Source organism: Bufo bufo, chromosome 6 (assembly GCF_905171765.1).
Source record: "Bufo bufo chromosome 6, aBufBuf1.1, whole genome shotgun sequence".
In the NCBI taxonomy this organism is placed as follows: Eukaryota; Metazoa; Chordata; class Amphibia; order Anura; family Bufonidae; genus Bufo; species Bufo bufo.
The window spans coordinates 358,397,576-358,541,754 of NC_053394.1; the positions used below are offsets into that span (position 1 = coordinate 358,397,576).

At 45.0% G+C, this 144,179-nt stretch overlaps 1 protein-coding gene across 1 annotated transcript; it reads left to right on the forward strand.

Annotated features, from left to right (window-relative positions):
- The first annotated feature begins 19,785 nt into the window (after positions 1–19,785).
- LOC121005131 (proton channel OTOP2-like) lies at positions 19,786–111,316 on the forward strand. The gene is made up of 6 exons (XM_040437698.1): positions 19,786–20,305; positions 66,800–66,936; positions 68,205–68,263; positions 96,890–97,038; positions 100,453–101,300; positions 110,609–111,316. The coding sequence occupies exons 1-6, from the start codon at positions 19,978–19,980 to the stop codon at positions 110,777–110,779; spliced, it is 1,692 nt and encodes a 563-aa protein (XP_040293632.1). The 5' UTR covers positions 19,786–19,977; the 3' UTR covers positions 110,780–111,316.
- The last annotated feature ends 32,863 nt before the right edge of the window (positions 111,317–144,179 follow it).

Sequence of the window (144,179 nt, forward strand, 5' to 3'; positions counted from 1 at the left end):
CTTTGGGTTGCCCCGCAATATAATGGTAAAATGAAAATAAAAATAGGATTGAATGAGGAAGTGCCCTGGAGTAGAATAATATATTGTTAAGGGGAGGTAGTTAATATCTAATCTGCACAAGGGATGGACAGGTCCTGTGGGATCCATGCCTGGTTCATTTTTATGAACGTCAGCTTGTCCACATTGGCTGTAGACAGGCGGCTACGTTTGTCTGTAATGACGCCCCCTGCCGTGCTGAATACACGTTCAGACAAAACGCTGGCCGCCGGGCAGGCCAGCACCTCCAAGGCATAAAAGCCTAGCTCTGGCCACGTGGACAATTTGGAGACCCAGAAGTTGAATGGGGCCGAACCATCAGTCAGTACGTGGAGGGGTGTGCACAGGTACTGTTCCACCATGTTAGTGAAATGTTGCCTCCTGCTAACACAATCCGTATCAGGTGGTGGTGCAGTTAGCTGTGGCGTGGTGACAAAACTTTTCCACATCTCTGCCATGCTAACCCTGCCCTCAGAGGAGCTGGCCGTGACACAGCTGCGTTGGCGACCTCTTGCTCCTCCTCTGCCTTCGCCTTGGGCTTCCACTGGTTCCCCTGTGACATTTGGGAATGCTCTCAGTAGCGCGTCTACCAACGTGCGCTTGTACTCGCGCATCTTCCTATCACGCTCCAGTGTAGGAAGTAAGGTGGGCACATTGTCTTTGTACCGGGGATCCAGCAGGGTGGCAACCCAGTAGTCCGCACACGTTAAAATGTGAGCAACTCTGCTGTCGTTGCGCAGGCACTGCAGCATGTAGTCGCTCATGTGTGCCAGGCTGCCCAGAGGTAAGGACAAGCTGTCCTCTGTGGGAGGCGTATCGTCATCGTCCTGTGTTTCCCCCCAGCCACGCACCAGTGATGGGCCCGAGCTGCTTTGGGTGCCACCCCGCTGTGAACATGCTTCATCCTCATCCTCCTCCACCTCCTCCTCATCCTCGTCCGCCTCGTCCTCCAGTAGTGGGCCCTGTCTGGCCACATTTGTACCTGGCCTCTGGTATTGCAAAAAAACTCCCTCTGAGTCACTTCGAAGAGACTGGCCTGAAAGTGCTAAAAATGACCCCTCTTCCTCCTGGGCCACCTCCTCTTCCATCATCGCCCTAAGTGTTTTCTCAAGGAGACATAGAAGTGGTATTGTAACGCTGATAATGGCGTCATCGCCACTGGCCATGTTGGTGGAGTACTCGAAACAGCGCAACAGGGCACACAGGTCTCGCATGGAGGCCCAGTCATTGGTGGTGAAGTGGGTCTGATCCGCAGTGCGACTGACCCGTGCGTGCTGCAGCTGAAACTCTACTATGGCCTGCTGCTGCTCGCACAGTCTGTCCAGCATATGCAAGGTGGAGTTCCACCTGGTGGGCACGTCGCATATGAGGCGGTGAGCGGGAAGGCCGAAGTTACGCTGTAGCGCAGACAGGATGCAAAGAATGTTGCCCTGCGATCCTTGGCGGCGGAAGGACGTGCGCCAAACAGCTCTCCGCCTGGGGCCCAGCCGCCACTACATTTACCCAGTGTGCAGTTAGGGAGATATAGCGTCCCTGGCCGTGCTTACTGGTCCACGTATCTGTGGTTAGGTGGACCTTGCCACAGATGGCGTTGCGCAGTGCACACTTGATTTTATCGGACACTTGTTTGTGCAGGGAAGGCACGGCTCTCTTGGAGAAGTAGTGCCGGCTGGGAACAACATACTGTGGGACAGCAAGCGACATGAGCTGTTTGAAGCTGTGTGTGTCCACCAGCCTAAATGACAGCATTTCATAGGCCAGTAGTTTAGAAATGCTGGCATTCAGGGCCAGGGATCGAGGGTGGCTAGGTGGGAATTTACGCTTTCTCTCAAATGTTTGTGAGATGGAGAGCTGAACGCTGCCGTGTGACATGGTTGAGATGCTTGGTGACGCAAATGGTGGTGTTGGTGGTACATCCCATGTTTGCTGGGCGGCAGGTGCCAACGTTCCTCCAGAAGCGGAGGAAGAGGCCGAGGCGGCGGCAGCAGCAGCAGAAGAGGCCAAGGCGGCGGCAGCAGCAGAAGAGGCCGAGGCGGCAGCAGCAGAAGAGGTAGCAGGGGGAGCCTGAGTGACTTCCTTGTTTTTAAGGTGTTTACTCCACTGCAGTTCATGCTTTGCATGCAGGTGCCTGGTCATGCAGGTTGTGCTAAGGTTCAGAACGTTAATGCCTCGCTTCAGGCTCTGATGGCACAGCGTGCAAACCACTCGGGTCTTGTCGTCAGCACATTGTTTGAAGAAGTGCCATGCCAGGGAACTCCTTGAAGCTGCCTTTGGGGTGCTCGGTCCCAGATGGCGGCGGTCAGTAGCAGGCGGAGTCTCTTGGCTGCGGGTGCTCTGATTTTGTTCACTGCTCCCTCTTTTGCTACGCTGTTGGCTCGGTCTCACCACTGCCTCTTCCTCCGAACTGTGAAAGTCAGTGGCACGACCTTCATTCCATGTGGGGTCTAGGACCTCATCGTCCCCTGCATCGTCTTCCACCCAGTCTTGATCCCTGACCTCCTGTTCAGTCTGCACACTGCAGAAAGACGCAGCAGTTGGCACCTGTGTTTCGTCATCATCAGAGACGTGCTGAGGTGGTATTCCCATGTCCTCATCATCAGGAAACATAAGTGGTTGTGCGTTAGTGCATTCTATCTCTTCCACCCCTGGGGAAGGGCTAGGTGGATGTCCTTGGGAAACCCTGGCAGCAGAGTCTTCAAACAGCATAAGAGACTGCTGCATAACTTGAGGCTCAGACAGTTTCCTTGATATACATGGGGGTGATGTGACAGACCGATGGGCTTGGTTTTCATGCGCCATCTGTGCGCTTTCTGCAGAAGACTGGGTGGGAGATAATGTGAACGTGCTGGATCCACTGTCGGCCACCCAATTTACTAATGCCTGTACCTGCTCAGGCCTTACCATCCTTAGAACGGCATTGGGCCCCACCAAATATCGCTGTAAATTCTGCTGGCTACTGTGACCTGAGGTAGTTGGTTCACTAGGACGTGTGGCTGTGGCAGAACGGCCACGTCCTCTCCCAGCACCAGAGGGTCCACTAACACCACCACGACCATGTCCACGTCCGCGTCCCTTATTAGATGTTTTCCTCATTGTTCCCGTTCACCACAATTTTGAGAATGGCAAATTTGGGAATAGTTTTTCAACCCAGAACAAAAAGTGTGCTTTTACGGTCACTACAAATAACTTGACCAGCTAAAACAGTACAGATTTGGTTGAATAGAAATGTGAGGCCTGATTTTTTTTGCGCTGTGTGACAGGTATAGGTTTAATCACAGAATTAGACTTGTATCTGCACGGTGGCGTGTGTGTTAGGTTTTTCTGAATGACACTATCAGCACCTTCAATGTAAGATATCCTTTTTGGGATAGATTTCAAGTAGGCCTCATATAGCAGAAACTATTTATTTTGAGAATGGCAAATTTGGAAATAGTTTTTCAACCCAGAACAAAAAGTGTGCTTTTACGGTCACTACAAATAACATGACCAGCTAAAATAGTACAGATTTGGTTGAATAGAAATGTGAGGCCTGTTTTTTTTTGCGCTGTGTGACAGGTATAGGTTTAATCACAGAATTAGACTTGTATCTGCACGGTAGCGTGTGTGTTAGGTTTTTATGAATGACACTATCAGCACCTTCAATGTAAGATATCCTTTTTGGGATAGATTTCAAGTAGGCCTCATATAGCAGAAACTAGTTATTTTGAGAATGGCAAATTTGGGGATAGTTTTTCAACCCAGAACAAAAAGTGTGCGTTTACGGTCACTACAAATAACTTGACCAGCTAAAACAGGACAGATTTGGTTGAATAGAAATGTGAGGCCTGTTTTTTTTTGCGCTGTGTGACAGGTATAGGTTTAATCACAGAATTAGACTTGTATCTGCACGGTAGCGTGTGTGTTAGGTTTTTCTGAATGACACTATCAGCACCTTCAATGTAAGATATCCTTTTTGGGATAGATTTCAAGTAGGCCTCATATAGCAGAAACTAGTTATTTTGAGAATGGCAAATTTGGGAATAGTTTTTCAACCCAGAACAAAAAGTGTGCTTTTACGGTCACTACAAATAACTTGACCAGCTAAAACAGTACAGATTTGGTTGAATAGAAATGTGAGGCCTGTTTTTTTTTTGCGCTGTGTGACAGGTATAGGTTTAATCACAGAATTAGACTTGTATCTGCACGGTAGCTTGTGTGTTAGGTTTTTCTGAATGACACTATCAGCACCTTCAATGTAAGATATCCTATTTTGGATAGATTTCAAGTAGGCCTCATATAGCAGAAACTAGTTATTTTGAGAATGGCAAATTTGGGAATAGTTTTTCAACCCAGAACAAAAAGTGTGCTTTTATGGTCACTACAAATAACCTGACCAGCTAAAACAGTACAGATTTGGTTGAATAGAAATGTGAGGCCTGTTTTTTTTTGCGCTGTGTGACAGGTATAGGTTTAATCACAGAATTAGACTTGTATCTGCACGGTAGCGTGTGTGTTAGGTTTTTCTGAATGACACTATCAGCACCTTCAATGTAAGATATCCTTTTTGGGATAGATTTCAAGTAGGCCTCATATAGCAGAAACTAGTTATTTTGAGAATGGCAAATTTGGGAATAGTTTTTCAACCCAGAACAAAAAGTGTGCTTTTACGGTCACTACAAATAACTTGACCAGCTAAAACAGTACAGATTTGGTTGAATAGAAATGTGAGGCCTGTTTTTTTTTGCACTGTGTGACAGGTATAGGTTTAATCACAGAATTAGACTTGTATCTGCACGGTAGCGTGTGTGTTAGGTTTTTCTGAATGACACTATCAGCACCTTCAATGTAAGATATCCTTTTTGGGATAGATTTCAAGTAGGCCTCATATAGCAGAAACTAGTTATTTTGTGAATGGCAAATTTGGGAATAGTTTTTCAACCCAGAACAAAAAATGTGCTTTTACGGTCACTACAAATAACTTGACCAGCTAAAACAGTACAAATTTGGTTGAATAGAAATGTCAGGTCTATTTTTTAGGCGCTGTGTGACAGGCTCAACTTGCCCCTGATGTAGTATATGGCCAAAAAATAACCACACTATTGATGGTTAAATGCACTTGGGTGACACAGGCTCAGCCTGCACCAGATGTAGTATATGGCCAAAAAATAACCAGACTGTTGATGGTTAAATGCACTTCGGTGACACAGGCTCAGCCTGCAGCTGATGTAGTATATGGCCAAAAAATAACCAGACTGTTGATGGTTAAATCCACTTCGGTGACACAGGCTCAGCCTGCAGCTGATGTAGGATATAGCAAAAAATAACCACACTATTGATGGTTAAATACACTTGGTGATAGCTTGTGCTGGCGCACCACAAGCCACAAAATGGCCGCCGATCACCCCAGAAAAAAGTGATCTAAAAACGCTCTGGGCAGCCTCAAAAAAGTGAGCAAGTCTATATTAGCACTTCAATGATCCACAGCTGCAGATCGATCACAGAATGAAGTCTTTTGGAGGAGTTAATCTGCCTAATCTCGCCCTAACGTCGCAGCAGCAACCTCTCCCTATGCTTGAATCAGCAGAGTGACGTGCAGCGCTACGTGACCCAAGCTTATATAGAGGCTGGGTCACATGCTGCACTGGCCAATCACAGCCATGCCAATAGTAGGCGAGGCTGTGATGGCCTCTTGGGGCAAGTAGTATGACGCTTGTTGATTGGCTGCTTTGCAGCCTTTCAAAAAGCGCCAAGAAAGCGCCGAACACCGAACCCAGACTTTTACGAAAATGTTCGGGTTCGGGTCCGTGTCACGGACACCCCAAAATTCGGTACGAACCTGAACTATACAGTTCGGGTTCGCTCATCCCTATCCCTGATTGATTTTTCACTCTCTGACTCGTTTTACTGGCAGATACTGTCACACACCACCACCCTCTCTCACAGCGCAGCACAGAATGACGTTCTGCTTGTTCTGCTAGGGCACCTCCCTGCCTGCTGCAGTACTGATAGGCTCCCAGGCTGACAGACAGGATAAGACAATCAGAACATGCCCCCCACTTCCTCTCAGGGTCATGTGAGAACCCTTCTTCTTCCTCCCTAGTGCTTTTTCCCCCGCTGTTTTAGTGGATTCGTTCGAAACAAACCCGGAAAGATACTGGTTCATCTGCCGTCCGAAAAATAGCAACATTTGGACTGGAGTCAGTTTGGTCCAAACTTGTTTGCTCATCCTTATATAAATGTTATGGGTTGGAGGTGCGTGTCCGGACGACGACTAAGATGGCCGCTTGAGAGCTCAGCTCCCGCCTGCACCGCCACATTCTGGCCAACGACACCTGCAATTTCGACCAAATGAGGAAGAAAACCAGTAACTGAAGGCCCTCTTCTGCTCCCTGATCTCCCTCGCCACCTAGGACACTTGAGGAGTGCTGGACGCGGGCTCCCCGCGAGGCCCTCCACGCTGCAAGGAGCCTCCCTTCATTGCTCTCTCCCACCACCCAGACAAATCGCTCGTGCGGGAGCGCGGGAAGAACAGCAGGAGCAGAGGGACGAGCCACCCGCCACCACGAGGCAACATCACCATCTGGAGAATCAGCACCCCAGAGGACTGGACTGGAGCTCTCACCTGTAGCGAGGGACTTCTTGCCTGCCACATCCAGGCAGTCAGGAGTTAACATGGCGGTCCTAGAAGGCAGCACTCAACAGGGATATGAGGATACAGGTACTGTGCCCTTACCCACCCTGCAGAACACAGCTCCCTCCTCCTCCTCACAGAGTCCACACATTGCTTTTTCTGGGGACCCCTGGTCTGCCCCTCCAGACGGTACCCCATCTGCCCTGGCTAATGTAAACAGCAGCTCCCCATTCCCCGCAGATGCCTGGGCTAGTTCACCAAGCCCTCCCCCGCTGGCCGCTATGTCTCCTCGTGCTGCTCCTGAGCCCCCACAATCCTGGGCAATTTACCTCAGCCAATTCCCTATAAAAGAGGACTTTCGGATGCTCATATCTGAAGTTAAGGGAGCCTGCAGGGCAGAGATTGCTGCTGTCCGCACCGATATAAAGCATATTGTCGACCGAGTGGACTCATTAGAAAATGTGCACAATGACACCAGACAGTATATATCCGCCCTTCACGAGTCTGTAACATCTCAAACAGCGGCTCTTAGGGAAATGGGTGAGCACTTGGAGGATCTGGACAATAGGGGCCACAGGAATAATATTAGAGTCCGAGGTCTCCCGGAGGCGTCTGGAGATGAAGACCTATTTGTCACTTTGGAGGCTATGTTTAATATAATCTTAGGAGAGTCACCTACGCACAGGATCAAACTGGACAGGGCCCATAGGGCACTCAAACCTAAGGGCACCTCCACTCGTCCCAGGGAAATAATTTGCTGTGTCCATGATTACACGCTCAAAGAGACCATTATGGCGAAAGGCCCAGACCCTACGCAACTTTGAATTTGATGGGACCCCCGTGCAGCTCTTCCCTGACCTCTCCTGGATTAAGCTGCAAAAAAGAAGACACCTACATACTCTGCTCACATTGCTACGAGACCGTCAAATAGCATACCGCTGGGGTTTTCCGTTTGCTTTGTCAGCATGCCAGCAGGGAAAGACAGCAACCCTTCGCTCCTTCTCAGATCTACACCCTTTCTGTGAGACGCTGGGACTTTCTGTATCTGCAATGACGGACTGGGAGATTGAACCTCCTGTGCCACCACTGCCCCGTGTCTGGTCCCAGGTGACAAGGAAGAGAAGAGCAGGTCCGAACACAGGTTCATCCTCATCCCTGCGGACCCCTCCATCTCCAGGACATCGATTGCCAGATCGATCCCTCTTATTTAAGTAGAGGGCAATGACCCTGATTCTACCCCTGAGCAACCTACACAAGCAGTAGCTCCCTATTGTTGCAGACATCCCGCCCACTTATGCTCCTATGTGTTATAACTATTTGCTATTTAGCCAGTCACTTAAATAATGTTATTTTGTTTTTACTTTCATGGTGCAGGCCCCACCTGAGCACTGGTTGACCTCAGAAGGTCTTGTTAGTATTTGCTCCACTTAAGATCCTCGGTCAGTTGACCTCTGACACTGCAACCCCAGAAGAGGTCCCGATAGTTGCCTCTTGCAGGGAAATAGGTCCCTGGTAATTGTCAATTACTGCTAGTTATATCTTTTTGAGTTTTGTCTTGTCTTGTCTCCCCCTCAGTCTTGTTTCGATATCCCTTTCTAGCTACCTCACATTCCTCGATCAAAGCCCCTACGGACTCTGACCTCGACATCAGACGAGAATTCATCAGACATGAAGCTCCTCGACTAACGAACAAGGAACATGCAGAATTAAATTCTGTGAATATTGATGAGCTGTATTCTCCCTGCACTTCACTCCCTCCTACACTACCATGGTACAGTGTATGACCCTAAATGTCAAAGGACTCAACTCCAACGCCAAGAGGAGACTTTTGCTCTTAGAGTTGAAATCCCTTAAAGGGATTCTGTCATCAGATTTTACCCCTATAACCTAAAGATATCCTCATGTCCGGACTAATAAGAAGAATCCTAAGCTGGCCTTATTAAACCTCACTGTAGCTCTATTTGTCCAAAAAACAGGTTTTTATAACCTGCCAATCACTTACTTAAGGTGCCCAAGGGGAGGTCCGTTAATACAGGGTGCCCGGCCACACCCCTCGCCGTCCTGTGCCCAGCGCCGCCTTCCGTCTTCATCGCCGCCTTCCCTGTCTTCAGCGCCGCCTTCTACAGCTCAGCGCCGCCTCTGCAATCCTCCCGTCCCTTTGCCAGATCCCGCGCCTGCGCACTAGGCTCGGCCTGATGCGCCCATGCGGACTCCTGGCAGCGGCTTCATTGAGCGAAGTGCGCATGCGCCGGCCTGATGCGCACTTTGCTCAACCCTAATATGACCTGCAGATTGGCTGAGCTTAGTGCGCAGGCGCGGGATCTGGCAGAGGGATGGGAGGATTGCAGAGGCGGCGCTGAGCTGCTGTAGAAGGCGGCACTGAAGACAGGGAAGGCGGCGATGAAGACGGAAGGCGGCGCTGGGCACCGGACGGCGAGGGGTGCGGCCGGGCACCCTGTATTAATGGACCTCCCCTTGGGCACCTTAAGTAAGTGATTGGCAGGTTATAAAAAACAGTTTTTTGGACAAATAGAGCTACAGTGAGGTTTAATAAGGCCAGCTTGGGATTCTTCTTATTAGTCCGGACATGAGGATATATTTAGGTTATAGGGGTAAAATCTGATGACAGAATCCCTTTAAAGCAGACATTGTGTTTCTTCAGGAAACCCACTTTGACAAAAACTCTTCCTTTCGATTTGCATCCCATGTATATCCCATTGCATACTCGGCCACCCATTCTCATCAGAAGGCGGGAGTCGCCATTCTCATATCAGCCCATTGCCCCATCAGAATTGAATCTTCAATATTAGATCTGCAAGGGCGCTATATCATTCTGAGAGGTAAACTTGCAGGTCAGTCAATCACGCCTTGTAATCTGTATGCCCTGAACACGTCCCAGATTAATTTCCTTAGCAGAGTGTTCCACAAGGTTTTCGGATTTCCCAATTCATTGGTTCTACTGGGAGGGTTAACTCACTAATCTTGTAAAGGGTAGGCGACAACCCAAATACTAAGTTTCACTATCCAAATGTTGTCGCTAAAATATAACTTTTATTGATACATCATATAAAAAGGAAAAATGTGGGCGATCCAGTCAGCACAACCCTGTATGCAGGTGCACATCGCTATGGCGAAATACACATACAAACGCAAAAACACAAATGCAATAGCACTCTGCAACCAGCACTCTGCCCTGCCTCTATGCTGGATGTTGAATGAGGCATTGGTGTACATTTTGGCCAAAGCGTAATAAGCCACTCACCACGTCAAGGTCGCCTCTATGAGTGGTCCCTAACACTAGTTCCTACCTGTTTATGGGCCATGATAGCCACACAAAGTCCAGGGAGCGCAGGTACAGCATGCATGCCAGGCACACTCTGCTTTTAACCCCGTCCGGTGCCGTGACAGCTTTCATCGGATCCAGGGATGCAAGTACCAACATGCATGCTGAGCCCACTATATACTTCTCCTGGAGCCAAATGGCTACTACTTCTCCTGGAGCCAAATGGCTACTGGTAGGCGCTGTAAAAGTAGACTCAGTTTTATACTGACTTTAACCGGCTCCGGACCGCCTAACGCAGGATTGCGTTCCGGAGGCGGTCGATTCATTCCTCCTGGACGCGCCGGCGCGTCATCTCACGAGAGGCGAGATTTCCTGTGAACGCGCACACACAGGAGCGCGCGTTCACAGGAACCGAAGGTAAACGAGTGGATCTGCAGCCTGCCAGCGGCGATCGTTCGCTGGCAGGCTGTAGATGCGATTTTTTTAACCCCTTAAAGGTATATTAGACGCTGTTTTGATAACAGCGTCTAATATACCTGCTACCTGGTCCTCTGGTGGTCCTTTTTGCTTGGATCGACCACAAGAGGACACAGGCAGCTCTGTAAGTAGCACCAATTACCACTACACTACACCCCCCCCGTCACTTATTAACCCCTTATTAACCCCCTGATCACCCCATATAGACTCCCTGATCACCCCCTGTCATTGATCACCCCCCTGTAAGGCTCCATTCAGACGTCAGTATGTGTTTTGCGGATCCGCGGATCCGCAAAACACATACGTACGTCTGAATGGAGTCTTACAGGGGGGTGATCAATGACAGGGGGGTGATCACCCAATATTAGACTCCCTGATCAACCCCCTGTCATTGATCACCCCCCTGTAAGGCTCCATTCAGACGTCAGTATGTGTTTTGCGGATCCGCGGACCCACGGATCCGCAAAACACATACGGACATCTGAATGGAGCCTTAGAGGGGGGTGATCACCCCATATAGACTCCCTGATCACCCCCCTGTCATTGATCACCCCCCTGTAAGGCTCCATTCAAAAAATAAAATCTCACATGAACTCACCATAGCCCTCACGGAATCCAAATGCATAAATTTTTTTAGACATTTATATTTTTAGACTTCTTCTCACTCTTTAGGGCCCCTAAAATGCCAGGGCAGTATCAATACCCCACAAGTGACCCCATTTCGGAAAGAAGACACCCCAAGGTATTTCGTGAGGGGCATGGCGAGTTCATGTAAAATTTTAGTTTTTGTCACAAGTTAGTGGAATATGAGACTTTGTAAAAGAAAAAAAAAAAAGAAAAAAAATAATAATCATTTTCCGCTAACTTGTTCCAAAAAAAATATATTCTAGGAACTCGCCATGCCCCTCAAGGAATACCTTGGGGTGTCTTCTTTCCAAAATGGGGTCACTTGTGGAGTATTTATACTGCCCTGGCACTTTAGGGGACCTAAAGCGTGAGAAGTAGTTTGGAATCCAAATGCGTAAAAAATGCCCCGTGAAATCGTAAAGATTCTCATTGGAATTTAGGCCCCTTTGCGCACCTAGGCTGCAAAAAAGTGTCACACATGTGGTATCACCATACTCAGGAGAAGTAGGGCAATGTGTTTTGGGGTGTAGTTTTACATATGGAATATCTCTGTAAATTGACAACTTTGTATAAAAAAAATTAAAAAGTTGTCATTTACAGAGATATTTCTCTCACCCAGTATGGGTATATGTAAGAATACACCCCAAAACACATTGCCCTACTTCTCCTGAGTACGGTGATACCACATGTGTGACACTTTTTTGCAGCCTAGGTGCGTAAAGGGGCCGAAAGTCCAACGAGTACCTTTAGGCTTTACAGGGTTGCTCCCAATTTAGCCCCGCCCAAAATGCCAGAACAGTAAACACACCCCACAAATTACCCCATTTCGGAAATAAGACACCCCAAGGTATTTGCTGAGGGGCATATTGAGTCTATGAAAAATTGAGCTTTTTATCACAAGTTAGCGGAAAGGGAGACTTTGTGAGAAAAAAACTAAAAAATTCAATTTCCGCTAACTTGTGCCAAAAAAAAACAACTTCTATGAACTCGCCATGCCCCTCACAGAATACCTTGGGGTGTCTTCTTTCCAAAATGGGGTCACATGTGGGGTATTTATACTGCCCTGGCATTTTAGGGGCCCTAAAGCGTGAGAAGAAGTCTGGAATCCAAATGTCTAAAAATGCCCTCCTAAAAGGAATTTGGGCCCCTTTGCGCACCTAGGCTGCAAAAAAGTGTCACACATGTGGTATCACCATACTCAGGAGAAGTAGGGCAATGTGTTTTGGGGTGTATTTTTACATATGGAATATCTCTGTAAATTGACAACTTTGTATAAAAAAATTAAAAAGTTGTCATTTACAGAGATATTTCTCTCACCCAGTATGGGTATATGTAAGAATACACCCCAAAACACATTGCCCTACTTCTCCTGAGTACGGTGGTACCACATGTGTGACACTTTTTTGCAGCCTAGGTGCGTAAAGGGGCCGAAAGTCCAACGAGTACCTTTAGGCTTTACAGGGTTGCTCACAATTTAGCCCCGCCCAAAATGCCAGAACAGTAAACACACCCCACAAATTACCCTATTTCGGAAAGAAGACACCCCAAGGTATTTGCTGAGGGGCATATTGAGTCCATGAAAGATTGAGCTTTTTATCACAAGTTAGCGGAAAGGGAGACTTTGTGAGAAAAAAACAAAAAAAATCAATTTCCGCTAACTTGTGCCAAAAAAAAAAAAACTTCTATAAACTCGCCATGCCCCTCACGGAATACCTTGGGGTGTCTTCTTTCCAAAATGGGGTCACATGTGGGGTATTTATACTGCCCTGGCATTTTAGGGGCCCTAAAGCGTGAGAAGAAGTCTGGAATCCAAATGTCTAGAAATGCCCTCCTAAAAGGAATTTGGGCCCCTTTGCCCACCTAGGCTGCAAAAAAGTGTCACACATGTGGTATCGCCGTACTCAGGAAAAGTAGGCCTATGTGTTTTGTGGTGTCTTTTTACATATACCCATGCTGGGTGAGATAAATATCTCTGTCAAATGACAACTTTGTATAAAAAAAATTGTAAAAGTTGTCTTTTAGAGAGATATTTCTCTCACCCAGCATGGGTATATGTAAAAAGACACCCCAAAACACATTGCAATACCACATGTGTGACACTTCTTTGCAGCCTAGGTGGGCAAAGGGGCCCAAATTCTAAAGAGCACTTTTAGGATTTCACAGGACATTTTTTACACATTTGAATTTCAAACTACTTCTCACGCATTAGGGCCCCTAAAATGCCAGGGCAGTATAACTACCCCACAAGTGACCCCATTTTGGAAAGAAGACACCCCAAGGTATTTCGTGATGGGCATAGTGAGTTCATGGAAGTTTTTATTTTTTGTCACAAGTTAGTGGAATATGAGACTTTGTAAGAAAAAAAAAATCATAGTTTTCCACTAACTTGTGACAAAAAAAAAAAAGTTCTATGAACTCACTATGCCCATCAGCGAATACCTTAGGGTGTCTACTTTCCGAAATGGGGTCATTTGTGGGGTTTATCTACTGTCTGGGCATTGTAGAACCTCAGGAAACATGACAGGTGCTCAGAAAGTCAGAGCTGCTTCAAAATGCGGAAATTCACAATTTTGTACCATAGTTTGTAAACGCTATAACTTTTACCCAAACCATTTTTTTTTACCCAAACATTTTTTTTTTATCAAAGACATGTAGAACAATAAATTTAGAGAAAAATTTATATAGAAATGTAGTTTTTTTTGAAAAATTTCACAACCGAAAATGAAAAATGTCATTTTTTTGCAAAAATTTTGGTAAATTGCGATTAATAACAAAAAAAGTAAAAATGTCAGCAGCAATGAAATACCACCAAATAAAAGCTCTATTAGTGAGAAGAAAAGGAGGTAAAATTAATTTGGGTGGTAAGTTGTTTGACCGAGCAATAAACCGTGAAAGTAGTGTAGTGCAGAATTGTAAAAAGTGGTCTGGTCATTAAGGGTGTTTAAGCTAGGGGAGCTGAGGTGGTTAAAACCAGCCTCCAGGGCAGACTAACTGGTCAGGTGTGCATGACTGCATGGAGATCGCCACGCCTCCAATATACCTGCGCTGTACCTGCGCTCCCTGGACTTTGTGTGGCTATCATGGCCCATAAACAGGTAGGAACTAGTGTTAGGGACCACTCATAGAGGCGACCTTGACGTGGTGAGTGGCTTATTACGCTTTGGCCAAAATGTACACCAATGCCTCATTCAACATCCAGCATAGAGGCAGGGCAGAGTGCTGGTTGCAGAGTGCTATTGCATTTGTGTTTTTGCGTTTGTATGTGAATTTCGCCATAGCGATGTGCACCTGCATACAGGGTTGTGCTGACTGAACCCCCCACATTTCTTTCTTTGTAGTATATATTGGAGGCGTGGCGATCTCCATGCAGTAATGCACACCTGACCAGTTAGTCTGCCCTGGAGGCTGGTTTTAAAGTCAGTATAAAACTGAGTTTACTTTTACAGCGCCTACCAGTAGCCATTTGGCTCCAGGAGAAGTATATAGTGGGCTCAGCATGCATGTTGGTACTTGCATCCCTGGATCCGATGAAAGCTGTCACGGCACCGGACGGGGTTAAAAGCAGAGTGTGCCTGGCGTGCATGCTGTACCTGCGCTCCCTGGACTTTGTGTGGCTATCATGGCCCATAAACAGGTAGGAACTAGTGTTAGGGACCACTCATAGAGGCGACCTTGACGTGGTGAGTGGCTTATTACGCTTTGGCCAAAATGTACACCAATGCCTCATTCAACATCCAGCATAGAGGCAGGGCAGAGTGCTGGTTGCAGAGTGCTATTGCATTTGTGTTTTTGCGATCATATAAAAAGGATTTCTCCACTAAACATGTTAACACAAAATGTGCACAGGACATCCTAGGTGGCGTAGTTGCCGGGTATGAGTATGTTGTGTGACAATCACCCCTACACCTAATTCTGTGTGCAGTAAAGGGAGCAGTGGACTAACTGGATATTAAGGGGGAGGTGGATTGATTGCACAATAAGCTTCTCCACCTACACTCGCACAACCTAACTCCAGTGACTCAGAGCCACCAGCACTGCTGCCCTATGTTAAAGATAAAAATGGCTACAATAGTATCCCTTCCTATAAGAGCTGCCCCCTCTCTTTCAGGGTGACTAGCCCAGCTCGACGCGTTTCTCTGGCTGCCTGTTCTACTGGGAGGGGACTTTAACACTATTTTTTCTGACTCTAAGGACAGGCTGGCTCTGCCTGGCAGGCCCTTACACTCAAAACAACAGCGATTAGCCAGGGACTTTCGCAAATTAATCCGGCGATACTCCTTATATGACCTTTGGCGACTTAATCATCCTACTGATAGGTTCTTCTCCTTTTACTCCGCCACACATGGAACCATCTCCACTCTCCGTGTGTTAAAGAGGGCTCATATGAGTCAAATCACCTGGTCCAACCACGCCTCAGTAATGGTTGGAATGGACCTTGGTTCCGGTCATACTAGCCAATGTGATTGGCGTCTTAATGACACCCTCCTTAAGAGACTACTATTACGAGACGAACTAAGCGGTCACCTAAAATCCTATTTTGAGCTTAATGTAGGGTCAGTGGGGGATGTACGTTCCCTATGGGATGCCCATAAGGCTGCAATGAGAGGGCACTGTATCACAGTGGGCACAAGACTAAAAAAGGTCAGCACTCTCCTGAGTGACATTTTTGCCTGCAGTATACCACCTGACCCCATATCCTTCTTACTCAATATCACTCCAGCACATTTAAGGAAGCATTCACTTAAACTGTTAATACAAGTACTGATTGCAGCCTGCTGCCTTATTTCCCGCTTTTGGAAATGCCCTGAACCCCAAAGGTCTCTGACCTATATGCCAGGGTGACGGAAATCCGGACCCTGGAATATATGACTGTAATGTTCCAGGACAAAATAGATCAATTTCATGCTATTTGGGATGTTTGGGACAACTGCTGGGCTACTAGGCAACCCTGAGAAGAACCCGAGAGAATGGATTACTCCCCCCCCCTCCTCCCCTGATGTGTCATTGTCTGTATTGTCTACGTCTTTCTTTATTCTGTTGTTGTAGTGTTAATAAAATAGGTTTCAGCTTGGATCACACCCTAATATTAGATCAATGTAGCTACTCCCTCATGAGAGTTCCTCCTACGTTGGGACACCATTGATAATTGTCTTTCTTTTTTCACTTACTTTTCCTTTTTCCTTCTTTTTTTTTCAATTTCCATATTTATTTAAGAAAGGAGTACGACAAGACACTGGATTCTCATGTAACCTTTATTGGTTCTTGTCTGATTTACACTGCACATAAACTGTGAAGTTATAGTCAGTGGCGTAACTAGAGTTCTATGGGTCTCAGGGTAAACTTTGAATTGGGGCCCCCCCAAGCCCCTGCCCACTATAGGTCTGTACCGATGCTTGGTATTAACATATTGGGTGCCAAAACTTTGGGGGATCACAGCGGGGCAGACGAGGGATCTTTCAAGAAAATAAAAATTCGGGCAGCATCAGCGGAGGGTACTCCTATGTAAAGGTACTCAGTTAAAATGTGAAAAACTCTCTCTCACCGTATATATTTTATTTTGCCCCCTCTGTATATATTCCATTTTGCCCCCTGTATATATTTCATTTTTTGCCCCCTCTCTATCTGTATATATTCAATTTTTTGCCTCCTCTGTATATACACTGCTCAAAAAATGAAGGGAACACTTAAACAACACAATGTAACTCCAAGTCAATCACACTTCTGTGAAATCAAACTGTCCACTTAGGAAGCAACACTGAGTGACAATCAATTTCACATGCTGTTGTGCAAATGGGATAGACAACAGGTGGAAATTATAGGCAATTAGCAAGACACCCCCAATAAAGGAGTGGTTCTGCAGGTGGTTACCACAGACCACTTCTCAGTTCCTATGCTTCCTGGCTGATGTTTTGGTCACTTTTGAATGTTGCCGGTGCTTTCACTCTAGTGGTAGCATGAGACGGAGTCTACAACCCACACAAGTGGCTCAGGTAGTGCAGCTTATCCAGGATGGCACATCAATGCGAGCTGTGGCAAGAAGGTTTGCTGTGTCTGTCAGCGTAGTGTCCAGAGCATGGAGGCGCTACCAGGAGACAGGCCAGTACATCAGGAGACGTGGAGGAGGCCGTAGGAGGGCAACAACCCAGCAGCAGAACCGCTACCTCCGCCTTTGTGCAAGGAGGAACAGGAGGAGCACTGTCAGAGCCCTGCAAAATGACCTCCAGCAGGCCACAAATGTGCATGTGCCTGCTCAAACGGTCAGAAACAGACTCCATGAGGGTGATATGAGGGCCCGACGTCCACAGGTGGGGGTTGTGCTTACAGCCCAACACCGTGCAGGACGTTTGGCATTTTCCAGAGAACACCAAGATTGGCAAATTCGCCACTGGCGCCCTGTGCTCTTCACAGATGAAAGCAGGTTAACACTGAGCACATGTGACAGACGTAACAGAGTCTGGAGAAAACGTGGAAAACGTTCTGCTGCCTGCAACATCCTCCAGCATGACCGGTTTGGCATTGGGTCAGTAATGGTGTGGGGTGGCATTTCTTTGGAGGGCCGCACAGCCCTCCATGTGCTCGCCAGAGGTAGCCTGACTGCCATTAGGTACCGAGATGAGATTCTCAGACCCCTTGTGAGACCATATGCTGGTGCGGTTGGCCCTGGTTCCTCCTAATGCAAGACAATGCTAGATCTCATGTGGCTGGACGAAGGCATTGATGCTATGGACTGGCCCGCCCGTTCCCCAGACCTGAATCCAATTGAGCACATCTGGGACATCATGTCTCGCTCTATCCACCAACGTCACGTTGCACCACAGACTGTCCAGGAGTTGGCAGATGCTTTAGTCCAGGTCTGGGAGGAGATCCCTCAGGAGACTGTCTGCCACCTCATCAGGAGCATGCACAGGCGTTGTAGGGAGGTCATACAGGCATGTGGAGGCCACACACACTACTGAGCCTCATTTTGACTTGTTTTAAGGACATTACATCAAAGTTGGATCAGCCTGTAGTGTGTTTTTCCACTTTAATTTTGAGTGTGACTCCAAATCCAGACCTCCATGGGTTGAAAAATTTGATTTCCATTTTTTAATTTTTGTGTGATTTTGTTGTCAGCACATTCAACTATGTAAAGAACAAAGTATTTCAGAAGAATATTTAATTAACTCAGATCTAGGATGTGTTATTTTTGTGTTCCCTTTATTTTTTTGAGCAGTGTATTTCATTTTGCCCCCTCTGTATATATTTCATTTTGCCCCCTCTGTATATATTTCATTTTGCCCCCTCTGTATATATAAACATTTTTTCCCCTCTCTCTCTCTCTCTCTATATATATATATATATATATATATATATATATATATATATATCCATTTTTCCCCCTCGGTATATTTATCCACTTTGTCCCCTCTGTATATATGTCCATTTTGCCCCCTGTATATATATTCATTTTTTCCCCTCTGTATATATTCCATTTTGCCCCCTGTATATATATTCATTTTTTCCCCTCTGTATATATTCCATTTTGCCCCCTGTATATATATATATATATATATATATATATATATATACACACACATTTTGCCCCCTCTTTATACATAATCCATTTTGCCCCCTGTTACAGGGGGCAAAATGGAATATCTATAAAGAGGGGGCAAAATGTATATATATACAGGGGGCAAAATGGAATATTTACATTGGGGGCAAATGGATATATATACAGGGGGCAAAATGAAATATATACAGAGGGGGCAAAATGGATATATATACAGGGGACCTGTATATATATCCATTTTGCCCCCTCTGTATATATTACATTTGCCCCCTGTATATATATTAAAAAATTTTGCCCCCTCTGTATATATTTCATTATTTTTTTCATTTTTTGCGTTTTGCCATATATTTCCTGATTTTGCCCCCAGGCCGGGCCCCTGTGAAAGATTTGCTGTCATGCCAGTGCTGTGCCACTGTGCCGCACTGCCAGGTGCCCCCCTGTGAGTTATGAAGCCAGCGGTGTGTGCACATTTACACATACAAAAAAAATAATACTTGCCTACTCTGAGACTGCTTCACTCCCTCCGTCTTGTTCTTGCACAATTCTGTCTTCCGGCATGCGTCACGGGCCTGCGTCATCCCGTCAACCCGTGAGACCCGGCGCGAGGCCACGGGTCTGCCTGATCGCGGTCGCACCCTCTGCGACCGTTACGCCCCTGGTTATAGTATATGTTCACTTGTTGCATACGTCGTGCATATTGCCTTGTAAAATTGTGCATACAGTTGAAACAGAATTTCAATAAAAATACAATTATAAAAAATATATACATGTTATAGGTCCTAGAATGCTGTGATCCCCATTTTTTTTTTTACATATATATATAAAACAAGTGTATCACAAGGTGAATGCTGTAAAAATAAAAAATAAAAAAACAAAACCTGGAGCAATTTGTTGTGTTTACATGCACACACGCACACACAAAAGCAAAATAAATGCTAATTGAGGTTACACAATTCTTTAAAACCATCCAAAAAATTGCAATGTAGCACTGCAGGGAGCAATAAAAGTCAATTTCTTCTTTGATTTCAGAATAGAAATGTGATGCTACAGTCAAATTACTGTAGTAAGGACACATTTGTAATGCTAAAATGTTGCAACATATTTCTACTATACCTCCCCCTCCCCCAGCAGTGGCATCCACTACCTTATATTGCAAGTAACTCCTCCCAAACCTTCCAGGACTGATACTAACAATGAAGGTAACATCTCAAAGGAGAAAGCTACAGCAAAGGGACCACAGACTCAAGAACACATGGAGTTCTAAGAGAATGTAGGACAACCCAAAAAGAAGACACTTCTCAAGACAGTTGTTAGGATCTTGCAACAATTGTACCATAGCGTGGATACTGAAACTCAAACTATTCCTAAAAAATTACTGCTGACCTAATAACCATGGAAATGATGCTAGACCTGCACACCGTGAGTGTCCAACTACAGGACAACGGACCCATTACTCTAGTGAGAAATACGGATGACTGGAAAAAAGGTGGACGGCTTCTCTCTGGTCTCCTGGCCTCCAATGTCTTGCTTCTTGGCGGGGCTTTGGCAACTTGTGTGTTCACAGAAGACAATGACATCTATGAATTTGACTTTCTCATCTTTCTGTCCATCATGATGGTAATCTGCATTCTGTGGATGCTTTTTCAAATGTACTTCACTTGGAAGCACAAAAACGCTGTTCTCTTTAAGGACTGCGAAGCAGGACCCATATGGATGAGAGGTCAGTGAGGTGGTGCAGTCATTTACATGTTTTGGTATAGTACAGTTTGCTTTTAAGCTTATTTATTTTAGGATATGCCACATGGTCAGGTTTCTTGATGCAGTTTTGGAAGCCACAAAGGTAAAACGTTCCGTGGGCTGCGCTCACCTGATCAGTCTTGCAGTGGAAGCACGGACTGTGCATGGAAAAGGCACCAGTTAGGACTATATAGAAATAAGACGGGATGTCCAGCTTCCAAAAAAGACGTAGTTCTTTATTCCAATGTCACACAGAATAAAAAATCCAACACGGCAAGCAAGTCTACATGTTTCGGATGCTCTAATACTGATCCTTATTCATGACAAGTTTGTTGCTGAATGGCTACATACTTAAATAGCTGAACCTCCTGGCACTCACAGAGGATTCAGATTAGCAGGAACGACCACACAAATTGGGTTCCGCCTACTATCCAAGTGCCAGGTGAGTATGAAAGCGAAAATACACATAAAAAGTTGGATATTTTAAAAAACATTAACTTTTTAAAAAAATAAGTAATATGAGCAAAGATCAATAATGCAGGATTAAATCCTGTTTACGATTCAGTCCTGCTGGAACTCGAGAACCCATGCGAAAGATCCAATAGGATTCCCTATTCAGGAGCTTTCGCTTGTAATCTCCACCTCTTGCAGGAGGATTAACCCTTTCTAGGGCCTGAACTTGGAAACCTGCGGTATCGCCCTGGTGAGAAACCGCGAAATGTAAACTAGCTGCTGAAACATTTCTTGCTCTGGTGTATGCATCTGACACCCGCGGAGCTGATGTCAGACCACTGCTCGTCACAGTTTAGAACAGATAGATGTTTTCTGACTATAGCACAGATTTGTGAAAATTCCAAACTGTAGCTGTAGTGACAAAACAAGGAACATTTTTTGCAGCTGCATTGGATTTCCTGTTTGTGCATGATTCTTGGTCGGGTTGTGCTGTGTCCGGAAAAACGAGTCTGTCTCTGGGTCTATTCAATACATTGCGCAGAAAATCAGATGCATTGCACGTCAGATGCATTGCACGTCGCGTACCTACCATTGCGCAGAAAATCAGCCCAAGTCTGTTTGCTGATAGTGACACCAATAAAAAGGAAAAAGTGCTTGGTTGAGGCACAAGGGTACATTCAAATGCGGCCACTGCATCTGTACGTGTTGCAACTACATAAAAACGGGCTCTATTGTTTCTTCAACAGCCACTCATAACTCTTTTAATAACAAACAATATGTGAATTGCAACACGAACTATGTGGTGTATTGCATTACCTGCTCTATATGCAGTTTGCAATATGTTGGATGTACAACCAACAGTCTAAAAGTAAGAATCTGCAAACTCCTCTCAGACTTTCCACACACCAGAGCAAGAAATGTTTCAGCAGCTAGTCTACATTTCGCGGTTTCTCACCAGGGCGACACCGCAGGTTTCCAAGTTCAGGCCCTAGAAAGGGTTAATCCTCTTGCAAGAGGTGGGGACTACAAGCGAAAGCTCCTGAATAGGGAATCCTATTGGATCTTTCGCATGGGTTCTCGAGTTCCGGCAGGACTGAATCGTAAACATGATTTAATCCTGCATTATTGATCTTTGCTCATATTACCTATTTTTAAAAAAAGTTTATGTTTTTTAAAATATCCAACTTTTTATGTGTATCTTCGCTTTCATACTCACCTGGTACATGGTTAGGAGGCGGTACCCAATTTGTGTGGTCGTTCCTGCTAATCTGAATCCTCTGTGAGTGCCAGGAGGTTCAGCTATTTAAGTATGTAGCCATTCAGCAACAAACTTGTCATGAATAAGGATCAGTATTAGAGCATCCGAAACATGTAGACTTGCTTGCCGTGTTGGATCTTTTTATTCTGTGGGACATTGGAATAAAGAACTACGTCTTTTTTGGAAGCTGGACATCCCGTCTTATTTCTATATAGTTTTGGAAGCCCAAACCAGTAGTGAATTTAAAAAAAAAGAGAAGAAGTTCTATCTGTCCTGTGTACTTTCTTTTTATGATCAACCCTTGATTTTGGCTTCCAAAACTGCACGCAGAAACCTGACCGTGTGGCCGTACCCTTATACTGAAATAACAGAAGAGGACGGAGACACATTTTCATAAATGGAGATGTTCTATAGAAGTACAGTGGCGTAACTAGAAATGACTGAGCCCCCCCCCCCCACCAAGAAACGTCTTCGCAACCACCTCCTCCTGTGAAACCCCCACTCTTGTGGCTAGTTAAGATAACTCTCTCAGACCAAAGGTTTTTTATATAAACATAGGCTGATTGAGGTGCTATACATTGAATATATGTATGTAGTGCAGTAAATCTAATGTGTTCTGTGCCACTTGTGCAGGGGATGGGAGACTAGGGGCCCACCTAGCTCAGGGGCCCACCGGGTGATTCTCCTGTACCCATGTGGGCCAGTCCGAGCCTGGTGTCACTGTATAGATCATCATTGTATAATGCTGTTATGGGGCCTTGACATTAAAATCTTTTAGTCCTCCTCCTGGGCGGGCCCTTTCTGAGTTTGGGCCCCAAAGCAGCCGCTTCCCCTGCTTCCCCTATAGCTATGCCCCTGTAGCAGTATATATAGAAATTGGTGTTTGTACAGCCCCTGTAGAGTCACAAATTGTATTACAACTTGTGTCCAGTATTTCGGCTCATATGGTGATGATCTGGAAAAAAAAAAAAAAAAAACACCCCTAAGGGTCCATTCACACGTCCGCAACTCGGGTCCGGATCTGTTCCGCAATTTTGCAGAAACGGGTGCGCACCCATTCAATTTCAATGGGGCCAGAACGGATGCGGAGAGCACACTATGTGCTGTCCGCATCACCATTTCCGGATCCGCACTTCCGGATCCGCAATTCAGTTCCCCCCAAAAAATCGAACATGACCTATTCTTGTCCGCAACTACGGACAAGAAAAGGCATTTTCTATTATAGTGCAGGCGATGTGCGGTCCGCGAAATGCGGAACGCACATTGCCGGTGTCCGTGTTTTGAGGATCCGCAATTTGCGGACCGCAAAACACCTATGGATGTCTCAGTGGACCCTAACAGTGAGCCAAATATGTACAGACAATTCAAATCCCTTTATTTCAACCTGTGACTGCTCTGTTGACTGACGATATACTCCTTCTGATCAGTTTACTTTAAGTTTATAAAACACTCATCCCGTGCCTAGAAAGCTGCCGTCAGCTCCAGGTGTAGTGTACGGGAGTTGTAATACCCGTCACTACCAAAGTGTCACTTGGTGTGCTGTCGTCCCTCCTTAATTATGGAGAAGTTGGTATATGTCAGTTTTATAAAATGTCATGTAATGTAATGCATGTATTTCCCTGTTGCTATGAAACTTGCAAGTACAGGCCGGCTAGGGGTGTCATTCCAGCTCTTAGGCATTAGAGGGAGCTAGAGAGCCCTAGTTTATATAAGGCCAGTCAGGGAAGTGCAAGGCAGTGTAACCTGATCTAGTGTGGAGTGCAGAAGTCAGTCTAGACCAGAGCTCAGAAGTTTCTAGAGCCTGAGGAAGCTGAGAGAGACAGAGGCAAAGATCAGAGAAGCCAGAGGTACTGAGAGAAACAGAGGAGGTACTTATTTAAGCCATAATCAAGGATATAAAGCCAGACTTGGGTTAATGGGCCTTGGTGAAGAATTGCTACATTCCAGGATCAGACAGAGTTAGAGTGCAATCTCCTTTGCTGCAAATCCTGTGTTCAACACTCTGTAATTACCCTGCTGTACTGAATTGCCTGCATCGACCGAATTGCAAAATCGACTGTATGCTGAGGAACTGCGTTTCCAATATTGTCTCTGCCTGCAAACTACTAAAGTTGAAGTTCTGTTTTAACACCACGTTTCCTCAAATTATTCCTGCATCCGCAAACGGCGTGCCACCGTTTACTTGGCACTGGCGTCACGAACTATTCCTACCTATACCTGCCCTTGCAGAGAGTCAGCTGTACCAGGTTAGTGTATATTGCACTACTACACTCAGAAACACCTACTACGCACAACTTGAGTACACTGCACAGGCACTATGTTAATTGCTAGTAGTGTGCTTGATTACAGAGTATACACCGTCACCTCCCCCAACATGTTTCACCGTGACTGGCACCCAGGGTAAAGAAGCCACCTCCACCTCTTTAACCACCTCAGCCCCCAGTGCTTAAACACCCTGAAAGACCAGGCCACTTTTTACACTTCTGACCTACACTACTTTCACCGTTTATTGCTCGGTCATGCAACTTACCACCCAAATGAATTTTACCTCCTTTTCTTCTCACTAATAGAGCTTTCATTTGGTGGTATTTCATTGCTGCTGACATTTTTACTTTTTTTGTTATTAATCGAAATTTAACGATTTTTTTGCAAAAAAATGACATTTTTCACTTTCAGTTGTAAAATTTTGCAAAAAAAACGACATCCATATAGAAATTTTGCTCTAAATTTATAGTTCTACATGTCTTTGATAAAAAAAAAATGTTTGGGTAAAAAAAAAATGGTTTGGGTAAAAGTTATAGCGTTTACAAACTATGGTACAAAAATGTGAATTTCCGCTTTTTGAAGCAGCTCTGACTTTCTGAGCACCTGTCATGTTTCCTGAGGTTCTACAATGCCCAGACAGTACAAACACCCCACAAATGACCCCATTTCTGAAAGTACACACCCTAAGGTATTCGCTGATGGGCATAGTGAGTTCATCGAACTTTTTATTTTTTGTCACAAGTTAGCGGAAAATGATGATTTTTTTTTTTTTTTTTTCTTACAAAGTCTCATATTCCACTAACTTGTGACAAAAAATAAAAAGTTCTATGAACTCACTATGCCCATCAGCGAATACCTTGGGGTCTCTTCTTTCCAAAATGGGGTCACTTGTGGGGTAGTTATACTGCCCTGGCATTCTAGGGGCCCAAATGTGTGGTAAGGAGTTTGAAATCAAATTCAGTGAAAAATGACCTGTGAAATCCGAAAGGTGCTCTTTGGAATATGGGCCCCTTTGCCCACCTAGGCTGCAAAAAAGTGTCACACATCTGGTATCCCCGTACTCAGGAGAAGTTGAGGAATGTGTTTTGGGGCGTCTTTTTACATATACCCATGCTGGGTGAGATAAATATCTTGGTCAAATGACAACTTTGTATAAAAAAATGGGAAAAGTTGTCTTTTGCCAAGATATTTCTCTCACCCAGCATGGGTATATATAAAATGACACCCCAAAACACATTCCCCACCTTCTCCTGAGTACGGAGATACCAGATGTGTGACACTTTTTTGCAGCCTAGGTGGGCAAAGGGGCCCATATTCCAAAGAGCACCTTTCGGATTTCACTCGTCATTTTTTACTGAATTTGATTTCAAACTCCTTACCACACATTTTGGCCCCTAGAATGCCAGGGCAGTATAACTACCCCACAAGTGACCCCATTTTGGAAAGAAGACACCCCAAGGTATTCCGTGAGGGGCATGGCGAGTTCCTAGAATTTTTTATTTTTTGTCACAAGTTAGCGGAAAATGATGATTTTTTTTTTTTTTTTTTTTTTTCATACAAAGTCTCATATTCCACTAACTTGTGACAAAAAATAAAAACTTCCATGAACTCACTATGCCCATCAGCGAATACCTTGGGGTCTCTTCTTTCCAAAATGGGGTCACTTGTGGGGTAGTTATACTGCCCTGGCATTCTAGGGGCCCAAATGTGTGGTAAGGAGTTTGAAATCAAATTCAGTGAAAAATGACCTGTGAAATCCGAAAGGTGCTCTTTGGAATATGGGCCCCTTTGCCCACCTAGGCTGCAAAAAAGTGTCACACATCTGGTATCCCCGTACTCAGGAGAAGTTGAGGAATGTGTTTTGGGGTGTCTTTTTACATATACCCATGCTGGGTGAGATAAATATCTTGGTCAAATGACAACTTTGTATAAAAAAATGGGAAAAGTTGTCTTTTGCCAAGATATTTCTCTCACCCAGCATGGGTATATATAAAATGACACCCCAAAACACATTCCCCACCTTCTCCTGAGTACGGAGATACCAGATGTGTGACACTTTTTTGCAGCCTAGGTGGGCAAAGGGGCCCATATTCCAAAGAGCACCTTTCGGATTTCACTCGTCATTTTTTACTGAATTTGATTTCAAACTCCTTACCACACATTTGGGCCCCTAGAATGCCAGGGCAGTATAACTACCCCACAAGTGACCCCATTTTGGAAAGAAGAGACCCCAAGGTATTCGCTGATGGGCATAGTGAGTTCATGGAAATTTTTTTTTTTTGTCACAAGTTAGTGGAATAGGAGACTTTGTATGAAAAAAAAAAAAAAAAAAAAAAAATCATCATTTTCCACTAACTTGTGACAAAAAATAAAAAATTCTAGGAACTTGCCATGCCCCTCACGGAATACCTTGGGGTGTCTTCTTTCCAAAATGGGGTCACTTGTGGGGTAGTTATACTGCCCTGGCATTTTCCAGGGGCCCTAATGTCTGGTAAGTAGGTAAATGACCTGTGAAATCTGAAAGGTGCTCTTTGGAATGTGGGCCCCTTTGCCCACCTAGGCTGCAAAAAAGTGTCACACATCTGGTATCTCCGTACTCAGGAGAAGGTGGGGAATGTGTTTTGGGGTGTCATTTTACATATACCCATGCTGGGTGAGAGAAATATCTTGGCAAAAGACAACTTTTCCCATTTTTTTTATACAAAGTTGGCATTTGACCAAGATATTTATCTCACCCAGCATGTGTATATGTAAAATGACACCCCAAAACATATTCCCCAACTTCTGCTGAATACGGAGATACCACATGTGTGACACTTTTTTGCAGCCTAGGTGGGCAAAGGGGCCCAAATTCCTTTTAGGAGGGCATTTTTAGACATTTGGATACCAGACTTCTTCTCACGCTTTGGGGCCCCTAAAATGCCAGGGCAGTATAAATACCCCACATGTGACCCCATTTTGGAAAGAAGACACCCCAAGGTATTCAATGAGGGGCATGGCGAGTTCATTGAAAAAAAAAAATTTTGGCACAAGTTAGCGGAAATTGATTTTTTGGATTTTGTTCTCACAAAGTCTCCCCTTCCGCTAACTTGGGACAAAAATTTCAATCTTTCATGGACTCAATATGCCCCTCAGCGAATACCTTGGGGTGTCTTCTTTCCAAAATGGTGTTATTTGTGGGGTGTTTGTACTGCCCTGGCATTTGAGGGTCTCCGCAATCATTACATGTATGCCCAGCATTAGGAGTTTCTGCTATTCTCCTTATATTGAGCATACGGGTAATGAGATTTTTTTTTTCCGTTCAGCCTCTGGGCTGAAAGAAAAAAATGAACGGCACAGATTTCTTCATTCGCATCGATCAATGTGGATGAAAAAATCTCTGCCAAAAAAAGAAAAAGGAGGGGAAAGGCGTCTGCCAGGACATAGGAGCTCCGCCCAACATCCATACCCACTTCAGCTCGTATGCCCTGGCAAACCAGATTTCTCCATTCACATCAATCGATGTGGATGAATAAATCATTGCCGGGATTTTTTTTTTTTATATATACAAAGTGTTTGCCAAAGTATATGAACACCGCCACCTCCTCAGCTCATATGCCTCGGCAAACATATCTTTTACTGCAGAGGAGAAATCTCGTCTTGCAGCGCCGCATACACCGACTTGCGTGTAATCTGACAGCAGCGCAATGCTTCTGTCCGAATGCACATCAGTGCTGCAGCTAGTCGATCGGTTGGTCCACCTGGAAGGTAAAAAAAACAAAACAAAAAAGAAAAAACCAGGCCGCAAAGCAATAACTTTATTAACTTTAGAACAGAACATATTAACTTTTTTAAACTTTTTTAACTTTTTTACTTACCGGTAATTTTTTTTTTGTTTAGTTTTTTTTACCTTTATAGAACAAACCTCTCCTTCCCCATGGGACAATGTGCAAAGCGCAAATCGCCCAAAGATGTGGCGAAGTACGTTATGCACTTTATCCCAGGTGAAAGGAGAGGTTTGCAGCAGCTGTGAGTGAATGGGCCCTAATAGCCCTGTGTGCCTGTCCTGTGAGATGCAATCCCTATGCTAGGTGTACCTGTGTGTGGTACTTCCGGAAACACTCTCCATAGCATAGGGCAGGGTGGTCAGCACAGTCAGGACAGAAATAGCGGGTGTCACGCCTTATTCCACTCCTGCTACAGACACGACATCTTTTTCGGGGTGACGGTTGGGTTGAGGTACCAGGAACGACACTGGGGAAATGTCGCTCGTGTAGACGGCTAACTACACTGGGGGATGGGGCCACGGAACCTCCTGGGTAAAGGAGGTTCTCGATGATCTCTTCCTGGAATTTGAGGAAAGATCGTGTTCTCCCAGCCTTACTGTAGAGAACAAAACTATTGTACAGCGCCAATTGAATTAAATATACAGACACCTTCTTATACCAGCGTCTGGTTCTGCGGGAAACTAAATACGGAGACAACATCTGGTCATTGAAGTCCACCCCTCCCATGAGCGCATTATAGTCGTGGACACAGAGGGGCTTTTCAATGACACGGGTTGCTCGCTCAATTTGGATTGTCGTGTCTGCGTGAATGGAGGAGAGCATGTAAACGTCACGCTTGTCTCTCCATTTCACCGCGAGCAGTTCTTCGTTACACAAGGCAGCCCTCTCCCCCCTTGCAAGACGGGTGGTTACAAGCCGTTGGGGGAAGCCCACGCGACTAGTTCGCGCGGTGCCACAGGCGCAAATCCGTTCTAGAAACAAATGCCTAAAGAGGGCCACACTTGTGTAAAAATTGTCCACATAAAGATGGTACCCCTTGCCGAATAAGGGTGACACCAAGTCCCAGACTGTCTTCCCACTGCTCCCCAGGTAGTCAGGGCAACCGACCGGCTCCAGGGTCTGATCTTTTCCCTCATAGACACGAAATTTGTGGGTATAGCCTGTGGCCCTTTCACAGAGCTTATACAATTTGACCCCATACCGGGCACGCTTGCTTGGGATGTACTGTTTGAAGCCAAGGCGCCCGGTAAAATGTATTAGGGACTCGTCTACGCAGATGTTTTGCTCGGGGGTATACAAATCTGCAAATTTCTGGTTGAAATGGTCTATGAGGGGCCGAATTTTGTGGAGCCGGTCAAAAGCTGGGTGGCCTCTGGGACGGGAGGTGGTGTTGTCGCTAAAATGCAGGAAACGGAGGATGGCCTCAAATCGTGCCCTGGACATAGCAGCAGAGAACATGGGCATGTGATGAATTGGGTGCGTTGACCAATATGACCGCAATTCATGCTTTTTTGTCAGGCCCATGTTGAGGAGAAGGCCCAAAAAAATTTTAATTTCGGAAACTTGGACTGGTTTCCACCGGAAAGGCTGGGCATAAAAGCTTCCCGGGTTGGCGGATATAAATTGTGTGGCATACTGGTTGGTCTCTGCCACGACTAAGTCCAAGAGCTCCGCAGTCAAGAACAGCTCAAAAAATCCCAGGGCCGAACCGATTTGAGCCGTCTCAACCCGAACTCCAGACTGGGCGGTGAAAGGGGGAACTACAGGTGCGGCTGAAGTTGGTGACTGCCAATCAGGGTTTGCCAGCACCTCAGGGACTCTAGGGGCTCTACGGGCCTGTCTGTGCGGTGGCTGCGACGGGGTAACTAGTGCACGTGCCACCGTACCAGCTTCAACTGCCCTTCTGGTGCTCGCCACGTCACCATGTTGTACGGCAGTGCTGGTACTAGGTCCAGGGAGGGCTGCGCTGCTGGTGTATGCCTCACCACGTGATCCGGCAGCGACAGCCCCACTCTGCTGCTCTTGAAGCGGATCCTGTGTAACCTGTGGTCTAGCGACACGGGGCCTGGTACGCCTGGTGCTATCAGGGACCTCCACCTCCTCGTCCGAACTTTGGGTCAGAGAGCCACTGCTTTCCACAGGTTCATATTCTGACCCGCTAGATTCGTCAGATGAGGGTTCCCACTCCTCATCCGACTGGGTCAGAATCCTGTAGGCCTCTTCAGAAGAATACCCCCTGTTTGACATTTTGGACTACTAAATTTAGGGGTATTCCCTGAGACTACCCAAGAAAAAAAGCAAACCTGTCTTACAAAGGGGAGGCTAGCGAAGTACCGGAGGCCGCTGCGGTTGATAAAAAATATCAAAACTGATTTTTTTATCGCCGCAGTGCGTGTAAAATGAATGTGCAGTGATCAAAAAAATATATATTTTTTGTCACTGCGGCGGGGCGGGCGTGGGTGAACGCACGTGTGGGCGACCGATCAGGCCTGATCGGGCAAACACCGCGTTTTGGGTGGAGGGCGAGCTAAGGTGACACTAATACTATTATAGATCTGACTGTGATCAGTTTTGATCACTTACAGATACTATAAAAGTACAAATGCTGATTAGCGATACGCTAAACAGCGAATAAAAGTGACTGCGGTGCGGTGGGGTGGGCGCTAAATGACGCTAACTACCTAACCAAGGGGCCTAAACTATCCCTAAAACCTAACAGCCAATACTAGTGAAAAAAAAAAAGTGACAGTTTACACTGATCACTTTTTTTCCTTTCACTGGTGATTGACAGGGGCGATCAAAGGGGTGATCAAAGGGTTAATTGGGGTGCAGGGGGGTGATCAGGGGCTACAGTGTAGTGTTGGTGCTACTCACAGTGATGTCTGCTTCTCTGCTGGATCCAACCGACGAAAAGGACCAGCAGAGGAGCAGAGAAGCCATATAACAGATCATATTTACTAATATGATCTGTTATATGGCTTGTGATTGGATTTTTTAAAAATCGCCAGCCTGCCAGCCAATGATCGTTGCTGGCAGGCTGGTGACGAACTTGTTCTTTAACTTTTGCCGGCCCGCGATGCGCATGCGCGGGCCGGCTTGGAGCGAAATCTCGCGTCTCGCGAGATGACGCGTATATGCGTGACTGTGCGCAGCGCTGCCACCTCCGGAACGCGAATCTGCGTTAGGCGGTCCGGAGGTGGTTAATATGCAACCATGTCATAAATATAATAAAAGGACACAGTAGTATTTCAGTGAAGGCATCCGAGCAACAGGGCATGGTTATGTAAGAGAAGGATTTCTGAGGCTTCTTAAAGGGGTTTTCTGGGATTTAAAGGGGTTGCCTCACTTCAGCAAATAGCATTTATTATGAGGAAGTTAATACAAGGCACTTACTAATGTATTGTAATTATCCATATTGCCTCCTTTGCTGGGTGGATTCATTTTTCTATCACATTATACACTGCTCGTTTCCATGGTTATGACCACCCTACAATCCATCAGTGGTGGTCGTGCTTGCACAGTATAAAATAAAGCGCCGGCCTCTCTGGTGGCCAGGACCGTGGGGCCGCACATAGGCTAGTGCTTTTTCCTATACTGTACAAGCACAACCACTGCTGATGGGTTGCAGCGGTGGTCGTCACCATGGAAACGAGCAGTGTATAATGTGATGGAAAAATGAATCAAGCCAGGAAATGAAGCAATATGGACTATCACAATACATTAGTAAGTGCCTTGCATTAACTTGTATTACATGATAAATACTATATGCTGAAGTGAGACACACCCTTTAAGTATTGATGAGCTATCAAGCACTGTGGCCTCTTCCTCACTGGTCAAATGGCTTTTCTGCAGCTCAGTCCTGTTCAAGTAAATGAGGCTGAGTTGCAATACCAAGTATAGCCTGTATACAATATATGGCACTGTGCTTGCTATACTATAAACAGGCTCCAGCACTCAACATGGCACCGTCAAACATGGTCGCTGGTAGTAGGATCCCCACAGATCTGAAACTGATGATCTATCCTAAGGCTAGGTTACCAGTATCTACGACCCTGAAAACCCTTTAAAATTCATAGACCAGACGTAGAACTATGTAAGATATGGTCAAGGGTTCCCCTGTAAAGAAACATTTGCAGATCATATAGAACATTTTACTATTCTCTCTATCTTGACCATCAAACAGCATAGTTGATGGTTATACAGGGAGTGCAGAATTATTAGGCAAGTTGTATTTTTGAGGATTAATTTTATTATTGAACAACAACCATGTTCTCAATGAACCCAAAAAACTCATTAATATCAAAGCTGAATATTTTTGGAAGTAGTTTTTAGTTTGTTTTTAGTTTTAGCTATTTTAGGGGGATATCTGTGTGTGCAGGTGACTATTACTGTGCATAATTATTAGGCAACTTAACAAAAAACTAATATATACCCATTTCAATTATTTATTTTTACCAGTGAAACCAATATAACATCTCAACATTCACAAATATACATTTCTGACATTCAAAAACAAAACAAAAACAAATCAGTGACCAATATAGCCACCTTTCTTTGCAAGGACACTCAAAAGCCTGCCATCCATGGATTCTGTCAGTGTTTTGATCTGTTCACCATCAACATTGCGTGCAGCAGCAACCACAGCCTCCCAGACACTGTTCAGAGAGGTGTACTGTTTTCCCTCCTTGTAAATCTCACATTTGATGATGGACCACAGGTTCTCAATGGGGTTCAGATCAGGTGAACAAGGAGGCCATGTCATTAGATTTTCTTCTTTTATACCCTTTCTTGCCAGCCACGCTGTGGAGTACTTGGACGCGTGTGATGGAGCATTGTCCTGCATGAAAATCATGTTTTTCTTGAAGGATGCAGACTTCTTCCTGTACCACTGCTTGAAGAAGGTGTCTTCCAGAAACTGGCAGTAGGACTGGGAGTTGAGCTTGACTCCATCCTCAACCCGAAAAGGCCCCACAAGCTCATCTTTGATGATACCAGCCCAAACCAGTACTCCACCTCCACCTTGCTGGCGTCTGAGTCGGACTGGAGCTCTCTGCCCTTTACCAATCCAGCCACGGGCCCATCCATCTGGCCCATCAAGACTCACTCTCATTTCATCAGTCCATAAAACCTTAGAAAAATCAGTCTTGAGATATTTCTTGGCCCAGTCTTGACGTTTCAGCTTGTGTGTCTTGTTCAGTGGTGGTCGTCTTTCAGCCTTTCTTACCTTGGCCATGTCTCTGAGTATTGCACACCTTGTGCTTTTGGGCACTCCAGTGATGTTGCAGCTCTGAAATATGGCCAAACTGGTGGCAAGTGGCATCTTGGCAGCTGCACGCTTGACTTTTCTCAGTTCATGGGCAGTTATTTTGCGCCTTGGTTTTTCCACACGCTTCTTGCGACCCTGTTGACTATTTTGAATGAAACGCTTGATTGTTCGATGATCACGCTTCAGAAGCTTTGCAATTTTAAGAGTGCTGCATCCCTCTGCAAGATATCTCACTATTTTTGACTTTTCTGAGCCTGTCAAGTCCTTCTTTTGACCCATTTTGCCAAAGGAAAGGAAGTTGCCTAATAATTATGCACACCTAATATAGGGTGTTGATGTCATTAGACCACACCCCTTCTCATTACAGAGATGCACATCACCTAATATGCTTAATTGGTAGTAGGCTTTCGAGCCTATACAGCTTGGAGTAAGACAACATTCATAAAGAGGATGATGTGGTCAAAATACTCATTTGCCTAATAATTCTGCACGCAGTGTAGTTTATAGTAAAAGCACCGTAAGCTTGGTAGTTACACTTTAAGTGGTACTATAATGCTTAGTGGCTACTGGTCACTCCTGAGGGTGAAGAACATTTGAGTATTCCAGAATGCTAAGAGTTTCATGTTTATCATATTTTATTTTTTAAATCATGTATGTGTAACCCCTCTTCATATGCAAAACCCCTGCCAAATAAATAATGATAATAATATCTCTCTCTGGATACACTATACAATCTTCTCAATTTGAATATGCAAGAACTTTTTCCAATATATCAGAAATTCCTAAAATGTAGAGTGCACTCCTTCTCAAAAGTGTAGCAGGCACCAGAAGCAATTAACCCTAACCACAGGCAGTAAAGTCTAAAGCCATAAGCACGTGTTACCTTTGCTGACTAGTCTATGCACTGAATAAAAAATGAAAATAAACCAAAAGAAATTCACAAGAATGAGCAAATAGATATAATAATCAGTATTTCAAATTACAGGATGGGACAATGCTGTAGGCAAAGGTACTAGTGATAAGATGGGGAACTTTCCCTGGTTCTCACCCTGTATTATTAAGCCCTGCCTACAGAACGGAATAGCCGCCCGATAGGGGTGATCCCGTATTCAGGAAGCTCCTAAAAGCCCTCGGATGGCCCTGAAGGGGGATTATGGAGGCAAACCTTGGTAAGGTAGCCTGAAACGGATCTATACAATGACCTACAAGAAAAAAAAATGAAAAAAAATTAAATAATGAATACATGAAAATAAATAGTATATTTAATTTCTGTAGTGTCGGATTATTTCAGTATTCTCAAAAAGACACTTTTAACTACCACAAAGTCGTTGGATTAAAAGTATAGGTCCCTTAGACCCAATGCGTTTCGCCCAATATGTTCAATGGGCTCATCAGGGGACACTAATACAGTATTCAAATAAATATCTATATAGTTGTTAACATAGGCAATCCGACCCAGTATATAGCAGCTTATTGCAGCACCAGTAATCACTGGTCAGAAATAAAAATTGGGGCGGCTATTCCATTCCGTAATAATACAAGGTGAGAACCAAGGAAAGTTCCCCATCTTATCACCAATACCTTTGCCTACAGCATTGCCCCATCCTGTAATTTGGAGTACTGATTATTATATCTATTTGCTCATTTTTGTGAATTTCTTTTGGTTTATTTTTAATTTGGGTATTTTTACTATTTATAATAAAGGCTACGTTTTAATAAGGGTGGTAATCTGTAAATTGTCTATTAGGATTTATACTACCTTTAGTATATAGACCCTCTATGCACTATCCCTTAGTGGTCCTCAACCCTCTGCAAATATCTGTTCTCTCTCAGAGGTCGGTCCTCAGTAGAGTTGCCATTTTAGTAGCAGCAACATGCACACTTTTTCTCTCTGGCTTGTAAACCAGAAGACTCCAAACCAGGGGTAGAACCAGCCCACCACCCAGCAATTGTAACTAAGGCATGCCTTAACTACTTACTCCCATAGACAGGCTTTTGGAGTGCAATGAATTGTTTGTTGATCTGATTCTCTGTTCCTGAGTTATGATACTTTTGCTTAATAAGCAAAGTAGGCTTGGGAGGTGTATAGGAATCATTTCTGTGACAGCCTCTCTCTGGCTGCTTTGGTTGACAGGACCAGGCAGTGGCAAAGTAGTGAGGAAGGGCTGATCATAGAAAGGAGGAGGAGGAGGAGAGCTTGGGTGCAACAAGAGCAATGGTGATGCCTTCATTGCACCAAAGGTCTACTTTACATATTAAAGGGTTTTTCCAGGATTTTAATATTGATAACCTATCCTGAGGATCAGCTGATTAGAGAGAACGCCACACTCCGTGTGAGCGCAGTCTTCCCTCATTGTTTATCTGTTCACCGTCAACATTGCAGAGATGATCAGGTATAATTACAAGCCGTCCCATTCACTTCTATGGGACGGGTCATTCCTATACACTTGAATAGAAAGAAGCCGTCCCATTGAAGTGAATGGGACGGCTTGTAATTATGCTCCTCACCGCTGCACTGTTGACGGCAAGCAGGTAAACAAACAAGGGAAGGCTGCACTTGTATGGAGCGCAATCTTCTCTTTACCCAGCTGACCGGTGGGGGTCCCAGGTGTCGAACTCCGACGATCCGATATTGATGACCTATCCTGAGGATAGGTCATTAATAGACTTGAGCAAATCGAGCTTCAGATTATAGATCTGAAGTCGATTCGTTCAAAAAATGTGTTGTTGATGCTGTCTCCGTACAGCATTAAAATGTATTGGGTCCATGTAGGCAAACTTCGTCTCGCCCGGTGAATTAATACGGTATTCCTATCTGCGTAATTAAAAACATTTAAAAATAGGAATCCAAAGTGGGCTTTGGTACCTGCTGGTAACTCGGTACCCTCTTCGGATTCCTATTTTAAAATGTTTTTAAATACGCAGATAGTAATACCGTACTAATTCAATGAATGGTTGCGCAATTTTGGGCAATACGATATTTGGCTACACGGAGCTAATACATTTTAATGCTGTACGGAAACAGCATTAAAAACAACGTTTTTGAACGAATCGACTTCGGATCTATGACCCGAAGCTCGATTCGCTCAAGCCTAGTTATCAATATTAAAATCCTGAAAACCCCTTTTAAACTAAAGGTAACATAACTCAGAAACAGAGCCTCAGATCAACAAAAGAAAAACAGCATTTTAATCAGGTGAAAAATAGCTATAGCTATGTGTCCATGCAAACAGCTGGATAGGGAGGTCACTGATTTAACAGTAAACTAGGGCATTAATCTTAGAGCAACAAACTATAGCATTAACCCTTTAGCAGTGAACAACTCAGTCACTGCACTAGAATTAGACCCTGATTAAATACTTAGACCCTGATTAAATATCCTGCAGTGTTAGATCAATGTATGTACATCTTATGTATGTGTATATCTACAGCTGGATTCATAGATGAGCTGCCACCTCTGCTGACCTGTCTGTAAATGTCTGTAAATCATTACCCAACAACTGTTGAGCATCTTTATGCAGAACTATGACCAACATTTACTACTGTGGCTCTGCCTGAATTCTGGTGCAATTTGGTGCCTCTAGCCTTTCTGCTGCCTGAGGCAAAATGTCCCCTAATGTGTGCCAGTACAAAAATACCTCTTATAACGTGTGCCAGTACAAAAAGTTACCCCTTATGATGTGCGCCTCTTGGAAATCGCCTGCTCACTAGTCGAGGTGACCACTGATTTTACATGCCGCCAGGGGCGTAGCTATAGGGGAAGTCGGGTAAGTGGCTGCTTTGGGGCCCAAATTTAGAAGGGGCCCACCCAGGAGAAGGACTAAAAGATTTTAATGTCAAGGCCCCATAACAGTATTATACAATGACGATATATACAGTGACACCAGGCTCGGACTGGCCCACAGGGGTACAGGAGAATCCCCCGGTGGGCCCCTGAGCAAGCTACTGGGTTTGGTCTGAGAGAGTTATCTTGACTAGTCACAAGAGTGGGGGTTTCACAGGAGGAGGTGGTTGTGAAGACGTTTTGTCACGGTGCGGGGACGGCCGGGGTGCGCTCGCATCATCAGCGCGCCCGGTGTCACCCATTCCCATGGCAACCGCAAGGTCACGGTGTGCTCTGTGCGGGGATGGCAACCACGATGGGGGTGAGCGCTGAGCTGCTCACTCAGCACTTGGCTGTATTGGTATTCTGGAGTCATGTGACGCTGGCCACATCACATGACTCTACTAGCGCCCTAGTTGAACAGGCAATCTGCTGGCCACAGATTGCTTGTTATTGAGGTCCTTCCTGCTTTTTACTTACCTGGTGTTCTGATCTTCTGCTCGTGTTTTGACTTCCCGGCTGTCTCTTCCCTTGGTCTTGGCATTTCCTCCTGGTTTTGACTTCGGCTCCTTCCTGACGATCCTCCACTTGCTCCTCTGGTACCGTGCTGCTCTCTTGGTTTTGACTCGGCTTGTTTTTTTTTTTTTTTTTTTTTTTAAAACATTTCTTTATTCAGATGCACAAGATATACAGTCACTTAATACAATAAGTATACATCGTAAGAGACATACAATCATATTTCTTGCTATCTGCATTCCAATACATCCTTTTTTCCCATTATTTTTCCCCACCTTAACTACCCACCCTCCCTTCACCCCTCCCAACTTCTGCTACTCATACCAATCTTGTTCACCTCCTCTCATAATTCAGATTTAACACAAGAATAGAAAATAAAAAAAAATTTGAAGCCCGTACCTAGATTTCCAATAAACCAAGAGTACCTCTCAAACTTGCCTCCAAATACCACTTTGTTTGCTTGAATGGGGTTACTAATTCCATGATTTCTTCTCTTGTTAGGCTATGTTCCACCAGTTTTTTCCATTTTTTAAAAATTTTTGCTACTTCCTTCTCTATGTTGACTCGGCTTGTTTTACGTCGCTTCTATGTTTGTCCGTCTTCCCTGCACTTACCTAAGTTAGGGTTTGTCGACCAGTTGTCCCTTGTCACTAGGACTTGCGAGGCAAGTAGGCAGGGACAGGGGTGTGGGTTGAGCTCAGTGGTCACTTCCCCACTCCCTGTGTGTGTGACAGAATAACAGGCCCATTTACCACTGTTACCATGAATCCTTTGGTTACCCTAATGGAGCACGTCTCTAATTTGACTCAGATGGTTCAGGAATTGGGGGAGAAACTCCGTCTACATGAGTCAGGGCAGAGTGCCTCCACTCCGCATCCACCTAGCCCTCATATGGAGCCCCAGATTAAGCTTCCTGAACAATTTTCTGGTGACCTTAAAAAATATCTTTTGTTCAAAGAAAACTGTAAGCTTTACTTCAGGTTACGCCCCTTGTCATCTGGTTCAGAGAGCCAACGGGTGGGCATAGTTATCTCCCGACTTCAGGGGGACCCCCAGGATTGGGCTTTTTCCTTGCCTTCTGATGCTAGTTGTCTCAGTTCCGTTGAGAGATTCTTTCAGGCTCTGGGAACTCTGTATGATGAATCTGACAGGGCCATGGTAGCTAAAAGCACTCTTAGAGCTTTGCTTCAGGGGGATCTACCTGCAGAAGAATATTGCAACCAGTTCAGAAAATGGTGTGTCCCCTTGGGTTGGAATGAACCAGCCCTTAAAAAACAGTTCAGGTCAGGCTTGTCCGAGAATCTTAAAGACCTATTAGTCTGCTATCAGCTTCCTGAGACATTGGAGGAGACTATGACACTTGCTGTTCGACTTGACAGACGTGTTAGGGAGAGACGGCAGGAACGTTAGTTTTTTCCCCAGGAGACGGTCCAGCCAGAGGAATCCATGCAGGTTGGGATGACTCGTAGAGATCAGCGTCGCCGACATGGGGCTTGTTTCTATTGTGGAGACTCAGACCAATGGATTAACCAGTGCTCCAAGAAACCTTCCTCTGATAAATCAACCAAGATGGGGGAGCCTAAGAACCAGGTATATCCTAACCTGGTCAAGAGTAAGGTATTAATGCCTATTACTATCTCCATGGGTAATAACAAATCTTCTGGTAAGGTCTTTATCGACTCTGGTTCTGCTGCCAATTTTATTGATCTTAAATTTGCACTAGAGTTGGGCATTCCGATTTTGACTCTACCCACTCCAATCCATATTAGGGTGATCGATTTCACCCCCGTGGTGGGTGGTACCATGAAGTATTTCACTTCTGACATATCCTTGACTATGGGGGTGTGTCACTCCGAAATATGCTCCCTGTTAATTCTTGAAAACTTACCAGTAGAGGTAGTACTGGGGATGCCTTGGCTACAGTTACATAATCCCATTATTGACTGGACCAAGGGAGAACTGGTGAAATGGGGGTTTAAATGCGACTCGTGTTTGTCTATGGTACAAGCGGGGGTCTCAGCAGAATCCGATATATATTACCTCTAGTCTTAAAGGAATATATATATATGGATGTGTTCTCCTTATCTGACCCCGAGAGTCTACCACCCCATAGGCCTTACGACTGCGCCATTGAATTAGTAGAAGGTGCCAGGTTTCCCAAGGGACGCGTCTGCAATCTTTCTAGGCCTGAATGCAAGGCCATGGAGGATTATGTTAAGGAGAGTCTCAGTAAGGGGCACATCAGGCCTTCTGTATCTCCTATGGGGGCGGGATTCTTCTTTGTCAAAAAGAAGGATGGAGGCCTCAGACCATGTATCGATTATCGGGAATGAAATAAGATTACGATCAAGAATCAATACTCCCTCCCGTTGATTCTCGATTTGTTTAATCAGGTACAGGGGGCTTCCTGGTTCTCTAAAATTGATTTGAAGCGGGCATACAACTTAATTCGAATTAAGAAGGGAGACGAGTGGAAGACAGCGTTCAATACTCCTGCTGGACACTTCGAACATATTGTTATGCCTTTTGGACTCAGAAATGCGCCAGCGGTGTTCCAAAATTTTATGAATGATATGTTCAGGGAATTCTTGGGTAAATTTTTGATTGTTTACCTTGATGATATTTTGATTTTTTCCCCTGATCTTGAAAGTCATGTGTTTCATGTTAAACAAGTATTGGAAATTTTGAGGAAGAATCAATTGGCTGCTAAACATGAGAAATTTATTTTTGGGGTTCAAGAAATATTATATCTCGGGTATGTTCTCACTCCTCATGCTTTTAAAATGGATCCTAGCAAGGTATTAGCAATTATGGATTGGGTAAGGCCTTCTTCCTTAAATGCCTTACAATGCTTTTTGGGGTTCGCTAATTATTACCGTAGATTTATAAAGAATTTTTCGGTAATTGCTAGACCCTTGACCGACCTCACCAAAAAAGTGTCGGACCTGGATAACTGGTCTGTTGAAGCTACTGAAGCATTTGAAACTCTTAAAAAGGCCTTCAGTAGCGCTCCTGTTATGATTAACCCAGATCAAGAAAGACCTTTCATTGTGGAGGTGGATGCCTCCAAAGACGGAGTAGGGGCGGTCCTCTCACAAGGCCCCGCTACTCTTACCAATTTAAGGCCTTGCGCCTTCTTTTCCAGAAAATTTTCTCCCACCGAGAGAAATTATAACGTGGTGAATCGGGAATTGCTGGCCATTAAATGGGCGTTTAAGGCATTTTCTTGAAGCGGCTAAACATTGTGTCCCTGTTGTCACCGATCACAAAAATCGAATGTTTCTTGAGTCTGCTGATAGGTTAAATCCCCGTCAAGCCAGATGGGTATTTTTTTTTTTTTTTTACACGTTTTAATTTCTCCATCACTTTCAGGCCAGGAGGTAAGAATGTAAAGGCCGATGCCTTATCTCTGAGTTTTTGTGCGTTTCAGCCTATGGACGCACCACCTGAAACCATACTGCCAGCTAATGTCGTTTAGCAGCCTTGTCTCAAGATTTTACGGCTCTTATTAAGGCAGAGCAACATCTGGCCCCGGCACCCACACGAACAGATAAGTTGTTTGTCCCCGAACAATTCCGTCTCCAGCTGTTGGGGGAGTGTCATGATTCTGTTTTGTGTGGACATCCTGGTATCGAGAGTACTAAAGAGTTGGTATCAAGGTCTTTTTGGTAGCCCACACTATTGAAGGATGTCAAGTCCTATGTGTCAGCCTGCGAGGTTTGTGCGAGATCTAAAACTCCTAGAACTCGTCCTGCTGGTGAGTTGCGACCCCTACCCATTCCTAGTAAACCCTGGTCTCATATTTTGATGGATTTCATCATGGACCTGCCACCTGCGGAGGGGTAGTGGTTGATAGGTTTGGCAAGATGGTACATTTTGTTCCTCTTTCTAAGTTTCCCAATGCTAAGACTCTGGCCTCTGTATTTGTAGAACAAATTGTACGTTTGCACGGTATTCCCGAGAACATTGTATCCGATAGGGGGGTCCAGTTTGTGTCTAGATTTTGGAGAGCCTTCTGTCTGAGGTGCCAAATCTCTTTCTCGTCTGCCTATCATCCTGAGAGTAATGGGCAGACTGAACGACTTAATCAGTCTGTGGAACAGTTTCTCAGGTCATATGTCTCTGATGATCAACAATTATGGGTTAAGTACCTTCCTTTGGCAGAATTTGCTATAACCAACCATGTTAATTCCTCCACTGGTGTCTCCCCATTCTTTTGTAATTACGGGTTCCATCCTCATTTTCATTCTGGGTCATCCGTCTCCTCGTCTAACCCTGAGGCGCATAAGGTCTCATCAGAACTGTGCACAGTTTGGGCTCGGGTCCAGTCGATCCTGGAAAAAGCTCAAAACAGTATTAAAATCAAAGCGAATAAGAAATGTTCTAAGGGGATGGATTTTCAGGTTGGGAAGAAGGTGTGGCTATCTTCTAAAAATTAGCATCTTAAGGTGGCCTCCAAAAAGTTTGCACCTCGCTTTATAGGTCTGTATGAGATTACGGAAGTGATTAACCCAGTATCTTTTAGGTTGAAACTGCCCAAGTCTTTCCACATCCATGACGTCTTCCACAAATCTCTGCTTAAGAGACATGTTGCACCTGTTGTTTCTTCACAGTCCGCTCTGCCGCCGGTACTGGTTAATGATTCCGTGGAATTTGTGGTTTCTAAGATATTGGATGTTAGGATACTCCGTAACTCTTTACAGTACTTGGTGCACTGGAAAGGCTATGGACCGGAGGAAAGGTCTTGGGTGCCAGCTAGGGATGTTCATGCCTCTAGACTTGTTAAAAATTTTTATGTGGAACATCCTGAGAAGCTGTCATCTGGGGCCCTGGGTCCGGTGGCCCCGCGTAAAAGGGGGGTACTGTTACGGTGCTGGGACGGCCAGGGCACGCTTGCATCATCAGTGCACCCAGCGTCACCCATTCTCGTGGAAACCGCAAGGTCACGGTGCGCTCTGTGCGAGGATGGCCGGGGCACGCTCGCATCATCAGCGCGCCCGGCGTCGCACGTTCCTGGGGCTACCACGATGGGGCTGAGCACTGAGCTGCTCACTCGGCGCTTTGCTGTATTGGTATTCTGGAGTCATGTGACGCCGGCCACATCTCATGACTCCACTAGCGCTCTATTTAAACAGGCAATCTGCTGGCCACAGATTGCCTGTTATTGAGGTCTTTCCTGCGTTTTATTTACCTGGTGTTCTGATCTTCTGCTCGTGTTTTGACTTCCCGGCTGTCACTTCCCTTGGTCTTGGCGTTTCCTTCTGGTTTTGACTTCGGCTCCTTCCTGACGATCATTCGCTTGCTCCTCTGGTGCAGTGCTGCTCTCTTGGTTTTGACTCGGCTTGTTTTACGTCGCTTGTATGTTTGTCCATCTTCCCTGCACTTAACTAAGTTAGGGTTTGTCGACCAGTTGTCCCTTGTCACTAGGACTTGTGAGGCAAGTAGGCAGGGACAGGGGTGTAAGTTGAGCTTAGTGGCCACTTCCCCACTCCCTGTGTGCGTGACACGTTTCTTGGGGGGGGGGGCCCAATCAAAGATTTGCTGTGGGGCCCAGTCATTTCTAGTTATTCCACTGCATGCCGCGATCTCTTCCGCAGCATAGGGAGGAACGATCGCATGTCATTGCTCGTCCCCAAGCTGTATAGTGGTTTGCCGGCAGCAGATTGCTATTAGACACCATGATATGTCGCCTGCAAACGATAATTTTTTGACATGTCGAAAGATTTGGATTGCCCGATGATCAAGCGTTTGCTCGTTCATCGGGCAATTGGTGGCAATATTACACTGCAAGATTATTGCTTAATGATTATCTGCCCAAAAATCAGGCAGTGTAATGCAGGCTTTATTGTGATGCAACTAAACAATGTAATGCTACAGAAAGCCTTTGTGTAGCCCAGGCCTAATTAACAACTGGATGAAACTAATCCCCTTGACAATAGGATGCATCATTACACAGTGTGATACCGTCAGCGATTACCGGAAGCTGTCAGACTGCCTAGGGTCTCAGCCCTTTTGGACAAGTAGAATAGTAACAGCCGAGTGTCAATTTATTCATACATTTCCAGGAAGAATAACAGGCATAGAAAAAATGGTGAATGAGACGGGCCTGCCGGCCCATCCCATTCTCCGCCCATGCTATTCCTACAATTTTAGAACTGTTGTGAGCGGGCCAAAGTCGCAGATAGCGCGCCTGAAGTACGCCTAATTTAGGCATATTTCAGCTTAGTTTTTTTGTATAGTAATAGTATGCACTTGTCCCAGACTGAAAAAGCATATACCTGTTCCTGCCCTTATGATTATGTGTTTCTATGTTCTTCATATTTAGAGTTGAGCAAACACCTGGATGTTCGGGTTCGAGAAGTTCGGCCGAACTTCCCGTAAATGTTCGGGTTCGGGATCCGAACCCGAACCGAACTTCGTCCCGAACCCGAACCCCATTGAAGTCAATGAAGACCCGAACTTTTGGGCACTAAAAAGGCTGTAAAACAGCCCAGGAAAGAGCTAGAGGGCTGCAAAAGGCAGCAACATGTAGGTAAATCCCCTGCAAACAAATGTGGATAGGGAAATTAATTAAAATTAAAATTAAAAAAATAAAAATGAACCAATATCAATTGGACAGAGGTCCCATAGCAGAGAATCTGGCTTCACGTCAGCAGAGAATCAGTCTCTTCATGCCATAGCAAAGAATCTGGCTTCATGTCAGCAGAGAATCAGTCTCTTCATGCCATAGCAGAGAATCTGGCTTCATGTCACCCACCACTGAAACAGGCCACTGTCACACATTTAGGCCCCGGCACCCAGACAGAGGAGAGCGGTCCCGTAACAGAGAATCTGGCCTTATGTCAGCGCAGAATCAGTCTTCATGTCATAGCAGAGAATCAGGCTTCACGTCACCCACCACTGGAACAGGCCACTGTCACACATTTAGGCCCCGGCACCCAGGCAGAGGAGAGAGGTCCCGTAACAGAGAATCTGGCCTTATGTCAGCGCAGAATCTGTATTCATGTCATAGCAGAGAATCAGGCTTCACGTCACCCACCACTGGAACAGGCCACTGTCACACATTTAGGCCCAGGCACCCAGGCAGAGGAGAGAGGTCCCGTAACAGAGAATCTGGCCTTATGTCAGCGCAGAATCAGTCTTCATGTCATAGCAGAGAATCAGGCTTCACGTCACCCACCACTGGAACAGGCCACTGTCACACATTTAGGCCCAGGCACCCAGGCAGAGGAGAGAGGTCCCGTAACAGAGAATCTGGCCTTATGTCAGCGCAGAATCTGTATTCATGTCATAGCAGAGAATCAGGCTTCACATCACCCACCACTGGAACAGGCCACTGTCACACATTTAGGCCCAGGCACCCAGGCAGAGGAGAGAGGTCCCGTAACAGAGAATCTGGCCTTATGTCAGCGCAGAATCTGTATTCATGTCATAGCAGAGAATCAGGCTTCACGTCACCCACCACTGGAACAGGCCACTGTCACACATTTAGGCCCCGGCACCCAGGCAGAGGAGAGAGGTCCCGTAACAGAGAATCTGGCCTTATGTCAGCGCAGAATCTGTATTCATGTCATAGCAGAGAATCAGGCTTCACGTCACCCACCACTGGAACAGGCCACTGTCACACATTTAGGCCCAGGCACCCAGGCAGAGGAGAGAGGTCCCGTAACAGAGAATCTGGCCTTATGTCAGCGCAGAATCAGTCTTCATGTCATAGCAGAGAATCAGGCTTCACGTCACCCACCACTGGAACAGGCCACTGTCACACATTTAGGCCCCGGCACCCAGGCAGAGGAGAGAGGTCCCGTAACAGAGAATCTGGCCTTATGTCAGCTCAGAATCTGTATTCATGTCATAGCAGAGAATCAGGCTTCACGTCACCCACCACTGGAACAGGCCACTGTCACACATTTAGGCCCAGGCACCCAGGCAGAGGAGAGAGGTCCCGTAACAGAGAATCTGGCCTTATGTCAGCGCAGAATCTGTATTCATGTCATAGCAGAGAATCAGGCTTCACATCACCCACCACTGGAACAGGCCACTGTCACACATTTAGGCCCAGGCACCCAGGCAGAGGAGAGAGGTCCCGTAACAGAGAATCTGGCCTTATGTCAGCGCAGAATCTGTATTCATGTCATAGCAGAGAATCAGGCTTCACGTCACCCACCACTGGAACAGGCCACTGTCACACATTTAGGCCCCGGCACCCAGACAGAGGAGAGCGGTCCCGTAACAGAGAATCTGGCCTTATGTCAGCGCAGAATCTGTCTTCATGTCATAGCAGAGAATCAGGCTTCACGTCAGCCACCACTGGAACAGGCCACTGTCACACATTTAGGCCCAGGCACCCAGGCAGAGGAGAGCGGTCCCGTAACAGAGAATCTGGCCTTATGTCAGCGCAGAATCTGTATTCATGTGCAGCGTACTCAAGTTGTGTGCAATAGGTGTTTCTGGGTGATGTAGTGCAATAGACACTAACCTGGTACGGCTGACTCTCTGCAAGGGCAGGTGATGGTATAAATTGTTCGTGACGCCAGTGCCAAGTAAACGGTAGCACGCCGTTTGCGGATAACAGGAATAAATTGAGGAACACGTGGTATTAAAGCAGAACTCCAACTTTAGTAGTTTTCATGCAGAGACAATATTGGAATCGCAGTTCCTTGGCATACAGTCGATTTTGTAATACGGTTGATGCAGGCATTTACAGCTTGAGCAAGGTGATTACAGAGTGTTGAACACAGGACTTGCAGTACAGGAGCTTGCACTCTATTTCTGTCTGATCCTGGAATATAGCAAATCTTCTCCAAGGCCCATTAACCTAGTTCTGGCTTTATATCCTTGGTTTTAGCTTTCTAGAGTACCTCCTCTGTTCTCTTGAGTACCTCTTGCTTTTCTTTGATCTTTGCCTCTGTCTCTCTCAGCTTCCTTAGGCTCTTTCCTTTAAGTATTCCTGTTTCTGCATAAGGGAATTCAGGAGGAGAACTTTCTCCTGATGGCAGGCTTCAGGCCTGGACTGGTTTCTGACATTGTCTAATCTCCAACTGCAGATCACAGACACTAGACTCCGTCTGTCTTTCTACTTCCCTGACTGGGCCTTATATAAACTAGGGCTCTCTAGCTCCCTCTAATGACTAGAAGCTGGAATGACACCCCTAGCAGGCCTGTACATGCAAGTGTCATAGTAACAGGGAAATACATGCATTACATTACATGACATTTTATAAAACTGACATATACCAACTTCCCCATAATTAGGAGGGACGACAGCACACCAAGTGACACTTTGGTAGTGACGGGTATTACAGTCCCCGTACACTACACATGTCATAGCAGAGAATCAGGCTTCACGTCACCCACCACTGGAACAGGCCACTGTCACACATTTAGGCCCCGGCACCCAGACAGAGGAGAGGTTCATTCAACTTTGGGTTGCCCCGCAATATAATGGTAAAATGAAATTAAAAATAGTATTGAATGAGGAAGTGCCCTGGAGTAGAATAATATATTGTTAAGGGGAGGTAGTTAATATCTAATCTGCACAAGGGATGGACAGGTCCTGTGGGATCCATGCCTGGTTCATTTTTATGAACGTCAGCTTGTCCACATTGGCTGTAGACAGGCGGCTGCGTTTGTCTGTAATGACGCCCCCTGCCGTGCTGAATACACGTTCAGACAAAACGCTGGCCGCCGGGCAGGCCAGCACCTCCAAGGCATAAAAGCCTAGCTCTGGCCACGTGGACAATTTGGAGACCCAGAAGTTGAATGGGGCCGAACCATCAGTCAGTACGTGGAGGGGTGTGCACAGGTACTGTTCCACCATGTTAGTGAAATGTTGCCTCCTGCTAACACGTTCCGTATCAGGTGGTGGTGCACTTAGCTGTGGCGTGTTGACAAAACTTTTCCACATCTCTGCCATGCTAACCCTGCCCTCAGAGGAGCTGGGCGTGACACAGCTGCGTTGGCGACCTCTTGCTCCTCCTCTGCCTTCGCCTTGGGCTTCCACTGGTTCCCCTGTGACATTTGGGAATGCTCTCAGTAGCGCGTCTACCAACGTGCGCTTGTACTCGCGCATCTTCCTATCACGCTCCAGTGTAGGAAGTAAGGTGGGCACATTGTCTTTGTACCGGGGATCCAGCAGGGTGGCAACCCAGTAGTCCGCACACGTTAAAATGTGGGCAACTCTGCTGTCGTTGCGCAGGCACTGCAGCATGTAGTCGCTCATGTGTGCCAGGCTGCCCAGAGGTAAGGACAAGCTGTCCTCTGTGGGAGGCGTATTGTCATCGTCCTGTGTTTCCCCCCAGCCACGCACCAGTGATGGGCCCGAGCTGCTTTGGGTGCCACCCCGCTGTGAACATGCTTCATCCTCATCCTCCTCCACCTCCTCCTCGTCCTCCTCGTCCTCTAGTAGTGGGCCCTGTCTGGCCACATTTGTACCTGGCCTCTGGTGTTGCAAAAAACCTCCCTCTGAGTCACTTCGAAGAGACTGGCCTGAAAGTGCTAAAAATGACCCCTCTTCCTCCTCTTCCTCCTGGGCCACCTCCTCTTCCATCATCGCCCTAAGTGTTTTCTCAAGGAGACATAGAAGTGGTATTGTAACGCTGATAACGGCGTCATCGCCACTGGCCATGTTGGTGGAGTACTCGAAACAGCGCAACAGGGCACACAGGTCTCGCATGGAGGCCCAGTCATTGGTGGTGAAGTGGGTCTGATCCGCAGTGCGACTGACCCGTGCGTGCTGCAGCTGAAACTCCACTATGGCCTGCTGCTGCTCGCACAGTCTGTCCAGCATATGCAAGGTGAAGTTCCACCTGGTGGGCACGTCGCATATGAGGCGGTGAGCGGAAAGGCCGAAGTTACGCTGTAGCGCAGACAGGCGAGCAGCGGCAGGGTGTGAACGCCGGAAGCGCGAACAGACGGCCCGCACTTTATGCAGCAGCTCTGACATGTCGGGGTAGTTGCGAATGAACTTCTGCACCACCAAATTCAGCACATGCGCCAGGCAAGGGATGTGCGTCAAACCGGCTAGTCCCAGAGCTGCAACGAGATTTCGCCCATTATCGCACACCACCAGGCCGGGCTTGAGGCTCACCGGCAGCAACCACTCGTCGGTCTGTCGTTCTATACCCCGCCACAACTCCTGTGCGGTGTGGGGCCTGTCCCCCAAACATATGAGTTTCAGAATGGCCTGCTGACGTTTACCCCGTGCTGTGCTGAAGTTGGTGGTGAAGGTGTGTGGCTGACTGGATGAGCAGGTGGAAGAAGAGGAGGAGGAAGCTGAGTAGGAGGAGACAGGAGGCAAAGAATGTTGCCCTGCGATCCTTGGCGGCGGAAGGACGTGCGCCAAATAGCTCTCCGCCTGGGGCCCAGCCGCCACTACATTTACCCAGTGTGCAGTTAGGGAGATATAGCGTCCCTGGCCGTGCTTACTGGTCCACGTATCTGTGGTTAGGTGGACCTTGCCACAGATGGCGTTGCGCAGTGCACACTTGATTTTATCGGACACTTGTTTGTGCAGGGAAGGCACGGCTCTCTTGGAGAAGTAGTGGCGGCTGGGAACAACATACTGTGGGACAGCAAGTGACATGAGCTGTTTGAAGCTGTGTGTGTCCACCAGCCTAAATGACAGCATTTCATAGGCCAGTAGTTTAGAAATGCTGGCATTCAGGGCCAGGGATCGAGGGTGGCTAGGTGAGAATTTACGCTTTCTCTCAAATGTTTGTGAGATGGAGAGCTGAACGCTGCCGTGTGACATGGTTGAGATGCTTGGTGACGCAGGTGGTGGTGTTGGTGGTACATCCCATGTTTGCTGGGCGGCAGGTGCCAACGTTCCTCCAGAGGCGGAGGAAGAGGCCGAGGCGGCGGCAGCAGCAGAAGAGGTAGCAGGGGGAGCCTGAGTGACTTCCTTGTTTTTAAGGTGTTTACTCCACTGCAGTTCATGCTTTGCATGCAGGTGCCTGGTCATGCAGGTTGTGCTAAGGTTCAGAACGTTAATGCCTCGCTTCAGGCTCTGATGGCACAGCGTGCAAACCACTCGGGTCTTGTCGTCAGCACATTGTTTGAAGAAGTGCCATGCCAGGGAACTCCTTGAAGCTGCCTTTGGGGTGCTCGGTCCCAGATGGCGGCGGTCAGTAGCAGGCGGAGTCTCTTGGCGGCGGGTGTTCTGATTTTGCCCACTGCTCCCTCTTTTGCTACGCAGTTGGCTCGGTCTCACCACTGCCTCTTCCTCCGAACTGTGAAAGTCAGTGGCACGACCTTCATTCCATGTGGGGTCTAGGACCTCATCGTCCCCTGCATCGTCTTCCACCCAGTCTTGATCCCTGACCTCCTGTTCAGTCTGCACACTGCAGAAAGACGCAGCAGTTGGCACCTGTGTTTCGTCATCATCAGAGACGTGCTGAGGTGGTATTCCCATGTCCTCATCATCAGGAAAAATAAGTGGTTGTGCGTTAGTGCATTCTATCTCTTCCACCCCTGGGGAAGGGCTAGGTGGATGCCCTTGGGAAACCCTGGCAGCAGAGTCTTCAAACAGCATAAGAGACTGCTGCATAACTTGAGGCTCAGACAGTTTCCCTGATATGCATGGGGGTGATGTGACAGACCGATGGGCTTGGTTTTCATGCGCCATCTGTGCGCTTTCTGCAGAAGACTGGGTGGGAGATAATGTGAACGTGCTGGATCCACTGTCGGCCACCCAATTGACTAATGCCTGTACCTGCTCAGGCCTTACCATCCTTAGAAAGGCATTGGGCCCCACCAAATATCGCTGTAAATTCTGCTGGCTACTGGGACCTGAGGTAGTTGGTTCACTAGGACGTGTGGCTGTGGCAGAACGGCCACGTCCTCTCCCAGCACCAGAGGGTCCACTAACACCACCACGACCATGTCCGCGTCCGCGTCCCTTATTAGATGTTTTCCTCATTGTTCCCGTTCACCACAATTTTGAGAATGGCAAATTTGGGAATGCTTTTTCAACCCAGAACAAAAAGTCTGCTTTTACAGTCACTACAAATAACTTGACCAGCTAAAACTGTGCAGATTTGGTTGAATAGAGATGTGAGACCTGTTTTTTTTTTGCGCTGTGTGACAGTTATAGGTTTAATCACAGAATGACACTTCTATCAGCACGCTAGCGTGTGTCTTAGGTTTTTCTGAATGACACTATCAATACCTTCAATGTAAGATTTTCTTTTTGGGATAGATTTCAAGTAGGCCTCAAATACCGCAAACTAGTTATTTTCAGAATGGCAAATTTGGGAATGCTTTTTCAACCCAGAACAAAAAGTCTGCTTTTACAGTCACTACAAATAACTTGACCAGCTAAAACTGTGCAGATTTGGTTGAATAGAGATGTGAGACCTGTTTTTTTTTTTGCGCTGTGTGACAGTTATAGGTTTAATCACAGAATGACACTTCTATCAGCACGCTAGCGTGTGTCTTAGGTTTTTCTGAATGACACTATCAATACCTTCAATGTAAGATTTTCTTTTTGGGATAGATTTCAAGTAGGCCTCAAATACCGCAAACTAGTTATTTTCAGAATGGCAAATTTGGGAATGCTTTTTCAACCCAGAACAAAAAGTCTGCTTTTACGGTCACTACAAATAACTTGACCAGCTAAAACTGTGCAGATTTGGTTGAATAGAGATGTGAGACCTGTTTTTTTTTGCGCTGTGTGACAGTTATAGGTTTAATCACAGAATGACACTTCTATCAGCACGCTAGCGTGTGTCTTAGGTTTTTCTGAATGACACTATCAATACCTTCAATGTAAGATTTTCTTTTTGGGATAGATTTCAAGTAGGCCTCAAATACCACAAACTAGTTATTTTCAGAATGGCAAATTTGGGAATGCTTTTTCAACCCAGAACAAAAAGTCTGCTTTTACGGTCACTACAAATAACTTGACCAGCTAAAACTGTGCAGATTTGGTTGAATAGAAATGTCAGGTCTATTTTTTAGGCGCTGGGTGACAGGCTCAACTTGCCCCTGATGTAATATATGGCCAAAAAATAACCACACTGTTGATGGTTAAATGCACTTGGGTGACACAGGCTCAGCCTGCAGCTGATGTAGTATATGGCCAAAAAATAATCAGACTGTTGATGGTTAAATGCACTTGGGTGACACAGGCTCAGCCTGCAGCTGATGTAGTATATGGCCAAAAAATAACCAGACTGTTGATGGTTAAATGCACTTCGGTGACACAGGCTCAGCCTGCAGCTGATGTAGGATATAGCACAAAATAACCACACTATCGATGGTTAAATACACTTGGTGATAGCTCGTGCTGGCGCAGCACAAGTCACAAAATGGCCGCCGATCACCCCAGAAAAAAAGTGATCTAAAAACGCTCTGGGCAGCCTCAAAAAAGTGAGCAAGTCAATAATAGCACTTCAATGATCCACAGCTGCAGATCGATCACAGAATGAAGTCTTTTGGAGGAGTTAATCTGCCTAATCTCGCCCTAACGTCGCAGCTGCAACCTCTCCCTATACTGATCATAGCAGAGTGACGTGCGGCGCTACGTGACTCCAGCTTAAATAGAGGCTGGGTCACATGGTGCACTGGCCAATCACAGCCATGCCAATAGTAGGCATGGCTGTGATGGCCTCTTGGGCCAAGTAGTATGACGCTTGTTGATTGGCTGCTTTGCAGCCTTTCAAAAAGCGCCAAGAAAGCGGCGAACACCGAACCCGAACCCGGACTTTTACGAAAATGTTCGGGTTCGGGTCCGTGTCACGGACACCCCAAAATTCGGTACGAACCCGAACTATACAGTTCGGGTTCGCTCATCCCTATTCATATTTTCTTTGTGGTGTTGATAATGTAATTTACATAATTAAGGAACAGGTGAGGAGCATTACCAAGGAAATAAAGATTTCCTACAGTATGCATAGTGTGGGACATTGTGTGGCACTAGAGTGCAGTCCTAGATTAGATGGCCACTCTATCTCAAAAGTGTAGGAGGCACCAGAAGCAATTAACCCTAACCACAGGCAGCAAAGTCCAAAGCCATAAGCACATGTTACCGTTGCTGACTAGTGTACACACTATCCCTTTGTGGTCCTCAACCCTCTGCAAATATCTGTTCTCTCTCAGAGGTTGGTCCTCAGTACAGTTGCCATTTTATGATACTTTTTCTTAATAAGCAAATGAGGGTGAAATTAGGGCGTCACCCTTGCTCTCGTTGCACCCAAGTTCCAATCATTTCTGTGACAGCCTCTCCCTGGCTGCTTTGATTGACAGGACCAGGAAGCGGCAAATTAGTGAGTAAGGGTTGATCAGAGAAAGGAGGAGAGCTTGGGTGGAACAAGAGCAATGGTGAGGCCTTCATTTCCCCAAAGGCCTAATTTGCATATTAAAGGGGTTTTCCCGGGATTTTAATATTGATGACCTATCAGCCGATCAGCTGGTAAAAGAGAAGGCCGCGCTTCGTAATTATGCTGCTTACCGTTGCGCTGTTGATGGCAAGCCGATAAACAAACAAGGGAAGTCTTAGCTTCTATGGAGCGCAACCATTTCTTCAACCGATTGATTACAATATCAGAGGAAAGGATGTTTAGTGGAGAAAACTGAACTGAAAAGAGGCTCTAGGACCCCATTGGGCTCCTTTAGCCTATATACAAGGTGAGAGACGGTTGGGCAGGAGGCATACACGTTCTGTATGGTATGTTGCGGCACATTTGCCCACAGATGTTGCAGCTGGGCGTGTACATCCTGCACACTGGAAGGTTGCTGAAGCTGGTGTACCAACTAGTCCCATAAATGCTTTATGTCAAAAAAATCTGCTCCAGACAGGCCAAGGAAACTGCTGCAGTCTGACAGAGACATTCCTGGGAAACCTTTGCTAAGATTTATACTGCTGAAAAATGTCAGTCGGAAGCCCTCTGTCACAGAGAGAAGGGAAGAGGGCAGCCCTGGACTCCACCCGCACCTCTGTCCCTACATACTTGCACGACCCGTCCTATCTGACAGCGTACAACTTGGCGGCGGTCCCTAGCTTAAATACGTGCTGGGGCCTAAAAGCAAAGAAAAACCGTGAACAGAGTCAGGGAAGCAAAAGTCAAAAACCAAGAGGTCACCCAGTACACAGAGAAAAACCCAATAGCAAGGTCACAAGCAAAGCCGAGGTCGGAAGACAAGAGGTCACATCAAATACAAATGGAGGTAGTGAGGTCGAGGTCACAAACAAAGCCGAAGTCAAAACATGCAAGGTCTGAATATATAAAGAAGGCTGGTGAGGGTAACAAAACCAATCACAGGCAACCTGTGGCCAGCAGGCTGCTGTTTAAATAGCCCTGACTGGTGAGTCACATGACGTGGCCAGAGTCACGTGACTCACATTACACAGTCCAACACAGCCGAGCACCAATTCATCATTATCGGCGCTCAGCTCCTCTGCTGCTTGCAGTCTAGGGGAACGCCAGCTGTGCTGAGGAGGCGTGCGCGGCCGGGTACTCCCCGCCCCCTGGTCCCCATGGAGACAAGGACGCCGGTCGCATCCTTGTTCCTGCACACAGACGGGATGCCGGCGGTGCTGCACGAAGCAAGCGCGGCGCTGGCTCCCACGTTACAGTACCCCCCCTTCCACGAGGGGCCATAATTACTGGAGCGGGTTTTTCCGGGTGAGTTAGATGGAATCTTCTCACTAGCCTGACAGCATGCATCTTACTAGCCGGCTCCCAAGACCTCTCCTCAAGACCAAAGCCCTTCCAATGGACCAAATATTCCAGAGAGTTCCGGACCTTTTCAATAATCCTAGATATCTCGAATTCTGGTTGACCGGCCACCTCCACTGGTGGTGAAGATTCCCGTGAAGGGGATACAGGTGACACATACTTTTTAAGTAAAGACTTGTGAAAAGCATTATGGATACGAAAGGAGTCGGGTAATCTTAACTTAAAAGATACATTATTAATAATGCCCACAATGTCATAAGGCCAAATAAACCGTGGTGCAAACTTATTCGAGGGTACCTTCAAAGACAACTCAAAATCTACTCCTCGAGAGCGCTTTTTATCGGCGTTACTTTTTTGAATTTCCTGGGCTTTTCTCAGGTTTGACTGAACCTAGGCCCAGACTGTTCACAGTTCTCTAGGCATTACATCAGCCTCTGGAGTTTGCGAAGAGGACGGCGAAAACAAACTAATTTGCGGATGAATACCAAGATTACAGTAAATCGGAAACATACCAGTAGATGAATTCACCTGTTTGTTAATGGAGAATTCAGCCAGGGGAAGATGTTTCACCCATAGCTGTTGGTTGTCAGAGACATTGCACCTCAGATACTGCTCCAGAGACTGGTTCAAACGTTCAGTTTGACCGTTGGTTTACGGATGAAAGGCCGAAGAAAAGGACAAAGAGATGTTACATTTATGACAAAGGGACCCCCAAAACCTAGAAACAAATTGAACACCTCTATCCGAAACCACATTCTCAATTCCATGTAACCATATAACATGATAAACAAACAGAGTCTTGGCATTGGGCAGTTTTGACAGAGGGATGAAGTGCACCATTTTACTAAATCTGTCCACAACTACCCATATCACCAACTTACCCTCAGACACCGGTAGGTCGGTGATAAAGTCCATTGAGATATGGGACCAAGGACTACTAGGGATGGGCAGTGGTCGTAACTCCCCCACCGGACGAGACCTAGGAGTCTTGGACCTGGCACAAACCTCACATGAAGACTCATATGAGTGGACATCTCTACATATGAGTGGACATCTCTAGACAAAGTAGGCCAGCAATAAAATCTGGAGACGAGTTCTTGGTGGCATTAATACCTGGATGACCATAAACACAAAATTATGGCACTCACTCAATAATTGGAGATGTAAATGACACGGGACAAATAACTTATCTGTAGGAGATTGTACCGGGGCCAAGTGTTGCCCCGCAGTTATTTTGGTCGCCAGATCGGAGGAGACCGAAGCCACAATGACACCTGCCGGTAATATTAGTTCTGGTGGAGTATCGGGAGATTGAAAATCACAAAAACTGCGGGATAAGGCCTCATGCACACGACCGTTGTGTGCATCCGTGGCCGTTGTGCCGTTTTCCGTTTTTTTTCGCGGACCCATTGACTTTCAATGGGTCCATGGAAAAATCGGAAAATGCACCGTTTTGCAGCCGCATCCGTGATCCGTGTTTCCTGTCCGTCAAAAAAATAGGACCTGTCCTATTTTTTGGACGGACAACGGTTCACGGACCCATTCAAGTCAATGGGTCCGTGAAAGAACACGGATGCACACAAGATTGGCATCCGCATCCGTGATCCGTGGCCGTGGGTTACTTTCATACAGACGGATTCGAAGATCCGTCTGCATAAAAGCTTTTTCAGAGATGAGTTTTCACTTTGTGAAAACTCAAATCCGACAGTATATTCTAACACAGAGGCGTTCCCATAGTGATGGGGACGCTTCTAGTTAGAATATACTACGAACTGTGTACATGACTGCCCCCTGCTGCCTGGCAGCATCCGATCTCTTACAGGGGGCTGTGATCCGCACAATTAACCCCTCAGGTGCTGCACCTAAGGGGTTAATTGTGCATATCATAGCCCCCTATAAGAGATCAGGGGCTGCCAGGCAGGAGGGGGCATACCCCCCCCCCCCTCCCCAGTTTGAATATCATTGGTGGCCAGTGTGCGGACCCCCCCGCCCCCCCCCCTATTGTAATATCATTGGTGGCCAGTGTGCGCCCCCCCCCCGGCCCCCCCTCTATTGTATTAATATCATTGGTGGCCAGTGTGCGGCCTCCCCCCCCCCCGATCATTGGTGGCAGCGGAGATTCCGATCGGAGTCCCAATTTAATCGCTCTGGGGCTCCGATCGGTTACTTAGCAATATTACAATATTAGAAGCATCATACTTACCTGCTGGCTGCTCCGCTGTCTGTGTCCGGCCGGGAGCTCCTCCTACTGGTAAGTGACAGGTCTGTGCGGCGCATTGCTTAATGATCTGTCACTTACCAGTAGGAGGAGCTCCCGGCCGGACACAGACATCGCAGCAGCCAGCAGGTAAGTATGATGCTTCTAATATTGTAATATTGCTAAGTAACCATGGCAACCAGGCCTGCAGTAGCGTCCTGGTTGCCATGGTTACCGATCGGAGCCCCAGAGCGATTAAACTGGGACTCCGATCGGAATCTCCGCTGCCACCAATGATCGGGCGGGGGGGGGGAGAGGGGAGGCCGCACACTGGCCACCAATGAAATTACAATAGAGGGGGGGAGGGGGGCCGACGGAGGCCGCACACTGGCCACCAATGAAATTACAATAGAGGGGGGGAGGGGGGCCGACGGAGGCCGCACACTGGCCACCAATGATATTACAATAGAGGGGGGGCGGGGGGGCGCACACTGGCCACCAATGATATTACAATAGAGGGGGGGCCGGGGGGGGCTCACACTGGCCACCAATGATATTCAAACTGGGGAGGGAGGGGGGTCTGCCCCCTGCTGCCTGGCAGCCCCTGATCTCTTACAGGGGGCTATGATACGCACAATTAACCCATTCAGGTGCGGCACCTGAAGGATTAATTGTGCTGATCACAGCCCCCTGTAAAAGATCGGGTGCTGCCAGGCAGCAGGGGGCAGTCATGTACACAGTTCGTAGTATATTCTAACTAGAAGCGTCCCCATCACTATGGGAATGCCTCTGTGTTAGAATATACTGTCGGATCTGAGTTTCACGATGTAACTCAAATCCGATGGTATATTCTAACATAGAGGCGTTCCCATGGTGATGGGGACGCTTCAAGTTAAAATATACCATTGGATTGGAGAAAACTCCGATCCTATGGTATATTAACTCCTGACTTTACATTGAAAGTCAATGGGGGACGGATCCGTTTGAAATTGCACCATATTGTGTCAACGTCAAACGGATCCGTCCACATTGACTTGCATTGTAATTCAGGACGAATCCGTTTGGCTCCGCACGGCCGTGGATCCTCCAAAAATCAAGGAAGACCCACGGACGAAAAAACGGTCACGGATCACGGACCAACGGAACCCCGTTTTGCGGACCGTGAAAAAATACGGTCATGTGCATGAGGCCTAAGGCATCTGTTTTGATATTTTTACTTCCTGGCCTGAAAGTAATACAGAAATTAAAACGTGTAAAGAACAACACCCACCTAGTCTGTCTGGGATTCAAACGCTTAGCAGACTCAAAAAACATCAAATTCTTATGATCAGTAAGTACAGTCACCTGATGGTGAGCCCCCTTCAAAAAATGGCGCCATTCCTCAAAGGCCCATTTAATAGCAAGTAACTCTCGGTTCCCAATATCATAATTTACGAGAGAATTTACGAGAGAAGAACGCACAGGGCCTCAGATTAGTGAGAGTTGCTGGCCCCTGGGAGAGTACTGATCCTACCCCATCCTCAGAGGCATCGACCTCGACTATAAAAGGCCTCTCTTTGTCTGGTTGGACCAATATAGGGGCGTTAACAAAACACCTCTTGAGTGCTTCGAAAGCTTTAATGGCTTCTGGTGACCAATTCAGTAAATGTGCCCCCTTCCTAGTTACTGTAGGTCGGTGAGAGGCTTAGCAATAACAGAATTTTTTTAAATAAATTTTTTGATAATAATTAGAGAAACCTAAAAAACATTGTAACGCTTTAAGGGAGGAGGGTCTCACCCATTCTAGAATAGCCTGCACCTTTCCCGGATCCATCTTAAAGGATTGGGGTGTGAGAATGTATCCCAAGAATAAAATTTCTTGTACCCCAAAGATAAACTTTTCCTGTTTAGCGAATAATTGATTCTCACTAAGAACTTTCAGTACCTGCGGCTACATGCACAAGTCTGTTAAAAACGGCCACACTGTCAGTTTTTCATGACCATGTTGCATCAGTGTGTACAATCATTTTCTGTCCGTGTGTCCGTTTTTAATGTCCGTTTTGCATCTGTTTTGCATCAGTTTTTCATGTCCGTTAAAAACGGACATGAAAAATGTAGGAATTTGATTGGCAGTTATTTCTAGACCCACCCTTCTGAGAACACCCACAGGATAGTAGGCCCCCAGCTAAAATAATGTCCCCCATCCATAGTGTAAGAATTTATTTATTTTTTGCTGCCCCCAGCTTTAATAATGCCCCCGATTTTGGCCCCAGCTAAAATAATGTCTCCCACTGTGTAAATAATTTTTGTATAGTGCCCCCAGCTTTAATAATGCCCCCATGTAGGCCCCCAGCTAAAATAATGTCCCCCATAGTGTAGGATTTTTGTTTTACTGTCCCCAGCTTTAATAAATGTCCCCCATAGTGTAGGAATTTTTATTTTATTTTTTGCTGCCCCCAGCTTTGTTTGTTTTAAAATTATTTTTATTGTTTTCCAACAAGAAGTAAAAAACATAAAGGTCAACAGTGTTTCAACCTTTTGGAAGTATACACATAACCTGAGCATACATTATATACTGTGGCAATGTGAACATTGAGGTGGTGTTTCCCCAGGTTCCAGTCCGGGACTTAGGGCATGCTCATGTCCAGGAATCCTATTTAATCCTGCTACTGGATCCTGGGTGTGGCTCACTCTGGAGTGTTTGCAGACAGAGGCCTGGTGAGGCTCTGTCAGTGTGGTCTCAGCTAGGCAAGGCTGAGGGGACACGAGGCTAGGCAATAGCCTGGACTTTGGGGGACTTGCACACAGAAGGCTGGAGTGCCTCTGTGTGGTCTGAGCCGGGAGGGCTGAGAGACCACTATCCCCCAAGAGACACTGGTGTGGGAGCAGCCTGGAGGCTGCTGGAGGTTGAGCTGGGAAAGCCGCATCTCATCACGGGTGTGAACTGTGGTACGCTTTAGGTGAGTCAGGGAAACCTGTGTGTTTAGATAGGGCCCAGACGGGCAAGGTATTTTATTTTGGCTTTGTGTGTTTTTTCTTTATGCCGTGTGCCACAATAAAGCACAGTTTGGCCCTAAATCCTGGTATCTGTGAAGAAGTGTATGATTGCAACCACCGGAAAAGAGCTAATCCCCCACAATTGGTGTCGGATGCGGGCAACATGTCCGTGCTGAAAAGTAAAAAAAAACGTGGTTGCTAGGGGCAACAACATCACTGAAAAGAGCAGGTGCTGCTGAATGTTGCCAAGGAATTGCTGTGTTGCTGTGCAGTGATTTAAAGGGCCGGAAGCCTGCTAGTTTGCAGGAGCAGAGACTGCTGTTGTTAATCTGGACATTTTTTTCTTCTGTGGTGCAAACAGTGCAGGACTTAAAGGGCCAGTAGCCGAGTAAAAGAGACTGACTTGTGGCATTTTTTGGTCAAAATGGCTGCAGCTTGGTATCATCCATGGGAGAAGGACTGCGACCTAGTGATTGGGGGAATCCCGCTGGGGGTCACTCTAGATGCCCGCCAGCAGGTGTCTCGCGTCAGGCCTGAAGTGCTGGACTTTCTGGAGAGAGGGCCAGAGACAGATGTCACCGTGTCTCTGACCTTTATAACAGACTATGGCCCTGTGCAGTGGGAGCTCTTAAAATGTGAGACCCTGGAAGTGGAGTTTGTGCTTGGCAAAGATTTCCCATTATTTTGGCAGCTGTGGAGCGGAGAAAATGCTACAAATTGTGTACCTGGAGAATCCGATGAACAGCAGATATGTGTCGTTGCCGAGGGCAACCATCGGGAAGACAAAGAGGTGGAGAGCGGCGCGGTTCTCAGGAGTGCATATCTTCCCTGCGACTGTGTCCGGAGTCCTAGAGAGGGAGTGCGGAGGTGCAGTAAAGCTGTTGCTAGGAGCAACCACAACCTTGATGAGTCCGCGGGGGAGAATGTCACTGCTTTACCGGAATGGTTGATTACAAAGGGTAAGACTGTTCCTGTTATTAACTATGTGGCAGACCCAGTGACAGTGAGCCGGCGGCAGGGGATACCTGCTGGGCCGGTAGGTAATAAGTCACACAGAGGAAAAACTGTGTCTGGACAGGCGGATCAGCCTGCTGTGATCGCTCCCTCGCAGAAATCTACAGAGGAGAAGGTTTCTGTGCTACCTCAGTTGCCCATGACCAAAGCTAGTTTTGGGATGACAAGGATCCGGGATCCCATGCTAGCCCGGGTAAGATGTAGCACAATATTGAAACCTGAGACTGGTAAAATAATAAAGGTGCTGGACAGTCGTGCGGATAAGGACTATCCGCTGATTTTCACTGAGCGAGAGACTCCAATGAGAACAGAGACTGATGAACTTGATGTTACAGATAAGCTTATGCATGAGGGAGTGTTGGGGTGTAATTTTCCCTTATGCTGGGAGTTGTGGAGTAATGGAGACACTTCTGCAGAGAGTGCAAAACCTCCTGCAGAACTTGTACCTGTCCCTTTAAATGATAATGTGAAGGAGCTGCACATTGAGAACAAGGGTGCAGATAAGGTGCAAAGTGATGGTGCCATGTTTGACGAAATGCATGATGGAAATGTGATGTCATGTGAAATATGTGATCATAATGACATGCCTTTTCCTTTGCAGGCTGTGATTGGGGAAAAAGCTAACCCTGTTGGTAAACATGTGTCGGATATAAAAGTTTTGATAAATGTTGAAGAAACACCGCTAGGAGACCCCGTTGTAGACAATGTGGCGGGGCTAGAGGGTGTACCACACGTACCAGAGGTGGATGTGCAGTCTCCACAGGTTTCTATGACTAATAAAATGTCCCAGGTGAGGATTGACTCATGGGTGCCCCTAGAGGTCAGGGTTAATAATGACACGAACAGTATAAGTGGCGTATGTGCCGTGACAGTTAGCAACTCCGAGAGTGAGGCTACCATGTCAATACCCAGCAAAACTAAAGTGGTTACTAGTAGCGAGTCTAGCGACCAGATGACAGTTATATCTGACGAGACGAGAGTTCAGTCGGGTGACAGCCTAGAGTCTGAAGCTCATATCCTGACAGTTGTAGATGACCTGACAGGACAGTACAGCTACAAACTTGAAGATGTTTTCGCTCGCTCTGCACAGTCTCTAGATACACTAGAGATGGGGCTAGCGGTTCTCGCAGAGCAACTGCAGGAATCTCCAGAGGAGTCACAGAAAGAGGTGAATGAACTGAAGGAACTAGAGTCACTAATAGAAGCGGAAATTCTCCAACTTCAAGAGGAACTTGCAGCTTCTGAGCTATCCAGACTTCATGCAGAGCAGGAAAGAGATGAGCTGGCTGATGAGGTTCTAAACAGCGCCTCAGAAAAATCTGCTCTCTTGGAGGAGAAAAGACATTTGGAAGCCAGGATGGCTCAACTTGATCAAGAGTTATGTGATCGCATGGTGAACCTGGACCACCAGAGACAAACTGTATCTAGATTGGAGAAGAAACAAAAGAAGTTTGACCAGCTCTTGGTTGAAGAGAAATGCATATCGGCTCGATATGCCGAAGAATGTGACCGAGCGGAAGCTGATGCTTGGGAGAAAGAGTCCAAGGCCCTCTCCTTGGCTAGAGCCCTTGAAAAAGTGCTTGAGGAGCAAAATGAATTAGAGAGGCTGAACAAGCAACTCAGAGCAGAGATGGAAGCTCTCATGAGCTCAAAAGATGCCATCCATGAGGTGGAGAAGCCTAAGAGTGCTCCTGCACAGCAGGTGGAAGAAGGTGAGAAACCGGAAGAGGAAGATCCTCTGGAAGGTGCCAAGAAGTCAAAGCCTGGTAAGAGTGGGTCTGGAGATGGTGGTGCCAGGGTACTGGCCAAGGCAGAGAAGGTGGAAAAGGTATCGGCTGAACAAGTTGATGGGGCTGATGTCGATGCAGAGGCCAAGAGTCTCATGACAGTGTGTAACCAGGACCAGGTCGCAAAAGACGTCCCCTCCGCCTACAAGGCCTTTCAAGTAGCCAGCTGCCTGCTGGGGAAGAAATATGAGGAGATGGATGACCAGTATGCAGATCTGGGCTATTACGATGGGCTGTCTCTCCTGACTCCTCCCCAAAAGGAGACCGGTGTCCTGGGTGAGCCTCTGGAGAAAACGCCAGCAGACAAGAAGTATGCTGAAGACCCCAGTGCCTCCAACCTTGATGCGAAAGGGAAGGAGGAATTAAGAAAGCAAGGATATGATGCCATGTCCCTGAATGGTGAGAAGGCTAATAAAGTAAAGGCCAAAGAGACAGAGGCCAAGGAAGCTAAGGCCGAGCTCTTGAAGTGGGAGAAATCCTTGGATGTTCCAGAGGTCAAGGGTAAAGCCGAAGTGGGGAGAGGCAGTGAAGAGGCAGAAGACCCTGAAACTGAGGCACCATCTGAGAAAACCACTGCTGGAAAAGAAGCGAGCGGGGGCAAGCCAGCTTTGCTGACGGAGCTTCGCAAAGACAAGAAGAAAAGGCCTAAGCGTCTGCAAGAGCCAGAGAAATCAAACGGAGAGTCTGTCGTTTGCATAAAAATATATTCTGAAGTGAGTTCCAGAAGCCGAGATCTGCTGTTAAAATAAAGACACAAAAAGAGGCGAATCATAAGAAGCGTGCTCGGCTGAAGCAGCTGTGTGAGTCAAAGAGAGAGAGAAAGATAAAAAAAATAGAGAGGGCCTGCCTGTCACATGGACATAGGAACATTGTAGACAATGTCTCTTGGGAAAGATGTCAGTGTGGGTAACAAACCAAGCATTGATGGCATGGGTCTGGCAAAATAAAGGGAAGCCTCTGACGCTGACCACATCTTCCAGGGGGAAGGTTGAGCCAGGCGATGGCAAGAAAATGTGGATGCCCTGTCATGAGCATCCAGTTGATACATGTGTTCACCCCCACAGGTTTGAACAGAGGGGGGGGATATGTGGCAATGTGAACATTGAGGTGGTGTTTCCCCAGGTTCCAGTCCGGGACTTAGGGCATGCTCATGTCCAGGAATCCTATTTAATCCTGCTACTGGATCCTGGGTGTGGCTCACTCTGGAGTGTTTGCAGACAGAGGCCTGGTGAGGCTCTGTCAGTGTGGTCTCAGCTAGGCAAGGCTGAGGGGACACGAGGCTAGGCAATAGCCTGGACTTTGGGGGACTTGCACACAGAAGGCTGGAGTGCCTCTGTGTGGTCTGAGCCGGGAGGGCTGAGAGACCACTATCCCCCAAGAGACACTGGTGTGGGAGCAGCCTGGAGGCTGCTGGAGGTTGAGCTGGGAAAGCCGCATCTCATCACGGGTGTGAACTGTGGTACGCTTTAGGTGAGTCAGGGAAACCTGTGTGTTTAGATAGGGCCCAGACGGGCAAGGTATTTTATTTTGGCTTTGTGTGTTTTTTCTTTATGCCGTGTGCCACAATAAAGCAGTTTGGCCCTAAATCCTGGTATCTGTGAAGAAGTGTGTGATTGCAACCACCGGAAAAGAGCTAATCCCCCACAATACGCACAGTTGTAAATACAAAATATTAACGTGTTCATTATCATCCGAATGATACCTTCAAAGAAAACGCCTCTGCCCATCTTAATATAATAGATATAAGTACTTCCATTAGAGATCCAAATGGACTAACCCAAAACACAATAATACAAAAAGAAACATAGACGGGGGGGGAAGAAAGAAGGGAAGGGAAAAAGCAAGAGGGAAAAAAGTGACTTGGGGGGGAGGTGGGAAGGGAAGAGTAGCTTTGTAAAGAACAAAATTCCATCGAGGCAGGCGCAAAGTGTAATGTCTCACACTATCTCCAACCAGGAGCAACTAATATGAGTGCTCACAACCGAAGAAGACCCATTCAGAGGGAGGCGGCTCACTTTCGCAAAATGTTCCTCTTACTGTAAGAACTCATACCCCGGAAAAATTCCAAAATGTTTTCCATGAGTTCCAAATATTTTCAAACTGCATAGGGGTGCGAGCATCCCAGTGTGCTATTTGTTCGAGACGATAGAGCTGATCGCATTTGAGGATCCAATTTTGAATAGTTGGTGGGTTTGGTTGTTTACATGCTATTGCCAACATAAGTCTAGCTACTGCTAACAAAGTGTTGCATAGCGAACGTTTATATTTGGGGCATCTGATTTCTCCTAAAACACCTAAGAGGCAAACTTTCGGGGAAATGGGTAACTTCAAGCTACATATGTTAGATATAAGTTTACAAATCTCCTGCCAATAAGAGGTTATCTTGGTACACTCCCACCAGATATGGGTATGCGTACCTATTTCTAGGTTGCATCTCCAGCACATAGGGCTACACTCAGGAAACATGCGATGAAGTCGTTGAGGCGTGTAATACCATCTTGTTAAAACTTTATAGCTGTTCTCTTGCAGCTTGACGCACCTGGACACCTTAAGAAACACTCTGAGCGCTTGTTTTACTTCTAAGGGGGATAATTGAATGTTCAGTTCTGCTGCCCATTGCTGAATAAATATAGGAGTCTCTGATCCCTGGTTGGAAAGTAGGATTTCATATAGTTGGGAAATTTTACCCTTTGGTTCCTTTATTTGTAAGGCTAACTTTTCAAATGGGGTGTGAGCTGTTCCAATCGGAAAATTAGTTAAGTGTTTTTTCATTTGTTGGAGTAAATAGGCCAGATGAAAAGTGGAAAGGTTAGACAACGCCGGGTGAGAGCGCAAATCTTCGTACGGAGGAATGTCATCTTCTTTACATGAGCTCAAAATAGTCGTTGTAAGAGATTTCGTTCTAACCGGTAGAGTGTCTAGAAACTGTATAGGCGCTTGAAATAATATATCTCTCACTTGCATTAATGCAGGATAATTTGGGGCTAATGATGCAAACCCCCCAGCTTTAATAATGCCACCATGTAGGCCCCCTGGTAAAATAATAATGTCCCCCATTGTGTATGATTTTATTTTTTACCTCCACAGCTTTAATAATGCCCTCAATGTAAGCCCCTATCTTAAATAATGTCCCCCATAGTATAGAAATTATTTTTCTAATGTCCCCAGCTTTAATAATGCCCCCAATGTAGGGCCCCATCCAAAATAATTGCAGCAGTCTCTTCTCTCTTCACTGAACAGGACCTGCCGAAAGACCTGCGATGTGCGCGATAACGTCACTGAGCGCTCCCACGGGGTTACGTCACCACGCATATCGAAGGTCCTTCGGCAGGTCCTGCTCAATGAAGAGAGAAGAGACTGCCGCAGCGCGAGCAAGAGGATGAGGTGAGTTAAAAACGGTCCCATTGATTTCAATGGGGTCTGTCTGGCCGTGGAAACGACCAAAAATAGGACATGTCCTATTTTTGGACGAAAGCTATTCACTGGCCATTAAAAGAACGGCCATGTGAATAGCCCGATAGACAAGAAGCAAGCGCAGCCAACATATGTGGCTTAAGAAGGTCGTGCATATATCGCTGAGCTGTTAGTGTCCCTTGCATCACTAATAGGGGTGACCAACTGTTAGACTCCCCAGATTATCACACCAACAGTCGAGACAATGTTTAAGTCCACAGAAAAGGCAGGATTGAATCACTCACCATGAGGCCTCCATATGGGTAGACAGAGGCATGTAATGAAAGTCCCACCTGTGTCTGGATGGTGGCCAACAAAACTGTGGGAGCTGCTCATGCTCGTAGGAGGATCAAACGATCCTCTCTACTGGTAGTCTGTCTGCACCAACCAGAGCCTGTTCACTTTGTGAGCCCTTGTATAACCATTGCTCCCAACATCTCTCAACAGCTAGTTATGAACAGCCCAGATGACAGCCAACTTGTCAAAATGACCACCCTGCTTCTCTCAGTCCAATAGTGTGTCCCCTCTCAAAGTCTGTCACATAGGCAAAATGTCAAAAAGTACATCATGTCTAGTAGTCAACAATATCTCACCAAGAGGTACACTACCCAAAAGTATCCTCTGAAAGTCTTTTTTATAGGGCAGTGGGGGAAGCATTTTTACACCCTCTTGTGGGAAGACCCAATGTCTAATCAGGCCACACCTGTAATCATTTACATATCTGCCTGAGTTTTGCAGCAATCTGACATTTCTGTCTGGGTGCGTAATGTTTTTTTTGTCAGTGAGTGACTATATATCTTGACAGGTACCATTGTCACAAAATCACCAATGTTCCCTCTATGAGGTGTGCTAATTCCTGAGCGTCCATCTTGGGAAATTCTAAAAAATTGTTAACTTGCTCCCAAAATCATGCAATAAGCATTAGCCTTGAGTATCTGTGTATTGCATATGTAGACCTAGAGAAAACTTCTATTTTAGTTTTAGTATGGATTATTTATATGCTTTAATATATTTTCTTTACAGTTGGAATCATTCTCTTTGGAGTTGGCACACTTGTCATGGCAGTTTTTAAAATCGTATTTGCAATCGAGCACATAGGCTGCAGAGAGCCTCTAACAGTTATCCAGCCGATCATTCTGGTCCTTTTTGTCATTGTACAGGTGAGACCCAAGATACCTGCCCTTCTGTTTCTGCTTTGTAGAATTTATTATACAATCTCCTAATATAATAATCAAACAGGCTTCAGACTGGAAGTTCACTTCAAAATGCACATGAATAGGGAAGGCTATGCCAAATTAACCCAGCATTATCTACCTTGGAATTTTCTGCATGGACAGATGATTTTGGGGTCATCCCACTAGAGAAAAAAACTGTAATCAAGGGCGTAACTACCATAGCGGCAGACCATGTGACTGCCATGGGGCCCAGGGCAAGAGGGGGCCCAGTCTTAGTTGGGATCATCCCCTCTTAGGCTCCATTCACACTTCCGTGGTGTGTTGCGGACCCGCAAATTGCGGATCCGCAACACACCCGCCCGTCATCCCTATAGAAATGCCTATTCTTGTCCGCAAGCTGCGGACAAGAATAGGACATGTTCTATCTTCTGCGGAGCTGCAGAGCTGAAGATCGGGGCCGCGCTCCGCAGAATGCAGATGCTGACAGCACACTGTGTGCTGTGTAATGAAGTCAGGCGGCACAGCGTACTGGTTAAGGGGTGCTCGGTTTGTGTGGAGGTAATCCCAAAATCAGAAAAAATGAAAGAAAACCGGCACTCCCAAAAATCTTTGCTGGTGATAGATTTATTGGTCACTCATAATATGAGTGACCAATAAATCTATCACCAGCAAAGATTTTTGGGAGTGCCGTTTTTTTTTCATTCTTCAGATTTTGGGATTACCTCCACACTGTGTGCTGTCCGCATCCATTCTGTCCCCAACGGATGCGGACCCATTTGCGGACGTGTGAATGGAGCCTTATACTGGGGATGAAAACTTGGTCAGGACTCTACCCTCTAAAGCAGGGCTCAGCAACCTCCGCCACTCCAGGTGTTGTGAAACCTACATCTCCCATCATGCACACTTGCTTGGTTTTTCTCTAAACTCCCACAGAAGGAAGGAGCATGCTGGGAGTTGTAGTTTCACAACGGCTGGAGTGCCGAAGGTTGCTGATCCCTGCTCTAAAGGAACAATTTTTAGCAAATGAGGCAGTGGAAAAATGGCCAAAGTGTCATTGCAAAGGGTTTAGGCAGACACCCTTCTGTCCTGTGTGGGGGGCCTGGTTTGATCCTTGCTATGGGGCCCTTACTTTTCTAAATAGTATATTTGGTGATTCCATGACTTTTCTGTCATGAGTTTGTGAATTATATATGAATTATTATGGGTTTTCTTAAGTATATTTATTTTATAATGTACCTTTATTTTTCTTTTAGACATGTTTTCTCTGGATATCCTGCAAACATTGTGTCCAGATACATATAAATGCTACCAGGTAAAATCATCAATCAGACTAAATGAATGAATAAACAAAAATAATAAATCCCTCGTTGATCATAAGTTTAGTAATCCTGAGTTGCAGAAAACAAACCCTTGAGGTTTTAATTGAAAAATGAGGTTGTTATAAACAGGCATCTCCCTAATGCTTAATATTCACCTATTTAATAACTTTTTTGGGCCTTGCATCTTAATATGGGATTAGTTCTCTTTTTACTTTGGCTGGTTTTTATTAGGTTGGAGTTGCTGATTGTTCCCGATAATTAACCCATATTATTGTGACGCTGATCCACCAAAAGCCCATTTTGTGTCTGATTCACATCGTTCATCAGAATGAAAGATACTTGATTATCGGCAGTACATGTTCCCGGGTAATCAGGGTTGTGCTGTTGATCATCTTTAGAAATGAATAGGGGGCAGGAATGATTGTGAAAACTTTTTGACTGGCTTTCGTTCTGACCAGACATAAGGCAGACTAATAGGGCCATGACAGAGCAAGTAGAAGACTTACTGTATATATATAGATTATCAGTAAGCTAAGCAGTATGCAATGCCAAGCAGTTGCAAAAGCAGATATTATTTCTGGGCAAATAAATAGGGAAATCTGTGACTTTATTATTACCCCTTTATAAAACCCTTGTTGTAAGGTCTTATCTTAATATGGTTTTGGGTTCCACACTGTTAAATAAATAAAGATAAAATGGAGCTGGAGAGAGTTCAAAGGCAGGCAACTAATGAATGGGATTGATAACAAACTCATTGGCTCTCAAACTATTTATTTAAAGTAAGCAAAGCAGGACTGTATCATAGGAGTAAAGACTGTAGTAGACCTGCAGATTAAGCAGGAGATTGTCGGGTAGGAAATATTCCTTCCCAGGACCTGCTGATCAGTGGAGGAGACCACTGCTATAACATGCAGTGATCTTCTCCACTGTATGGGGAGGAGTGATGACTAATGCCATCGCTTGTCCCCATACTGAATCATTTTTGCCGGCAGCAGATCGTGATTAGACAGCACCATCTTCCACCGGCAAACAATTAGGCCTCTTTCACACGGGCGTCATGTTTTTGGCCCGGATAAGATGCGGGTGCGTTGCGGCAAAATGCGCGATTTTTGCGCGCGAGTGCAAATCATTGTCATGCGTTTTGCAAAATCGCCATGTTTGGTACCCAAACCCGAACTAAGAAGTTCGGGTTTGGGATCGGGGTTGTGTAGATTGTATTATTTTCCCTTATAACATGGTTATAAGGGAAAATAATAGCATTCTGAATACAGAATGCATAGAACAATAGAGCTGGAGGGGTTAAAAAGTTTTAAAAAAATTTAACTCACCTTAATCCACTTGATCGTGCAGCCCGGCTTCTCTTCTGTCTTCTTCTTTGAGGAATAGGACCTTTGATGACGTCACTGCGCTCATCACGTGGTCCATCACATGATCTTTTACTATGGTGATGGATCATGTGACGGACCATGTGATGAGCACAGTGACGTCCCCACAGGTCCTTTTCCTGTGCACAGCAAAGATGAAGACAGAAGAGAAGCCGGGCTGCGCGAACAAGTGGATAAAGGTGAGTTAAATTATTATTATTATTTTTTTAACCCCTCCAGCCCTATTGTACTATGCATTCTGTATTAAGAATGCTATTATTTTCCCTTATAACCATGTGGTAAATTCAGTTGACATCCGGGTTTGTCCGGGTTTGTAATCCTGTGTCCGGGTACAAGCCTTTCTCAGACCTGGACACAGGATTAATTCAAACTGCAGTGCAGACTGTCTGACTTGCTCGCTCACGATCCTGACAGCTGGCGACGAGTGAGCGGCGGCGAGCTGTGAGCAGCCGGCACTCCAGGACCGTCTCGAACCTGAAGAGGATGGTCAGGATGGATTGGAAGCCGGAGAGCTGGGGGCTGCGGGTGGTCAGGAGCAGGAGCACGAAGACGCTGCTGAAGCAGAGCAGCAAACCCTCGTCCCACAGCATGGCGGCCGTGACGGGACTGAGCTGCTCTCACTCCCAGATCAGGCCGGATAATAATGAGACGAGCCGCGGACCTGCGCTCCTCCCATCCCCGGCTCTTCTGCTGTGCTCCTTTCCTATCACGACACCTCCCCTCTCCCCCGGTCTCCGTTACCGGGCCCAGGAAAGCTGCCGGACTCTCACACAGCACTCTACAGTCAGTGTGCCGGCCCTGAGAGACGGTTCCTGGGGGATGAAGGCCACATTACTCTAACTGGGGGTCACTAATGGGGGCATTATTCTTAATGGGTGGCACTAATGGGGGCATTACTCTTACTGGGAACATTATTCTTACTGGGGGGCACTAATAGGGGGAATTATTCATTCTGGGGCACACTAATAGGGCCATTACTCTTACCGGGGCACAATAATGGGGGCATTACTATTACTGAGGGGGCATTACTATTACTGGGTGCATTACTATTACTGGGGCCTCAAATGGGGACTTTAATATTCCTGGGGAGCCACAGTATTACAGCGACTTCACACCCCGTGCTAAGCCACGCCCCACGACCACACCCCTTTGGGGTGTGGCTTAACTTGCCTGGTATTTTTTATTGGGAAAGGTGGCAACCCTACTGACAATGCATATCAGAGCAAAAACCAAGCTATGAATTGTAAAAAAAAACTGGTTGTAGAGATCAGAGACAGGAGGCGCAGATCTGCAGAAGGGTACAAAAAACATTCTGCTCCATTGAGTTCCCAAGAGCACAGTGGCCTCTATAATTCTTACATGGAAGAAGATTAGAACAACCAGGACTCTTACTAGAGCTGGCCTCCCCACCAAACTAAGAAATTGGGAGAGAAGAGCTCTGGTAAGAGAGGTGACCAAGAACCCAATGGTCTCTCTGGGCAGCTCTACGTGCAGATGGCAGAATCTTCCTGAAGGTCAACAATCACTGCAGCACTCCACCAATCTGAGCTTTATAGCAGAGTGGCCAGAAAGAAGCCTCTTCTCAGTAAAGGACACATGAAAGTTTGAAAGAAAAGCACCTAAAAGACTGTTAGGCCTCATGCACACGACCGTTTTTTTTAAGGTCCGCAAAAACGGGGTCCATAGGTCCGTGATCCGTGTCCGTTTTTTCTTCCGTGGGTCTTCCTTGATTTTTGGAGGATCCACGGACATGAAGAAAAAATCGTTTTGGTGTCCGCCTGGCCATGCGGACCCAAACGGATCCGTCCTGACTTACAATGGGGACGGATCCGTTTGATGTTGACACAATATGGTGCAATTGCAAACGGATCCGTCCCCCATTGACTTTCAATGTAAAGTCAGGAGTCCCTATTATACTAGTTTTCTCCAATCCGATGGTATATTTTAACTTGAAGCGTCCCCATCACCATGGGAACGCCTCTGTTAGAATATACCATCGGATTTGAGTGAGATCGTGAAACTCAGATCCGACAGTATATTCTAACACAGAGGCGTTCCCATGGTGATGGGGACGCTTCAAGTTAGAATATACTAAGAACTGTGTACATGACTGCCCCCTGCTGCCTGGCAGCACCCGATCTCTTACAGGGGGCTGTGATCTGCACAATTAACCCCTCAGGTGCCGCACACTGTGGGGGGGAGAGGGGAGGCCGCACACTGTGCCACCAATGAAAATAATACAATAGAGGGAGGGAGGGGGGGCCGGGGGGGCCGCACACTGTGCCACCAATGAAAATAATACAATAGAGGGAGGGAGGGGGGACCGGGGGGGGGCCGCACACTGTGCCACCAATGAAAATAATACAATAGAGGGAGGGAGGGGGGCCGGGGGGGCCGCACTGGCCACCAATGAAATTAAAACTGAGGAGGGACTGAAAACGGCACAACGGCCACGGATGCACACAACGGTCGTGTGCATGAGGCCTCATACTGTGAACAACTCTTCATAAAGAGGCATAATATTCATAAAGATAAAAGATCTGAAATTAGGCGAAATCTGGATACCCAGGTATTTGAACTTGGACATCAATAAGTGAGGTCTGGGTCACCGAAGACCATTTGGGGTAATTCATCAAAGAGCATTAGGATTAACATTTATTCTAATTTATGCGGCGACCAGAATAGCCACCAAATTCTCTAAACGATGGTATAGTACTAAGCATTGAGGATGTCACCCATTTAAAGGGGTTTTCTGGGAGTTCAACACTGATGACCTATCCTTGAGATCGTTGGAGGTCCATCTCCCGGCACCCTTACCAATCAGCTGTTTGAAGAGGCCGTGGCGCTCCAGTGAGCATAGCGCTGTACATCATATACAGTTGCAAGAAAAAGTATGTGAACCCTTTGGAATTATATGGATTTCTGTACAAATTGGTCATAAAATGTGATCTGATCTTCATCTAAGTCACAACAATAGACAATCACAGTCTGCTTAAACTAAACCTTCACAGTGCAGGTGGAAAAGGTATGTGAACCCTTGGATTTAATAACTGGTTGAACCTCTTTTGGCAGCAATAACTTCAACCAAACATTTTCTGTAGTTGCAGATCAGACGTGCACAACGGTCAAGAGTCATTCTTGACCATTCCTCTTTACAGAACTGTTTCAGTTCAGCAATATTCTTGGGATGTCTGGTGTGAATCGCTTTCTTGAGGTCATACCACAGCATCTCAATCGGGTTGAGGTCAGGACTCTGACTGGGCCACTCCAGAAGGCGTATTTTCTTCTGTTTAAGCCATTCTGTTGTTGATTTACTTCTATGCTTTGGGTCATTGTCCTGTTGCAAAACCCATCTTCTGTTGAGCTTCAGCTGGTGGACAGATGGCCTTAAGTTCTCCTGCAAAATGTCTTGATAAACTTGGGAATTCATTTTTCCTTCGATGATAGCAATCCGTCCAGGCCCTGACGCAGCAAAGCAGACCCAAACCATGATGCCCCCACCATCATACTTCACAGTTGGGATGAGGTTTTGATGTTGGTGTGCTGTGCCTCTTTTTCTCCACACATAGTGTTGAGTTTCTTCCAAATAACTCAACTTTGGTTTCATCTGTCCACAGAATATTTTGCCAGTACTGCTGTGGAACATCCAGGTGCTCTTGTGCAAACTGTAAACGTGCAGCAATGTTTTTTTTGGACAGCAGTGGCTTCCTCTGTGGTATCCTCCCATGAAATCCATTCTTGTTTAGTGTTTTACGTATCGTAAATTCGCTAACAGGGATGTTAGCATATGCCAGATACTTTTGGAAGTCTTTAGCTGACACTCTAGGATTCTTCTTCACCTCATTGAGCAGTCTGCGCTGTGCTCTTGCAGTCATCTTTACAGGATGGCCACTCCTAGGGAGAGTAGCAGCAGTGCAGAACTTTCTCCATTTATAGACAATTTGTCTTACCGTGGACTGATGAACAGCAAGGCTTTTGGAGATACTTTTATAACCCTTTCCAGCTTTATGCAAGTCAAAAATTCTTAATCGTAGGTATTCTGAGAGCTCTTTTGTTCGAGGCATCATTTACATCAGGCAATGCTTCTTGTGAAAAAGCAAACCCAGAACTGGTGTGTGTTTTTTATAGGGCAGGGCATCTGTAACCAACACCTCCAATCTCATTGATTGGACTCTAGTTGGCTGACAACTCACTCCAATTAGCTCTTGGAGATGTCATTAGTCTAGGGGTTCACATACTTTTTCCACCTGCACTGTGAATGTTTACATGGTGTGTTCATTAAAAACATGGTAACATTTAATTCTTTGTGTGTTATTAGTTTAAGCAGACTGTAATAGTCTATTGTTGTGACTTAGATGAAGATCAGATCACATTTTATGACCAATTTGTGCAGAAATCCATATCATTGCAAAGGGTTCACATACTTTTTCTTGCAACTGTAAGTGACTGTGCTTGGTATTGAAACCCAGGCCCGTTCACTTGAATGGAACTGAACTGCACATAGGCCATGTAACCGATGAACATCACATCACTGGCCTAGGAGGAGGCCGTAGTGCTCACCGGCACGCCGTGACCTTTTCAAACAGCTGATCAGGTACCAAGTACAGTGCCAGACCCCCACAACCAGATATTGAAGACCTATCCAATTTTCCTATGACTGATCCACATAGAAGTCCACTAATATCCAGTGATGATCTTAACATCTCTGCTAGAGATGAACAAATCGAAGTTGAAGTGGAATTCGATCCGAATTTCAGGAAAAACTCGATTTGCACCGAATCCGAATTTCCTCACACTTCGTGGTAACGAATCACATTTTTTCCTAAAATGGCTGCTGCATGTGTGAGGACATGGAGCAAGGAACTCTGGGAAGGCGGGATCACCCATAATGCCATGCATGCAGCCAATCAGCAGCCAACCCTGTGATTTCACAGCCCTATAAATAGTCTCGGCCATCTTGGATTCTGCCATTTTCCAGTGTACTTAGTCCAGGGACAGACGTCAGCAAGCCCTAGGAACAGTGCTAGAAGAAATTTCATTGTGCTAAAAAAAACGATTTACAAGTGCAGGGAAAGATTATTCAAGTTGTAGGGAAAGGATAGGGAAGAATCATTCCACAGCATTTATATTGAACAGGGTTCAGTAGGGGAGGTTACAGCCTGGGTAATAGGAACAATCCTATTACACCTTGCTGCACTGAATGGGGGCCCAAATTGCCAAATTACAGCTCTGTAATTCCAGCAAACCGTTTTTGTTATTGGGGTGTTACAGCCATTAACAGGGTTTATTACAGGGAAATATTTCTATGTCTTATTTGCCCTTGTGCGGTGCAGTAATATGTTCTAAAGCATTTTTTGTCTTGTATTAGTGGGAAAAAATGGCTTATTAGCCGTTGTGTGGTGAAGTGCTAAAATTACACCACTTTTTGTCGTGTATTAGTGGCAAAAGAAAAATATATTTGCCGTTCAGCAGTGCAGTTATATGTTCTAAAGCCTTTTGTGGCATGTATTAGTAGCAAAGAAAAATATATTTGCACTTCAGCGGTGCAGTTATATGTTCTAAAGCCTTTTGTGGCGTGTTTTAGTGGCAAAAGTAAAATATATTTGCCGTTCAGCGGTGCAGTTATATGTTCTAAAGCCCTTTTTGTCGTGTAATAGTGGCAAAAGTAAAATATATTTGCCATTCAGCGGTGCAGTTATTGTCACAGTCTCTCCAGTGACAGGGGTCAGGAGATCTAAGAGACTGGCTGCATGTGATGTTATCTGACAGTCCCTTTGGATTCACTTTGTTCAATAATGTTGTGTCACGGCTGAGGATGGGGAAAACCCTCAGCCGTGCGGTATCCGGAGATGTAAGGTTGCTACTTGGCCAGTAACACAGAATTAGGGAGCAGGTCACCTCCTATGGCTTCCCTAATCTGACCCTAACTCCTAGCTGCATGAGCCGCCCTTGAAGGTAGGAGGGCTCATGCTCAGGAACCTTGGATCCCTTCTGACCCTCCGTCGATCCCTGAACTAGGAGCTGGGTACCTCCTACGGAGTAACAGGACACGGAGTAACAGGAGTCTAAAATGGCCAAGCTATAAAGAAAAGGGAACATAAACAGACATATGGCAATGGCAGGTAAGTGAGACTAGTACCACACTTACCTGCCACAGACACACAACCTGGAACCCACGTGCAAGTGCTGCTGTCCACAAACAACACAAGAGACACAGCACACAACACACATCACACGGGAAACCAGAAAACCATATGCTGCAATAAATAAAGACCACACAAACATCTTCTAAACACCATACATAAACCTATGACCACAAGGGTGGCCCCCACTGGCAGATGGAATAACACAGGAGGCGGCTCCAGCTAACCATGGCTGAAGTACCCCTCAGACTAGAGATATTCACTGAGGCTATATAGGGCCAAGTAGCCACACCCACAGTCAGACACACCCAGTGCACACACACACTAGGAAGGAAGTTAACCCTTCCAACACCAGGGAAGGGAAGACTTCAACTAAAAGGGGAAGTGCACACAACACATATAACACCCCGTGCACACCGATAAAAGGCACACCTATAAAGAGAGGTTGCCAGGTGCAACCGCATGCACAACATAGCTAGCTGCCACGATACAGCTCAGGCTGCTATGCTGCCACATAAATAATGTTGCCAGCGGCAACCACAGGTGAGGCAAATACTACAGCCCTCACCTCTGATTGACAACCAGACCAAACTGCTGACAACCGCATGCGACCACAAGAGTCACGACCATAAGCATGGTCGTGACATGTTGCTGGTCATGGCCACACCTCTTGTCTCAGGTGTAGATTAAGTGGTCATTCCAACTCCTATTTAGTCTGACCTCACCCATCATGCTAAGCTCCTTTTGGATGTTGGAAATGCTGGTGTTGGTTCTCCTCTGAGTTCCTGCTCGTCCACATACTTCAGAGTTAAATGTCTTTCCTTTATTTCTTGTTTGTTGTATTTCCCCTACCATTTGGTTTTAGGCCTGAGGGGGTCTCCTGTTCTTTCAGCTGGGAAGGAATAGGCCATCCGTTGTCCTGACACTATCTCCAGGGCCCTGTTAGGGCTTAGGTTCTTGTGTATGAACTTTCCTATCATCAAGGTCTGTTCATAATGACAGTAGTCAGGGCTCGGATTAGGGACTCACTAGCTGTAACCATTCCCCTATCCCTAGTTTCCAGGCCTAGTACCTTTCCCCTCCCCCTCTGTGTTCGGTGTGAAGTTAGTTCCCACACCACACCGTGACAGTTATATGTTCTAAAGCCTTTTGTGACATGTATTAGAGGCAAAAGTAAAACATATTTGCCGTTCAGCGGTGCAGTTATGTTCTAAAGCCTTTTGTGGCGTGTATTAGTGGCAAAAGTAAAATATATTTGCCGTTCAGCGGTGTAGTTATATGTTCTAATGCCTTTTGTAGCGTACATAAGTGGAAAAAGAAAACTATATTTGCCGTTCAGCGGTGCAGTTATATGTTATAAAGCCCTTTTTGTCGTGTAATAATGGCAAAATAAAAATATATTTGCCGTTCAGCGGTGCAGTTATATATTCTAAAGCCTTTTGTGGCGTGTATTAGTGGCAAAAGTAAAATATATTTGCCGTTCAGCGGTGTAGTTATATGTTCTAATGCCTTTTGTAGCGTACATAAGTGGAAAAAGAAAACTATATTTGCCGTTCAGCGGTGCAGTTATATGTTCTAAAGCCTTTTGTGGCGTGTTTTAGTGGCAAAAGAAAAATATATTTACCGTTCAGCGATGCATTTATATATGTTCTAAAGCCTTTTGTGGCGTGTATTAGTGGCAAAAGTAAAATATATTTGCTGTTCAGCGGTGCAGTTATATGTTCTAAAGCCCTTTTTGTCCTGTAATAGTGGCAAAATAAAAATATCTTTGCCGTTCAGCAATGCAGTTATATGTTCTAAAGCCTTTTGTGCAGTGTATTAGTGGCAAAAAATATATATATTTGCCATTCAGCGGTGCAGTTGTATGTTATAAAGCCCTTTTTGTTGTGTAATAGTGGCAAAATAAAAATACTTGCCCTTCAGCGGTGCAGTTATATCTTCTAAAGCCTTTTGTGGCGTGTATTAGTGGTAAAAGAAAAATATATTTGCCATTCAACGGTGCAGTTATGTTCTAAAGCCTTTTGCGGTGTGTATTAGTGGCAAAAGTAAAATTATATTTGCCGTTCAATGATGCAGTTATATGTTCTAAAGCATTTTGTGGCGTGTATTAGTGGCAATAACAAAATATATTTGCCGTTCAGTGGTGCAGTTATATGCTCAGTATCTGAGGAAAGGGATTTAGGGGTCATTATTTCAGAAGACTTAAAGGTAGGCAGACAATGTCATAGAGCAGCAGGAAATGCTAGCAGAATGCTTGGGTGGATAGGGAGAGGCATTACCAGTAGAAAGAGGGAGGTGCTCATGCCCCTCTACAGAGCACTAGTGAGACCTCATCTGGAGTATTGTGCTCAGTACTGGAGACCATATCTCCAGAAGGATATTGATACTTTGGAGAGAGTTCAGAGAAGAGCTACTAAACTAGTACGTGGATTGCAGGCTAAAACTTACCAGGAAAGATTAAAGGACCTTAACATGTATAGCTTGGAAGAAAGACGAGACAGAAGGGATATGATAGAAACTTTTAAATACATAAAGGGAATCAACAAGGTAAAAAAGGAGAGAATATTTAAAAGAAGAAAAACTGCTACAAGAGGGCGTAGTTTTAAATTAGAGGGGCAAAGGTTTAAAAGTAATATCAGGAAGTATTACTTTACTGAGAGAGTAGTCGATGCATGGAATAGCCTTCCTGCAGAAGTGGTAGCTGCAAATACAGTGAAAGAGTTTAAGCATGCATGGGATAGGCATAAGGCCATCCTTCATATAAGATAGGGCCAAGGGCTATTCAAAGTATTCAGTATATTGGGCAGACTAGATGGGCCAAATGGTTCTTATCTGCCGACACATTCTGTTTCTATGTTTATATGTTCTAAAGCCCTTTTTGCCATGTATTAGTGGCAAAACTAAAATATATTTGCATTCAGCGATGCAGTTATATGTTCTAAAGCCCTTTTTGTCCTGTTATAGTGGCAACATAAAAATTTATTTGCCGTTCAGCGATGCAGTTATATGTTCTAAAGCCTTTTGTGCCGTGTATTAGTAGCAAAAGTAAAATATATTTGCTGTTCAGCGGTGCAGTTATATGTTCTAAAGCCCTTTTTGTCCTGTAATAGTGGCAAAATAAAAATATCTTTGCCGTTCAGCAATGCAGTTATATGTTCTAAAGCCTTTTGTGCAGTGTATTAGTGGCAAAAAATATATATATTTGCCATTCAGCGGTGCAGTTGTATGTTATAAAGCCCTTTTTGTTGTGTAATAGTGGCAAAATAAAAATATACTTGCCCTTCAGCGGTGCAGTTATATCTTCTAAAGCCTTTTGTGGCGTGTATTAGTGGTAAAAGAAAAATATATTTGCCATTCAACGGTGCAGTTATGTTCTAAAGCCTTTTGCGGTGTGTATTAGTGGCAAAAGTAAAATTATATTTGCCGTTCAATGATGCAGTTATATGTTCTAAAGCATTTTGTGGCGTGTATTAGTGGCAATAACAAAATATATTTGCCGTTCAGTGGTGCAGTTATATGCTCAGTATCTGAGGAAAGGGATTTAGGGGTCATTATTTCAGAAGACTTAAAGGTAGGCAGACAATGTCATAGAGCAGCAGGAAATGCTAGCAGAATGCTTGGGTGGATAGGGAGAGGCATTACCAGTAGAAAGAGGGAGGTGCTCATGCCCCTCTACAGAGCACTAGTGAGACCTCATCTGGAGTATTGTGCTCAGTACTGGAGACCATATCTCCAGAAGGATATTGATACTTTGGAGAGAGTTCAGAGAAGAGCTACTAAACTAGTACGTGGATTGCAGGCTAAAACTTACCAGGAAAGATTAAAGGACCTTAACATGTATAGCTTGGAAGAAAGACGAGACAGAAGGGATATGATAGAAACTTTTAAATACATAAAGGGAATCAACAAGGTAAAAAAGGAGAGAATATTTAAAAGAAGAAAAACTGCTACAAGAGGGCGTAGTTTTAAATTAGAGGGGCAAAGGTTTAAAAGTAATATCAGGAAGTATTACTTTACTGAGAGAGTAGTCGATGCATGGAATAGCCTTCCTGCAGAAGTGGTAGCTGCAAATACAGTGAAAGAGTTTAAGCATGCATGGGATAGGCATAAGGCCATCCTTCATATAAGATAGGGCCAAGGGCTATTCAAAGTATTCAGTATATTGGGCAGACTAGATGGGCCAAATGGTTCTTATCTGCCGACACATTCTGTTTCTATGTTTATATGTTCTAAAGCCCTTTTTGCCATGTATTAGTGGCAAAACTAAAATATATTTGCATTCAGCGATGCAGTTATATGTTCTAAAGCCCTTTTTGTCCTGTTATAGTGGCAAAATAAAAATATCTTTGCCGTTCAGCAATGCAGTTATATGTTCTAAAGCCTTTTGTGCAGTGTATTAGTGGCAAAAAATATATATATTTGCCATTCAGCGGTGCAGTTGTATGTTATAAAGCCCTTTTTGTTGTGTAATAGTGGCAAAATAAAAATATATTTGCCGTTCAGCGGTGCAGTTATATCTTCTAAAGCCTTTTGTGGTGTGTATTAGTGGCAAAAGTAAAATATATTTGCCGTTCAGCGATGCATTTATATATGTTCTAAAGCCTTTTGTGGCGTGTATAAGTGGAAAAATAAATATATATTTGCCGTTCAGCGGTGCAGTTATATGTGATAAAGCCCTTTTTGTTGTGTAATAAGTGGCAAAATTAAAATATATTTGCCGTTCAGCGGTGCAGTTATATCTTCTAAAGCCTTTTGTGGCGTGTATTAGTGTCACGTCTGCAATTTTTTCAACAGTGGATCTCAACTGCGGGTTATTAGGATCAATCAGATATGAATCTCAGGCGTCACTCACAACCTCAACGGTGAGTTAGAGATTCTACCATCACGTGATCAGGAGGAAAAAAGTACAACTCAGGTCCGCACAGTACTATTGCTTCATAGACTGCGGGTAGGTGTTAGTATGTTAGTGTGCGGTAGCTGCCGCAGGTTAGCAGGGGGCACTCAGTAAGAATCCTACACAGTTATCTCAGCCTGCATGTAAGTAAAGGAGAGAAGCTCTCTCACATAATGGGTACTTGCGATTGGCAGGGCAAAGCGATGGTGGAAACTTCCAAGGATGGCGGCAGTATCAGGCCGGAGCGGATCCGTCTTCCAGCTGGTAGTGTGGGAATAAGAAGGGTCCGGTTACTGAGCAGATCTGTCCTCCGGATGGCAGCTGGGGTACTGGAGCGGGTCCGGTTGTGGTGCGGATCCGTCTCCCAGATGACAGCGGGGGTGAGGTGAAAGGTTCGGTTCCTAGATCCCATACACAGGTGGTGAGGCAGCAGGCGTACCGACAAACAATTACAGCACGCCATGCCGCCTCACCAGCCCCCTTAAACGGAACCAGGAAGTGCAATAGGGACCTCTGATTGGTCCGGATGACTTCCGCGTTCCACCGTGGAACGCAGCCACCGCGTCACAACCCGCGCGTCTTCCGCGTTCCACGGTGGAACGCAAGGACCGCGGCAGATGAAGAAAAGGCCGTCGCGTCGGCGGCATTACAATTAGTGGCAAAAGAAAAATATATTTGCCATTCAGCGATGCATTTATATATGTTCTAAAGCCTTTTGTGGCGTGTATAAGTGGAAAAATAAATATATATTTGCCGTTCAGCGGTGTAGTTATGTTATAAAGCCTTTTGTGTCGTGTATAAGTGGAAAAAGAAAAATATATTTACCGCTCAGCAGTGCAGTTATATGTTGAAAAGCCTTTTGTGGCGTGGATTAGTGGCAAAAGAAAAATAGATGTGCCATTCAGTGATGCAGTTATATATGTTCATAAGCCCTTTTTGTTGTGTAATAGTGGCAAAATAAAAATATATTTGCCGTTCAGGGGTGCAGTTATATGTTCTAAAGCCCTTTTTGTCATGTAATAGTGGCAAAAGAAAAATATATTTGCCCTTTCAGCGATGCAGTTATATGTTCTAAAGCCCTTTTTTGTGTGTATTAGTGTGAAAAAAAGGGTTTATTAGCCGTTGTGTGAGGAAGTGAGAAAATTACAGACTTTTTTGGGGTGTTTTAATTTCCTATTTATTTATTTGATCTAACAGTAAGTCAGACAGAAAAGTGCCAGGCCCTACACAGGGGAGTGGCAGAGGCCTAAATGTTTCTGGCACAGACAGAGGTTACAGCAGAGTAAAAGGCCGTGGCAGCAGGGGTCACTTCAAGAGGCCTGAGCTCCCAGTGTCAGCTAGCGGTCATGTCTTGACCAGCAACCCAGCGGTTCTTGAATGGTTGACTCGATCTTCGACTTCGTTGCAAATGACATTAGACACCCCCAGCCAAGAGTCAGCGGGTTCATCAGACACAACCCTTCGTTGGCATGGCCCGGGAGCAGGCCCTGTGCCCTTACCTGTCCTCAACCTGCCTCTGTCCTTTTCTGTTCCCTCAGCCAGAGAAGAATTGTATGCTGTGGGCTCAGCTCCACTATACGGTGAGGATGAGCTACTAGAAGACAGTCAGCAGCTGATGGCAAGCCAAGATGTGGAGTAGACATCCGCCGCTTCCTCTACTAGGCGGGCAAGTTGTGATGAGGAGAGGGGCGTGGGAGCTGGTGTTGCAAACAGTCAGACTCTTGACCCAGAGACCATTGAGGAGGACATCAGTGACGTGCATACAGTACTCGATGATGATGATGTAGCTGATCACACTTGGGAGCTGGGTGACGAAGGGGCTTCATCATCATCGGGAGAAGAGGGCGGCAGCTTGCCCTTGAGGCAGCAGCGGAGCCAGCAAGTCGCTAGCGTGGCCGGTAGTCAGCAGGGTGACAGCAGTGGGTGGTAGGGAGCCAGACGTGCCCGGAATAGACCACCCACTCACAGGACCCTACCTGCCCGGGAAGTAGCGGTGCACAGGTTCACGGAGGCAGCAGTGGTAGCAGTCAGTCAGTGCGTACTGTTGGGGGTAAAATCACCTTCTCGGCGGTGTGGCAGTTTTTTGTTAAGACGCCGGAGGAGGTGAACATGGCCATATGTAGAATCTGTGGGCAGAAGGGGAACTGTGGCCAGGGTGTCAATGTTGGCACCACGGCACTGCGTCAACATATGCAGCGTCACCATAAAGTTGCCTGGGAGAACCGTGGCTCTGATGTGGTGGTCCAGCCTGCCGCAGCAACCACCACATCACCCAGTGGCACGCAGCCGATTTCAGGCAGTCAAAGCTCCACCACCTCAGCTGAAAGGAGCTGTCTGTCCTTCCCATCATTTGCTGGTCCTGATGCTCCTGTTCCTCGCCCTCCTACTCCTTGTCATTCATTCCGTCAGCAATCGATCACTGAAGCGATTGCCAAGAGACAACAGTATACAGTTGCAAGAAAAAGTATGTGAACCTTTTGGAATGATATGGATTTCTGCACAAATTGGTCATAAAATGTGATCTGATCTTCATCTAAGTCACAACAATAGACAATCACAGTCTGCTCAAACTAATAACACACAAATATTTAAATGGTACCATGTTTTTATTGAACACACCATGTAAACATTCACAGTGCAGGTGGAAAAAGTATGTGAACCCAAGACTAATGACATCTCCAAGAGCTAATTAGAGTGAGGTGTCAGCCAACTGGAGTCCAATCAATGAGAAGAGAATCGAGGTGTTGGTTACAGCTGCCCTGCCCTATAAAAAACACACACCAGTTCTGGGTTTGCTTTTCACAAGAAGCATTGCCTGATGTGAATGATGCCTCGCACAAAAGAGCTCTCAGAAGACCTACGATTAAGAATTGTTGACTTGCATAAAGCTGGAAAGGGTTATAAAAGTGTCTCCAAAAGCCTTGCTGTTCATCAGTCCACGGTAAGACAAATTGTCTATAAATGGAGAAAGTTCAGCACTGCTGCTACTCTCCCTAGGAGTGGCTGTCCTGTAAAGATGACTGCAAGAGCACAGCGCAGACTGCTCAATGAGGTGAAGAAGAATCCTAGAGTGTCAGCTAAAGACTTACAAAAGTATCTGGCATATGCTAACATCCCTGTTAGCGAATTTACGATACGTAAAACACTAAACAAGAATGGATTTCATGGGAGGATACCACAGAGGAAGCCACTGCTGTCCAAAAAAAACATTGCTGCACGTTTACAGTTTGCACAAGAGCACCTGGTGTTCCACAGCAGTACTGACAAAATATTCTGTGGATGAAACCAAAGTTGAGTTGTTTGGAAGAAACACACAACACTATGTGTGGAGAAAAAGAGGCACAGCACACCAACATCAAAACCTCATCCCAACTGTGAAGTATGGTGGTGGGGGCATCATGGGTTGGGGCTGTTTTGCTGCGTCAGGGCCTGGACGGATTGCTATCACTGAAGGAAAAATGAATTTCCAAGTTTAGCAAGACATTTTGCAGGAGAACTTAAGGCATCTGTCCACCAGCTGAAGCTCAACAGAAAATGGGTGTTGCAACAGGACAATGACCCAAAGCATAGAAGTAAATCAACAAAGTGGCCTAAACAGAAGAAAATGCGCCTTCTGGAGTGGCCCAGTCAGAGTCCTGACCTCAACACGATTGAGATGCTGTGACATGACCTCAATAAAGCGATTCACGCCAGACATCCCAAGAGGAATGGTCAAGAATTACTCCTGACCGTTGTGCACGTTTGATCTGCAACTACAGGAAACGTTTCGTTGAAGTTATTGCTGCTGTAACATCCCAGAGTTATGTTACGAAACTCTTTTACCCCGCTATAACCTGTTAAGTGTATCTGCATTGTCATCCTGTGTAATTTAACATCACATCCTCACTAATGTGCATTGAAACCCTTGTTAAATGTATTTGCTGTAATTTTCATGTACACCAGCAGGTGGCAGCAATGTGTTTAGAAGGGACTTAGATCAGTTTAGCTCCCCCCCTCTTTGAGCAGAGTAGGCTCGCCCACATTCTGCCTCATGGGTGGGGAAGGAAGTTAGAGTTAGTGTGCCAGCCACCCCAGCTAGGGGAAGGCTGTGCTGGTAGGAACTCCCAGTTATAGGGATCCCAAGCCAGGATCGTGTCTCGGCTGAGACCAAAGATCTTCATTCCCAGTCTGAGCCCTTCAGTCTCAGCTGGTGACAAGCAAGAAGCCATCTCCAGAACTCCAGGAAGAACCATACCCTGTGAGCACAACTGTAAGTACCGTCCAGAGACCAGGAGAAGCTAAATTCCTCCTCAGCTAGTCAGTCCCATACACAGCAGAAGATAGAGCAGAAGATAGTAATTCCTGCCATATTCTCCAGGCATATGATAGAAGCAGAAGACAGATTCCTGCCATACATTGCCAATACCTGCTGGGATCAAAGACTATTGCTGTACCTCATATGGATTACTGCTACGCCAGAGTAAAGACAGGTTTGAATTATATTCCAAGTCTGGATCTCATTTACTGCTACCAAGTTCCTCAATTACTCCTACTAGCAACACAACATTTTATTGCAAGTGAGCCAGGATCCAGGAGTCAAGCCGTACCAAGGTAGGAGACACCGTTGGCACTATATCTACTACTACTACACAGAGACATTACCCCACTCTGGCATCCCTCATCTGGTACGTGAGTTGCAACACCTTAAAGGACCCTGAGACTGTACACTGCACACACTGCAATTGGCGTCACGAACAAAAACTATTAACTATCATTTACACCTGATCCAGTCATTGCATATTATAGCGTCAGTGTGCATAACCCCAATCCGGCTTACTGCACTGCCAAAGGAGGTTCAACCAGTTATTAAATTCAAGGGTTCACATACTTTTTCCACCTGCACTGTGAATGTTTACATGGTGTGTTCAATAAAAACATGGTAACATTTAATTCTTTGTGTGTTATTAGTTTAAGCAGACTGATTGTCTATTGTGACTTAGATGAAGATCAGATCACATTTTATGACCAATTTGTGCAAAAATCCATATGATTCCAAAGGGTTCACATACTTTTTCTTGCAACTGTACGTGCACGTATCCAACGGCGCAGAAGCTGAACGTGCTCCTGTCCAAGTTGCTGGTGCAAAAAGGCAGTACCAGCCCTGCACACACATGTCGAACAGAAGGTGGGCCAGTCCTTGAGCCTGCCAGTCTCTACCAAAGTGCACGGCAGTGCTGACATTTGGAGCTTTAACTACAGTCAGGGACAATACATGTCCTTTACGGCCCACTGGGTGAATGTGGTTCCTGCACAGACACACTAGCAACTTGGCCAGGTGACTCCTCTTCCGCCTCCACGTTCTCACGCTGTTGGTCCTGCGACAATGTCCGCCTCTGCCTCCTCATCCTCTACCGTGTCCTCAGCCTCCACTGCAGGGACAATTCTCAGTGCCCCTCCAGAATACCACATGTGCAGGGCACGGCCGTGTCCCGCTGTTCTGCACCTCGTTTACCTGGGCGAACTGAGTCACACAGGGGAGGAACTGCTCCGTGTCCTTCATCAAGAAATCGAATCCTGGCTTTCTTTGCAACAACTCAAAATTGGAACCATGGTGACCGACAATGGGAAGAACATGGTGTCTGCGCTGCATCAAGGAGGGCTGAGCCATGCGCCCTGCATGGCACACATGTTTAATCTGGTTGTCAAGTGGTTCCTGAAGTCTTCCACCTATCTGCAAGACATCCTAAAATGGCCAGTAAACTTTGCATGCACTTCAGCCACTCGTACACCCTCCTTGAGCTGCAGCGGCATCCCTTAACATAGGCTGATATGCGACGTTTCCACCTGTTGGAATTCCACCTTCCATATGTTGGACCGACTATACGAACAGAGAAAGGCCATAAACGATTTCTTGATGATCCAAGCGGACAGGAGTACTTCCCTGTGTAACATGCGTGACACCTGCTGTTTGCTCAGGCCCTTTGAGGAGGCCACGTTATTTGTCCATTACCAGGACTACGGGATGAACGATGTCATTCCACTGCTTCATGTCCTGGAACAGATGCTGGTAAATCTGGCTGGTCAGTGGACTAGAGACGTGGCGCCTAGATCTCACGGCCACATGACCCCTGTGGGGGCTGAAATGGAGAAGGAGGAAGAGGAGGAGGAGGACATTGGAGCACAAGTAATGTGTAGTGAAATCGGTGGTTTTTATACACAGGTGACAGGAGAGGAGGAGCAGGAGCAGCCAGAGGAGCTACAGGGTGATGAGGAAGACGAGGCAAAGGACCCAGACACACCGTGGCAGTATGCAGTGGAGATGGAGGCAGGGAGTCCCTCTGAGTCACTTGCACAAATGGCACGATGCTTGCTCACTTGCTTGCATAGTGACAGCTGAATTGTCACCATTCGGCAGAGGGATGACTTCTGGCTCTCCACTTTGTTGGACCCTCGCTACTGGTCCAAAATAGTGGCCTTTTTTACACCCACTGAGAGGGAGGACAAACTGAACTACTATATAGACTACTATGTAGTCAGTTGGCCGCTGCCTATCTGCGCCATCGTCAGTCCTCTCGCAGGTCTGACCGGGGGGGGGGGGGGCCCTCTGTGCTCACGTTCCACTGCCATGGCTGCTGGGGAGGGGTGGCAGAAGCAGTACCAGCTCCATCAGCAGCAGCCTGAGTCTAGAGTCACTGATGAGCAGCTTTCTTCACCCGCATAGTGAAGAAACTACTCACCAGCAGCTAGATATAGAGCAGGACCTGAACCAGCAGATGGTGGCATACTTGGACAGCACCCTGCCACCCCACATTGAAGATCCACTGGACTACTGGGCAGCCAAACTGGATTTGTGGCCACAACTGGCAGAGTTTGCCCTGGAAAATCTGTCCTGCCCGGCAAGTAGTGTGGCATCAGCGGGTGTTTAGTGTGGCAGGGGCCATAGTTACCCCAAGAAAAACTCGCTTGTCCACCCAAAATGTGGAGAGACTGACCTTTGTCAAGATGAATCAGGCGTGGATCAGCCAGGATTTTCACCCACCAATGCCTGATGCATCAGACTAGATCTTCCATGGTGCCACACCAACACTTTGACAAAAGAGACCGGTTTCTTCTGGCTACCTGCCTCAGCTACTATTCTGATGCTGCCACCCGCCTGATGCCACACATCTGATGCCAAGTGCTTCTTCTTACACCCACCATCGTCAGCGGGTACTGTTATTGCCACTCACCTCCCCACTCTGTCACCGGCAGTCGTTTCACGGCGAACTTTGCTCGTTCGCGCTTCGCTGAACTGGCTAACATATAACGATGTCCGCCAGCGCCATATTCTTTTAAATTGTGAAGAACTTTGACCCATGACACATCCATCAGGTGGTACAGGACAGCCAATTGAGATGTTTCAGCACATGGACATACCCCCTACCTTATAAATAAACCTGATCTGGCCGCCTTTTTACATTCAGTCTTTTGCCAGTGTAGGGAGAGGTTGCTGTGTGGAGCAGGGACAGACTGTTAGGGACACCAATCGCTAGCTAATAGGGCCACAAAAGTCCTTTTAAGGACTGGTATAGGTGTGCTATCGACAGGTGTGACTGAGAGGTGTAATATACTTATAATATACTTTCTAACATAGAAAGTATATTATAGTGCACTTGTATTGTGCAGCAGTTGTGTGCGGTTCTGCTGCAATACTGCAGCAACATAGAGTGCCAAACGCTATTGGAACAAATAATTTCTACTGGTGTGAAATACCAGTTGCCCCCCCAAAAAAGTGATTGAAGCAGGGGTGTTATATATCAATTATATACTTTCTATATAGTGCATTTGGGTAGTGCAGCATTTGTTTGCGGTTTTGCTGCGTAACCTCAGCTACACAGAGTAACAAACGCCATTGGAACAAATAATTTCTACTGGTGTGATATACCAGTTGCCCCCCAAAAAACTGATTGAAGCAGGGGTGTTATATACCAATTATATACTTTCTATATAGTGCAGCTGGGTAGTGCAGCATTTGTTTGCGGTTTAGCTGCGTTACCTCAGCTACAGATAGAGACAAACGCTATTGGAACAAATAATTTCTACTGGTGTGAAATACCAGTTGCCCCCCCAAAAAAGTGATTGAAGCAGGGGTGCTATATATCAATTATATACTTTCTATATAGTGCATTTGGGTAGTGCAGCATTTGTTTGCGGTCTAGCTGCGTTACCGCAGCTACAGATAGTGACGAACGACATCGAACAAATAATTTCTACTGGTGTGATATACCAGTTGCCCCCAAAAAATTTTTAAAAAAAGTGGGCTACAGTAAAACTGTTATTCAGTGACCGCATAATGTACCTCGAGCCACATAATCACATTTTCTTTTATGTCAGGTGAATGCCTCATTTTTAAGGCCTGTACTCCTGTGGCCTAAAATAAAAAATTGGCCTATGTCACCTTGCCACTCTGTGGCCTCCTGATGCTGCTGCCACCTCCACACTGTCATTCTGCTACTCTGTGGCCTCCTCATGCTGCTGCTGCTGCCACCTCCACACTTTCATTGTGCCACTCTGTGGCCTCCTCATGCTGCTTACACCTCACCACTATATCATAGGGCCACTCTGTGGAATTCTCATGCTGTTCCCACCATCCCCACTTCATGACTAGGCCACTATTTTGCCTTTTTGGGCTGACATCATCATTTATTTGACCCTTTTTCTGATTTGTCAGAAGGAAGGAAAAATGAGACGCACAATGGATCCTGTCTGTGTAGCAGCTGTAAGGCCTGTATGTTCCCATCAGAATTGGCTTGTGATTTGGTAGCCAAAAGTAGGAGTGGGTACAAAACACAAAAGACATGCAAATATTCCATTCACGTGTCATCTCTGTTTTGGATCCACTCCTGTTTCTTTGGCATTAGCAATACTGATAGATTACTGACAAAATGTTGACCGAGTGAAGGTGGATGCTCAACAGACAGAGTCTGTTTTTTGTGGGTTATTGTTCTGACGGATCAGAGGAAGGGCAAATTAATCAGTGACCTCTCCAAGTAGAGGGGGGCTCTACTTGTATAAGCGTTTAATAGAACAGGTTCTGTAGACATCTCTGTGGAATCAGCCGACGACGATGTAAAAGGAGTGCTCTTCTTCTTGATGCTAACATCAACCTGTAAGGCTGAGTTCATACTTGAGTTATTTGGTCAGTTTTGGCCCCGTGACTGCACGAATAAGTGAAGTGTTCAGTGATTCTAAGAGCGACGCCTGTTATCTGCATGTCATACTGACTCACAGTATTATTTCACTACCAGAGCAGACTTCCTATGCGTGTCACTGTAAGGCACAGTGTTCTACACCCCTATAAAGGCTCTCTGCAGCCAGGAAATAGCGATTTGTCACAAATAAATTCGGATCAAACCAAATTTTTCCAGAAAATTCGGCGAACCGGCCGAATCAAATTTTTTAAAAAGTCACTCATCTCTAATCTCTGCTAATGATTCTACAACCAGAGCCAATAGGAGGGGTGATAGAGAGCACCCCAGTCTAATGCCCTTCTGAAGACAAAAGAGCTTGGATAGTAATCCATTGGCCCTGATACTAGCTAAAGGGATTGAATGCCATAATTGGGGTAAGGAAGGTAGAACACCAACATTTATAGATTAAGCACCATCTTTTGAAATGGTATGGCACACTACAGCAGCATCCGCCAACTCCACATGACCTCTGACCTCCTCATATGGGCATGCCTCACAGTAGGTAGAAATAAGCAGCAATAATTGTCATTATTTTTAAAGAGACAATAAAAAATGAAATAAAACAAAGCAATAAACAGTGCATCATAATATACACCTGGTCACAGGCACGCCTTACATGGCGTCGTACTCCACATTTACTGCACTGTTTGAATACACCATAAAACAATTATTTCTCTTGTAACCTTATATCATCGTGACTAAATACCATTTGTTCTAAATTCTTGCCGAGAACCCACTCGTATTATGGTCTGACCTCTTCAGAAGAACCCAGGCTTGTTGTGAACAGAATAAAAATATGATGGTGCTGCACCAAGCATTAATTAAACTGGCATGTATGCCATGTCTACGTCAGTCTTTTTCAGGATTACACTAAGCATTTATTGAAATGCATATTGAGTCCTATATTTAGAGCCGCGATGATGCTTCACAGTAATTAAAGGTGTTCTTTACTATGAGAATATATGTACGAGGGTGAACTTTTACCCTCTCCCTTAAAACACGCGGACTAAGGATGTATCCTTTAAAAATGTTTACATGTTCCTTTAACACATTAAACACCGGATGTTTTCATCCGCGCATGGTGAAAAGTTGCAGTGGCGGTGCGTGGACCAGGAGCGGCGCGGGGAGCCAGGTAAGTATATGCAATGTGAGGGGCCCGGCATATGGGGGGGGGGGGGAGGCGGTTTATAGGATTGGATAACCCCTTTAATGATCCTAGTAACGTTTTAATTTTTCTGGTGCTGTATCTGTATCAGCTTGTATTTTTTAATAGCACGATTTATTAATTTTTTTGCTACCATCAAAGGCAATATTTCTACTGTGAAAATGGATGCTACATGTGTAATTTATCAACTGGCTGGGCTCAGCGCTAGTATTGATCGAGCACCAAAGTGCTCGGGTGCTCAAGTAGAACACCTCGGGATGCTCGGGTGCTCGGTAGTCAATGGGAAGTCAATGGGAGAACCCGAGAATTAAACCAGGCAACCCCTGCTCTGAAGAGGGGAGGGTGTCTGGATCACATGAAAAGGTCAGAAATTGATGGAAACACCACTGAAATGGTTCGGGAACAGCATGGGGAGGATGTCTGGATGCATCTTGGACTACCAGGTCGCTGCTGGGAACAATGTTGTCCGAGTAGAACGCCACTTTTACAGACTGACAATATTACGCACAAAACCGAAGATAAAATCGATTTTAGAGGAAAAATTGTTAGGAAATATTCTTTCCTGTATATTTACTTGTATAAAAAAGTGCAAGTGCTGCTAAAAATGACAAGGAATTATTTTTAAGGAATTATCGGATATCCACTATAGAGATCCAATCATATTATCTGGTCCCTGTCGTTGAAATCTGATACTTTCTGGACAACTATTTATCCACCTCATATACTTCTACCCCATACATTCATACCTACGTGAATAAATTACCTAAGACTATAGGAACCTATGCTCGTAAGTGTTGAATTCTTCCTAATGAGGTGTGCACAACCATCATATATTTTATATCTATAAAGTCAGTCATGTATGCCAGAGTCCCAACAGACAAGACTTCACTGTCCTCATCAGGAGATTGACTCTCAATCTCCTCATCCTCTTCCTCCTCTTCAGCCCATCCACGCTGAACAGATGGAATAAACCTGCTGTGGGTACTACCCTCTGTAGTGGAGGCAACCGTCTCCTGCTCCTCATCATCCTATTCGAGCTGAGAAGACGAAAGGAGGGTGGTCTGGCTATGACCCTGTGTACTGTCTTCCCCCATTTCCACCTCTTCTACATGCAAAGCGTCCTCCTACATTGTGAGCAGCGAGCGTTTCAGTAGACACAGAAGCGGGATGGTTACACTGATAATAGCGGCACCTCAATGTTACGTAAAATCTCACAGAGGTCAGACATCCATGCCCACTCGTCGCTTGTGAAGAGCGGAAGCTGACTGGAAAGGCGACAACCATGTTGCAGCTGGTATTCCACTACTCCCCTCTGCTGCTCACAAAGCCTGGCCAACATGTGAAACGTGGAGTTCCAGCGTGTTCTCACGTCGCACAACAGTCGGTGAGCTGGCAATTGCAAGCGCTGCTGCAGCGTTGCCAGACCGGTGGCAGCTGTAGATGACTTTCGGAAATGGGCACACACGCGGCGCACCTTCACCAGTAGCTCAGGCAAACTGGGGTAGGTTTTGAGAAACTGCTGAACCACTAAGTTGAACACGTGGGCTAGGCATGGTATGTGTGTGAGCTTGCCGAGCTCCAAAGCCGCCACCAAGTTACGACCATTATCAGACACAACCATGCCTGGTTGTAGGTTGAGTGGCGAGAGCCACAGCTCAGTCTGGTCCCTTATATCCTGCCACAGCTCTGCGGCGGTGTGCTGTTTGTCACCTAAACATATTAGTTTAAGCACAGCCTGTTGCCGCTTCCCCACTGCAGTGCTACACTGCTTCCAGCTACTGACTGATGGCTGACTGATGCTGCAAGATGATAATTCAGAGGTGGAAGTGAAGGAGGAGGTGGAGGAGGAGAAGGGGGGGTTGCAGCCACTAATGTAGGTGGTGGCGGAAATCATGATGGAAGTAGGGCCCGCAATCCTTGGCGTCGGTAGCACCTGTGCCATCCCAGGGTACGACTCTCTCCCGGACTCCACAACGTTCACCCAGTGTGCCGTCGGGGAAATGTAGCGTTAAGTGGACTTTTTCAATAACTGCATTGATCAGGGCACGGGTGATGTTACTGGACACATGCTGGTGTAATGCGGGGATGGCACACCGGGAAAAATAGTGTCTGCTGGGGACTGAGTAACGAGGGACCACCGACCCCATTAGGCTGTGGAAAGCCTCAGTGTTCACAAGCCTAAATGGCAACATGCTATGGCCTGTGGGTGGCTGGGTATTTGCGCTTTCGTTTAAAGGCCTGGGGTATGGACATCTGTACGCTGCACTGGGACACAGAAGTGGATGTGCTAGCTGATGGTGCTTGCGAAGGTCCAGGTGCAGGGTGGGAGGCATCCGGGCCTACGTCTTGGACAGGGGGTGGGCCAGCACGTAACACAGGGGAAGAGGAGGTAGTGGTGTGACCAGCAGACACTGATTGTGGACCCAAGCGTTCGGCCCACCTATTAGGGTGCTTTGATGCCATGTGGCGGATCATGCTGGTGGTGGTGAGGTTGCTGGTATTCACGCCCCTGCTCATTTTGGTACGACACAGGTTGCAAATGACAATTCTTTTATCGTCCGCACTTTCCTCAAAAAAGCGCCAGACCGCGGAATAACTAGCCCTTGGCAAGGGAGATTGCCGCATGGGGGTGCTCCGGGGAACAGTTGAGGGCCTGTTTGGTGTGGCCCGCCTTCTCCCTTTTGCCACCCCACTGCCTCTTCCAGCCTGTTGCGGTGCTGCGGATCCCTCCCCCTCATTTATTGACAACTCTGTCTCACCCTAATCATCAACCTCTTGAGACACTAATTGAGGTTGACTTATTGGCAACTGTGTCTCATCATCATCATCCACCTCGTGAAACACTAATTGCCATTCCCCACTGTCATCTTCCTGTGACTGTGGATGCTCAAGAGTTTGGGCATCAGTGCACACGATCTCCTCATGTCCCTCTTCAAGCGGGCTTAGCGAGAGGCCCAAATCAAGGAATGGCGATGAAAAGAGCTCCTCGGAATATCCGAGTGTGGGATCACTTGTTTGCCATGACTCTCCATGGTGGGAGGAAGCAGGATCAGGGTGAGGATTTTGTTGACCAGACTCTTGGCTACTGAGACTGGACTTTGTGGAAGACTGGGTGGTGCTTAACCGACTGGAAGCATTATCTGCTGCAATCCAACCGACTACCTGGTCGCACTGGTGTGACTTTGAGAGTGGTGTCCTGCGCTGCCCTGCAAACTGGGACATGAAGCTAGGTATCATGGATGAGTGTGTTTCTTGTGCTCTGGCAGCAGACACAGTTTCACCGCGCCCAGAGCCACGGCCTCTGCGTGCACCATCAGCAGCACGGCCACTTCCCCATCCCTTACTGCTCGCCTTCTGCGTATTAAATGGTATATATGCTTGCAAGTATGTCACACGTACAGTAGCGCAGGTTTTGTAAGTGTATGCGCGAATAAATTAAACTGAATGTCACTGATATTTAGGATGTGCAAACGTTATACAGGAGATGTAGCACAGGTAATGTTGCTACTGTCACCAGCGGCTAATAAAAAATTACAGGGAATGTCACAGCTATTTGGGATGTGCAAACGTTATACAGGAGATGTAGCGCAAATAATATCGCTGTCCGCAGCATCTATGGAAAAAGTACACTGGATGTTAGATATTTTTAGGATGCGCACACGTTATACAGGAGATTTAGCACAGGTAATGTCACTGTCTGCAGCGTCTACGGAAAAAGTACACTGGATGACACAGATATTTTTAGGCTGCGCACACATTACACAGGAGATGTAGCGCAGATTATGTCGCTGTCTGCAGCGACCAAACAATTGCAAGCTAATTAGCGCAGGTTGCGCTAAAAATATATATTGCTGCCAGATACAACAATAGTCCTTAAAATAACTTTTTGGTCTCTAACAATTGCACGCAATTTAGCGCAGGTTGCACTAATAATGTATATTGCTGCCAGATACAACAATAGTCCTTAAAAGGACTTTTGGGTCTCTAATCGCACTCAATTTAGCGCAGGTTAAGCTAAAAATATATATTGCTGCCAAACACAACAATAGTCCTGAACACCAATCCTGCCTAACCAAAAAATAAAATTAAATTCCCTACACTATCTGTCCCTTCTACAGCACAGCTCTCCCTGACTAAGACTGGCTGAACCACGAGTCATCGGGTGCTTTATAGCACCCGATGATGCGTTCCGGCCAGCGAATCACTGTAATGCCAGTAACCAACAGGGCTACGGCAATACAGTGAGTGGCAGTACTTACCTGCACGTTTATTGGCTGTGTAGCAGCCAACAAACGTGCGGGGAGGAGACTCAAGCATGACGCTCCAGCACATGCAGTATTCGGCCAAACACCGCGATGTGCCGAGCATCGCGATGCTCGAGTCGAACTGGTGTTCGGCCGAGCATGCTTGATCATCACTACTTAGCGCATAACTTTAAAGGACTGGAGCTCAATTTGGATTTTGGTGGCCTATTTTTCTATAGATGTTGTACAATGCTAAAACATTAGAAAGTCCTTCAAAGTGAAAATCCCCCCCCCCCCCCCCCAGGTATTCATCTTATGGAAATTTAGCTAAAACGAATACGTATATTTTTAAAAATTCTTATGAAAGAAAATCTGTACATTTGTATATTTTACACAAAGTCTGCTATACTTTTACTAAAACTAATAACTATTTAAAATAAAAACATTTTAATAAATTTTTTTATGAAAGAAAAAGGGGAAAAATGTGGGTGTATGCGTATAGTCTGCTATGCTAATACTATAACTAATAACTATAGCTATACTTTGATTTTGCTATTTTTTTTATTTATTTTTTTCAAAAAAAAAATATTATTTTTTTAATGAATAAAGTAAAATAATTCCTTCCTGCCACAGAGCTTGAAATGGCACTTAACTAGGCAAAATGTTGCATCAACTGGATTACTGTACACGGAATAATGGCTCAATATTTCAATATTTACAACCACGAGTGCTGCCTTTTTTTTATTGAATTATTACTGAGGGCTTATTTGGACTGCAGTCTAATTTACTAGGTTCAGTCTACACATGAGACTCGCTCTCCTCTTGCACTTGACTCTTTGCTGCAGCCTCGCTTCGATGTGTGTCTGGGGCTACCTTTGGGCCCCAATAATCTCTTACTATCTGGGCTTTTCTTTGGCACATCCCCAACTGGGGGATGCAAACTGCATTCAGCACTACTAGCCAACTTTTACAATTTATTGGCATGAAGTAGACACCCTTTCTTCCCTCACTTCTGCTTGTTAGACATCTGCTGCAGCAGCCACTGCAGCAAGCCTCTCATTGGTCTCCACCCCCATCGTGCAAGCACACCGTGCACCTCACTGCTGAAGATTTTTAGGTTAGGCCCCCTCAACTATTTTGTCCAGTGCCTTACCACTCATCATCACATGAGGCTGGCACTCCCTCATCCTGCACAATCTATTAGGATTCGATGTGGTAGCTGTATTAGAGGTCCCTCCTGTCTTCTGCACTATGTCAGGAGAGATAGCAGAACAGCATAGGAGTGGCAGTGCTATTTGTAGAGGCACCTTCTGTTCTGGCACACGCATGGTTGCCATATTTCCCATTGTATCTGAATGGTTGCCATATTTCTCATTGCAAAATCAACTGTAAACGAGTCTATATCATTTTTTTTGGGGGGGGGGGGGGGTTTAATCTTTTTTTCTGATGGAGTCTCTTGTAAAACTGATGTACATGTCAATGACCCTGCATATTCCTGTTACTTTGAATATTTTTTAACCTATGGAATGGATCTATGGTGGTTAATCATGGTGAACCTCTCACCCTTTCCTCATCACAGGTGTTTTCTGATGATCCTGCTGGCTGTAAATCTTATCATATGGATAATTGCAGTTGCTGAAGAGTCCAACCATCACACTCATGAACTAGAAAAGCATCTAATGAGAAATGAGTCAGAAGACACTAATAGCAGCTCCAGGAAACAAACAGGTACACAAATCTTTCGCCCATGTTCAGGCATGGATTTTCAGTGTGGATTCATAGTAGTGTACAATTTGCATAGCATTTTGCAGTACACTGTACGTGAACGTGTGCGCAAATCAGAACATGCATCAGATATTCAGATCTGCAGCATGCTCATTCTGCAGCAGATTTTCACCCCAAATTTTACGCTTTGCAATGCATACTGTGGAATCCTTAGCAAAATCCACAGTGGAAAAACTACTGTATATGGACATACTATAGCTCAACTGTAAGTAACCCTGATCAGACCATAATGGCTGTAGATGCACCTGTTCAGGTTAAAAGTTTCTAGCTGTACCCAGAGTAGATGCGTTGCTTGCGTGGAGGCATAGATGAGGCATAGCAGTAGAATTGATCTAGCTACCTATATTTAAAAAAAAATGGTCATAGACGTTAAAGGGGTTGTCTCACTTCAGCAAATAGCACTTATTATGTATACAAAGTTAATACAAGGCACTTACTAATGCATTGTGATTGTCTCTATTACTTTCTTTGCTGGCTGGATTCATTTTTCCATCACCTTATATGTACTTCTCGTTTCCATGGTTATGACCACCCTGCAATCCTGCAGCGGTGGGTGCGCTTGCACACTATAGAAAAAAGCACCAGCCTATGTGAGCTCCCATGGTCCCGACCCCCGGAGAGCCTGGCACTTTTTCCTATAGTGTGCAAGCACGACCACTGCTGGTGGATTGCAGGGTGGTCGTAATCATGAAAACGAGCAGTGTCTAATGTGATGGAAAAATTAATCCAGCCAGCAAAGGAAGCAATATGGATAATAACAATACATAAGTGCCTTGCATTCACTTTCTCTACATGATAAATGCCACTTGCTGAAGTGAGACAACCCCTTTAATGTCAACATTTGTCTTATATCGCTCCATTTAGTTTTATAGTGTATGTAAATGCTTCTAAATACTTTCTGAAAATGTATTTTAAATGCCATAAAATAAATTTCCTAATACACCTGTATTTTTATGACTGTAAGATGCACGTTTTAGCTAAAAAAGTGGCTGCATCTTATATGTACTGTTTATGTACTGGCCGGATGGTCCCTCAATACTATTTCAGTGCTTGAGGGCTTGTTGGGGTTAAAGTGCCCCAGGGTTGGCTAGGCAACATGACACTTTCAGCAGAGAGCTCTCACTGTCTGCAGAACACCGGCAGCAGGGTGAGGGGGAGGGCTGTTTTAATCATTCATATCTCTGGATTGGAAGCAGCTATAGACATGGCATTATAAGCTTTAAAACAAGATCAAGCTTTAAAACAAGATCAGAATCACAGCATTATCTCCACTACATCGTGAGATATAGCTGTTATAAATCAGGTTGGGAATGATAGCAGGTAAAAGTGAAAACAGGTTTCTTCTGAGTTCACTCCAAACCCAATTTCTACCAGCTACAGTATATCTTCTGATGTAGTGGAGATAATGCTGTGATCCTGGTCTTGTTTTATAGTTGTCAACTTTCAAACAAGACTAGAACCATGTCTATAGATGCTCCTAATCTGGAGGTATGAGTGGTTAAAGCAGCCTTTCCCCGTTCAGTTGTTTGTGACTGAAGCCAGCTGGAAAGGAGTTAATGTGATCCTCCCCTGAGAGTTTTTTCTCATATTCTCGGCACTTATGGAGTATACACTGGATGGCTCTTTATTCTTCTTTTTTTCCATTTTTATTCAATTTTTTCCTTTTAACAAGCATGATTTAAATTTTAGTTACTATCCAATTTTATTTTATTACTAGAGCAATTTGCAATCCATACTTCTGTGCTCTACTTTGATTAACAGGGCAAGGCAGTGTAAATGTCATCACGCCTTGCCTGGTCAATCAAAGAGGAGAGGGAGCGGCAGTTGCAGAGAGAGCTGAGCCTCTAAGTGTAATGGCAATGCCTCAATTGCTCCTAGAGGCTCATTTGCAAACATTAAAACATAATTTTTCGCAGCAATACAGGCACATATAAGTATGGCACCAACACAGATCCCTTCAGCTGCCAAGCGCACATGCAACAGGTCAGCAAGGTTCATAGGTACAAATCAGCCAACAGGTGCCCATTAATAAAAATTTGTAAATTCATTAGAAATCTGGGGAAGCTCACTTTGCATTCCACATTGTCTGGGACAGTTTGAGACATGCCTACTGAGTGGGACAGTGACTGAGTGGGACAGGGGGGGGGGGGGCATATAACTCTTGCTATGTATGCCCCTGCATAGAGCCTTAAAGGGAACCTGTCATGTGGATATTTGATTATAATCTAACTAATTATATACAATCATTAACTACTAAAAAGTGCCTTAGATGTATTCACTTACTGGTGTGACAGATGGTTACCTCATAATATACACACAAAGATGCCACATGCCGCATGCTAATGAGCTGATTTGAGTCCAGCGTGATGTCATTGAGTCCAGCGTTTATTTAATTAACAGCTATAGCCACTCCCCTGCCCACCTGCTGCTGATTCATATGGAAAATAATCAGCAGCGGGTAGGCGGTGAGAGTCAGGAGCTCATGAGTATTCAGGACTCATCATTATGAGCTGGAGCTTTTCAATACAAGATGTTGGCAGATTGACTGGGTCAATTAAAGAAAGTGACCCAGCATTTTGCTAAGGGAATCAGTCACTTATTTATGTTGCCGTTAGTTAGGACACCATAAAACTGGTGACAGGTTCCCTTTAAAGCCTTAATCAATTTTTACCTATATAGTGCAGCATAGGCTAATACTAAACTTTAATGTAGAGGTCATTCTTTATTCCTTGTGTATATCTGTTTTAGTATCATTTATGGGTTTTCTGCCATCTTGATTCCTTCTTCCCGTCAGATATTTCTCCCCTAATTCAGCCCTAATTTCCCATCATGTCTCTGTGTCTTCAGGGTGGAGATTTATCATACTACAGAGTAGTGGTTCATATGAGATGCAGCTTCAGCCTGTTTCCCCTGCCTCCTGCTTATAATAGTTTTTTTTCCTGTTAGGTCTTACAAGCAGGAGGAAGGGGAAGCAGTGTGAAGCTGCACCACATAGAGTACACAGCACACATAGTATAGTCAGGGTGTTGTTCCCTGGAAGTCAGCCACACAGAAGAGACTGATCTCCTGTGTACAAACCGGAGATCACATGATCAGGCGGCACCCTTAATGACAGGGTTCAAAATGTATGGAGACACCTGAGGCGGGAATGAAATAAAAGACTTCCACAAAATTGGTGAGTGAATTAACATTATATAGGCAAAAACATTTTTTTAATTAAAAATAAATATGCATTGCTTGTCTTCTGAAGTTCTGATCAAAAAGAATGTCATTTTTCCCCAAAAAAATAATAGTAGTAGACGACAGTATATGCCTCTATGAGACAATCTAAGTAAGCATGCTCATTTGCCTTTATAGATGAATTTGGAGAAGTGGTGAGTTGTGAGTGCAATTCACGGTGCATAAACGCCACCGTGTTTACCTACTTGTACCCCTTCAACATTGAGTATAATCTGTTTGCTGCGGCTATGGTTTACATCATGTGGAAGAATGTAGGACGTCAAATTGATGAAAATGCTTCCTTCCATCATGGACTAGGACCAGGATTCCATCAACATATACCACTTATAGGACTTACCTTTGGTGTAGCCATTTTGGTAATTGGTCTAGTGGTGTTCATCATGTATGAAGTGGGTATTCATACCAATCACACAGACTTGTTGTCACTGACAACCTTCTTTATTTTTCATGTGGTCAGCCTCGCTCTCATGTGCCTGGCCAATATAGCAGGGATTGTTATCTTCAAATTAGATAAGAGAAAGATGGACAATAAGAAAAATCCAAGTCGTACACTGGATACGGCTCTACTACTTGGGGCAACATTAGGCCAATACGCCATCTCTTATTATTCTATCATAGCTGTGGTGTCTACACAACCCTTCAGCGTCTTGTGTGGACTAAACCTTGGTTATTCCATGCTGATGATTCTTCAGCACTCTATTCAGAACGCTTTTATCATCCAAGGGCTCCACCGTCTTCCCCCCCATGTATCATTCAGGACCCCTAGGCCTACGGAACCGCATGAAGCCATAAGGCAGGTCACTGTGCAAGGTGCAGACAGAAGAGAATCGCTCACAGGTGTCCAAAATAATTTTCACCGGAGACTGACAAGAAGAGAAACCTTGAATGCTTACATCAAAAGCCACCTCAAGAAAAGGAAAACCATGAAAGACATCTACTTGTTTCTTTTCCTCAGTAACATAATAGTAAGTAATGGGTTATATATATATTAAGACTCTATCTCTTTGTTTTAGCTTTTGAGTATCCTTGTGAGTATCTCAATATTAGATTAGTTTGGGTCCGAATCTCACCCCTCCCTCCCCTCCACTGATCACAGCCCAATCCTAATTGCTTACACGGAGCTTAGTACTTTTAGTAGCGACTGTGTCTGACATTTCAGTCAGCTTCACTGGAAAGGGAGAAAGCTGGAATACCAAGTACAGCAGCTACTGAATGTATGTAGCTAAGTCTGGTAAACCATGAAAGGGGGTGCAGACCCTAGCCCCTTAAAACAACTGATCGACACAGGTGAGTGAGATTGTGCCAATTTATTTTGTTGTGTAGAACCCCAGAATAGTGTACTTGCAAAATTGTTTCTTGTTATTTAAATGTTCTTTAATGTTCTGATGTATTATATTAACCATATCGTTTTGTATGGATAAGTCAGGGTTAACAATCCTGACTTTACCCTGTAAGAGACTAGGAATTGGACCCAAGTCTGCCCCTAGTTTAGTGTTAGTCTAACTTTAGCTTAGGAAGAGAGGGGCTACATGTGCTCACTCCTCAAAAGACTATGCCTGAGTCCCATAGAACCACTATCTCTAAGACATTTGTATCAAGAAAGTCATTTGTACTTTACAATACTCTAGAGAGAAAGGAGAAAACTAGAATAACCAGAATCTGCATGGCCAAGTACTGGCGTCAGTCAGTAAGGTATTTGCTGTTTTAGGGTGCATTCACACGACCACAATTCTGGGTCCACAAAATTGCGGAACGGGTGTGGACCCATTCATTTCAATGGGGCCGCGAAAGATGTAGACAGCACACCGTGTGCTTTCTGCATCCTCTGTTACATTCCGCAGCTCCGCAAAAAATATAGAGCATGTCCTATTCTTGTCCGCAATCATGGACAAGAATAGGCATTTTCGATATAGTGCCAGCCATGTGTGGTGCGCAAAATGCAGAATGCACATGCCCGGTATCCGTGTTTTGCGGATCCGCAATTTTCAGACCGCAAAACACTTACCGTTGTGTGAATGCACCCTGAGGCTGAAAAAGACTTCACTGCAGAGAGAGGGACACCCTTCACACTATGACACAGTCCTGGCCACCAGCTGGGAATTACAGACGCATTTACAAGTGCCTTATTGCCAGCCTTAAATTCTGCAAAGGTAGACTTTGGAAAGATAGAGAAAGGAGTACTACAACCCCCGATATTTGCCTATATCCATACATTGCTGTAAGGGAAGATTTGCACTGTGAATTGCTTGGAACTGTGCTTTTATATCGTTGGATGTACTACAACTACCATTCTGCACTTTAGTAGAGATACTTATCTATATTCTACAACTGATCTGGTTTCTAACTACAACACCATTTGCTGGCCACAGCACCCACCTGCCTTGCATCCATACCAGATCCATAACACCAAGGGCACCCTAAATGAACAAAAATTTGCTACTTTTTGGGGGGTTTTGCTCTGCACTTGCGTCTTTAAAAAAAAAAGCAGGAGGCTCAGGGCGGGGCTTAGCATATTTTTATAATTTACTCTAGAAAATTATGTCTGCAAACTACTCTAGCTCCTAGATGGTGTCGATTTTTGCTCTGGCACTTTGATGGCCTGCCAGCGGACCACACATCGAGACCAGCTTATAAAATGCTTTTTTTTTTTTATATTATTATATTTATGATGTCTTAACTAAGGGCAACATAAACTAGTGACAGATTCCCTTAGCAAAATGCTGGGTTACTTTCTTTAATCGACTAGGCTGTTTGCCATAATTTTGTATTAAACAGAATGAGTTTTGATATTCATGAGCTCCTGGCTCTTCCCGCTCACCTGCTGCTGATTCATATGGGAAAAAAACTGTCAATCACAGGCAGGTGGGCGAGGAGAGCCGTGAGCTCATGAATATGGGAACTCATTGGCATGTGCTGGAGCTGTTAGGATTTAAAAGTAATGGCATCAGAAAACTGTCCATTCACACGTCTGCAACTTGGGTCCAAATCCATTCCGCAATTTTGCGGAACGGGTGCGGAACCATTCATTTTCAATGGGGCCGGAACGGATGTGGACAGCACACTATGTTTCCGATTATCCCCGGCAGCTGCATGGACAGGGTCAGCCTGTAGGGTTCCCCAGTGCTCTTCTGCTGTGTTCCCCACTTTGATGCAGTGGGCAGCAGGTATTGGTGCCTGAAGGTTCCCTCCCCCCGGCTTCCTCCAGGACTGAGACTGCTGGAAAGGATTCAAAGGGCAGTCTAGTTTCTTATGTCTGACTTGGTCGCACTGGAAGCAATTTTGGTGGTTGTGGGCGTCGGTATATTCATCCGCAAGGCGAGCTGCTTTAGGTAGGTTGAGAGGTCTCTTGTCTCCGATCCACTCTCGCATCAAAGGACTCAGCTTTTCGTAAAAGTGCTCCAGCAGGAATAACTGCAGCACCTCTTCCTCGGATACCGCCTGGCTTCCATTGATCCAGTGGGATGCTGTGCGATGTAGGTGGCATGCCCACTCTGTAAGAGTCCCCACTTTGCTTGGTATTATCCCGGAATCACCTCCGGTATGCCTCAGGAGTTATAGTGTACCTGGCCAATACTGCTTCCTTTACAAGCCCATAATCCTCGATATCCTCATCAGGATTAGCCCGGAAGGCTTCACTGGCATGGCCGGACAGTTTTCCGGACAAAATTGTGACCCATTCGTCCATGGGTACTCTGTGTAGGGCACATTGCTGTTCAAAATCTGCAAGGTACCTGTCGATTTCTCCGTCAGCTTTCCTCAACATTTTTAAAAGCTGCAAAGTGCACTTATCTTTTTTTGACTGGAACTGCTGTTACCTCTGCTGCTGCAGCACCTCTTTGATGAGTCTGGCGCCGGTTAGCATCCACGGGGATTCGGTCCATAGTGTGCCAATCCTATCTGAACGGCCCGGTCAAAACTCTTCAGGTGTCCTCTCCGGTTTGACCATCCTTTCGGCTCGATCCATCTCTAGCAATTCGGCAATAATATCCATCTTTTTGAGGTTACCAGCCGGTCGACCCCAGTTCTCCAGCAAATCCTTGAGGGTAGATCGCTTTAGTTGCTCAAAGTGTGCCTCCATTCGCTTAGGTCGCCTTGTAGCTGTCCTTCTGGGGAGTGAGAACTAGCCCACAGCTTGCCACCAGTTGTTAGGGCACCTCGAGTAGGTATAGGGTTTAACGCCGCCAAAGCTGTTCTTGTCCCCGAATATGACGTCAGCTACAGAACACTCCAAGGTGTCGAACAGGAATCATACAAATTTTTTCCCCCCCCCCCCCCAAGTACGAGACAAGGCTCTGTATTAAGAGTAAAACAGGAAAACTTTAATGGGGCTACACGTCAGTCTTTTATGCAGGTCTTCCAGCAAGGGAGACTCCCAGCAAATGTACACAAACCCCCCCTCTGCCTGTGATACCATTAACAAACACAATGGGCTAGTTTAATTACTCTCAGACAGAGAACACACATTTTTCCCAAACACAGAAAACACCCCAAAACACCACATATCCCCATAAATTATATGTCCCTGGATAGCTCTGATCTGGGCGAACAACCAGCAACCGCTGAACAAACAGACGAATCAGGTTTTATATAGTAATCCAAAGGCAGAGAGGTCTGCCACAGTATGCATTGGAGATATATAGTCATGGCTGGCAGTGGCATCTTCCGATGAGCCCCAGCAGTGAAATCGCAGTGCTCTGATCAGTTAACATGGCAGCCAGGATGCTACTGAAGCCTTGGCTGCCCTGGTAAGTAGTGATGGACAAACATCTGCAGGAACGATCAAATGTTCGTGAACCGCAAGTTCGCGGCGGGTCCCATTCATTTTAATGGCAGGCGAACCTGAAAAATCTTCAGCTCATATTTGCAGCCAAGAAATAATTACTAGAAGTGCACGAATAGTCCCACAACATGGACAGTGACATACCAGATGTATTATTCGAATTTGCGATCTCCATTCATTATTTTTTTCAATGCAAAATATCGTCAATATAATTTTCGCGTACGCACATGCGCACACCAGTTATAATTATTTTTTCCAATGCCGTTTGTCACTGTGTGTAGAAGAGGAAACGCGGCAAAACCGCAAACAAATGCTGCTGTACCCAAATACACTATATAGAAAGTATATTATTGGTATATGACACCCTGCTTCAATCAGTTTTTTGGGGGGCGACTAGTATATCACACCAGTTATAATTCTTTTTTCTAATTGCGTTTGTCACTGTGTGTAGCTGCAGTATTGCTGCCGAACCGCTCACCACTGCTGCACAATACAAATCCACTATAATATGCTTTCTATGTTAGAAAGTATATTATAATTGTATTACACCCCTCTGTACTGCACACCTATCAATAGTACACCTATACCAGTCCTTAAAAGGACTTTTGTGGCCCTATTAGCTAGTGTTTGGTGTCCCTAACAGCCTGTACCTGCTCCACACAGCAACCTCTCCCTACACTGGCAAAAAACTGATTGTAAAATGGCGGCCAGATCAGGTCTATTTATAAGGTAGGGGGTATGTCCATGTGCTGAAACGTCTCAATTGGCTGTCCTGTACCACCTGATGGATGTGTCATGGGTCAAAGTTCTTCACAATGTAAAAGAATATTGCGGGCACGAATATGTTCGCATGTTCAGCGAATCGCGAACGAGCAAAGTTCACCGCGAACCGACCGCCGGGCGAACTGCAAGGCCATCACTACTGGTAAGCTCCCTGCTGTTGTGTGAACAAAACACAGGGCAGCAGGGAGAGTGTGAAGTCCTATTCCTATTCCTATTGCACACAACCGTATGGCTTTTTCAGTGTTTTGCGGTCCGTTTTTCACGGATCCGTTGTTCCGTTTTTTGTTTCCGTTGTGTTTCCGTTTCTGTTCGGTTTTTCCATTCCGTTTTTCCGTATGGCATATACAGTATACAGTAATTACATAGATAAAATTGGGCTGGGCATAACATTTTCAATAGATGGTTCAGCAAAAAACGAAACGGAAGACATACGGATGCATTTCCGTATGTGTTCAGTTTTTTTTGCGGACCCATTGACTTGAATGGAGCCACGGAATGTGATTTGCGGGCAATAATAGGACATGTTCTATGTTAGAACGGAACGGAAAAACGGAAATACGGAAACGGAATGCATACGGAGTACATTCCTTTTTTTTTGCGGAACCATTAAAATGAATGGTTCCGTATACGGACCGTATACGGAACGCAAAAAACGGCCAGTAAACGGGGAAAAAAAACGGCCGTGCAGGAGGCCTCACTCTAATAGAGCTCTATCAGGGTGAATAGGACAAGGGTTCTAGCCCCTAAGGGGGCTAATAGTTATTAAATAAAAAGTAAAAAAAAAACACACCCTTTCCCAATTTTACATATAAAAATATAAACACTATAAAAAATAAATATATTGCGTATCGCCCCATCTGAAAAAGTCCAAACTATTAAGGTATTAAAAAATATTTCCTATGCGGTGAATACCGTAACAGAAAAAAATTTAAAACATGCGATTTGCCATTTTTTAGTCACCTTGTCCCCCCAAAAAATAGGATAGGTACCGTTCTATTATATGCAGAATGCACGCAGCTTTTTTTGTGTTTTTTTTTTTTTTTTTCGCGTGGTATCGAATGGTATTGAGTATCGCAATACTTTTTTATGGTATCAAAATTGAATCAAAATTTTTGTATCCTGACAACCCTAGTCACAGTACAGGGATAGTGCACATAGTGATGTAATAATGGCAGGGTATTATGCACAGTGATGTCACAGTACAGGGATAGTGCACATAGTGATGTAATATTGACAGGATACTGCACACAGTGATAAAACAGTAACATAGTACATAAGGCCGAAAAAAGACATTTGTCCATCCAGTTCGGCCTGTTATCCTGCAAGTTGATCCAGAGGAAGGCAAAAAAAAACCCTGTGAGGTAGAAGCCAATTTTCCTCACTTTAGGGGAATAAAAAATTCCTTCCCGACTCCAATCAGGCAATCAGAATAACTCCCTGGATCAGCGACCCCTCTCTAGTAGCTATAGCCTGTAATATTATTACGCTCCAGAAATACATCCAGGCCCCTCTTGAACTCCTTTATTGTACTCACCATCACCACCTCCTCAGGCAGAGAGTTCCATAGTCTCACTGCTCTTACCGTAAGTGATCTCATGGTACAGGCATAAAGCTACAGGAATAACACAAACAAATGTCAACGAGTACCTGTTTCCTCACAGCACAGTCAAAAACAATGTCACATGTACGGTAGTTATAATGCACAGAGGATGAAGGAATAATATGTCACAACAAAGGAATAAGTGATGTCATAGAGAACGTATAATGCACACAGCTGGGTAAATCATAGGGCTCTGATACAAAGTTTAGAATGGGAGTACGCCAAAGGGAGAAAAATGGGGCTCGCACTCAACAGTATTATAAATGTATAAATTTTATTAGCGTCTCCATATGAGACAAATCGCAATAAAAACACATAGAAAACAGTAGATGGTGATAAAACAAGCACACAAGATGACACGGAGCACAAATGACACCTGGAATGGCAAATGGATGCAAACAATGGGTGTATAAATATAGCACAAATGTGCATGTAGGCCAAGCAGGATATCAAAAATACAAAAAATACATATAGTCAGGCAAAACTATGGAAGCTGAGTGAGGGTATCACATATACAGGGAGTGCAGAATTATTAGGCAAGTTGTATTTTTGAGGATTAATTTTATTATTGAACAACAACCATGTTCTCAATGAACCCAAAAAACTCATTAATATCAAAGCTGAATATTTTTGGAAGTAGTTTTTAGTTTGTTTTTAGTTTTAGCTATTTTAGGGGGATATCTGTGTGTGCAGGTGACTATTACTGTGCATAATTATTAGGCAACTTAACAAAAAACAAATATATACCCATTTCAATTATTTATTTTTACCAGTGAAACCAATATAACATCTCAACATTCACAAATATACATTTCTGACATTCAAAAACAAAACAAAAACAAATCAGTGACCAATATAGCCACCTTTCTTTGCAAGGACACTCAAAAGCCTGCCATCCATGGATTCTGTCAGTGTTTTGATCTGTTCACCATCAACATTGCGTGCAGCAGCAACCACAGCCTCCCAGACACTGTTCAGAGAGGTGTACTGTTTTCCCTCCTTGTAAATCTCACATTTGATGATGGACCACAGGTTCTCAATGGGGTTCAGATCAGGTGAACAAGGAGGCCATGTCATTAGATTTTCTTCTTTTATACCCTTTCTTGCCAGCCACGCTGTGGAGTACTTGGACGCGTGTGATGGAGCATTGTCCTGCATGAAAATCATGTTTTTCTTGAAGGATGCAGACTTCTTCCTGTACCACTGCTTGAAGAAGGTGTCTTCCAGAAACTGGCAGTAGGACTGGGAGTTGAGCTTGACTCCATCCTCAACCCGAAAAGGCCCCACAAGCTCATCTTTGATGATACCAGCCCAAACCAGTACTCCACCTCCACCTTGCTGGCGTCTGAGTCGGACTGGAGCTCTCTGCCCTTTACCAATCCAGCCACGGGCCCATCCATCTGGCCCATCAAAACTCACTCTCATTTCATCAGTCCATAAAACCTTAGAAAAATCAGTCTTGAGATATTTCTTGGCCCAGTCTTGACGTTTCAGCTTGTGTGTCTTGTTCAGTAATGGTCGTCTTTCAGCCTTTCTTACCTTGGCCATGTCTCTGAGTATTGCACACCTTGTGCTTTTGGGCACTCCAGTGATGTTGCAGCTCTGAAATATGGCCAAACTGGTGGCAAGTGGCATCTTGGCAGCTGCACGCTTGACTTTTCTCAGTTCATGGGCAGTTATTTTGCGCCTTGGTTTTTCCACACGCTTCTTGCGACCCTGTTGACTATTTTGAATGAAACGCTTGATTGTTCGATGATCACGCTTCAGAAGCTTTGCAATTTTAAGAGTGCTGCATCCCTCTGCAAGATATCTCACTATTTTTGACTTTTCTGAGCCTGTCAAGTCCTTCTTTTGACCCATTTTGCCTAATAATTATGCACACCTAATATAGGGTGTTGATGTCATTAGACCACACCCCTTCTCATTACAGAGATGCACATCACCTAATATGCTTAATTGGTAGTAGGCTTTCGAGCCTATACAGCTTGGAGTAAGACAACATGCATAAAGAGGATGATGTGGTCAAAATACTCATTTGCCTAATAATTCTGCACTCCCTGTAGTAACCAAGGTATACATATAAAGTGCAAAGTGCAAATGTAACAGAGTGCATGGATAACTAAAGCGGAATAGTTCACTGTAGAGCCATGGACACAATACCTGTATAGTGCTCCAGCAACCCCAACGTACGTTTCAGAAGCCTTGCGTGAAACGTACGTTGGGGTTGCTGGAGCACTATACAGGTATTGTGTCCATGGCTCTACAGTGAACTATCCTGCTTGGCCTACATGCACATTTGTGCTATATTTATACACCCATTGTTTGCATCCATTTGCCATTCCAGGTGTCATTTGTGCTCCGTGTCATCTTGTGTGCTTGTTTTATCACCATCTACTGTTTTCTATGTGTTTTTATTGCGATTTGTCTCATATGGAGACGCTAATAAAATTTATACATTTATAATACTGTTGAGTGCGAGCCCCATTTTTCTCCCTTTGGCGTACTACCATACGTGCTGGCTCTACACGGGTACTCACCTCTGTGAGTCATTTATTATTGGTGCTTAAAGTTTAGAATGGGGTCACAATAATTTTTCACGCCACTTTACATATATTTCATTACTTACTGCACAGTTCAGTACAGCTGAGGACATTAATTGGCTGCAGCGGTCACATTCCAAATCCAGGCATGTCACTGCTGCTGTAAACGAACAGCAGGAGGAGAACTGGACCAGCACTGCAAAAAATGAAGCTGGAGAAACGGGTGAGAACAGTGAGGTTTGTCCCATTTCACCAGAGAAACTAGGTGGCTGGGCTTATGGAAACGGTTGAGCATGGTTTCCTGGGGGTAATTCTCCCGGAGGTACAGAGGCAACGTAGCTTGTTCTGCTATATTCAGTGGGAGTTACAGAATCCCAATCAGGCCTGGATGGCTGTTTCCGTAAACGTGGACCTGGGGCCAACGCTTAGTCCCATCTTGCTGTAGAAACGGCAAGATGGGACAACCAATTGTAGAGGTTGTCCGAGATTTTTAGCTATCCTGGACAACCCCTTTAAGTTACTGCCCTTGTCCTGTTCCTTTACTGAGTCTTGTTTCTTGTCCTCTCACAGTTCTGGATTATGCCAGCCTTTGGAGCTCGGATCCGATTTGACGATGGTTTTGAAGTTAGTTTTTATGGTTTCACACTTTGGGCCATAATTACCAACGTTTGTCTTCCTTTTGGGATCTTCTACCGTATGCATGCAGCTGCTTCGTTGTTGGAACTGTACAGCATGTCCTAGAGGAGCAGGTCATCCTCTCTTCACATTAATGATGGTCCTGTGGTGTGGAGGACTGTGGAGATATAAAACAATGACCATTCATAAACGACAGGGTTTACAGACACATAATGGGATTCTGCTGAATGACATAGTGTAGACTTTCTTCTTAAAGAGCAACCAGGCGGCATACTGGTAGAGTTGATCCTGCTGATTAAAATGATGCCTTGTGAAGATCGGTTGGGGCGTTCCTGAGAAATAAAAAAATTCTTTATGCAAATTAGGCCTGCAGGGCACAAGGGGCGGGACCTTGTCCCTCGGTGCACCTGGGATTTCCACTGCTTGTCACGCCCTTCTCTGCACTAAAGTCCTAAAGATTGCCAGAGAATCCAATTTTTATTTTGTCATTAGAACGGTGCAATCGAGTTTTACAAGACAGGTATCATTTTAATCAGCAAGATCAACCCTACCAGGTGCTGCCTGGTGTAATAGGGTTGATCCTGATCATATTCGCTTTATTTTTTATTTTTATGGAATCTTACTTGAATCAGAAGAGGCAGAAGGAACTGAACCAAAATGTCTAAATGTTTACTTGGGGGTGGGGGGGGGGGGTGGGGAAAGAGAACGGGTTAGTGCTTTTTGTAAGTCTGAGGGAGAAGTGAAAAGTAATATGCACTGAGAACTCATTTGAGATATGCGAATAAGGGTGGGTTCACGCAGATGTGAACCCACCCTAACCTTTTTTTATGTTAAAGGGAACCTGTCATCAACTTTATGCTACCCATACTAACAGCAGTATAAAGTAGAGACAGGTGAGTATATTTCAGCGCTCTGTCATTTATAAGTTAAAAGTAAGTGGTTGCCGAGAACCAACATCACAATCCTTGCAGACTGGGCCTGGAAAAGAGTCCCGGCCACCTGAGAAGAGTCCTGGTTATTCATGAATTCCTGCTCTCCTGCCCACCTGCTGATGATTGACACTTCTACCTAGTTTTCTCCCTTTCTCTCTAGGAGAGAACTGCCAATTATCAGCAGATGGGTGAGAGAGCAGGAGACTATGAATAACCATGACTCTTCTCAGGTAGATTTGACTCTTTTCAAGGCCTGGGCTGCAATGATTATGATTCTGGTTCTCCGCAACCACTTACTTTTAGCTCATGAGTGACACACCGCTGACATCTGCATTTCTGTCACTATTCTATGCTGCCCTCAGTGAGGTCATCATAAAGTTGATATTGATATATGTAATAACTCATAAGGAGTATATGTATGTTCTATATGGAATAATAATAAAAAAAGATGAAAACAAGGAAAAAGGTAAGAAAAAACATACTGGAATGTCTCATGTCTACATGGTTTTATATGCATTATCTTATTGCGATGTGTTTGCTCTTTAAAGATTATGGACACCTTTTGGGGCAATTTTTTATGATTGCATTTTACTTATTTTGGGCTAAAAAATCTTTTTTTTTTCAATTAGTCTTCATTAAAAATTTCCAACCATTTTTGTGATACATATGGTTAAAAATCTGGCTGTAACTCCTGAAGCCTGTCAGGCCCAAAACAGGCTGGTCACTAAGCCGTTAAGTTTGTCGCTGAAATCTCCCAGTAGCCAGGATCTAATGAAATTATCTCCTCCCTTCTGCTGCAGACATTTTACTTACAGTGGGGTGTGAAAGTTTGGGCAAACTTGTTAATCGTCATGATTTTCCTGTATAAATCGTTGGTTGTTACGATAAAAAATGTCAGTTAAACATATCATATAGGAGACACACACAGTGATATTTGAGAAGTGAAATGAAGTTTATTGGATTTACAGAAAGTGTGCTGTAATTGTTTAAACAAAATTAGGCAGGTGCATAAATTTGGGCACCACAAAAAATAAATGAAATCAATATTTAGTAGATCCTCCTTTTGCAGAAATTCCAGCCTCTAAACGCTTCCTGTAGGTTCCAATGAGAGTCTGGATTCTGGTTGAAGGTATTTTGGACCATTCCTCTTTACAAAACATCTTTAGTTCCTTCAGCTTTGATGGCTTCCGAGCATGGACAGCTCTCTTTAAGTCACACCACAGATTTTCAATTATATTCAGGTCTGGGGACTGAGATGGCCATTCCAGAACATTGTACTTGTTCCTCTGCATAAATGCCTTAGTGGATTTTGAGCAGTGTTTAGGGTCGTTGTCTTGTTGAAAGAACCAGCTTCGGCTCAGCTTCAGCTTTGTTACTGATTCCTGGACATTGGTCTCCAGAATCTGCTGATACTGAGTGGAATCCATGTGTCCCTCAACTTTGACAAGATTCCCAGTTCCTGCACCGGCCACACAGCCCCACAGCATGATGGAACCACCACCATATTTTACTGTAGGTAGCAGGTGTTTTTCTTGGAATGCTGTGTTCTTTTTCCTCCATGCATAACGCCCCTTGTTATGGTCAAATAACTCAATTTTAGTTTCATCAGTCCACAGCACCTTATTCCAAAATGAAGCTGGCTTGTCCAAATGTGCTTTAGCCCACCTCAAGCGGCACTTTTTGTGCTGTGGGCGGAGAAAAGGCTTCCTCTGCATCACTCTCACATCCAGCATCTCCTTGTGTAAAGTGCGCCGAATGGTTGAACGATGCACAGTGACTCCATCTGCAGCAAGATGATGTTGTAGGTCTTTGGTGCTGGTCTGTGGGTTGACTCTGACTGTTCTCACCATTCGTCGCTTCTGTCTATCCGAGATTTTTCTTGGTCTGCCACTTCGAGCCTTAACTTGAACTGAGCCTGTGGTCTTCCATTTCCTCAATATGTTCCTAACTGTGGAAACAGACAGCTGAAATCTCTGAGACAACTTTCTGTATCCTTCCCCTAAACCATGATGTGAACAATCTTTGTCTTCAGGTCATTTGAGAGTTGTTTTGAGACCCCCATGTTGCTACTCTTCAGAGAAAATTAAAAGAGGAGGGAAACTTACAATTGACCACCTTAAATACTTTCTCATAATTGGATTCCCCTGTGTATGTAGGTCAGGGGTCACTAAGCTTACCAAGCCAATTTGAGTTCCAATAATTAGTTCTAAAGGTTTTGAAATCAATAAAATGACAACAGTGCCCACATTTATGCACCTGCCTAATTTAGTTTAAACAATTATAGCACACTTTCTGTAAATCCAATAAACATTCATTTCACTTCTCAAATATCACTGTGTGTGTCTCCTATATGATATATTTAACTGAAATTTTTTATCGTAACAACCAACGATTTATACAGGAAAATCATGACGATTAACAAGGTTGCCCAAACTTTCGCATCCCACTGTACATCCTTTGTATAAGGGCACATGTACACAGCCGTTGTTCGGCCAAGCCCGTATTGCAGCCAGCAAACAGTGGGCACCAGCTGTGTGCACCCCACATCACGGATGCGGACCCATTCACTTGAATGGGTCCAAAATCTGGAAGCTCAGTGCAGAATGGAGCACGGAACACCATGTTCTATTTTTTTACGGACTCATTGCAGTTGAATGGGTCTGGATCCGTCTGCAAAATCCGCACGGATGTTGCCCATGCATTGGGGACCGCAAATTGAACAACAGCCGTCTGCATGAGCCCTAATCCACATGTTCCGTTGAACCCTGACCAAAAAAAATTATCATTTCACCTACTTTTTTGTGCATCATTACAAGGATTCAGCCTGGAATTTTTCCTACATTTCTCATATAGATGTCAGATCAAAAAATGTCAATGTCTCAGTAACTTGTAAAGTGGCCTTGAGCATCAATTACAGCTTGACAGCGGCGTCTCATGCTGTTCACAAGTCAACTTATTGTCTGCTCAGGAATGGCATCCCACAGATTATTAAGGTTCTGGGGTACAGGGTAAAGGGGTTGTCTCATCATGGACAAAGGGGGTATATCGCTAGGATATGCCCCCATTCTCTTATAGGTGCGGGTCTCGCTACTGGGACCCGCACCTATATCGAGAACGGAGCCCTGCAAGGTGGTGGCTAGAGGACTCCGGTCCGGCCACCACCAAGCCGGCTCCCCATAGAAGTGAATGGGAGCGTACCACGCATGCGCCACCCCTGCTCCCATTCATTTTTATGGGGCCGACGGAAATAGCCGAGCCAGCGCTAGGCTATTTTTGCCAGCCCCATAGAAAATGAATGGAAGGCGGCTGTGCATGCGCAGTGCACCCTTCTTCACTTGCGGGTCTCCGTTCTCGATATATGTACGGGTCCCCATTGTCCATGATAAGACAACCCCTTTAAGCTATCCTGTAAAGGTTAGAGGGCATTTTAGGATCATCCTGAAAGTTCATCCACAAGCCAAATATCCCTAACTTTATGTGAGTAGTATATCTGCTTGAGACATAACTGCATAATCAGTTTTGCAGCAATCCGAAATTTCCATCTGGAGGCATAATTAGATTTTTTTTTGTCACTGAGTGTACAATTCGCCATACATTGTAGGACTGAATTGTGATTTATCTGCTACAATACATCTGTAAACAACAGTACATAGGGAGAAGAACACAACAAACATACATAAAACATAAAAAAGAAATATCAGTAACATAGTGTATAGCGGCACTGCACAACGGTTCACCTTGGGAAACAAATCTGATTAAACTGATCCCCATCGATCATGTTCCAGTGATTATGCACAATGGCCTTGAAACCCTGCAAATAAAAAAAGAAGTCGTCTGGATGTTCCAGCTGTAGACCTTTACAGCTGCAAGGACTGAATGAGATCTTCACCTGAATGTACAGTCCATAATGACATTATGTGGTGAAAAATAAAATAAAATATTAGAATCCCACAGAGACATCTAGTGGTGGCTAGTATTAGTACAGGTTTGGGTTGACATTGACCTTATCCATTTCATTGCATTGGTGTCAGAACTAGGGCTTGGTGGGCAGTTCCTAGAAGGACAACTACCTTAAACAAACATTAGCCAGAGTTGTGCCTGACAGGTGAGTACACTGAGCACGTGTGTAAGTGACTAACAGTATTGGCGATGCTTCACATGGTGCTCTTTTTGTGTGTTTTTCTCTGAAACATACTCTTGGGTTTAGAAATGGGAGTGATCCCATCCTTGGATTTAGAAATGGGACAGGTCCCATTTTTGGGATTTAGAACCAGGAGAAATCTCATCCTAGGGATAGGAAATGGGAGGACCTGGCGTTTAGAACTGGAAGGGGTCTTGTCCCAGGATTTAGAAATTGTTCATAAACTATCCAAGGACTTATAAATGGGAGAAAACTCTTCCTGACATTTAAATATTAGAGAAGTCCTTACCCAGGGCTTAGAAATAGAAGGCATCCTAACCTGTGGTCTAGAAATGAGAGAGATCCAGCCCCAGGGCTTAGAGCTAGGAGAGATCCCATCCTTGGGATTATAGATTGGAGAGATCTAAACTTGAAATTTAAGAAATGGGGTAGACCTCATCTATTTAGACCTTGGAGAGATCCTATCCTGGAAAAATAAGAATTAAAGGCTATGTACACCTTTGGAGTCAATTTGGTTTAATGATAATCATATTTTCACTTGGTCTTTATAAAAAAATATTGAGCTGTTCAGTCACAAAGGGCTAACTGTTTTTCTAACTGTATGACTGGTCATCTAATTACCCTTATTTCTAAACTACTGAGAGGTCATAAACATGTATTTAAGCCACTTTCTTATCAGTAAGATAAGGATTGAGCTTTGAGTGTATGATGTGAGAGAGAACAGATAAGAAGTCCCTCTGCTCCTCAAATGATGGAAAGGACAAAAAAATCCATAGATCTAGTAGAGAATATCAGCTCTGTACAGAAAAAAGGATTCTATATTGTTAATAAAGACCAATTGAAAAAAAGATTTTTAGCTCAAAATAAGTACAATGCAGTAATAAAAAAAATGCCTCCAAAGGTGTTCATAGCCTTTAGTAACATAAAAGTGTCTTATTCTATTACCAGAGAGAATTTTGTGGTAGCGGGGCTGATACTGCCACCCATTTATTTATTTTTTTAAACCTCGCCCCTACGCCCACCTGAAGTTCTCACGCTCAGTATGTAAATACTGAGCATCAGAACAGGGAGGAGACACCAGGGTTTCTCAATGGGAGTCTCCTTCTCCCTGGCTGTGCCGCGATCCAATCACATCAGAGAGCTTCACAGCCAGGGAGGAAAAACCTCTCTTCAGTCTTCTGCAGCTTGACCACACAGAACGCTGAAATATATAGGCCATCTTACCTCCACTGGATTTCAAAAAGCCAGCCCTCTGAAGGAAAGATATATCTGTCCATAGACCAGATGAAAACCACCGCTAACGATAATGCGCAGCTGATCAACCACGGGCAAAGGTAAGCATCATATTACACATAAGAGATGGAGGAGACAAGAGAGAACAAGTAAGGGAAGAAGAGGAGAAACCGAACCAGGAAACCAAAGAGAACAAATAGACTTATAGATGGGAGGGGTTGTGCAACCATGTGTCTTTCAAGCTAAGACTCTCTGGGGGCTTCTTACATGAGTAATGTGCACCAGTTATCTGACGCACATAATAGTTTTGAACCGCGGGTGACCGAACTAGGAGCAAATCCAACCTGCCAACCCATGCTAGTTAACAGTACAGTTATCACTTCTCCCTTTTCGCTCATGGGTTTATTTGGGAAGGGGGTCTACATGCTTTCTAACTGCAGTATTATACTTAGTTTGTTCAGTTTGGTTTAGCGGAGTAATTGCAAATAGCGACCAGATCTGACTGGCTGTGAAGGACTCTTTTTGCCCTCTTCCTTTGCACCAGTTTTGATACATCTCCCAGCTATTCATCTGACAGTTTGTACAACTGTACAAAAAAATTACTATAATACATTTTTGGGGGAAAGCTGGATGACAACCAGTACGGCCACAAGGTTGTCACTAGTGATGAGCGAAGCGAGGTTCGTATGCTACATCCGAAGTCGCTTCATTCAAAACTTCGGATTAATACTGTACGGAGATCTATCTCCGTACAGTATCAAAATGTATGGACTCCGATGAGCCGAAGTAAGTTATTCACGAAGTGGCGCGTGACTTAGTTGAATAACTTTGGTAGTTTATTTTTATAGTGAAAAATCACTTTAAAACTTGGAACCGAACTCAGGTTCCGAGGCACCAGTTGGAGCCGAGTTCGGTTTCAAGTTTTTCACTTTAAAAATCAATTACCGAAGTTATTCAACGAAGTCATGCGCGACTTCGCGAATAACTGTCTTTGGAGCCCATACATTTTAATACGGTACGGAGTCGGATCTTCGTACTGTATTAATCCAAAATTTTTAATGAAGCGACTTCTGAAGTAGCTTCTGAAGCTCGCTTTGCTCATTACTAGTTGTCACCTAACTTTCCAAGATTTTCCACAGACTTTTATTTGCTAGTCTACAAGTATCCAGTAAGATCCTACATCACAGTTAAATTCCCAGTTTTTGACATAAAATGGGGCAGATTTATGAAACTGTGATCAAGCTATACAGACTCTGCTGCAAGGTGGTGGGAAGCATGTTAAGACACCATCACCGCATTTCAGAACATAGCTAGAAGCCTGCATCATACAGTGGCAGATACAGTCACAGGCAGGGGTGCACCTAGCCTTTCTGCTGCCTGAGGCAAAAACAGAAATGGCGCCCCTCCCTCCCCAATGACAATTTCTTAACCTAACTCCTTCCCTTCAGCCCATGGCCCTTCGGCTGCCCCTCTCTTGCCCCTACCTGGTGCTGCCTGAAGTGATCGCCTCCCCTGGCCTCATTGGTGGTGCACCCCTGGTCACAGGTTCCAGAGTGCAGCTGTAAGGAATGGAATCAGGAGAGAGACATTGTCAGCTAGCAAACCTCTGAGTGTCATCTTCTGCCACATTGCCAGCTACCATACCCCATCATCTGGGAGGAGAGTAATTGCACTTTGTACGAACTGCTGCTGGATGTGATGTTATCTTTTTTTAGCACGTAGTAAAGAAAGATGTTCTTTGTTCTACAATCTCTACCTGTTTCCTTAACATCATCTTTTTCACTGCACCGAGCAAAATCTCATCAGGTCTACTACCACTAACATCCTCTGCAACAGCTCCTCGAGGTTCACTGCAGAAGCACTAGATTATGGACCCTTTAAAAACATTATCATATCACAGCTCTTAATGTCAGAACATAATTAAATCTGAATGCTTCACCTTGTCCAGAATTTTCAGTCTAATGATATTAGAGAAGACATGATCCATTATTTTTCCTCCAGGAAAAAGCAAGTCTGACCTTGAAAGCAAGAATCCCAAGTATGGACCAACCCAGCAAATCAGTAGCTGCGTCCTCACTCATATGATTGTTCTGTTTTGATTTTGTAATAATGCCTCTGATCTTCTGGTTATAGATGTCGGGTATTTATATGGGGTGGTCACCCATCGAAAGCGGCTCACTTCTAAAATGTTGCTCAGAGGATCCCTCACCACTCTCTTGTCTCACTTCTGAAGACTCCATAGGACTTTCATCTTGTGTGCCAGTTTCTGTGACTTCCCATAGACTCCAAGGAGATAGCCGAATCACTGGTATTTGTCTCATGTTTTGTCACAGATTTAGTGGAATAATAGGGGGCTCATGATATACAGTTGTGTTCAAAATTATTCAACCCCCAATGCTGTAAAGGGTTTTAGGGAATTTAGTGTACATTTGTAATTGTGTTCAGAGTGAAATCTTACAAGGACTTTTTAAAGAACCAAATGCAACTAAAATGACATCAATTGTTTTTGTAATACAGTATAAATGTTTTTTTTGTGATTTCTTCATTGACACAATTATTCAACCCCTTAAAGTTACCACTCTTAAGAACAGAGGTTCATTCAAGTGTTTTCGATCAGTTATTGAAAACACCTGTGGATGTCAAGGAGCAGCAATCAAGCCTAATAAGCACCAATTAGGCAGATTTAAAAGGACTGTGATACTCAGCTCCTTCTAGACATTTACTGGTGTGTTTACAAACATGGTGAAGTCAAGAGAATGGTCCAGCAAGACAAGAGAAGAGGTGATTTCTCTTCACAGGAAGGGCAATGGCTATAAGAAGATTGCAAAGATGTTAAATATACCAAGAGACACCATAGGAAGCATCATTCGCAAATTCAAGGCAAAGGGCACTGTTGAAACGCTACCTGGTCGTGGCAGAAAGAAGATGCTGACTTCGACTGCTGTGCGCTACCTGAAGCGCAAAGTGGAGAAAAGTCCCCGTGTGACTGCTGAGGAACTGAAAAAAGATTTGTCAGATGTGGATACTGAAGTTTCAGCTCAGACAATAAGGCGCACACTGCGTAATGAAGGCCTCCATGCCAGAACTCCCAGGCGCACCCCCTTGCTGTCTCCAAAGAATAAGAAGAGTCGCCTGCAGTATGCCAAAAGTCATGTGGACAAACCACAAAAGTTTTCTGTGGACTGATGAAACAAAATTAGAACTGTTTGGGCCCATGGATCAACGCTATGTTTGGGGGAGGAAGAACAAGGCCTATGAAGAAAATAACACCTTGCCTACTGTGAAGCATGGTGGGGGGTTGAAAGGGATTTTCATAAATCTTACTTTTGATACATCACAGATAAGACATATATTATACAAGCCTCATCTCTTGTGGCATGCAGCACATTGAATTAGCACATATCACACCCTCTGCCAGTGCTGGACACAATAGCAGCATCTCTGAACAAAGGAGCTATTTAACATCTCACCTCACATACAATGAAACGAACTGAGATACCCTATTCAACTTGTTAGCATATAGAGGAAAACCTGTTCAATGTAAAATAGCTCTTTTGCAATTATTGTATATAGCAGATACCAGCATTGTTTAACAAAGTTTCAACTGTATTTTGACAACACATGTTCCCAAGGCCTCTTAAGAAATACCAGGATATCCCTCCACCCTGCAGACCAGAAGATAAAACCACCATACATCTTTATGCAAATGTTAATTGCTGCCCGCCTGTTGCTTCCCACTCACTGGCTTCAAATTCAAGTTCCAACCTTGGAGGATTGGATCCAAAAAATGGACCAACTCCACAGGTTTGAAGAACTTTCCTCCTGGGAAATGCGATCTCACGAGACATTTCTCAAAAAATGGTCCCCCTGGTCGAACTTCAGAAACCCAGTCTAGACAGACGTAAGCATGACTTTCTGTTTTTCCTGGCCCCCAATCTACAGATCTCCTTACCCAGCGAAATCCACTCCTTCTCTAATGCTTGTAAGATTTCATAATATGGTCCCTCACTCCTATGTGTCGTTCAGATGATGTGTCAAAATGTCCAGAATGTATAACTTAGATCCTCGCTGCTCCATATATACATTTGCATTATAACTGTCTCTTCACTGTCAATAATTGTAAAGGCTTGCATGCCTATATCTTGAAACCTTGTAACCCCTTGTTTCATGTTGAAAAACAATAAAAACTTTAAATCTTAAAAAAAAGAAATACCAGGATTGTTCCAATTGGATCTTGAAAGACAATATGCGCCCACCCCCAAAAAGCCCTATAAGTATGTGCTGAAAAATAAAGATGTCAGATATTTAACAACCTAAGTTCAGTCTGGGCTGATTATTTATCTCTCTGATCAGAAGCAAACTGGATATTCATTGCACAGGGAAATATTCATGGGTTGGAGGTCTGATGCCTCATCTTATACCAGCATAAACCTGCCTGAAGAAAACCGCTAACAGTTTGGTGTCAGAAGGTGGGATCCACCAAAATACAGTATCGGGTAAGTGATTCTATATTTAAGATATATATTATTACTGCCCTATACTGTAAGAGTGGATTATTTGAACCCGGTAAGCGCTTCTGATAAGCGTCTCCAAGGAATCTGATATTCCTAAAGAAATAGAGGGATCTGATGTCCCCCAGGAATCTGATATTCCTGAAGAAAAAATGGGGTCTGGAGTCCCCTAATCTGAAAAACAGTATTGTGTGCAACGAATATCCTTTGCTAAAACCTGTATATAGCTGTATAGTAGCTTAAGCATTTTTTAGTCGTTATATATATATAAGGTTGAATTTTACTGTATAGACTGTGTATAGATTATGTATAGATTGTATGTGAGTTCATGCTGAAATTGAAGGTATAAAATTGGCCATCAATAGTTTAAAATCTGCCATAAATTCAGGAGTAGTATGAGCCTGAATTAGAAGTAATACCATCCAGAATAGTTAAAAAATCTGCCATAAATTCAGGAGTAGTTATGAACCTGAATTAGAAGAAATAGGATAAAAAAAACCACATAAACTGATAAGCATAAGGTTTATCAGTAAGTATTTTTGCACTGAACACAAACATCCTTTGATAAACCTCCAAATTCAGCTGATCTCACTGTATATTTTAGCGAAGTAAAAATGGGCAATTCTTATGGTAAGGAGGATCCCAAAAAGAAATTGAATTTTAAATTTAGAACTGAAAATCATGTCCCTAAGTCTGCTGCGAATCACTCTATGGTAAAACTGTCTCCTAAAAATGAATTGGGGGAAAGTCCAAAAATGTTTGTCCAGAGGTGTTTAGGTCCATTTTATACTGATCCTTGGGTTGATAATATGTGTAAATGGACAGAAGGAATGAAATGTACTGACCTGTTCCCAAAAGAAGGGTCTTTTTCAGACTTTCATATGGCCATGATCAAGGGCCTATGTCTGAATGACATAGACACTTTTCCATGGTACAAAGGAGACCCTCATTGGAATAAAATGTATATGAAAACTTGTGGCCAAGCATGGCTATCTGTGCAAAAATTTTGGACTGACTTGTGCAGTTCAAACACAAGTATCACGATCGGCGTGACTATCACATACGTGACACAGAGGGAGGGAAAGAGGAAGGCCCTGCCCAAGTGAGAGGGAAGGTGGTGACCCCTAACTCACCTTGCGGCTGGCACCTGGCTGCCCTAACGTCCCTAGACGGGTTCCTCACCCGTACGCCGATCACGTGCCTAAAACCCTGGCTTTCCCTAAGCTGAGCCCTAGATAGTGAACAGGGCGGTGGGAACACTAGTCCGCACCACTAGCTCTAAGGGAAAACACCAAAGGGAGGACAGACAACACAGACTCAACATATAATCCCAGGTGGGCGACAACAGGAGACAACAAGAAGCCCAACAGGGATCCGGAGGGTAGCACTCTGGAACGACAACCAGGATTCACAACTCCAGTGGGTCAGTATAGATGTCCAGGCAGGAAGCTCTATAACTGGCAACTAGAGAAGTGTGAGGGGAGAATATAAGGAGGTTGGGAGTGGCAGACAAGAAACAGCTGAGGAGGAGAAGCTACGGATCCCTGAGTGAGACAAAAAGGATAGCAAGGCAAACACAGAAAACAATCACTAAGAAACAACGTGATCTTTAGATATAGAGCGCGCAGCCACCCGCTGCGACTTCCTGACCCCGGGTATAACGGAGTCAGACGTGGCTCTTGATACCCTCGTGACAGTACCCCCCCTTTCACGAGGGGCCTCCGGACACTCAGGACCAGGTCTCTCCGGATGAGAGGCATGGAAAGCCTGAATTAACCTGTTGGCGTTTACCTCTGACGCTGGAACCCACATTCTTTCCTCGGGACCGTAACCCCTCCAATGCACCAGATACTGAAGAGAGCGGCGGACCCGACAAGAATCAACAATTCTGGCTATTTGAAATTCCAGATTACCATCCACAATAACAGGGGGAGGTGGCAGCGGTGATGGTTCTAGAGGTGGAACATACTTCTTGAGTAACGATTTATGGAAGACGTTATGGATCTTAAAAGTCTGAGGTAGCTCCAGGCGAAAAGCCACAGGGTTAATGACGGCTACTATTTTATAAGGACCAATGAACCTAGGGCCCAGTTTCCAAGAGGGAACCTTCAACTTAATATTCCTAGTAGACAACCACACATAGTCATTCACTCCTAGGTCCGGACCTGGCGACCGTTTCTTATCGGCCATGCATTTATATTTACCACTCATCTTTTTCAAGTTAACTTGCACCTTCTGCCATACCGATGAAAGAGATGAAGAAAACCTTTCCTCTTCGGGAACCCCAGAAGACCCCCCCTCTTTGAAAGTACAAAATTGGGGATGAAAACCGTATGCACCAAGGAATGGTGACTTGCCAGTGGACTCCTGATAATGATTATTTATGGCAAACTCAGCTAACGGTAAATATGATGACCACAACTCTTGGTTTTCAGACACAAAACACCTTAAATATGTTTCTAGGTTTTGGTTGGTACGCTCAGTCTGTCCATTCGACTGAGGATGGAAAGCTGAGGAAAAGGACAAGTGTACCCCCAAACGGGAACAAAAAGCTTTCCAAAACTTAGAAATAAACTGGGTTCCCCGATCCGAAACCACATCGGAAGGGACCCCGTGAAGCTTCACGATTTCACTGATAAACACCTGAGCAAGAGTTTTAGCATTAGGAAGTGCGGGTAGCGCAATAAAGTGTACCATTTTGCTAAACCTGTCTACTACTACCAAGATAACTGTTTTACCCGCAGACAACGGTAAGTCAGTGATGAAATCCATTGACAGATGTGTCCATGGCCTATTGGGGATGAAAAGTGGCAATAAAGACCCTGCTGGACGTGTATGAGAGACTTTCGCGCGTGCACAAGTAGAGCAAGAAGACACGAAATCCATTACATCCTGACGCAACCTTGGCCACCAAAAACGACGAGATATTAGCTCCAAGGTTGCTTTACTACCCGGGTGCCCAGCAAGTGCCGAATTATGATGTTCTTTTAATAATTCAAGACGCAGCTTTAACGGTACAAACAATTTCTCTGAGGGGCAAGAGGCCGGGGCGTCCCCCTGGGCCTCTAACACCTTTCCCTCTAGGACAGAGTGTACAGCAGAGACAACCACTCCTCTTTGTAAAATAGGTACCGGATCACTAAAATTACCCCCTCCAGGGAAACTACGAGATAACGCGTCTGCCTTGGTATTTTTTGCCCCAGGACGATAGGTGATTACAAAGTTAAATCTGGTAAAGAATAGCGACCACCTAGCTTGTCTAGGGGTGAGACGCTTAGCCGATTCTAGGTACAGAAGGTTTTTGTGATCCGTAATCACCGTGACGGGGTGGATTGCTCCCTCTAAGAAGTGACGCCACTCTTCAAGCGCCAGTTTAATCGCCAACAGTTCCCTATTTCCAATATCATAGTTCTTCTCTGCAGAAGATAATTTTTTGGAAAAGAAAGCGCAAGGACGCCATTTGCCAGGAGACGGACCCTGAGACAATACAGCCCCCACTCCCACCTCTGACGCATCTACCTCAACAATAAAAGGTTGGGAGACATCAGGTTGAATTAGAACAGGTGCTGAGGTAAACCTCTCTTTTAGAGAGGAAAATGCATTTTTAGCGGCGTCAGACCATTTGGAAAAATCAGTCCCCTTCCTAGTCATGTCGGTAAGGGGTTTAACGATCACTGAATAATTTTTAATGAACTTTCTATAGAAATTTGCGAAACCCAAAAACCGTTGTAGGGCTTTAAGGTTCTCAGGAAGATCCCAATCTAAAATTGCCTGGACCTTCCCAGGATCCATACGGAAACCTGAAGCAGATAATAGATATCCCAGGAACTGTATTTCCTGAACGGCGAAGACACATTTTTCAATTCTCGCATATAATTTATTCGTCCGTAGGACCTGCAGTACTTGCCTGACATGCACCTCATGTGTTTTCAGATCAGCCGAATAAATTAAGATATCATCTAGGTATATGACTACAAACCTGCCGATGAGATGACTAAAAATATCATTAACGAAATGATGGAAGACAGCAGGGGCATTGGTCAGACCGAAAGGCATAACTAGATTTTCATAATGCCCCTCAGGGGTGTTAAAAGCTTCCACTCATCCCCTTCCTTGATACGAATCAGATTGTAGGCCCCCCTAAGATCAAGTTTGGAGAACCACCTAGCACCCGCAATCTGATTAAAAAGGTCAGGAATGAGAGGAAGAGGGTATGGGTCTCGGATGGTTATCCGGTTTAGCTCACGGAAATCTAGGCAAGGACGCAGGCCCCTATCTTTCTTTTTAACAAAGAAAAACCCTGCAGCCACGGGTGAAGAAGAGGGTCTGATGTGTCCCTTAGCCAGACTTTCGGAGATATAATCTTTCATGGCTTGTCTCTCGGGACCCGAAAGATTATACAACCTGGACTTGGGTAATTTTGCACCGGGAATCAGGTTAACCGGGCAATCATAAGGACGATGAGGTGGTAGCTTCTGACAACCCTTTTCAGAAAAAACGTCCTCAAAGTCCGAAATAAATGTAGGTAGGGAAGCTATGGAAGCGATTAAGCAATTGTTATTTAAGCAATTCTCTCTGCAATGCTCACTCCACTCCAATATCTCCCTGGCCTGCCAATCCACCACTGGATTGTGCGCTACCAACCAGGGAAGACCCAATACCACAGGAGAGGGAAGGCCCTCCAGAACGTAACATGAAAGACACTCATTATGGTGGTCCCCTACCCGAAGGTGTAAATTATGAACAATGTGGGTGAGGTTTCTCTGAGACAGAGGAGCAGAATCTATAGCGAATACGGGAATAGGTCTCTGCAGCGTACCGAGAGACAAACCCATAGTGCGGGCAAAATGGGCATCTATCAAATTTACCCCTGCTCCACTGTCTAGAAAAAAAGAAATAGACTCCGTCTTAACACCAAAAACAATAACCGCTGGTAACACAAATTGAGATGTTTGTATGGAGGAAATGTATACCCCCCGGCTGACATCCTCCGCACAGCCTGGGGTTAGTAGTTTTCCGACGGTCTTTTGTTTTTGAGAAAGGAGGGACAGACATTAATGAAATGACCCTTCCCCCCACAGAAAAAACAAGCCCCCCCCTGCGGCGAACCTCAGGAGGACGGACCTGACGAGAAGTTCCGCCTAGCTGCATAGGCTCATCTAAGTCAGTACAGACTAACTGTTGCTTGGGAGAGGTAACCAATTGCTCAGGAATTTTCAATCTCTCCCTAAGACGTCTATCTATTCTGATAGAGAGGGACATAACAGCATCAAGGGAAAGGGGGGTCTCATACAGCGCCAGTGCATCCTTAACCCTTTCAGATAACCCAGAGCAGAACTGACTCCTGAGAGCCGGGTCGTTCCACTGAGTATCTGTAGCCCACCTACGGAACTCTGAGCAATATTCCTCTGCTGACCGATCTCCCTGTAAGAGTCTCCGTAACTTCGACTCAGCCAGGGCGACTCGGTCAGGGTCATCATATATGAGACCCAAAGCCCCAAAAAATCCCTCCACTGACCGGAGAGCCTGGGAATCAGGGGGTAACGAGAACGCCCAGGATTGCGGGTCCCCCTGAAGCAGGGAAATGACAATCCCTACCCGCTGTTCTTCATTACCTGAGGACTAAGGGCGCAACTTAAAATATAATTTGCAGGCCTCACGGAAGGTCGCAAATTTGTCCCTTCCCCCAGAAAATCTGTCAGGAAGAACAACCTTGGGTTCTGTAACAACCTGGTTACCCATAGCAACCGCTGGGCGTGCGGTCTGCTGCATTTGCTGCTGTTGTTGGAGAACAGACGCCTTCAATCCTGCCACCTCCAAAGACAGGCCTTGAAGCTGTTTTGCCAAGGCAGCAATAGGATCCATATTGGATTCTAAGTAGAGAAAAAAAAACAGCAAAAAAAAAATTATTTTTTTTTTCTCAAAAAGTAAAGGCCAGTTATAATATCACGATCGGCGTGACTATCACATACGTGACACAGAGGGAGGGAAAGAGGAAGGCCCTGCCCAAGTGAGAGGGAAGGTGGTGACCCCTAACTCACCTTGCGGCTGGCACCTGGCTGCCCTAACGTCCCTAGACGGGTTCCTCACCCGTACGCCGATCACGTGCCTAAAACCCTGGCTTTCCCTAAGCTGAGCCCTAGATAGTGAACAGGGCGGTGGGAACACTAGTCCGCACCACTAGCTCTAAGGGAAAACACCAAAGGGAGGACAGACAACACAGACTCAACATATAATCCCAGGTGGGCGACAACAGGAGACAACAAGAAGCCCAACAGGGATCCGGAGGGTAGCACTCTGGAACGACAACCAGGATTCACAACTCCAGTGGGTCAGTATAGATGTCCAGGCAGGAAGCTCTATAACTGGCAACTAGAGAAGTGTGAGGGGAGAATATAAGGAGGTTGGGAGTGGCAGACAAGAAACAGCTGAGGAGGAGAAGCTACGGATCCCTGAGTGAGACAAAAAGGATAGCAAGGCAAACACAGAAAACAATCACTAAGAAACAACGTGATCTTTAGATATAGAGCGCGCAGCCACCCGCTGCGACTTCCTGACCCCGGGTATAACGGAGTCAGACGTGGCTCTTGATACCCTCGTGACAACAAGACAACAAAGTAAAACCCCCATTGTGATTCCAGCTCCTGGTCCACCCCCATATCTGCCATTGTACCCTGTAGAAACAAAATTAACAACAGAATCAGATGATGAGGTATGCGCACACTTGACTCTACCACAGGTCCCTGGCTTTACAGAACCTGTGGAACAAGTTTTGTCTGAGCATGCTAATCAGCCTATTGTACAGTCTGCACAGCCCAGTAGAACAATATATTCAAGGGCTGCAAAGATTAAGGGGTTTGAACCAGGAGATACCCCTCCCATAGCAGCTGAAGCATTCCCTTTTGTAATAATGGGGAATCAAATGATAATGAATCCATTACCATCCACTGTCTTAAATGATATTATTAAGAATGATAGGGGCTTGGCCTGAATAGGCTTTGCACCTCATGGTGCCATTGAAACATAGGTTGCTATGGACTGGGTTTTCTGCCTTTTCTCCCCTTGTCTGTTCCCTTTGTTTCTGTTTATTCCCTCAGGTGAAGTAAGCCAGCTGGATACCGGGCAGCTTCTGGATTGGTCAGTGTGGCTGAAGGGTCAGTGTTTACTATTGGTTAAATCGGTTGCTGTCCGGTTGCTGGGCCTTGTTCTATTTTTATCTAGGTCCTGGATTGGTTTGTGGAGCGGTTCGGCGGGAATTCTACCTATTTAAGAAGGTGTCGTACCTGTGAAGATCAGTCGCCGTGTCAAGAACAGAGAAGAGGCTTGTCCACGTCGGTTGAAGAGGTCCAGCGGCAGCGGCAGCGGAGTTCGGCGTCAGCGGTGAAGAAGGAGCTTCGGTGGGTCGGCATCTGGAAGTAAAGCGGCGGTGAAGCGGCGCCTGAAGCGGAGCAGTGTGCGGAGTTGTCGGCCTTAGCAGCGGCGCCTGAAGCAAAGAAGTCCGGCTTGTGAAGGGGAACCGTCGGCTGACAATGGACCCTAGCAGTACTGAAGCTCTCCTCGGCCACATTCGCAATAGAGCTCTTACCTGTGGCGGCGACGAGTGGCTGCGCAGGTTGTTGGCCGGGGAGGTGCTGATGTCTCAGGGTGCCGGCGTGCAGCGGAGTGAAGGAATCGGGTCTGCGCATGCGCCGGAAGAGGCGGAGCCAAGTTTTCGTCACGAAGAAGCGGCCGGAAGATCGTCATCACCAGTCGCCAACCAGGAAGTGGATGCTGCTGCTGGAGAGCTGCCGGTGGCCACCGCAACAAGGAGCTCAAGCAGGAAGAAGAGACCCAGGAGGACCTATTCGCCGCAGAGGACAAGCAACCAGGGCAGGCACCAGCAGTCTCCTCCCAGGCCGGCGGTCTCGCAGCCTGGTTTAGAGGGGATAGCTGTGTTGCCGCCTGAAGACCTGATCCAGCCTCCCAGGGGTGAGATATCAGACAGGCAGTCATCGCTGTCTGTTAACCCTAACATGTCTTTTTTACAGGATTTGGCTGCATTGTTTTCAGATCTAGCTAAGGGTAATAGAGTTAGAGCAGTGCAGCCAGTGGAGTCGCCATCTGTGGCTTGGACGGATCCCCCTTTGCCAGCGGCTAGTTTTGCTTCTGGCGGAGGGGGTCCGGTTTTTGAAAATGCAATAGGGGTTAACGAAGTTTGCTTAAAAGAAGCACTGTCGTGTGAGGCTTCTCCTCTGGGGTTTCATTTGTCAAATGTTGTAAAAGAAAAAATTTGGCGTCGGGAGTATATAGATATTTTATCTTTACTCCCGTCAGCCAAAGAGGTTTTTAAAGCAGAGAAAAAGACAGATGAAAAATCAGATGAGGAAAGGCGAAGAGGTATTGTTAAATCTTTTAACAATTGGTTACAGGCTTTTTCAATTTACGCTTCTATTTTAGTTACTAAATTTCCGCAGCTGGGAGTAGGTTTGTTTCAGCATATTGATACTATTTTGGAAGCTTATCGTAATTTCGGTGGGCTTTCATGGTTTTATTATGATGAAACTTTCAGGCAAAAGCTAGCGGTACATCCAGGTCTAAAATGGGGTAACAAGGATGTGGGGTTATGGTTAAGTTTGATGCTACCTCAAAGGACGGTTGCAATTAATAGGCAGCAGGTGGTAAGTTCACAGAATTCTTTTAGGAAGGGCTTATGTTTTGCTTTTAATGAGTCGGCGTGCAAATGGTTAAGTTCATGCAGGTATAGACATGAATGTTCCATTTGTGCGGGCCCACATCCAATGTTTAGATGTTTTAAAAGGCCCTTTGGATTTCAGCAGGTTAGCAATAGCCGGGAGTATTCAAAAGGCGCGGACTCCAATGAGCTTGCAAAACATGCTGCCATGGCTAGAAATGTGCCCAAACAGGGAGAAGGCCGAGTTGCTAATTAAAGGTTTTTCAGTTGGTTTTTTCGTCCCTAGTTTTAAAGGGCCAGGTTGTTTGTTAAGTGAGAATTTGAATTCAGTTTCTGCAAATATGAGTATTGTTAGAGAGAAAATTGAGAAAGAAGTGTTAGCAGGCAAAGTGGCAGGCCCTTTTGTTGATCCCCCTTTTGAAGATTTTCGTGTTTCCCCTCTAGGTTTAGTGCCTAAGAAAGCCAGTAATGAGTTTAGAATCATTCATCATTTATCTTTTCCTGAAAAATTTTCATTGAATGATGAAATTGATGATCATTTGTGTTCAGTCTCCTACAGTTCTTTTGATGATGCTATAAAATTATTAAATTCATTTGGTAAGAATTGTTTAGTAGCAAAGGCTGACATTAAATCCGCTTTTCGCTTATTACCAGTATGCCCTGAGGGTTTTAATTCTTTAGGTTTTAAATTTGATGAGAGATTTTACTATGATATGTGTTTGCCCATGGGCTTTTCATTGTCATGTTCTTATTTTGAATCATTTTCTTCATTTATTCATTGGGTGTGCATGTATAATGTTAAAGTTGGTGGTTTGTTACATTATTTAGATGATTTTTTGTTTATTGGTCCGGCAGGTTCTGAAGTTTGTTCTGGTTTGTTAAGTCGTTTTTATGATGTTTGTAGGTGTTTTGGTGTTCCGTTAGCAGAAGAGAAGACTGTTTTACCCTGCTGTTCTATTGAGTTTTTAGGCATAGCTATTGACACTGTTGGAATGGAGTTTAGGTTACCAGGGGAGAAAATTGATAGGTTATTGTTATTAATTAAGAAAATGTTGTTTTCAAAAAAGACGACGTTAAAGGATTTGCAAAGTTTATTGGGATTGTTTGCTTTTGCGTCTAGAGTAATCCCTGTTGGTAGGATTTTTTCTAGGAGATTGTATATGGCTACGAGTGGGCTGAAGTCTCCAGGAGCTCATGTTCGTTTGAATAAAGAACTTAAAGATGACCTTAGAGTTTGGGAGGAATTTTTGGTTAATTTTAATGGAGCTAGTATCTGGCAGGGTGATTTCGTGGAGGCAGCGGATTTGAGGCTGTTTACTGACGCATCAGGTTCTTGGGGTTATGGGGCTTTTCTAGATGGTCAGTGGTCAGCGGGGCCGTGGCCTGAGTCATGGAGATCTGCCGGGCTTACAAAAAATTTAGTTTTATTAGAGTTATTTCCAGTGGTTGTGTCCTTAATAATTTGGGGTTGTGAGTTGGCTAACAAGAGGGTTTTATTACATACTGATAATAAGGGTGTGTTGTTTGCGGTAAATTGTCTGTCATCTAATAATAAATTAGTAGTTAAGTTGTTACAAGTTTTGGTTAGATGTTGCCTTGCCAGAAATATCTGGTTGAAGGCTAAGTATTTACCAAGTAAAGAAAATGTTATAGCAGATTCTCTCTCTCGTGCACAGTGGAAGGAATTTCAAGCGCTGGTTCCAGACGCGAGGAAAGAAGGCATCCCTTGTCCGGCCTACTTGTGGGAAATAATTTGGCATTGATGAGTGAACTTATTCGGAATTCGTTGGCACCTAATACATGGAGTGGGTATGATTTAGCTTGGAATAAATGGTTGGTTTTTTGTAATGATAGGAATTTAGGGGTTTTTGAAGGGGATATAGGTTCAGTGTTAGATTTTAGCTGTAGTTTAGTTAGGCTGGGTTTGGGTTATTCTGCTATTCAGAAGACTTTGGCTGGTATAGCTTTTTTCTTTAAGTTAGCAGGTCTTGCTCCAATTAATAGTTCATTTATTGTGAAGCAGTTGTTGAAGGGTATTCGGAAAGATAAGTTTGTAGCTGATACGCGTAGGCCAGTTACTTTTGAGCTGTTAGGGAAGTTAGTGTCTGTATTAAATCAAGTGGCGTCTTCGTTTTTTGAGTTTCGGTTGTTTAAAGTGGCGTTTGTGTTAGCATTTTTTGGTGCTTTTAGGTTGAGTGAGTTAGTGGCAGCGAATACTAGGTCTGTATCTCAGTTATGTTTGTCGGATGTTAGGTTAAGTGTTGATTCGGTTTTAATCTCAGTTGCTAAGTCAAAAACAGACCAGTTAGGGAAGGGTTTTGTTATTTCTTTGAATAGGTTAGGAAATGCTGAAGTTTGTCCCGTCCAGGCAGTTAAAGAATTTCTAATGGTTCGCCCAGTTGGCAGTTGTTCTTTTTTGGTGCATGAGAATGGTTCTTCTTTATCTAAATTTCAGTTCAATGCAGTCTTTAAGAAATGTTTATGTTTGTTGGGTTTAGGTTCAGAGCGTTATTCTTCCCATTCCTTTCGTATTGGGGCAGCTACAGAAGCTTCTAGGTTGGGTTTAGATAAAGCTCTGATAAAAAGAATCGGTAGGTGGGAGTCTGACTGTTATAGATCATATGTTAGACCTAATTTAGTGTGATGATTATAATTCTTTTTCAGATTCTGAGGAGATTAGAGTTTGGATTATGGGACATTCGTTCATTTTCTGGGCCGAAAGGAGATCTTCGGTTCGTAATTATTCCCAACAAGTATTTTTTAATATTCCATCTGTGTGTTTATATTGGTTTGGTTTTAGAGGTATGAAATGGAGGCAGGTAGTTCCGATCCTAAAAGGGGAATTACAGTCTCACCTTCCTCCTCAGGTGATTATTTTTCATGTAGGTGGGAATGATTTAGGTAGAAATAAAACATTAGATTTATTAGCGGAAATAAAAAAAGATTTTGTGTATATTAGTGAGCTTATCCCGGGGGTGGTATTGATATTTTCAGAGATTATCCCTCGTTTTGTATGGAACAATCCTCAGCTCAGGTTTTTAGACAAGATTCGTAGGAGGATAAATAGAGGCTTAGAGAAATTTATGCCAGTTGTAAATGGCTGGTCTCATCGTCATTTGGAGCTGGATGGGTCAATTCGGGGGTTATATCGAGAGGATTTGGTTCACCTCTCGGATATTGGTTTAGATATTTTTATCAATGGATTACAGGTAATGATTGAAAGGGCTGCGGTTTTATTGGTGGGGGGGGCAAGTGCGGATGAATCCTCACTTGCCTGTTGGGGTTAGTCGCTCAGAATTCTGGGTGGATTTAAATTAATTCAGTAAATGGACTTTAATTTTATTAATATGGTTTTATACTGGTTTAAAATGGTTGAGTTATGTAACCCCCAATAATTTAATAAAGACCGCGGCCTTTTCATCCATTTGAAGTTTCTGTGTTTTTATTAATTATTATTACAGCCTTATGTTGGTAAGGGTATATGCCTTTAAAGGTTATTGTTGAATATGGCACCATTCACCAGACCCCAGAAAAACCCCCGCAGCCACTGTATCATACTTGAAAAGGATGTGTAAGGGACAGCAGTATACTGTAGAGGATTATAGATTGATTTTAGAGGGGGTCACAGGATATCAGGATCCAGCAGAAGGTGGTTTTAATTTTGAAACATGTGACACACTTTCAATACCCGGTGCAGATATCACGCCTGCCGATTATTCTTTACGGACTTCTGTCCAGATAGAGTCAATGTGGACTCAAGTATTGGCGCAATTAAAAAAGATGCATGGCGATAGGAAAGATATTGGAATAGCCACAGCGTGTAAACAGAAACCTGGGGAAAGTGTGTCAGATTTTTCAAAGAGATTTAGACAAATTTGGATAGAGGAGGCAGGTTTGGCAACTGCAGATGATATGGGTTTAGTGTATACACAGACATTTGTTGCAAATTTGCTGCCAGAAGTCGCTAAAACTTATAAAATGATTGTTGATAGTTGGCCTACATTGACCCCAACACAAACCACGAGACAAGCCATAGCAAAAGACTCAGCGGGATGTTTTGAGGTCCAAAGGCAGACCATAAAATCATCAGCGCATGATATACATTTCTCCCAGCCCCCCCCCCTCACCATGACAATAGGGGTAGATATACAGACAAGCGCGGTTTCCAGCAGCACACAGGACCTAGACAAACCCCATATGTATGTTTTAGGTGTGAACAACCAGGGCATTTTGTTAGAGACTGCCCTTACCCTCCCCTAGACCAGACTCAGCAAATGCCCATTCAGAATCAACAAACACAGATGAAATATCCCATTCAGTGGGGAATGAATACAGCAAACCCACAATGAAGGTGCCCAAACTCCATCGCCATGTGTGATCTAACCTGCACTGCAGAAGAAGTAGCGCATGCACAACTCATCTCAAATCTCCTTGCAGCAATTCAATCCCCAGAGGCCATTGCCGTCATTAAATGTCAGGCGCACACAACCTCAATGACACTAGTTGCCCAGGGGAACAGGTTAGCAGACAGGCACGCAAAAGCAGCCTCCCATGTCACACAAAAGTGTGCAACCAAAGTTTTTATAAATCCCCCGCTAGTACCGCTCACGCCAGAAAAAAAAAAATATAAATAACAAAGTTGTCCCAGCTCCAAACATTTGCAACATCAGCAGACATCGCTCATTGGGAGATTCAAGGGCTGACCAAAGACTCTAGCGGTCTATGGTCAAAGGGAGGAGTAGTATCTAGATGGGAAGACCCTTCCCAACCCCATGGACAATGAGTCCATTAATTCTGATGCCTAGAGACTTGCAGCAGATACAAGAGGAATATGTGGCAAAACTGATTAAGAAATTAAACATTGACTATGATGATATTTTGCTCTTGTTTCCCTTGCCAACAGGTGCACCAATCCACTTACAGGAATAGATGGCGCTGGATTTTCTTTTTGCTTCTTAGGGGGGTTTCTGTGAGTTTATAGGAGAGGATTGCAAATACCAGGGATAAAGTCAAGGCCCATATGAATAAGATCACTGTAATTGAGATAGGGCTATTACTGAGGGATAGAATCCTTTTGCAGCTTTGGGTGGTTTTGGAGATTTCCTGTTTTCCATAGGTAACTGGATGAAGGAAATAGGAATATATATATACTCATGTTGTTTTTCTCTTTATCATATATATCCTGGTGAGATGCTCCTGCTGTTTGATCGATCGGATCGCCCAGTCACGTGCAGATAATCACATCCTAATCGCAGCTCCCAGATACACCACAGATCAACCTATGTCTTTGATGGAAAGGATGTCCAACTAAACATCCATCACCACGCCACACCTTACCACATATGGACCTGCCTCAGAGTCAACTCCCCAAAGAATCGAACCGAAGGATGGAGCATCATCATGGAGGCAATAACACCCAAGGAGCACCGCAATCGACGAGGGCAAGCTGAGGAAACTGAAAATTCAGCAAAAGACTCAAAGAACACAGGGGACATATTACAGAGAGGAGGGAACTGTCGTGGAAAGTTTTATTAAGCATAGGATGACTATAGTAGACTTTCTTTTTGGCTTAGGAATGGTATGTAGGTTTATTTTCTATATGCCTCCCTGTGTAAGGTCTGACCTGATTACGGTTATGAGAGCGTGATCGGGTCAGGTCATTGCAAGGAAAATTCTATAAATCAGCACTCTGGTCCCTACTTCCCATGTGAAAGCCGCCACTGTTGGTTTGAGAGGGATCCAATGGCTGCTTGCTCTGAGAGCAATGTTCTTAGTGAAGACTACCAGCGGGTCCTCATCAGCAACGGTGGGGTATGGCACACTGATGCCGGTCTCACTGAACCATGGGCGCCCCAACATGGAACATTGGTTGGTGGGACTGGTGTCCATGTGAATGCTATATCACCTTTATTGGTCAACTCTGTTTTAAAAGACCTTCCTCAGGGACTGATCCCCCTGTCGGAACCATGTCTAACAGAGATTCACTGTGGGTCAGTAGCATATTTGTACCAGATTAAATAGATGTTGTCCGATTAGGGCCACATTTGTTTAAAAGAAGGCTGATTCATTTGGGAGCATTTGCGCATGTTCTGGGTGTGGTAGTGGATGGTGAGTGTTTGAGCGCCACCCACCGCCACTCTCGGGAAATGTGCGAATGTGTACCTTCCAGGTCTAAAGAGTATTTCTATTGGTCAAGGCATGAGGTGGAATGTACCTGCCTATCTGTAACATTACTGGGCAGCCATGTGTCATGGAGGGCGGGGTTAGCCCAGTAAACAATCTAACCCGAATATCCTATCTATGTGTAGAGCTTGCATGCCTTATCTTCTTTCTTACTTTTCTTTCTTCTCTCTTTTCACTATGCAGGAGATTTTTTCCTACTGTGCGCCAAATTACACAGAAGGTTTTTTTTATCTCCTCACACACACACGCACGTTTTATATATATATATATATATATATATACACACACACACACGGCCTTAGATGGAGGAAAACGTACAGTGATCCCGTTTTTATATATATATAAAAGTTGGGATCAATGGTTGGATTGAAAGGGATTTTCATAAATCTTACTTTTGATACATCACAGATAAGACATATATTATACAAGCCTCATCTCTTGTGGCATGCAGCACATCGAATTAGCACATATCACACCCTCTGCCAGTGCTGGACACAATAGCAGCATCTCTGAACAAAGGAGCTATTTAACATCTCACCTCACATACAATGAAACGAACTGAGATACCCTATTCAACTTGTTAGCATATAGAGGAAAACCCGTTCAATGTAAAATAGCTCTTTTGCAATTATTGTATATAGCAGATACCAGCATTGTTTAACAAAGTTTCAACTGTATTTTGACAACACATGTTCCCAAGGCCTCTTTAGAAATGCCAGGATTGTTCCAATTGGATCTTGAAAGACAATATGCGCCCACCCCCAAAAAGCCCTATAAGTATGTGCTGAAAAATAAAGATGTCAGATATTTAACAACCTAAGTTCAGTCTGGGCTGATTATTTATCTCTCTGATCAGAAGCAAACTGGATATTCATCGCACAGGGAAATATTCATGGGTTGGAGGTCTGATGCCTCATCTTATACCAGCATAAACTTGCCTGAAGAAAACCGCTAACAGGGGTCAATCATGCTTTGGGGCTGTTTTGCTTCTACAGGTACAGGGAAGCTTCAGCGTGTGCAAGGTACCATGAATTCTCTTCTGTACCAGGAGATATTGGATGAAAATGTGATGCAGTCCGTCACAAACCTGAGGCTTGGGAGACGTTGGACCTTTCAACAGGACAATGATCCCAAGCATACCTCCAAGTCCACTAGAGCATGGTTGCAGATTAAAGGCTGGAACATTTTGAAGTGGCCATCGCAGTCACCAGACTTAAATCCGATTGAGAACCTCTGGTGGGACTTAAAGAAAGCAGTTGCAGCGCGCAAGCCTAAGAATGTGACTGAACTGGAGGCTTTTGCCCATGAAGAATGGGCGAAGATACCTGTAGATCGCTGCAAGACACTTGTGTCAAGCTATGCTTCACGTTTAAAAGCTGTTGTAACTGGAAAAGGATGTTGTACTAAGTACTAAGATTGAATGTCACTTGGGGGGTTGAATAAAACTGATAATGATGTGAGCACAGAAAAGACATTTGTGGTTATTTCATTATAAATGTTATGTTATATTTGTCTGACTTACAAGTGCCTCTTTAATTTAATTGTAAACAAGATGACTGAAATGATCAAAATCAATGTCAAACTGGCCAAAACACTCAATTTCAGTGGGGGTTGAATAATTTTGAACGCAACTGTAGATATAGTCATAACAGTCACTTTTTGGAAACCAGCTTTAAATGCAAATTCAAATAGTTGGACATGAAGTTCTACTAGGTATAGGTGAAAAGTGACACCTAGTGGTAGGCATGAATGTTTTATGGCACTGTGAGAGGACAAAAAGATAAAAAAGAACTGGAGAAGACCCTGCCCATGAGAGCTTATAATCTACAAGGGAAGGGGACAGAAGGTGAGATGTATGGAGTGGACAGATTATGGACTGGACATTACCTGTGGTGAGCTATCAGGAGATCAGGTATGAGAGTTATGAGAGGACAGATGGTGGATGCCTTTGTATGTAATTTTTTTTTGTATTTAATTTTTAGGCAATGAGGCACCAAAGAGGGGAGGCAGAGGAGAAACAAGGGAAGAGGTGCATGGGAGGCCACAGAGGAGGAGGTTGCAGTAATCTAGGTGGGAAATGAAATATTTGCTGAAAGATACCATACATATCAGAAGACCTGACAGCGCCTTTTTAAAATTTCAGTTTTTATAGAGTTGGAGTTAGTGCATTAAGCCTCATTCACATTTCCGTTTTTCACTGATGTGTGCTATCCGCATTTTCTGCAGACAGCACACATACCTATAGATTTCAATGTGTTTGTTCACAAGTCAATATTTTTTTACAGACCGTGGGTCAGTGAAAAAAATCACAGAGACATGCACTATTTGGTCCATGATGCGGACCAAACACACCCATTGATGGGTCCGTGACATTAATGGACCCAATGCATAAGCGGTTGGTCCATTTTTCACTGATAGGAGATGCTTTGGAAATAAATTTTCAGCTGAGCAGTGTCAGTGGAATACGGATGACAAACCGAGGGCAAAAACGGACCAAACATCAATCCTTCATGGACATCTTCACAGATGAAACATGGACTGATTTTTTTTCACGGAATTGTGAACAAGGACTTATAGAAATAGTTTACAAACATATTTGCTTGAACACCACCACCACTGGCTATCTATTCCAGCCTTGCCATCCTGCATTAATCTTTATCCCACTTTGCCAGTTGATCCATGATTCCCTCTAAACAATTTAATGGAAGGCAAAAAAAAGCCATATGGCAATAATAAAACAGAACGTTTGCCGCCTTTGTCTGGACCCTAGATTTACAGCCAGCTGTTTTTCATCTATTTTACCTGTCCTATCTATATCTGTCCTTAAAATCCGGCATGGAAAAAGAAGCACATTAGCAAGCACATAGCGTTCTTCTTTACATCAATAGTTTATCAACAGTCACTGTGCTATAAAACCATAAATGACTACTTTATCAATATTGCTTACAGGACTGGATCTAGTTGGGCTAAATAAACAGAGGAAGAGATATGACTATCTGAAAGCTAACGGCAGTAAAATTTGCCCTGCCCAACCTCCAGTGATAGAAATTCCCAGCCAGACTCCCATAATGTGGTGATGCCTATCTGAGGGCAGCATAAACTTGTGACAGAGACCTTGAGCAAAACCCTGGTTCACATTCTTGCACTGATTGATTAGTTTTGTTGAAATCTATACTGAGCAACTCCAAAGAGAATTGATTGCTATAGGGAAAAAATCTGTCAATCAGTGGCAATTGGGGTGGAAAACAGCAATGGCCGAGATGGAGATAACCCAACCCCCCCAATTAACCACTTAGATGCCTTGATTGATAGCAACCACGACATCAAGGGGTTTGACAGGGTAACTGATAATGTAGTGCCCTGGAGCAGAGTTACTTTGAAGACATTTGCCCCTGTTTTCCCTATGCAAAGTCAACTCCTCACTTTATTTTACTATAAATCTTGCATTTACTTATACTGTTTGATACTGTGTAACTGCATTTTATATGTATGTTGAGACGTACACTCACCTAAAGAATTATTAGGAACACCTGTTCTATTTCTCATTAATGCGATTATCTAGTCAACCAATCACATGGCAGTTGCTTCAATGCATGTAGGGTTGTGGTCCTGGTCAAGACAATCTCCTGAACTCCAAACTGAATGTCAGAATGGGAAAGAAAGGTGATTTAAGCAATTTTGAGCGTGGCATGGTTGTTGGTGCCAGACGGGCCGGTCTGAGTATTTCACAATCTGCTCAGTTACTGGGATTTTCACGCACAACCATTTCTAGGGTTTACAAAGAATGGTGTGAAAACTGAAAAACATCCAGTATGCGGCAGTCCTGTGGACAAAAATGCCTTGTGGATGCTAGAGGTCAGAGGAGAATGGGCCGACTGATTCAAGCTGATAGAAGAGCAACGTTGACTGAAATAACTACTCGTTACAACCGAGGTATGCAGCAAAGCATTTGTGAAGCCACAACACGCACAACCTTTAAGCGGATGGGCTACAACAGCAGAAGACCCCACCGGGTACCACTCATCTCCACTACAAATAGGAAAAAGAGGCTACAATTTGCACGAGCTCACCAAAATTGGTCTGTTGAAGACTGGAAAAATGTTGCCTGGTCTGATGAGTCTCGATTTCTGTTGAGACATTCAAATGGTAGAGTCCGAATTTGGCGTAAACAGAATGAGAACATGTATCCATCATGCCTTGTTACTACTGTGCAGGCTGGTGGTGGTGGTGTAATGGTGTGGGGGATGTTTTCTGGGCACACTTTAGGCCCCTTAGTGCCAATTGGGCATTGTTTAAATGCCACGGGCTACCTGAGCATTGTTTCTGACCATGTCCATCCCTTCATGACCACCATGTACCCATCCTCTGATGGCTACTTCCAGCAGGATAATGCACCATGTCACAAAGCTCGAATCATTCCAAATTGGTTTGAACATGACAATGAGTTCACTGTACTAAAATGGCCCCCACAGTCACCAGATTTCAACCCAATAGAGCATCTTTGGGATGTGGTGGAACGGGAGCTTCGTGCCCTGGATGTGCATCCCTCAAATCTCATCAACTGCAAGATGCTATCTTATCAATATGGGCCAACATTTCTAAAGAATGCTATCAGCACCTTGTTGAATCAATGACACGTAGAATTAAGGCAGTTCTGAAGGCAAAAGGGGGTCCAACACCGTATTAGTATGGTGTTCCTAATAATTTAGGTGAGTGTATATCCTGTTCATTTGCACTGTGTTTGCACAGCACTGTGGGAAGGGTTAATGAACATTGAGAGACTTTTGGGACTTTCTAGCTAATAATGAGAAGTTGGTAGTTTTCCACAGCTAGCATAATGTTTAGAGAAGAGCATGTTTTGGAGGGAAAAAGACAGACTTGTTTAACACCAAAACCAGACAGACTTACCTTTTGAATGTCTGGTTTAGCTATATGTCTGAAAACCCATTCTTGTCTGGAAGAACTGCTGTGTCATTGCCATTAGGTATCACTGAAGCTCCAATGCAAGTCTATGAGAGACAGAAGCTGTGACATTGTATTTGTGCTGATTTTCTCCACTCCACCCCTCCCACTAGAAGGTTCTAGTTCAGCTAGACACTGTATATAAGGAGAGCAGTCAGAGCCCCTAGTGTTCTGCAGTTAGGGAACAGTGCTGCCAGATTACTTGAGTGACTAGCAGAAGATGCTGAGACGGGGGATATTCTGCCACAGACCCTGGATCACCAGCCTTTGACAAGTGTACCAGCCTTCTGAAAGAGAGCGGGACAGCTAGCTTAGGCCTTTCCTCAGCATCAAACCCTTTTTCTGCCAGGGAGGAGACTGGAGAAGACAGCCGTATGCATCACCTGTATTGTTTTGCACCTGAATTCTTTCAGTAAAGAAGCACCTGGTTCACTGCAGACCCTGACACTCTGTACTCAATTCCCATTAGGGTGCAGTGCACCATGCCTTACCATAACTTCTAGAGAGCATCAACACATGGTGACACCTCAACGGTGTCCAGGGGACCCAACGTAGTATTGGGACCACCCCAAACTCGGCCACTGCAATAACCCCTTTTTCCCCCCCACAACGTAATCATGGGGTGCTGATGGTTCCTAGGGCAGTCAGGGGACGTAGCAATTGCCCACTGAAATAACCGCCACCTTTGTACTTCTGTTAGGCCCTGCCAAAAGCAAAATCTAATAGGATGCCAGGCTCTCTGTATTTCTATTTCAGGGAATAGTTCTTTTCATATCCACTGTATAGCATCCGATTTCCTGGGATACCAGCCTGTTGTTGTACACATTGCTAAAAGTTATTTGAAGCAGTCCTGATGATTCTACTATTTCTGGAAAATGGTTGTTAAAAATGACTGCCACAAGCATTTTCATTTTTCCCCCCGTTAAAAATAGCCTCTCTGTCAATCATAGGAACAGGGTTCCCTGAGACCCCTGTGTGAATGGAACAGTGGTGTACAGGCATCCATCACCACTGCTCATGGGGCGAACACTGATCTCATAGGGCCCAATAGAAAAATGTTGTATGCCCCCTATCTCCATGAAATTTCTAACACCACTAGGAGGAGCTCAGTGCATAGGAAGTTATACAGTTACTATTGGAATTGATGGCCGCTGTAAGAAAAAATATATTTCCACTTAGCTCCCTCTAGTGGCAACTGCTAAAAATAGCTATTGCTTAAAGAGGACCTTTCACCGATACTGATATTGTGAACTAAGTATACAGACATGGAGAGCGGCCCCCGGGGATCTCACTGCACTTACTGTTATCCCTGGGCGCCGCTCCGTTCTCCCGCTATGCCCTCCGGTATCTTCGGTCACTAAGTTATGGTAGGCGGAGATTTCGGTCACTAAGTTATGGTAGGCGGAGTCTGCCCTTGTTCTGCTGTAGCGCTGGCCAATCGCAACGCAGAGCTCACAGCCTGGGCCTCTGCTATCCTATGGACGGGGCTTTGCTTGGTGAGCTGTGAGAAGTCTGTGGCACTCCCCAGAGCTCCAGTGAGCACTGTGGCTTTCTCAAACAGCTAATCGGTGGGGTCGCTGGGATTTGAACCCCCCACCACCTCATATTGATGACCTATCCAGAGAACCCCTTTAAATCCTGGCACATCAATAAGTTTGTTAAGCCTTGTTCACATGTCAGTTATTTCCATCAGTTTTTGTAAGCCAAAACCAGGGGTGGAGGCTACACAGAGATCAGGTTTAATGAAAAGATCTGCAACTGTTCTGTATTTTTGACCCGCACCTGGTTTTGGCTTACAATAACTGATGGAAATAACTGACACGTGAACAAGGCTTAACAAACTTATTGATGTGCCAGGATTTAAAGGGGTTCTCTGGATAGGTCATCAATATGAGGTGGTGGGGGGTTCGAATCCCAGCGACCCCATCGATTAGCTGTTTGAGAAAGCCACAGTGCTCACTGGAGCTCTGGGGAGTACCACAGCCTTCTCACAGCTCACCAAGCAAAGCCACGTCCATAGGATAGCAGAGGCCTAAGGCTCACTGAGTGCCATGGTGTCTTCATACAGCTGATCAGCAGGGGTGTCGTGAGTTGTACCCCCGCAGATCTTATATTTAGTGTTAAGCTAATTAAAGTTAATGAAGTGGAATTCGATCTTAATTTCAGAAAAATTTGATTCGCCACGAATCCGAATTTCCTCGCTCTTCATGGTAACGAATCGTATTTTTCTAAAATGGCTGCTGAACATGTTACAAAGTGAAACTAAGATGCCCGGGAACGAGGGATCAGCCATAATGCCATGCAGCCAGCCAATCAGCAGATAGCTAGCCCCTGTGATGTCACAGCCCTATAAAAAGTCTCATCCTGTCCGATCTCTGCCATTTTCCAGTGAACTAAGCATAGGGACAGATGTGACAAGTGCTAGGGAAAGTGTTTTACAGAGATTTTAATAGTATCTGGGATAGGGACAATGCAGGATCAGTGTAGGGAGATCGTAGGAAGAGTTTTCAGACACTGTAGGGAGATCATACGGAGACTGCAGCACAGTGCAGGCTCTGTAAGCTGAAGGGATCCTTAGGAGACAGTGCAGTTTGCATCAATAGGGCACAGAGCTATCTAATTGTAAAGTGCCCACCTTGTTTAATAGATAAGCAATTCTATAACACCTTTATTCTCAAATTGGGGTGAATAAGGTGTGTAATCTAACCGTTATTGTGGTGCCTATCTTGTTTAATAGATAAGCAATTCTATTACACCTTTAGGGCTCATGCGCAGGGCTCTCCAAAGGAACTGGCAGTGGCAAAAATGTTGCTTGAGCCAGCCAAGTAGCAGCAGAAGGGGTGGTGGTTGCAGCTGCCAGTGTCATCCAGCA

Excerpts from the sequence above, each read along its gene's own strand:
- LOC121005131 (XM_040437698.1), top strand. The coding sequence starts at position 19,978 with ATGGAAATGATGCTAGACCTGCACACCGTGAGTGTCCAACTACAGGAC. Across the intron at positions 68,264-96,889 it reads ATACATATAAATGCTACCAG|GTGTTTTCTGATGATCCTGC; the intron begins GTAAAATCATCA and ends TCCTCATCACAG. Across the intron at positions 101,301-110,608 it reads TTTTCCTCAGTAACATAATA|TTCTGGATTATGCCAGCCTT; the intron begins GTAAGTAATGGG and ends GTCCTCTCACAG.